General features: G+C 42.5%; 1 protein-coding gene across 4 annotated transcripts; it reads left to right on the forward strand.

The window, feature by feature from the left end:
* Positions 1 to 25640: 25640 nt before the first annotated feature.
* On the forward strand, positions 25641 to 121213 carry NIM1K (NIM1 serine/threonine protein kinase). Of its 4 annotated transcripts, none has more exons than XM_073621882.1 (5): positions 25641 to 26122; positions 93622 to 93692; positions 105268 to 106132; positions 113832 to 114100; positions 114496 to 121213. In XM_073621882.1, the coding sequence occupies exons 3-5, from the start codon at positions 105838 to 105840 to the stop codon at positions 115243 to 115245; spliced, it is 1314 nt and encodes a 437-aa protein (XP_073477983.1). In that variant the 5' UTR covers positions 25641 to 26122; positions 93622 to 93692; positions 105268 to 105837; the 3' UTR covers positions 115246 to 121213. The 4 variants fall into 4 exon arrangements, with proteins under 4 accessions (XP_073477983.1, XP_073477993.1, XP_073477972.1 ...); XM_073621871.1 differs by lacking the exon at positions 25641 to 26122 and adding an exon at positions 75126 to 75473; XM_073621892.1 differs by lacking the exon at positions 93622 to 93692.
* The last annotated feature ends 683 nt before the right edge of the window (positions 121214 to 121896 follow it).

Consider the following 121896-nt stretch of genomic DNA (forward strand, 5'->3'; position numbering starts at 1 on the left):
TACTGAGGTAAGGAAGCCGTACCACATACAAATTACACAGGTCATACCTTAGTTTTTAATATGTGTAAATGAATGTGCTTATTTATATACTTTTTGCATTTTTACATAGCAGTTTTGCCGATCATTTTCTGAATGCTGTTTTTAAAAAAAAAAATCGCTGGACATTATCGAGCTGTTGTATACAGTGCACACTAGCCAGTTCGATATAAAGTTTTTTGTTTTTTTTTCGTTTTTTTTTCTTTCATTTTTTTTGTTTGAAAACGTATTATTTATATTTAACAGGGACAACAGTCTTGCGATAATGGGGGGGGGGGACAAATTGCTCTTGAGACTGATGTACCTTGCCACTAGGTGGCAGTAAACCATTTCATATTCCATCATTTCTAAGATCAATTTGTCTTTTTGGTTATTGCTCTTTATATGTGTAGCTGAAAGATCTGTTTTCAGGAGTGCTTGGGACTTTGCTTTTCTGGATGAGAGGATTTCATTAATGTTCAGCGATGAACAAGTGATTAAACAATGAATTGCATCTAAAAGATTGTTAACCTATTTGTTGCCTTGTTTTGCCTTCTTGCGGGGGGGGGGGGGGCTTCTAGGATTACTGGAAATCATTTTGTTGGGTACCTGTCTCTGTTAACAAGGGGGTGTCCTGATCTCCGCAGCCATCAGGGATTTCTTGGGCCACATACATTTCAGTTGCTGAAACACCAGCTGGTTATAGTAAACCTTTTAGCCAAATAAAAAATCAGTTTAAAGCTGAACCTTGGGTATGAATTTTATTTTATGATTACATGGTTTCATTGTACAAACATGAAACTTATTCTCCCTGGAGATAGGAAGAAAACTATTCAGTCACAGGTAGTTTAATAAGACACGCAGCCATTCAGTAAAGTTGGAGGAGAAGCGATTTAAAGAATAAGTTCACCTTTTTTGCAAAAAATAATATCTTTGTGCAGGTAACAAAAAAAAAATGCATTTTATATATTTTTTTATAATAACTTGGAGCCTGTAAAGCAGGGGTCTTGAATTAAAATTTTCAGGGGTCCAGTCAGCAAAATTTTCTTCTGGCAGAGCTCTGAATCTTGTTAGTGTTATAACACATCACATTCCCTTCTTACATCATTGTCTTCAGCATAACTTTCACATCATAGTCCTCTTTGACATCACAGTCCCCTCTTTAAAGTTCCCCTTCACATCACTGCCCCCTTATATTGCAGTGCCCTTTACACATCATAGCGCCTCTTTGGGGGAGAGGCTGCAGCTCCTAGAACAGCAGGGTGTAACACGTTCCAAAAGGTGGACTTGTCCTTTTAACCTTTAAATGGCAAAAGGAGTCCTCTACGGTTAGACTGTGGAACTCCCTTCCACAGTGTGTGGTGTCAGCAGGGAGTGTCAATAATAAAAAAACAAATTAAAAATCATTTAAATGGGCATCTTGGTGAACACAATATACAGGGATATGGGAAATGGTAAATACGCACACACCCTGAAATGGATGGACCAGTGTCTTTATTCAACCTTGCCAACTATGCATATTTCATACCTGACCGAGCCCTGTGAAAGCTTGGACCTCAAGCTACTGATGAGGCCAAAGCTGGACCAATGTAACTGAAAAAAAAAAAAAATCATACCTAAACTTCGGCTTTGAATGAGATAAAATAAACACCACTCCAGGTCAGTCCACACTGATCTGCCACTCACAAATAACTAGGTGTTGGGTCAGCTTGTGACTGCAGTGTAGAAAAATAGGAACTCCGGACAGCTGCACTCTAGTGGCCATCTTTATTTACAATAAGTCCTTAGAAAACACAGTAGTCACAGTGAAAGTAGGGAGGGGGAGCTGTAACACATTTAACGCTGAACTAGTGCTTAATCATGACTTAAGATGGAATTCCTGGCTAACCATAACTATTTGTAAAAAAATGTCCTGCTGCCTATCCTGCCTACCTTATGTAAAATAGCCTGCTGCAGTCCAGTCAAGTGATCCCATAGCTCTGGTTCCCCTGTGTCAGTGAGTGGGTAGCCTGCAGGGAAGAGGGAGCGCAAATCATGGTTGGACTTTGGGAGCCAGTGGGTGACGTCATCGCTACCGGAATTCCCAGCCGTTCTCAAATGCTCCCTGACACATGGGAGCTGAAGCAGCAATATTTATTATTTGTTTCACAGGAGCCTACAGCTCTGTGCCCATATCTCTGTATGGGCTGCCTGTTTCAGGGCTGTAGAAAGTGTCCATTACAAACTGTCTGCTGCAGTGGAAGATGGAACTTGTAGTTTATTCATTGAATTCTCCGTGAATGAAATGATGCAGGTTGTGCGGGTGAAGCCCCGCCGATTTTAAATGTGACAGTGGTTGCGGGGAAAAGGGCCCTCCGCCTGATGTCACAGAAGAAGGGGTGAGGGGAGCATGTTCTTAAAGGCAAACCTATCCTTTAAGAATTGTTAAAAGAGTTGTAAAGTCAGATTTTTTTTTTTTTTTTATCTTCATGCATTCTATGCATGAAGATAAAAAGCCTTTTGGGGTGCAGCAGCACCCCCTAATACCTGAGCCCCATCTCTATCCAGCGATGTCCACAAATGTCTCGGCCATCCAAGACTCTCCCTCCTGATTGGCTGAGACACAGCAACTGCGCTTTTGGCTCCCGGTGCTGTCAATCAAAGTCCGTCAACCAATCAGGAGAGAGAGGGGGTGGGACCAGGCCGTAGCTCCATTTCTAAATGGAAACGAAGAGCTGTGACTCTGCCCGGGTGCCCCCATGGAAAGCCACTTCTTGTGGGGGCACTTGACAGGAGGGAGGGGCCAGGAAAGCCAAAGAGGGACCCAAGAAGAAGAGAATCTGGGCTGCTCTGTGCAAATCCACTACACAGAGGAGGTAAGTTTAACATGTTCTTTTTATTGAAAAAAAAAAACGGACTTTAACATCACTTTAATGGTTAGGCAGGAATTCCACTTTAATTATAAGAAGATGATCTGAAGACACTTTTGGCACTTTTATACCAGTTCTTTGAAGTGGACCTGGCCTAAAAGGGCCTAAGGTGTCAATTATGCAAAAGTACAGCTAAAAACAGCTTCAAATACCTGCATCAAAGGAGCATTTTTGGGTGCAAAAAAAACAAACGCACATATTTACCTCTAAGGTTGAGATCTGCACGATCACATGACCGCTGGACGCTCAGTTCCCAGTCTATTTGAAGTGGAGGGGTGCTCCACCAGCACTCACTATAGTGCCAGGCTGGAGTGGAGTTGGGTAGCTGGCTCTCAGGCACATGCTGAGAGGTGGAGCCAACCATCAATCAGGCAGCTGGGTGGAGCCTGACAATATGATCGGGATCTTTCCAGAGCCTGGAGCACTCCGCCACAATGGCTGACTGGCCTGCTGATTCTGGGTCACAGGAGAGCAAAAGTAAGACCACTTCTGTGACCACAAGAGAAGTATGACCAAAAAAGCTTTGGCTATACTTTTTTTTTAATGGTGGGCAGCAGAGGCTATGAAATTCGTCAGCTGAATGATAGCGGCCGTACTTGAAATTTACGTGGCGAGAAGTTGGACCCCTTTGTGGGCCAAGAGGCACCACAAGGATTGATTTTTGAGGACTTACGGGTATTTGTCTCTTAAAGCAGAAGTAAACCCATCGATTTGATAGTTTCAAGGAAGTTAACATTCCCGGCATGCCGTAAATGCTTGCTGTCACATTGGTTGTGCTCTCAACCATACTGTCAAACCATCCAATGGCTGGTGTCATAACAGATCTGCAGCATCACGGCAGTTGCAGATTAAAGAAAGGCCAAGATGGCAGCTTCCTTGGCTGGAAACGATAGGAGGGTTTTACTTCCATTTTAACTCCTGTTACTTTAGGCCAGTGCCCATTCTTGACAAGTTTCTTTTAAAATGAATGAAGTATGGAGACTACCAATGCTGACATCCCTCTGATGCTGCTAGTTGACACTTTTTTTTGTTGTTTTTTTTTAATACTTTCTAGGCCCCTAACCTGTACCATTCAGGCATAGCGTTCAGAGTTCTGACTTCACTCAAACCTTCCAGAGCTTTTCCAAGTCAATATTCAAACAATACCAAGTCCAAAAGTGCCATCTATTGTCTTCTCAAAAACTATTTCAAGCTTTATGTAAAGCAACTTTATTTACTATTGAGCTTGTTTAAAATCTCATGTAGATACATTGTTCAAAAAAGATGTATGTATCCCCTGTTTTGTGGAGGAAACTATTGCTTTTTTGTTTTGTTTTCAAATTACAGTTCACGTATCTTTGCTTGGTAATGGAATCTTCAAGCCATAACATTTAACAGTACTAAGCAATGGGTTTAAATACAGGATTGTAAATATTTTAATCCATGAAACTGGACAATAAAATATTACCACCTTGACTGGTTTTATCTTTGATTATTTAAAAAGAAAAATGGTGCATATGGTCATGACAATACTCTGGTATGTTGTTGTGGCATTCATGGCTCCAAAATCAAGAGATGATACAAAAGCGTCAAAGCATGACTGTCATTGTTAGGACATATACGGGGTGTGTCTAAAAAGTTTGGTGAATGGTCCGATATCTCAACGGCAACATGGACCATGAACGTGGCTATCCTGAGGCACATCGAGAAGCGCCACCTAGCTTGGAGTACACGTGACCCTCCGGGTGAACACGCTGCGGGCAGTCGAACGTAGTCAGTGTGAGAGGTAGGGTCACAGTGCAATGGAGCAATGAGTGAACATTAAGTTCTGCTACAAATTGGGGAAAACGGAAGCACGTGTTATGTCGGCGCAAGTATACAGGACAAAGGGCAAAAAAATGTGTTCATGACTGGTTCAAGCGCTTATGCGATGGGAAGGAAACGACTGGGAATGAGCCCCGTTACGTGTTGGCCGTCGACAAGCAGAACCCCCAGACACGATCGACCGAGTGCAACAAATGCTGGCACAAGATCGGCAATTGACTCTATGATTGGTGGAGAAATTGGCTATTCACAAGGACATAGTGTGCACCATTGTCTGCAAAGATTTGGGTAAGTGGAAGATCTGTTCCCGATTTGCTCTGCACAAACTGACAGATGAACAGAAGGCAAAATGGATGGAAACCTCTGGAGATTTCATTATCGTGTGTGACCAAGATCCTGCCTGCGCACTGTGAGACCCGTGTGCGCCAATTCTTAGCTCAGCGCAGTGTTTCTGTTCTCACGTACTCCCCAATCCTGGAGCCTGCTGACTTCTTACTGTTTTCCCACCTGAAGAGCGTCATGAAAGGCAATCCAAGAATGTGTGACAGTGGTTCTGCAATCAATTCCCAAAGAGGCCTTTGCTGACAGTTTCCAGAAGCTTTATGAACATTGCCAAAAGTGTGTTGTGAAGGATGGCGATTATTTTGAAGACCAATAAAGGTGATTTGTATCTTCTGTTTTTATTTGCTTACTGCTACCATTCACCACATTTTTTAGACACGCCTCGTACATGGGGGGAGAGGGAGAAAATTCCTCTGAAGTACAAGTCATACAATGAAAGTGTGTATAGGAAAAGAGGGAGAAGTAGAAAAAAAAGTAATACCCCACAGAACAATCCCACATGTTTCCAGATGAACAAATCTAAGGGATGCCAGATTTTATTAAATTTGCATATGGAATTGTGAAGTTGAGCCGTCAAATATTCCACATTGTGGACATAATGGATGCATTTGGAAAGGTGGTAATTGTTTTTTCCACTTTAACGCTATCGCGCATCTTGCAGCGGTTAGGATGAGAATAATCAATCTAACAGCTGATTTAGACATGTTTGGTAGGGGAAACCGTAGAGGGGAAAGTGAACTAGATCTAAAAGAATTTGTGAGCCAAAAAAGAGCTTGTAGAAGGGCTCCAGTAGATTCCCAGTATAGGTGTATTCGGGGGGCATTCCCAATAAATGTGATCTAGCATCCTTACAGACTTATGGCATCTCCAACAAGCAGAAGGTAATATTGGATCAATAGTATGTAAGATGTCAGGTGTGGATAGAAGCTCTATTTTTCACAACAGTGGTGAGTGGAGCTGCCAGAGACGGTGTACACCAAATTTGGGAATTATATTATTCTGAGCTGACCACTATTGCAGAATTGACCTATTCACAAACAAGAACCCAGCCTGGCCTTCTGCTGCTCCTGTCTGTCATTAGTTTATATAAGCTGGCCGGGCACTGCTATTAACATGACCCAGCAAGAATCTGATGCTGGAATTCGCAGAATGCAGATAATGGACCGTGTGAAGTAGGCCATATTGTTAACGGCATTCTTGCTTAACCGCTTCAGCCCCGGAAGATTTTACCCCCTTCCTGACCAGAGTACTTTTTGCGATACAGCACTGAGTCGCTTTAACTGACAATTGCGCGGTCGTGCGACCTTGTACCCAAACAAAATTGACGTCCTTTATTTCCCACAAATAGAGCTTTCTTTTGGTGGTATTTGGTCATTTCTACAGTTTTTTTATTTTTTGCGCTATAAACAAAAAAAGAGCGACAATTTTGAAAAAAAAAATATTTTGTACTTTTTGCTATAATATCCCTTTTTTTTTTTTTTCTCTCAGTTTAGGCCGATATGTATTCTTCTACATATTTTTGGTAATAAAAATCGCAATAAGCGTATATTGATTGGTTTGAGCAAAAGTTATAGCATCTACAAAATAGGGGGTAAATTTATAGCATTTTTATTATTAATTTTTTTTTACTAGTAATGGTGGCGATCTGTGATTTTTATCGTGACTGCGACATTAAGGCGGACACATCGGACAATTTTTTGGGACCATTAGCATTACTACAGCGATCAGTGCTAAAAAATTAATTGATTACTGTAAAAATGTCACTGGCAGTTAACACTAGGGGGCGATCAAGGGGTTAACTGTGTTCCCTAGTGTATGTTCTAACTGAAGGGGGGAGGGGACTGACTAGGGGAGATGACAGATCGCTGTTCATACTTTGTATGAACAGACGATCTGTCACTTCTCCCCTCAGAGAACCGGAATCTCTGTGTTTACACACAGAGATCCCGGTTCTCGCCGTGTTACGAGTGATCGCGGGAGCCCGGCGATCATCGAGACCACCGGGCACTCACATCTGCTCCGGGGGCGAGCTGTGGGCGCGTGCGCCCCTAGTGGCCACCAGAGGTTACTGCGGTAACATGGCTCGCGGAGCCGAGCCATGTTACCGCAGTACAACTCCGGCAGCTGGTCGGCAATCGGTTAAAATTAATAGTGGTCCATTGAATCTTCCCCATTTTATTTATTTATTTATTTATTTTCCTGACTAGCATCAGACCTGTCCACAGGTCCCTTAAAATGATAAAGAAACTTTATAGTTACTGTTACTGAGTTACTGCATATTGGTCTACATTTGTGATGGTACAAAATGAGTTTACCCCCTTTAGTGTCAATGCTTAGTCTTGCTACAGTTCTGTCAGTCACCCTTTTCGGCACATTCCTGACTACAAAAAAAAGCCTTTTCACCACACAAGATGCTGTTGTATCTGCAATAGGCTAACACCCCCCCCCTCCCCCGTCACAGAGGCATTTACTGGGAAAATCAGTGTGCTGCTTCTACTCTGACCAGCTCTTATGCAGCTGAGAACAGAGGGAATGTGATCACTTAAAAAAAAAAAAAAATGGGGCGGGGGAAGGTTATTTATATGTCAAAAACAAATGTTTTGCCTTTCATTTCTATTTTAAACTGGATGGATTGTTTTACAAGGTGAGGGTTTACATATACTTTAACTCTATTTTCTTACAGTATATTATTATGAGAGTTTAGTTCTACTCCCCCAGGATATAATACTTGTTTAGTCTACGGAGATGTTAAAAAAAAAAAAATAACATGAAGCACTAATCTTTGCTCCTGCTTTATACCTGATGACATTAACATGAAGGAGGGTGACACAACCACAGAAGAGCAGTTTCATGGGTGTCACTATCGGGGGTCAGCATCAGAGGCCAGTACAGAGCCTTGCAAAAGTATTCACCCCCTTGGCTTTTTACGTATTTTGTTACATTACAGCCTTTAGTTCAATGTTTTTTTAATCTGAATTAAACGTGATGGATCAGAACACAATAGTCTAAGTTGGTGAAGTAAAATTAGAAAAATATATACATAAAACTATTTTTCAGAAATAAAAAAATGATAATTGTCATGTGCGTATGTATTCACCCCCTTTGTTATGAAGCCCATAAAAAGCTCTGGTGCAACCAATTACCTTCAGAAGTTACATAATTAGTGAAATGATGTCCACCTGTGTGAAATCTAAGTGTCACATGATCTGTCATTACATATACACACCTTTTTGAAAGGCCCCAGAGGCTGACACACCTAAGCAAGAGGCACCACTAACCAAACACTGCCATGAAGACCAAGGAACTCTCCAAGCAAGGAAGGGACAATGGTGTTGAGAAGTACAAGTCAGGGTTAGGGTATAAAAAAAAAAATATCCAAATCATTAACCAAAGGGAAAGAACATGGCACAACAGCAAACCTGCCAAGAGACGGCCGCACACCAAAACTCACGGACTGGGCAAGGAGGGCATTAATCAGAGAGGCAGCACAGAGACCTAAGGTAACCCTAGAGGAATGGCAGAGTTCCACAGCAGAGACTGGAGTATCTGTACATAGGAAAACAATAAGCTGTACGCTCCATTGTTGTGCTTTATGGCAGGGTGTCCAGAAGAAAGCCATTACTTTCAGCAAAAAACAAAATGGCATGTTTTGAGTTTGCGAAAAGGCATGTGGGAGAAAATGTATGGAGGAAGGAGCTCTGGTCTGATGAGACTAAAATTGAACTTTTTGTCCATCAAAGAAAACGCTATGTCTGGCGCAAACCCAACCCAACACATCACATCACCCAACGAACACCATCCCCACAGTGAAACATGGTGGTGGCAGCATCATGCTGTGGGGATGTTTTTCAGCAGTCGGGACTGGGAAACTGGTCAGAGTTAAGGGAAAGATGGATGGTGCTAAATACAGAGATATTCTTGAGCATTAAGTCCTCAGGAAGGATGTACTGGAAATGGAGCGAGTACAAAGAAGGGCAACAAAGCTAATAAAGAGTCTGGAGGATCTTAGTTATGAGGAAAGATTGCGAGCACTGAACTTATTCTCTCTGGAGAAGAAACACTTGAGAGGGGATATGATTTCAATATACAAATACCGTACTGGTGACCCTACAATAGAAATAACACTTTTTCGTAGAAGAGAGTTCAACAAGACTCGTGGCCACTCATTAAAATTAGAAGAAAAGAGGTTTAACCTTAAACTACGTAGAGGGTTCTTTACTGTAAGAGTGGCAAGGATGTGGAATTCCCTTCCACAGGCAGTAGTCTCAGCAGGGATCATCGATAGCTTCAAGAAACTATTAGATAAGCACCTGAATGACCGCAACATACAGGGATATACAATGTAATACTGACACATAATCACACACATAGGTTGGACTTGTGTCTTTTTTCAACCTCACCTACTATGTAACTATGTAAAACCTGTACCATTCTGTGTGTGATTTGAGGCTAGGACGGAGGTTCACCTTTCAGCAGGACAATGACCCCAAACACACTGCTAAAGCAACACTTGAGTGGTTTAAGGGGAAACATGTAAATGTGTTTGAATGGCCTAGTCAAAGCCCAGATCTCAATCCAATAAAAAATCTGTGGTCAGACTTAAAGATTTCTGTTCACAAGTGCAAACCATCCAACTTGAAGGAGCTGGAGCAGTTTTGCAAGCATAAATGGGCAAAAATCACAGTGGTAAGATGGGGCAAGCTCATAGAGACTTATCCAAAGCAACTTGGAGCTGTGATAGCTGCAAAAGGTGGCTTTACAAAGTATTGACTTTAGTGGGGTGAATAGTTATGCATATTGACTTTTTCTGTTATTGTGTCCTATTTGTTGTTTGCTTCACAATAAAAAAAAAAAATCTTCAAATTTGTGGGCATGTTCTTTAAATTAATTATGCAAATCCTCAAACCAATCCATGTTAATTCCAGGTTGTGAGGCAACAAAACACGAAAAATGCCAAGAGGGGTGAATACTTTTGAAAGGCACTGTAGCTATAGCAGTAGAGATGCTCCCACTGACCAGCTGGATAAGTGCAGCAGCAGGTGACCCCAGGTTTTGCTGCATGTTAGTATTAGGTCACTGTCCTCAGGATTTCCCCACAAGGAGGTGAGCAAGCCAGGGTCCAGTGGCAGATATAGCAGGTAGGGATCAAGCAGAAGGGTAGTCAGTAAACAAGCCAAAAGTTGGTAACATGTGGTTGCAGGTTGGGATTCAGCAGAAGCGTAGTCTAGGAACAAGCCAAAACTCAGTAACAAGTGGTAGCTGAGATATGGACAGCAGCAGGAGTGACAAGAGTGAGATATTGGCTGGAGAGATATAGAGAAAAAGAGGGTTCCCCTTGGGGTAGGACTTTAACGGCACTTATATAGCGTCACAAAATGGTATAGTAGAAAAAGGTCAAAATTTATTGAAAATACATAAGTAAAAACATGAATCATGGAGTGCACATGTCAACCATAACTGATACTGCAAGTAGTAGAGGTAGACGGTAGTACAATTGATCCTTCACCCAATTGTACTACCGTCTACCTCTACTACTTGCAGTATCAGTTATGGTTGACATATACACTCCATGATTAATGTTGTTACTTATGTATTTTCAATAAATTTTGACCTTTTTCTACTATACCATTTTGTGACTCTATATAAGTGCCGGTAAAGTCCTACCCCAAGGGGAACCCTCTTTTTCTCTATATTTCAATATTTGGATGTTGGCACTGTGCAACAGTCATTGCTATTTCTTCATTATTGGCTGGAGAGAGCACAATAATCTGGCAAACAGGAAGTGTAAAGGCATAAGTAGGAAATTCATGGCAGGAGCAAGGAGTTCAAGGTTTAGAAGAGAAGGCATAAGGCAGGATTGTCCAATGGATCAGAGAGGGTGCTGTCCAGCATCTCAGGTTGCTCAGTAAGCAGAGACATCACCAGATACAACAGAGCTCACAGGTTCGGACCAGGTCCTGACAATGGGACTAGTAGTCAATACCGGAAACCTGCAGGGACCGTGGAGTAAGATAAATAAATTCCCTCTATTGCATCCCCCTATACTAAACAAGCGTTGTATGCTAAATCTACTGGGTGTGGGACATTTGTTTAAGCTGGCCAGAATTCTGCTGTATTTCCTGAATAACTGCCTGGAAAATTCATATTTCACTTGCCTTATGCTTTTTCTAGGTCAGTCAAGCATGGAAGCCAAGGACATCAAGGCAACTTGCACTTACCATGATATTCACCATAATGATTTCCATATACATATTTATAGAATAAATCCTCACAACAGTGATTGTGTTCTGGGTTTCAGTCAAAGGAACCTTCAAAGCAAGTTTTGTCTGTTGTGTCATGCACAGCTGTGTGTTGTGGTGTACTATAGTACAGGTGTGTTTTAAGAGCTACTGTATTTTTACATTGGGGTATCCATCAAAATTAAACAACACTGCATCACAACATGCATATACCCACAATATGTGTTCATGTTCATTGCAATAGTATAGTAAAATGTATGTTTAATCCTGCATTAGATTTATGCACTTATATGAAGGATTTCAGTAAATCTGCAAAGCCTGTTACATGCTTTGCTCGCTGCTTAGTATATCATTTACAAGCTGAGATTAAACAACGCCCGCATGTTTACAACCTCAGAGACATCCAATAAACTTGATGTTCTGTTTTGTCTAAAGTGTAAGCAGAGCAGCTTTGGTCCTAGAGGAGCCTATGCAAAGGGAGAACTGCAGAACAAATGCACAGACCGTTCTCACATTTTATAATAGCAGTCCAAAAGGGGGAACCATGGTTTACAATGCTGACCCTAAGGTCAACATGGGCATGCAATACTGCGCTAATATGTCATGTTACATATGCCTGGGCTCCCACTTTAATAAATATACCATTGGCTTGCTAAATGCAGCCACAAGCACAAATTATGACGTTACATACAGTAAAAAAAAAAAAAAAAAAAAAAAAAATCAGGAAAAAGGGGGAAAAGCAAATCTGATAAGTGTAGAATATATGTGACGGGTCTGGTTGCAGGAATAGTACAATTGTGATTCTGTGTAAACACAGAATATTGCTATCTCCGAAGAGAGTTGCACTCAGTGCTTATCAGGGTACTTTTGGAGAATCCTGCACTGAGGTTGTGGGATAACAGTCCATAATGATGAGGGAACTTGGACCCAAAAGGTAGGTAGTGGAGGTGTGAGAAAGCACACTTTCTAAAGTATAAGATGCTCAAAAGTTTCAGATAGAAGAATATGGGTCTTTATTGGCTATAAGATATACACGTAATACCATTAATATCTTTCATGGCTTCTACTGGACACTTCATCAGGAAGGTGAATTATAGACCCTTTAGGAGCTGCTGGGTGGGATTCCTTTTTGCGCAGCATGTGTATCATGCATCAAAGGAATCCCATCTAAAAGCTTTTAAAGTACACCTTCCTAATAAAGTGGCCAGTAGAAGCCACAAAATGCGTTGACGATGTTAAATGTATATCTTATAACTAATAAAGGCACATATTCGTCTACCTGAGATTTTTGAGTGTCTTTGTATACCCCAACTGGGGCCAAAAAGTTGCAAAAGTGCAATTAGATTTTTCTTCTTGCTCTAACTTTGACCATCCTAATACCTTGGTGGAAAGTTGCAGGATTCCTATATATACTATAGGCCAAAATGTGTGGCCACTTGACCATCACACCTATATGAGCTTGTTGGACATCTCATTCCAAAACCATGGGAATTCATATGGAGTTGGCCCTGCACTCGTCCTGGAAGGGTCTCCACGAGATTTTGGAGTGTGCCTGTGAACATTTGTGTCCAATCAGCCAAAAGAGCATTTGTGATGTCAGATACTGATTGTAGACGAGAAGACTGTGCATCTCAATCAGTGTTCCAGTTCACCCCAAAGGTGTTAATGAGGTTGGAGGTAAGGAGGGTCTTGAGAAGTTCTTGAGTTCCTCCACAACAAACTCATCAAACCATGTTTTTATGTAGCTGGATTTGTACAAAGGGGCACAGTCATGCTGCAATAGAACTGTTGGAAAATTGCAGCTGTCTAAAATGTCTTGGTAGCATTAAGGGTAGTGGGTACCCTTCACTGGAAACTCCTGAACTAGTAAGTAATTTGAAGGGGTGTCCTGCCCACATATCTTTGGTCATATAGTGTATGAACCCAGTGAGTTGAAGCCTTCAGAAGTAGCTTAAAACAGAGCCGCTCAGTTGGCATGGTCTTTAATACTGTGATATCACAATTCTTTCTCACATAAATTTCTGTAAAGGTGAAATCCGAACTTGCACTATTGTATCTCTCAACATTCTATGGGGTTTTGCTGTTGCCATGTTGCATGACAGGGGGCAGTTCAGTGGTTAAAGCGGAACTACACTGCATCTGAGCAGCACAAACCAAAAACACTAATTTATTTTTAATATGTAGAGCAAACTCCCCCATCTGTTCATATTTCAATGCTTTATTTTGCCGAAAAAACACTTTGAAAAACACCCCTCTAGCATTTCTGGCCATTGACATCTTGAGTAAGGGCAGGTGAATTTACTTTCTGGAATCTGGAAGCCATCTACCCTTAGCTCAGGTATGCAGGCAGGAGGATTGTGCTTAGCTGAGAAATCTCCAGGAGACTCCTGGGATGTATGACATTATTTGCCTAGGCATAGAAACCAGGAAGTAACTGAAGAAAAAAAAAAAAAAAAGTTTAGTACAAGTAAATATAATATACTTTCCTATGTTTTCACTTTTAGCAGCATAAGGATTAAAAATACTCAATGTTGATTGCCAAGTTCTGCTTTAAGGCAACTAGTGTTTAAGAGTCATCATTGCTGGCCTTTAGGGAAAAACTATATAAAAGTATAACTATAGGCAAAACTTTTTTTCCATTTTGGATAGAGCAAGGGAGGGTTAAAACCCCTGTCAGATTTTTTTTTTTGCCATCTGTGTCCCATTGGGGAGATTTCACTTCGCTTCCTATCCCATAGGCAAACAGGAAGTGAGAGAAAACCCAGCAAATTAATGGAATTCTTTGGGGACCCCCAGGTCACCAGCACTACTGTCCCCATTGGAAGATTTCCCCCTCCTATTATTTTTCTGGGGACAGCCCAAAATGTGGGATTTTCTTTTACTTTCACTTTCAATGATAATGGTAAACCGGACAAATAGAGAGGGTGAATCTCCTTAACGGGGGCACAGACAGCAATTAAAACTGACAGGTGTTCTAATCCCTCTCCACAAAGTTTTGCCTTTAGTTGTACTTTAAAAATGCTAGCTTCCTGACTGTCATGTTGTTTCCAAACTTTGCATGACTTTGAATCACTTACCTGGAGCAAGTATGAAAACCAAGAGCTCTGAATTCACTTGCTGAATGCTTGTTTGGGGGTTAGTGAACCAGAAAGTATTGAAGACAAAGAAAACCAGGCAACTAGTTTTAATAAACAGATGTAATCAGCAGCATCCTGCATATCTCGCTCAGTGCTGGGTGCCTGTGAAACCGGAGTTCACATCAGATCAATAGTACTTGGCGATTGCAGCTTGGTGTGGAATCTTTTCAGCTGTGAGGATCCAGTACAACTGCTGTTAAAGAGGAGGGAATACAGAACAAAGCTTAGGTTGACATCAGGTTTGTGCAGGTACCACACTGCATATTTTGGACAGAAGCTGCGTGGCACTGGGTGGGTGGGTGGGTTGTATAATGATGATGTCTGTGGAGCAGAGTTGTAGATACAGTGCCTTGAAAAGTATTCATACCCCTTGAAACTTTCCACATTTTGTCATGTTACATCCAAAAACTTATATTTTTATTGCGATTTTATGTAATAGATGAACACAAAGTGGCACATAATTGTAAAGTGGAAGGAAAATGATACATTTTTTTCCAAATAAATATGTGAAAAGTGTGGCGTACATTTGTATTCAGCCCCTCTGAGTCAATACTTTGCAGAACCACCTTTCTCTGCAATTACAGCTGTAAGTCTTTTTGGGCATTGCATTTGCACATCTAGAGAGTGAAATGTTTTGCCTATTCTTCTTTGCAAAATAGCTTAAGCTCTGTCAGATTGGATAGAGAGTGTCTGTGAACAGTAATTTTTAAGTCTTGCCACATATTCTCAATTGGATTTAGGTCTGGACTTTGACTGGGCCATTCTAACACATGAATATGCTTTGATCTAAACTATACCATTGTAGCTCTGGCTGTATGTTTAGGGTGGTTGCTGGAACCTCAGCCCCAGTCTTAAGTCTTTTGCAGACTCAAACAGGTTTACTTCTAATGCCGCGTACACAGGAACAGTTTTGCCGTCGGAATAAACTCCGAAGGTTACTCCGACAGAATTCCATTCAAACGGTCTTGCCTACACATGTCAAACCAAAGTCCGACCAAAGTCCAACTGTCCAGAACGCGGTGACGTACAACACTTGACTACAACGGGACTAGAAAAAGGAAGTTCAATAGCCAGTAGCCAATAGCTTCCGTCTCCTACTTGCTTCGGAGCATGCGTCGTTTTTAGTCCATCGGAACAGCATACATACGATCGGTTTTCCCGATAGGAATTGGTTCCGTCGGAAATATTTAGAACATGTTCCATTTCTAGGTCCATCAGAATTTTCGAAAAAAAAGTCCGCTGAGGCCTACACACGATCGGAATAGACAATGAAAAGCTTCCGTCTGACTTTTTCTGTCGGACATTCCGCTCGTGTGTACGAGGCTTAAGTTTGCCCTGTATTTGGCTCCATCCATCTTCCCATCAACTCTGACCAGTTTCCCTGTTCCTGCTGAAGAAAAGCATCCCCGCAACATGATGCTGTCACCACCAGTGGGGATGGTGTTGATTAGGGTGATGTGCAGTGTTAGTTTTCTGCCACACATAGCGTTTTGCTTTTAGGCCAAAAAGTTCAATTTTGGTCTCATCTGACTAGAGGACCTTCTTCCTTGTGCTTGCTGTGTCCCCCACATGGCTTCTTGCAAACTGCAAACGGGACTTCTTATGGCTTTCTTTCAACAATGGCTTTCTTCTTGCCATTCTTCCACTAAGGCCAGATTTGTGGAGTGCATGACTAATAGTTGTCCTGTGGACAAATTCTCCCACCTGAGCTGTGGACCTCTGCAGCTCCTGCAGAGTTACCATGGGCCTTTTAGCTGCTTCTCTAATAATGCCCGGCCTGTCAGTTTATGTTGAATCTGTTTTATTAAGTTTGAAACAAAATAAATAATACAATATGAAAGCATGGAGAATCATCCTGACTCCAACAGATATACAAGTATAAAGTGATATCACAGTAACAACAATAGAAAAAGTATCGCATAAGTACGATAAAATATAGGTATGTAAGACATGGTAAAATGAGCATACTGACTGTATTATTAATTAATCCATAGTCCACCGATGACAAAGTTATAGAAAACCAAGCTCAACAAAATATGGTGGGGCTACCGTGAGGATGACTACGACCTTATGTACATATAAGTGAAAGAAGGGTAAGGAAAGAATGAAACAAGAAAGAAGGGAAAAAAACAGCAAGATAAGGGGGGGGGGGGGGGATTAGCCAATTATACATGGGAGGGCCCAGGAGAAGCGTCATTAACTGTATCTGCTACAAAATCATCAAAATTAGAGGAGAATCGGAAGTGTAAACATACAGTCCACATAATGGTGTGGGATTCTCTCTTCTCAGCATCCCATGCGACCATACGTTCTAGGTGTTCGATCTTGTCCATTTCACAAGCCCAATCAGCTAGAGAAGGGATCGCCGTTTGGCGCCACAATCTAGTAATAACTGAGCTAGCAGCCATCAAAAAATTACGAATTAAGTTTTTTTTTATTTGCTTATAGGAGCCCGGCAACACAGACAGTATTGTTATACAAGGTTCATTTGGGAATTTGTCCCCACAAGTGTGTCATAGAGATGGAGGATTTTATCCCAGAAGGGAGTAATTCTTGGGCAAGTGCCCCAAATGTGTGTCATGGTGCCGGGGGCCCGTAAGCATGTCCAGCATGTATCTGGTACGTTGGGACAGCGATACCACCTGGACAAAATTCGGTAATTTTCTTCTTGAGCATGAGATGAGAAAGGAAAGCGCCAGTGTTTTGCCCCATTCCATATCACCAGGAGATACATTAAGTTCCCATTTCCACTTTGAAAGAAATAGTGGTGGATCTGGGAAATAGATCTGAACCAGAATCTGATATATCTGGGATAATCCGTGGTCTGGTCTGTTAGATTGGGACAGCAACAACTCAAAGGCTGTTTGCGACCTATTCAAGTCGGCGATGTTTGGTACTTTGTCCAGAAGGTGTGTCAATTGGGTGTGTTCAAGCCAGGCACCAATCGGATTATGGCATGCAGGGAGCATGCAGGATAAGAGAATCAGTAGGAGCATCAGATTTTTTCCATAAAAGAAATTTAGAGTTAATACAAGTCGGAGAGAAAGAATGTAGTCCAAAGAGTGGGGTCAAGGGGCTAGGTCTCGAGGACAGCAAACCTTTGGTAAGGTAACTGTCCCAGATTCATAGCATAGCAGCAGTCATAAGAGGCAGTAGGTTAGTAAGGGGTCTGTGTGTCGGGTCTGTCCACGGTACCAACGTGGGGTCGGGAGAAATCAGGTAATTTTCTAATGACGTCTACAGCTTAGTGGATTTACCATGGTACCAATCAACTGATTAGTGATGCTGCATGAAAATAGAACAAGAGGTTAGGAAGAGCAACACCTCCTCTACTCTTAGGTAACGCTAAAGTGGAAGAGCCAATCCTAGGTCTCTTATGCTGCCAGATAAAGTTACGAAAAAGTTCTATTGATCGTCTGGAAGAAGCCTTGCGGGGGTGGGGGATGGGGACCAGGCATTTCCTGGAAGATGTATAGACATTTAGGCAGAATGTTCATCTTGACAACATTCATAAGGCCAAACCAAGACATGTTCAATTTATCATATCTTTTAAGACACGTATGACTCATCTGCATTAGGGGCATATAATTGAGATCTGTCAGGGTAGACAAGGAGGTAGGAATCTGAATTCCAAGGTATTTAATAGCCTTCTGCTGCCATTGAAACACAAATGTAGACTGAAATTGGGATAAAGTAGTTTTGGGCAAGGATATCTTGAGTGCCTCAGTTTTCTTATAGTTTGCTTTGAAGTTGCTTACTAAGCCAAACTCCGTGAATGGGAAAGGCCTGTCAGTTTAGGTGGACGGCCATGTCTTGGTAAGTTTGCAGTTGTGCCATACTCTTTCCAATTTTGGATGATGGGTTGAACAGTGCTCCATGAGATGTTCAAAGCTTGGGATATTTTTTATAACCTAACCCTGCTTTAAACTTCTTCACAACTTTATCCCTGACCTGTCTGGTGTGTTCCTTGGCCTTTATGGTGCTGTTTGTTCACTAAGGTTCTCTGACAAACCTCTGAGGGCTTCACAGAACAGCTGTATTTATATTGACATTTTATTACACACAGGTGGACTTTATTACTAATTAGGTGACTTCTGGAGGCAATTGGTTCCACTAGATTTTAGTTAGTTGTATCAGAGTAAAGGGGGCTGAATACAAATGCATGCCACGCTTTTCAGATATTTATTTGTAAAAAAATGTAAAAAAACATTTATCATTTTCCTTCCACTTTACAATTATGTGTCACTTTGTGTTGGTCTATCACATAAAATCCCAATAAAATACATTTAAGTTTTTGGTTGTAACATGACAAAATATGGAAAATTTCAAGGGGTGTGAATACTTTTTCAAGGCACTGTAAGTATGACCTACACTGAAAATGGTGGGAGATGGAAGAAGGTGCACATAAGCATAAGTGGCGTAGCCTCCCTGGCGGTTTTCCCGAGTGCGGCTCGGGGTTAAAAATCAGGACCATTAGCGGTAACCCCGAGCCACACTCGGGATTACATCGCAGGATCCTGGTGTGGCATTACTTACCTTGTCCCCGGGATCCTGCGATGTCCCCCGCTGTGTCTGCGGGCTCTGTCCTCTGCCCGAAGCCTCTCTGTGCCAGGCTCCGTTCCCTGCGAGCGTCGCGACGCACGGGGGCGGAGCCTGGCGGCAAATTCAAAAAAATGTCAAAATCATAACACATACAGTACAGATTACAGTACTGTATGAAATGATTTCACATCCCTTTTGTCCCCAGTGCTTTGGCCAATGCCCTGCATGCAGTTTTATGTGATATATACTGTTCTTTCTGCCTGGAAACTGGAGATTGTCCATAGCAACCAAAAAGTGTCCCTTTACGTCAAAAATGGCTTTAGACCAGCTAGAAAACAGCGATAGTAAATTAGAACACTTGCAGAATTGAGCGATAGTGAATCGTGGGGAAATTTATTTTATTACTATTTATTTTTATTTTTTTTAATTATTTATTTTTATTTATTATATTATAATTTATGTTTTTGTGTTTCAAACTTTATCATACCCGGGATATCTACTAGACTCTTGTTTGGACAGATTTAAGTGTGTTATTGTTAAGAATTACAGACCTACAATATAAAACGCCAAATTTCCATGCAAAATAATGGTACCGCTTTCAGCACCTAAAATCCGAAATAATCATACCGCCAGGGAGGTTAAGGGCTCAAGCAAACGGCTGCCAGTCGCAAAGTGCCTGAAAATTGGCTATGTTTTTTTTCTTTTTCTTTTTTTTTTTTTTTTTAACAGAAATTTTTATTGAACAAAAGCAGGCATTCTCAAATTGCATGACAAAATTATTGACAGTTAGTGAGGTTTATCAGATTCAAAGGGATTAACCCCTGATTGTACTGTACAAAATATAATGCCAACTAATATTTCCTTTGTACAGTTTCTATGTCATCTCAGACAGCAGTACTCAGCACACTAACCCTTGATAGCTAGCACTTATTATAAAAGTTACATTTGAGGGTGGTGGGTTAGAGGGCGGGGGGTGGCTGTAGAGGGGGGGGGGGGAGGAATAGAAGTAAGGATTGAGGAAAGGGAGTTGGGGGGGGGAAGAGGGAGAGGGATAATTGGCATGGAAAAACCCAGAGATTGTACCCAGAGCTATAGGAATCTACTTCTGAACCTTAGTAGTCAACCACGTGCATCTATCCATTTTGACCAGACTTTGTCAAACTTTCTCGGACACTGTCTGCTCTCATACGTGATTCTATAGAGTTAACTGAGTTAAAAGGGAGTGACTTGTGCACCGAAACACTCACACTCCTTGCAAAGTTAGAGTAGGTGGAATGGTAATGGTGTCAAACCCATGGCTTTCTGAGTGCAAGAGTTCTACTACCCACCAGGTGAGTTTCTTGAAACACACATATACAGTGGGGACGGAAAGTATTCAGACCCCCTTTAAATTTTTCACTCTTTGTTCTATTGCAGCCATTTGCTAAAATCATTTAAGTTCATTTTTTTCCTCATTAATGTACACACAGCACCCCATATTAACAGAAAAATACAGAATTGTTGACATTTTTGCAGATTTATTAAAAAAGAAAAACTGAAATATCATATGGTCCTAAGTATTCAGACCCTTTGCTGTGACACTCATATATTTAACTCAGGTGCTGTCCATTTCTTCTGATCATCCTTGAGATGGTTCTACACCTTCATTTGAGTCCAGCTGTGTTTGATTATACTGATTGGACTTCATTAGGAAAGCCACACACCTGTCTATATAAGACCTTACAGCTCACAGTGCATGTCAGAGCAAATGAGAATCATGAGGTCAAAGGAACTGCCTGAAGAGCTCAGAGACAGAATTGTGGCAAGGCACAGATCTGGCCAAGGATACAAAAAAATTTCTGCTGCACTTAAGGTTCCTAAGAGCACAGTGGCCTCCATAATCTTTAAATGGAAGACGTTTGGGATGACCAGAAGCCTTCCTAGAGCTGGCCGTCCGGCCAAACTGAGCTATCGGGGGAGAAGAGCCTTGGTGAGGGAGGTAAAGAAGAACCCAAAGATCACTGTGGCTGAGCTCCAGAGATGCAGTCGGGAGATGGGAGAAAGTTGTAGAAAGTCAACCATCACTGCAGCCCTCCACCAGTCGGGGCTTTATGGCAGAGTGGCCAGGCGGAAGACTCTCCTCAGTGCAAGACACATGAAAGCCCGCATGGAGTTTGCTAAAAAAACACCTGAAGGACTCCAAGATGGTGAGAAATAAGATTCTCTGGTCGGATGAGACCAAGATAGAACTTTTTGGCCTTAATTCTAAGCGGTATGTGTGGAATAAACCAGGGAGTGCTCATCACCTGTCCAATGCAGTCCCAACAGTGAAGCATTGTGGTGGCAGCATCATGCTGTTGGGGTGTTTTTCAGCTGCAGGGACAGGACGACTGGTTTCAATTGAGAAAAAGATGAATGCGGCCAAGTACAGGGATATCCTGGATGAAAACCTTCTCCAGAGTGCTCAGGACCTCAGACTGGGCCGAAGGTTTACCTTCCAACAAGACAATGACCCTAAGCACACAGCTAAAATAACGAAGGAGTGGTTTCACAACAACTCCGTGACTGTTCTTGAATGGCCCAGCCAGAGCCCTGACTTAAACCCAATTGAGCATCTCTGGAGAGACCTAAAAATGGCTGTCCACCAACGTTTACCATCCAACCTGACAGAACTGTAGAGGATCTGCAAGAAGGAATGGCAGAGGATCTCCAAATCCAGGTGTGAAAAACTTGTTGAATCTTTCCCAAAAAGATCTATTGGCTGTATTAGATCAAAAGGGTGCTTCTACTAAATACTGAACAAAGGGTCTGAATATTTAGGAGCATGTGATATTTCATTTTTTCTTTTTTAATAAATCTGCAAAAATGTCAACAATTCTGTGTTTTTCTGTCAATATGGGGTGCTGTGTGTACATGAATGAGGAAAAAAATGAAGTTAAATGATTTTAACAAATGGCTGCAATATAACAAAGAGTGAAAAATTTAAAGGGGTCTGAATACTTTCCGTCCCCACTGTATGTGGATTATACGTTTTGAGAAATTAGAATACGAGGGAACGCTTTATCGGAGAGTTCAGCCCCCTTGTGTTCCAAGACAAAATATTAAAGAAGGACATGAGTTCTGTCCAGTAAGCGGGTATTAGGATCAAGCGTAATAGTTGCCCTCAGCCAGGGCTGCTGAACCTGTAGAAAGCAGGAAGAGATACGCGGCATTAATAGAAAACCAAGCATGGTGATAGATATGTATAATGTCATGCAATAAGAAACAGTCATGAAACGGGTAAGCACACTGGTCCATACCGGGCAACATTTCCCCCGCTCCACCACACCCATCCCCCCAAAACTTTCCCATCCCCAAAACCATATCAGCATGCTGGTTTCAAAGGGACAGCCTCTGGGGGATGTAGAGCCAGCAAACTCATTCCCTGCAATAGAGGCATCCGCTGTGATGGAATGGAGCTGGAACAGTCTGTAGTTTGGCTAGAAGGGGACAAGTCTCCTGGGTTCGATCACCAGCCGGTAGGAAATATACTCCAGGACTTTAGAAAGAGTCACATTGCTGAAAACACCTGATCTGGTCAGGGGCACTTACTTAGGTTACAGTTTTCTCAACTGATGAGGCGCAACAGGCGCCTGGGTGATGTCACGGGACCCACTGAGGCATCATAGTTACATAGTTTACATAGTTAGTCAGGTTGAAAAAAAGACACAAGTCCATCCAGTTCAACCATAAAAAAATAAATAAATAAAATAAAAAATATCGTACACTCCAATATACTCAATTCTATACCCACAGTTGATCCAGAGGAAGGCAAAAAAAAACCAGCAGAGCATGCTCCAATTTGCTACAGCAGGGGAAAAAATTCCTTCCTGATCCCCCAAGAGACAATTGGATTTTCCCTGGATCAACTTTACCTATAAATGTTAGTACCCAGTTATATTATGTACATTTAGGAAAGTATCCAGGCCTTTCTTAAAGCAATCTACTAAGCTAGCCAGAACCACCTCTGGAGGGAGTCTATCCCACATTTTCACAGCTCTTACTGTGAAGAAACCTTTCCGTATTTGGAGATGAAATCTCTTTTCCTGTAGACGTAAAGAGTGCCCCCATGTCCTCTGTGTTGACCATAAAGTGAATAACTCACCACCAAGTTCACTATATGGACCCCTTATATATTTTAACATGTTGATCATATCCCCCCTTATTCTCCTCTTCTTCACAAGAGTGAATAAATTCAGTTCCTCTAATCTTTGCTCATAGCTGAGCTCCTCCATGCCTCTTATCAGTTTTGTTGCCCTTCTCTGCACTTTCTCCAGTTCTCTGATGTCCTTTTTGAGAACTGGTGCCCAAAACTGACCTGCATATTCCAGATGCGGTCTTTCTAATGATTGAACAGGGGCAAAATGATATCTCTCTCTCTCTGAAGTCCATACCTCTCTTAATACAAGAAAGGACTTTGCTCGCTTTGGAAACCGCAACTTGGCATTGCATGCTATTATTGAGCTTATGATCTACCAAAACCCCCAGATCCCTCTCCACTATGGATTCCCCCAGTTTTACTCCCCCTAGCACAGGGGTGTCCAAACTACGGCCCTCCAGCTGTTGCAGAACTACACTTCCCATGAAGCATTGCAAAACTCTGAAATTCACAGACATTACTAAGCATGATGGGAATTGTAGTTCCTGAACAACTGGAGGGCCATAGTTTGGACACCCCTGCCCTAGCATGTATAATGCATGCATATTCTTAGCCCCCAAGTGCATAACTTTACATTTCTCAACATTAAACCTCATCTGCCACATAGTCGCCCAATTAGACAGAGCATTGAGGTTGGCTTGTAAATTGGAGACATCCTGTAAGGACGTTATTCTACTACATAGCTTTGTGTCATCTGCAAAGACAGAAATGTTACTTTTGAACCCAGACCCAATATCATTTATAAAGATATTAAAAAGTAAGGGTCCCAACACTGAACCTTGGGGTACACCACTGATAACCTTAGACCATTCAGAGTAAGAATCATTAACCACTACTCTGAATTCTGTCTTTTAGCCATTTACAGAATGATATTTCCAAGCCTGTAGACACCCTCAGGCAAATCATTACAGGCCCAGGGGCACATACCAGCAAGTAGTCATAATCAGTACACCTTACTAGTTGGAACAGGGTACTCACATTGCCTTGAACCAACAGGTAGGTGTTAGGGATCGAAGAATGTCGAGTCAATTGAATAAATGAGTTTTCAGCAGCCCCTCTCAGATAGAAAGAAGTATAGGTTACTAACGTCTCCTGACTATGTCAGGGGTTTGCTCTTAGGATGCCATTAACTGAACAAATAAGGCACAGCAGGTGCAAAGAAGGTATTCAGGTCATCTGCAAGGCCCGCCAGCCGGCAAGGCAAGGAGGGCTGAATGACCTGGGGCTACCTGTAAGCTACTTTGGATGAAGGCCCAAACTAAATGACTCACAGACCCGTGGGGTCAGCGGTTAGGTGGCAGGGACTCCAGCCAAGCCAAGGCTTCTCTCGGCGATGTGAAGAAGCGGGTTGTCTCCCGATCCTGGACTCGTAGACAGGCTGGGAACAGGTCACTGTAGCGGATGTCGTGGGCCTTAACCTGGTCAAACGACTTTTGGAGCTTCTGCGTCTGCACTGAATAATCCGGGAAGATCAACAGCTTGTTGTTTTTGGAAGCGTAGATCCCCAAGGACTCGGGAGGCACAAAGTATTTTAATCCCTGTCTTGAAAGTTGAGCATCCGGAGGATGAAGGTTCTGGTTCTGCATAAAACATTTAAGTGTCATTTCATGAGATGATTTATGAGGGCGTGTTTAGGGGCAGAATTAGGGGCAGGGCAGGGAAGGGGTTGGGTGGTGCAACTGATGGTGAGTAACCTTTGAGGCCTGGCTAGTAGCTCAGGACTTGAAATTTTGAGCCCTGATAATATTATTTATTAATTTTTCCAATATTATTTTACAATTGTTTTGAGAGCCCAGTTGGGGAGCTTTGATGAAATATCAGGGGTCTAAATTGACCCCCGATGTCTCACATTTGAGACAGAGATTCCCCAGTCCCTTTCTCTCTGTCCTCAGCTGTACTGGCCCCCCCCCCCCCCCATCCTGAAATATATCCCCCACAGCAGTTGGTGGCAGAGGAGAGGAGGAAATCCAACAGCGCTGCAGGATGGGGGGGACACGGGGGGGGGGCAGGCAGCAGGGCGAATCTTCATCCCACAGGGTGATTTGGGTGTGCCCAAGCAGATCCGACACACCACCTTGTGCGCACACCTATGATAGTCCAGTAATGCTCCCTGGATCTCTGTAGCTGAAGGTCCATACCTCGCTTTGGACCTGAGCTGGAGGAAGAGTCTGCAGGAGCCAGATCATTACACCCACAATCTACTTATCACATTTGAGATCTTTTGCAGGCTCAAATACAAAAAAAAAAAAAATGCACATTTCTGCTTTTTGCAAAATAGGTGAAATTGTTTTCTTTTTTTTTTTTTTCGTAAAAGGTGGAATTCTCCTTTAAACTTCAATTTTAAACCTTTAACCTCTACATGTATGAACTGTTTATTGCACAAAAACCCTGGATCCAAATTAAAAATCTAGAACACATTTTTTAAAACTAACCTACCCTATGCTCCCTTGTGCTTTTTTTTCTACATCTTGTTACATAACAGATAGAAAAAAAAAAAAAAAAAAACGTCACCGCCAGAAACTGCACATCTAATAGGATCTGAGGAGATAATGCATCTGTGGAACTTAAAGCCACCTTAGTTTCCACCTGAAATAGCAAGCATTACATCTTCTAAATCCCTCCGGTTGCTATAGCAACCCAACCACACTGCCAGCGCCTCCACCTCCCACTAACACGGCCTCAGGGGGATGAGGGTCTGCGGTCAGCCACCCTCCCTCCTTTGCTAACAGCTCCAGTCCCATTCACAGAGCGCCTCCCCTTTTTTTTTCCAGAATGGATGGCTTTGCAAATGGGAAAACAGCTGCTCTCATACAAAAATGTAAGAGCTCCAGCATCAGCAGCAGCAACAACAACGGCACATGAAGGCTATGCAGAGCCTGGACGCCTGTGATCAGAGAAAGCACAGCCCGTTCTAGAAGAGAAGCGACACACCGGACTACAAAACAAGCCCAGCATCAGGTAAGGGACATCACATTTATATTATTCCAATGCTACATAACCCATCCCTTCTATGCTGCCTGCAGATTCCGCTTTAAAAAATTCACTGGGGTTATTTTGTTGTCTTCTAAAAGTACGTTAAGGTTCGCTGCTCGTCTTCTTGGAACTGTCAGATTTGTTTATATTCCACGTATAAACACGGACAGCGAATACAGCAGAAGCCATAAATCACTGATGATTGGTTGCCTTGGGTTACGGCATTTTGCACATTATTCCTTGCCTCATTGAATAACGCGTTTGGCTTGGTAATCGTAATTATTCCGACAAAGAGCAATTCAAAAAGTGAGCTTACCCTAATCGAGCGGCCGTTAGCCCTTTATTGTTCGGACTCCTCTAAAGTGATCAATGAAGCGTTGTGATTGGCCGATTTGGGTGTGATTGTATGTTGCACACGCTTTAAAAGAAAAAAAAAAACGAAGATTTTAAGCAAATTAGGTTTGGTGTCACGTTAACTGGAACTGTCAGGAGACGCTGTAAAGGCTCATTGATTAATCAATACCAGGCTGCTGGTCGTCGATTGCAAAGTGAGTGATGAATGGGACCAGTTAGCGATCTCTCAAATGTTCGATACTCTAGAAAGGGGGCTACAGGGACTATGTTCTGTGTACACGGACTAATCCCCGGACAGGATCTGACAGCCCACTATATGCATGGAGAAATGATCTCACTGTACAAGTGTTTATGTTGCTGTTATATAAGGATCTCCTATGTATGGAGCACAGGGCGTTGTATTGGCTTTTTCGGGGGGCCACATCGAACACAGACAAGGGGTTTTCTGTGCTAAGATCTCAGCGCTGTGAGATCTACAAGCATCGGTTATCATTAGTTTATGTAAGCCATAGGGTAAGTACACTCCTTGAGGGTTTATTTCTTATTAGGGTAAGGATAAAAGCTAAATTCCATATTTTTATAGGTACGATATCTATATAGCGCCAACAATTTACATAGAGCTTTACATACTGTGCATTCACGTCAGTACTGGTCCTCAAGGAGCTTACAATCTAAAGACATCCATAGACTGTTTGAATCTCAGCCGGTTCAGCAGGGACTGGCTGAGCTTCGAAGCATGTATGGGCAGGCTGATTGTACCAAGTTGTTTGATCGATCAAGTTGGGTGCAGCTGGCCTGTTGGGTTTTTTATGTGATTATTGCTAGTGGCTATAGCAATAATCACTGTGTGTTCCCCCGGCTGGGACGGTTTTCTGTTCTAAGATCTCAGCACTGCGAGATCTACAGGTAGGGGTTACCTTTCATTTATGCAACCCATAAGGTAAGTACACTCCCTGAGGGTTTAACCCCTATCAGGGTAAGGGTAAAAGCTAAACTCCATATTATTGTAGGTATTTATGTAGCGCCATCAATTTACATAGCGCTTTACACACTGTGCATTTATGTTAGTCCCTGTCCTCAAGGAGCTTACAATCTAAAGCGGGCCATAGACTGTTCAAATCTGGGCCAGTTCAGCAGGGGCCGAGATTCGAACCATGTATTGGCAGGCTGATTGTACCAAATTAATCAATCGAGCAACTTTGGTACGGCTGGCCTGTTGGGTTTTTCATGTGATTATTGCTGGTGGCTATAGCCATTAGCAATAATCACTGTGTTTTCCCCAGGCCAGGACGGTTTTCTGTGCTAAGATCTCAGCACTGCAAGATCTACAGGTAGGGGTTACCTTTAGTTCATGCAACCCATAAGGTAAGTACACTCCACATTATTATAGGTATTTATATAGCGCTATCAATTTACACAGCGCTTTACATACTGTGCATTCATGTCAGTCCCTGTCCTCAAGGAGCTTACAATCTAAAGCCAGCCATAGACTGTTCAAATCTCGGCCAGTTCAGAAGGGACCGAGATTCGAACCTTGTATTGGCAGGCTGATTGTACCCAAGTTAATCACTCGATCAACCCTGTCGGGTTTTTCATGCAACTATTGCCAGCGGCTATAGCCACTAGCAATAATTACTGTATGTTCTCCTGGCCGGAATGATTCCCTCCCCCCCGCCGGGAGAACCCAATGGCTCCTTGGGAGGGATTCCCCCATCAACAACAACTGTGCTGATGGGGGAATCGAGTAATTTTCTTTTGTTGCAGGAAAGAAAATTGCTCCATCTATGTAGCTCACATGTGCACATACATATTCTAGGGCCAATTGGAAAGAAGTCAGTTAACCCACCAGCCCTTTTTTGGAGTGTGGAAGAAAAGCGGAGTAACTGAAGGAAACCCATACAGGAAGAACATGCAAACTCCATGCAGATAGTGTCCTGACCAGGATTCAAACTGGGGGCCCTAGTGCTGCAAGGCAGACCTGCAAACCAACTGGACCAGCTGATATAAAATAGCAACACATAATGCGGTTGTTTTTATTAACTAGAATAAAATACAGTTTTAAAACCAACTAGTGTAGATTTTCGAAAGAACATTTGTACGAATAGTTGTACCAAAATTCTCAGGACATTTGACGACTTGATGAATGTTGTTCGAAAGTTTTTCAAAATTTTGTTTACCTTTTAACATTCGATTTTGGAGAGAATGGACTTTCCCGGACGAAAACCACATACACTGTTAGAAATTTTTTCCCGCGAGAAAAAAATATCCATCCATCCTTTGAATTCTCTCATCACTACGTCAGAAACAAACGTCGATATGACCCCACTAATGATTAGGAAATGTAACAGATTTCTCCATCCACACAACATGGTGTGGATGGACGAATCCCCCTTGCCATGCTATTGTACAGTATTTTGACCGCCACTGCTGTTAGAATGCCCCAACGGTGCCGGCAGCCAAAAGTGTTCAGCTTGGCTTCTTCAACAAAAGCTGAGTTGAGTAATTGACTTTTTTTGAATCAGCAGGACCACCCATTGTTACAGTTTCGGCTAATTCAGAAAAATCAGCCGAAATATCAACAGTTTATGGCCAGCTATAGTCATAAAGGTGTAATATCATTGCCGGCCAGGATGACCAGAAGTGAAGGCAATAAATCTATTCACAAATGGGGGAAGCTAGGGGGCTTGTGACTAGCAAACAGTATGATCCCAAAGACTCTCCTCTACTCTGATAGTCAGTTTATTTAAGCCGGCCATAGATGAATCAAAATGCTGAACCAGACGAATTTCAATCCATGTATATGCAGGCTGGTTGTACACAAACAGATCTATCAATCGACTTGTGTACAACCAGCCTGTTGGAATATATTTTCTTGATCAGCGCTTCCGGCTGTAGCCAGCGGTGCCGATCAGTGTATTCTGATGGCGGGGAAGTCTCCCCACTGTCAGAATACAATAGTTCAGTGGGAGGATTCCCCCATCCACATAGAGTGTGCAGATGGGAGAATCCAGTCATTTTCTTTCATTCAAAAAAAATGACTTCTGTATGGCCTGCCTTAGAATAGTGACTTCAAAGGATCAGGGTTTATGATACAGTATTGGATCTGTGTTATCTTTACTTGCTCACCAATTTTTTTTTATTTAAAGTGATTGTAAACTTTTAAGCAGCTTGCTATTGGGGCACCCGAGCCGAGCTGTTGCTCTGTCTGTCCATTCACACACAGAGCCATGGTTCGGCCCCACCCCCCGTCTCCTGATTGCTTCACTGGCTGTGATTGAAAGCTGCTGCCAATAGCCAGTCAGGAGTGCGAGTCCCCAGAAAGTCAAGGCTCTCGTGGACATCTTTGGATCTAGAGGGGGCTTGGAAAAGTATTGGGAGGGGGGGGTCTGCTGCACACAGAAGGTGGCATGAAGGTAAAACACCTTGTGCCTTTACAACCACTTTAAAGTGTAAAATAAAGCTAACTATAATCATTCTTAAAAACTTTAAATGTTTTGTATTCTTTCCTATTTTTAATCTGCTCTGGTCCAGTCATTTGATCTAGCAGCTCCGGCTCCCCTGTGTCAGTGAGCGGCTGCTGCAGGGGAGAGGAAGGAGCACTGACAACGGCTTGGGCAGGGGTGACGTCAACAGCCGTTCCCTTACACAGGGGAGCCAGAGAGTTGCTGAATCACGTGACTGGACCAGACAGTTTAAAATAAAGATAGGTGCACAGATCTTTTTTTAAAGGGTATGTAGAATAGGTAGGAATAGGGGGAGGAAACATTTTTATGATGTTATGCTGGGTACAGCAGGGACCAGCCAATATTCAGTCTGTGTGTAGTCCTCCCAGATCATTAGATCAGCTTCTATGGAAGCTCATGCTGGAAAACATCCTTCGATCAGCGGCTGCAGTGCTGATCAGTGAATTCTGACAGAGGGGAGTCCCTGCTCCCCGCTGTCAGACCAGTCGGACCGGCTGAAGTACACACGAATTGAATGTCAGCCAGCCAATGCCGCCTGACGTGTGTGTACACTAGGCTTAAGGGTTAGATGTTGTGGACAGGTTAAAGCCAAACTCCACCTTTCCTTGGTCCAAACTCCCACTTGGCCCAAATGAAAGTGAAAGGAAAGGTGGAGCTGGACTTTAATTTTTAAAGTAGAAATTACACAACATGCATAGAATAGTCTGATTGCTGGATGGGAAGAAATAGGATCACCCCACGTATGGTCACCATACAGTACCTGGTATACAGGTCATTCTTTCCTTGGCTGTTTTCCCCTTAGTTCATGGACATTATTTTTAGCTGGCAGAAGCTGGTTGTGGTGAATAGATCAGTGTTCTCTCTGCATGTTACACTGAGCTGTGAATTCATTCATAATTCTTCCAGGCTGTGTCAGAATGACTCACAGAATGTGTTAGCTGCACATATCCTCCGCTGTCTTCATCTAATACTACCATATGTTACTGGAGGAACTGCTGGAGACAACTGCCACTTCGGCTTTCTGGAATACTTGTATTATTATCAGCAGTGGCGGCCTGTCCATAGGGGGCGCACGGGTCATTTAAGTGCACTGTGTTTGGGCGCCGGACACAGTGCACTATGGTAAGCGCAACGTCTATTCAGTCACGATATTGCAGACGAGACGCTTCATTTGCAGGCTTTTGACCTGCCTTGTGGCGCAATTGCGCCGGAATACTTCTGCCCGGTGCCTGTAGTATCACTACGGCTGGGTGTTTTGATTGAGATTGGCACCACCCTGGAACATGGGCGGGGCTTTCCCTCCTAGTTACGACGTCACTTCCAGTTTCCCTGTGCCAGTGATAAACTGGAAGTGACGTCAGCAGCTCCATGGAACGCACGTAACCTTGGAGGCTCATTACTCTAATTGTCCCTAACAACCCTCTATCTATCTATCTATCTATCTATCTATCTATCTATCTATCTATCTATCTATCTATCTATCCTTCTAGCCTTTCTAGGTAATCTATCAATCCAATTATCTACAGTGCCTTGAAAAAGTATTCATACCCCTTGACATTTTCCACATTTTGTCATGTTACAACCAAAAATGTAAATGTATTTTATTGGGATTTTATGTGATAGACCAACACAAAGTGGCACATAATTGTGAAGTGAAAGGAAAATGATAAATGGTTTTCACATTTTTTTACAAATAAATATGTGAAAAGTGTGGCGTGCATTTGTAGTCAGCCTCTCTGAGTCAATACTTTGTAGAACCACCTTTCACTGCAATTACATCTGCAAGTCTTTTTGGGGATGTCTCTACCAGCTTTGCAGATCTAGAGAGTGACATTTTTGCCCATTCTTCTTTGCAAAATAGCTCAAACTCTGTCAGATTGGATGGAGAGAGTCTGAACAGCAATTTTCCAGTCTTGCCACAGATTCTCAGTTGGATTTAGGTCTGGACTTTGACTGGGTCATTCTAACATATGAATATGCTTTGATCTAAACCATTCCATTGTAGCTCTGGCTGTATGTTTAAGGTCGTTGTCCTGCTGAAAGGTGAACCTCAGCCCAAGTCTTTTGCAGACGCTAAAAGGTTTTCTTCTAAGATTGCCCTGTATTTGGCGCCATCCATCTTCCCATCCACTCAGACCATCTTCCCTGTCCCTGCTGAAGAAAAGAATCCCCACAACATGATGCTGCCACCACCATGTTACACGGTGAGGATGGTGTGTTTAGGTTGATGTGCAGTGTTAGTTTTCCGCCACACATAGCGTTTTGCTTTTAGGCTAAAAAGTTCAATTTTGTTCTCATCTGACCGGAGCACCTTCGTCCTCATGTTTGCTGTGTCCTCCACATAGCTTCTCGCAAACTGCAAACAGGACTTCTTATGTCTTTCTTTCAACAATGGCTTTCTTCTTGCCACTCTTCCATAAAGCCCAGATTTGTGGAGTGCACGACTAATATTTGTCCTGTGGGCAGATCCTTCCACCTGAACTGTGGATCTCTGCAGCTCCTCCAGAGTTACCATGGGCCTCTTGGCTGCTTCTCTGATTAATGCTCTCCTTGCTTGGCCTGTCAGTTTAGGTGGACGGCCATGTCTTGGTAGGTTTGCAGTCGTGCCATACTCTTTCCATTTTTGGATGATGGATTGAACAGTGCTCTGTGAGATGTTCAAAGCTTGGGATTTATAACCTAACCCTGCTTTAAACTTCTCCACAACTTTATCCCTGACCTGTCTGGTGTGTTCGTTGGCCTTCATGATGCTGTTTGTTCACTAAGGTTCTCTAACAAACATCTGAGGGCTTTACAGCTGTATTTATACGGAGATTAAATTATACACAGGTGGACTCTATTTACTAATTAGGTGACTTCTGAAGGCAATTGGTTCCACTAGATTTTAGTTAGGGGTATCAGAGTTTAGGGGCTGAATGCAAATGCACGCCACACTTTTCAAATATTTATTTGTAAAAAAATTTGAAAACCATTTATCATTTTCCTTCCACTTCACAATTATGTGCCACATTGTGTTGGTTTATCACATAAATCCCAATAAAATACATTTACGTTTTTGGTTTTAACATGACAAAATGTGGAAAATTTCAAGGGGTATGAATACTTTTTCAAGGCACTGTATCTATCCAATTATCTATCTATGTATCCAATCAAACCTTCAAACCTTCTACATTATCTATCTATCTATCTATCTATCTATCTATCTATCTATCTATCTATCTATCTATCTATCTATCTATCTATCTATCTATTATTATTATTATTCAGGATTTATATAGCGCCAACAGTTTACGCAGCGCTTTACAATATAAAAGAGAGACAATACAGTTATAATACAATAAAATACAAGAGGATTAAGAGGGCCCTGCTCAGAAGAGCTTACAATCTAATATTTATCTATCTATCTATCTATCTATCTATCTATCTATCTATCTATCTATCTATCTATCTATCTATCTATCTATCTATCTATCTATCTATCTATCTATCTATCTATCTATCTATCTATCTATCTAACCTTTCTAGGTAATGTATTGCCTTACATGAACCACCACCATTTTATTTAAATAAACCTTACATATCCGTGGCAGCTTTTCTTCCATTATAATTCATTTTCAGTCTTCTCTTCCCCTTATTCTATGTAAAAATATCATACATATACAGTATCAGAATGCAGGCAATTGTGTGCCATAGGGAGGGTGGATTCACCCTGCAGTACCTGCGGTATAAGTGTAGGGATATAGATTCCTGGTGTCTTCAATAAAACTGTACTTATAACTTTTTCCTTGATCCTCTTCTACATTTGCCAGATACATTTCTTGTAACAACCTAGCCATTTACAAAGCTCTTACATCCATTCTCTGTTCAGTGACTGTCAAATTCATATAAAGTCAATGACACGTAAAAGACAAATTTACATTCCACTGGAGAAGGAAAATTCAGTGTATGTTGGGAGGGGGGTCAGGGTGAACACATGGTTCACAGAACTAAAAGGAAAATGTTGAGAAAAACGGTCTTTTAGAAAAAAAACAAAACAGTATATTAACATCAGTTGCAAGGAAACCGTTCATAATTGTAACGTGTATTAAAAGAAAACCCATTTGTCAAGAAATGTGTATACCTTACCTTTACAGGTTGAAGCAGGCACAAAGAGCCTATCACCTTGCCTATTTGGAGTATAAAGTGGTCGGTTGGGTGGTCTTTGTATAGATATTGTCATTTTGCTCTGAATGAACAGGATCATAGGATCCCCTTAGCCTAACCCCAGCCAAAATGTTTTTCTTCAATTTTGGATAGAGTGAGGAAGAGTTCAAATTTCTGCAAGGTTTTTATTTCATTTTGTGACAGTTGGGAGCGGGGATTTTTTTTTACTTTTTCCCCCTGTGATGCCCCTACAAGAGATTTGGTCTGCGGTTGGCAATGGGACAGTAAGGCACACACCAATGAAAATATTGTGAGGAGTTCTAGCCTTCTACCACTCCACCAACAGGTGTGTCCCTATTAGAGACATTTTCCACTACTTCCTATAGGGCTTTTAAAACTTTTTTTCTTTCTATTCTTGTGTTCATAACTGAAAATCTATGATTTTCTTTCACTTTCTTCTTGTTGAGTGGATAACCTGACTGGAAGGAAGAGGGGAAGTATGACGTTCATTGAAACATTGCACTCTCTTGCTTGTGATGTGATCATGCGTCAATAAAAAAACGTTTGCACCCAACTTGAAGATCCGTGATGTGCTGGCAAATATCTCTATTTTGACATTTTGATCCAGTCTCCAACTGTGGTTGCTGCAGCACCCAATATCCTAGAGCCTTTTCTAGGAACGTGTGCAATGGGAATATGGATTGTTGCTGCACCCATAAATGGCGCCAGTGAGGGACCCAGACTTAGTTGACTGTTAAACAATTTATGTGAAATAAATTTGCCCAGGAGATGCTTTAAGGCTTTAAGCCTTTCAAGGACTCCATTGGTGAAATCTCTGCACTATAGTATCAAAGTCTGCACACCAGCCAATATAATTGATTTTATTTACATATATAATGTAGAATCCACCAGGAGAGGTGAAAACACCTGCTCTACAGATGGAGGAATGAGACAGAGGGTGAGATCACAGCTGAGACTGTGGCAGTAAATCTCTCTGCTGACATCCCGAGAGATATAGGAAGTTACAGGATGATCAGTTACAACTCCTTGGCTCCTAAGGAATAATTTATTTAAAGCCGTTGTATCTATGTTTTTGACATGGGACTTCACTGGAAGCTATTCATCATTGTAAAATAACAAAGTAACAAAGAACACCATTGACTGTTCGGAAAGTTTTCTTTCTGAATGGATTTATATCACACCAAAGGATTGTGAAACCAAGATATTAATGAATAGATTTAGTTCTCAGCTCCCTGGTTCTGCACGTAGCAGATTGTAGATTGCTTCACAGTTATTGCTGCTCTGTAAACATGCCAAATCATTCTCCATTGTTCTTTTTTCTGTAGCACTACTGGTTACCAGATTAGCATAATTTGAAGGAATATGACTCAGCTATACTTCAGCTACCCAATAGCCACAGACCTGCTTACTTGGTGATAAATGCCCCAGGCACATAATTCTCGGGGGGTAGTTATTTTATCTAGATGTTCAGAACGATGGGTGCCAGTCACTTTAGCTGAGGTTTTTTTATAGATTTTATGGCAATGTGTATGAAGAAATAGTATGGCGGGTGGAGGGAGCACAGGACACATGTAGATTCTGCTCAATACACAATCTTTGGTATTCTGAATCTTTCTAACCTTCTGGGTCCTTCTCTCGCTGGAGACTTTCTAACCTTCTGGGTCCTTCTCTCGCTGGAGACTTTCTAACCTTCTGGGTCCCTCTCTCGCTGGAGACTTGCTAACCTTCTGGGTCCTTCTCTCGCTGGAGACTTTCTAACCTCCTGGGTCCTTCTCTCGCTGGAGACTTGCTAACCTTCTGGGTCCCTCTCTCGCTGGAGACTTGCTAACCTTCTGGGTCCCTCTCTTGCTGGAGACTTGCTAACCTTCTGGGTCCCTCTCTCGCTGAAGACTTTCTAACCTTCTGGGTCCCTCTCTCACTGGAGACTTTCTAACCTTCTGGGTCCCTCTCTCACTGGAGACTTTCTAACCTTCTGGGTCCCTCTCTCACTGGAGACTTTCTAACCTTCTGGGTCCCTCTCTCGCTTGAGACTTTCTAACCTTCTGGGTTAGAATTGAATGAACATTTTCATTCTGGTTCTGGTTTCTCTAGGCCCAAGGCAGCACACCATGCCAGTATAATCAAGGGTCCTTCCAGGAGGGGAGATCCCTGCAACTTCCCACATCCCTAGGCCCTAAGTCCTAAGGACACAACAGATGTTACAGTTGCATCCTCTCAGGGCAGAAGCCTAGGAGGGAAGGCCATGTGCCAGAAAGTGCCTCAGCAATTTAATATTTCTCCCAGCATGCTGAAGCTGCCAGCAATCCTTCATAACAGGATTTATATTTCAATAAAAATAAATACCAACTGGCACATTATCATAAAGATCTAAATATATCAGTTTAACTCCACTCTCAGTTCCATCCTTATGTTCACTTGGAGCAATCTCACTTTAGGGCTGCCATACATACAACATTAAAAAAGACTGCTTTCTGTGAATTTTTGCTGTAAGGGCCCATGTACGAGTGCAAGTATGCTGCCACCCCTCTGAGAAGTGATCGGTAGTGCAAAGCACAAAGTGTTGCTGCATCTATTGAGGGCCATCTCTGATCACAGCAAACTATCTGCATCCCATCGCCCATGTAAATGTAGCCTTAAGCTAGGTTTACATCTATGCATTTTAGAAACGGGTGCAAAAAATCATGCTTTTCTGACATATAAAGAAACATGCTGCACTTTATCTTCAAACACCCGTGTTTTTTTGCATGTCAAACCGCATGGTGCCACAACACCAATTTCAGTTTGGTGCGTCACGTTTTTTTGGGAGAAAGTCAGGGACTTCTTTTTCAGTTTCTCACACATAGGGAAGCACATAGAAATGAGGGGCTGACCTACACATGATGCATCGAATGTGGAAATGCACCTGTGCATGCATGCACTATGGAGAGAGGTTTTCTCACATCATGTTTTGTCCACGGGACAAGAAGTAAAGGGAAATCTCTCCAGTGGGACAAACATGACATAAAAAAGTGGCAGGTGTTTAATCCATTTCAAAAGAAAAAAGTTTTGGCTTTAGATATACTTCAAATCGGAATTTCATCCTAAAGAGGAAGTTCTGCTTTATGCCATCCCCCCCCCCCCCTTTTCTATTTTTCAGGGGGGTGGTGGTTGGAGTGGGTACCTGGTTTTGACAGCTTCCAATTTCAGTTGGAATGCCATAGTGGATCCACCAGAGGTTCTCCTCCCCCCCCGCCTCCCTGTCTTCAACCTTCTGGGACATGTCAGAGGTCCCACATGGTTGTGGGACCATTCACAAAGCACAGTGCAGTGCAGTTTGCACCTGCGAAGTGGGAAGCCGGATGGGAAGCTGCAAGGAATCACAGCCGGCTGCCCACAGTAAACATGCCAGGGCCGGGACCTGAAGACCGGTGTTCTGCCGAGAAAGTTCCGCTCGGCGTATAAGTTCCCCCCTCTACTGCGCCTGCGCAGTAGGTATCGGCGGAAATAGCCGAAGCAAAACAGCTGAAAATCAGCTGTACACGGCGCCTGTAAGAGGGCCCCTCGCGGGCTCGCTTCGCTCGCCACGCTTCGGGCACGGCCTCGCTGCGCTCGGCACTTTTAGATTCCCCCTCTAGGTCCACTTGGATGGTGGGGAAGGAACCTGGACCCAGAGCGCAGGCGCCGTGTACAGCTGATTGAAGCATTTGAGCTTCGGCTATCTCCGGCGGCTGAGAGTAGTATGTACTGCGCAGGCGCTGCGCTTGCGCAGTACAGGGGGGAACTTATCCGCCGAGGGAACATTCTCGGCAAGACACCGGCAAAGAACCATTTCAGGTGAGGACGGTACTAGACCCCTGGACAGGTAAGTGTCCTATTATTAAAAGTCAGCAGCTACAGTATTTCTAGATGCTGACTTTTTATTTTTTTCAAAGAGAGAGCAGAACCGCTTTAATCCTTCTTTGGTAACGGAGTTGCTTATGTCCCCTGTGATAGAGTTTTAGGATTCCATGCAAGCCTTGCTCATTGTTACAAAATATTTCCCTTTCTATGCTGGTTATGTAACAGCCTGTGCACTATACATGTGCTGCTCTAAGGATAGCTTGCTTATTAGTGCACAGAAAGGCAGGATTAAGAAGTTACATTCCTGATCTGCCATCGTTAGAGCCATGACTTGTGTCTCCGAAGAGCAGCAATGTTAATCTCTGCCATTTAATCTTGTTTTTAAAGCAATTAGTTTATCAATCCCGCTAAGAGGAATTCATCACTCGCTCTGCCTTGTGATTCCTAAACCTTTACCATTCCTTATCTACAGTATCTGTGTTTTGGAAGCCATACTATTCATAAATGTTATAAATGTATTTCCATGGGCTAGAGCGAAATACGTCCTAAATAAATGCAGAGGGGCTTTTTTGAAAAGCAGCTACAATAGGCGTGTCAGTCGGGTGCTTCCTAGGCCGCATATGTCCCTTCTGATCCAGTAGGTCCTTAAAGTGGAACTCCAATCAGAGCATTTTTTTGTTTGTTTTTTGATATAATCAGAATGTGTTTAAACCTCTGTCATGGTTTATTATTGCTGTGAGTTTTTCTTTTTCTGGAATATTTCACAATAAATTGTATCTATGGTCAAAATGAAAAATCATATATTCATTTCCATATTGTATTTCAATTACAGCAGGTAAAATAAGTATTGAACGCATCACCATTTTTCTAGGTAAATATATATTACTAAAGGTGCCTATTGTCATTAAATTTTCCCCACATGTCGGTAACAACCCATACAATCCATACATACAAAGAAACCAAATAAATAGGTTCAGAAATTAAGTTATGTGTAAAAAAATGAAATGACACAGGGAAAAAGTATTGAACACATGAAGAAAAGGAGGTGCAAAAAGGCATGAAAAACCAAGACACCCGCTGAAATCTATCAGTAATTAGAAAGCAATCCTGCCCCTTGTCAGTGCAAATTAATATCAGCTGGTTCAGTCTCAATTGATGGCATATAAAAAGGTCTCATTACCAAGGTGTCACACAAGAAACATCTCATGGTGGGTAAAAGCAAAGAGCTCTCTCAAGACCTTCTCAACCTTACTGCTGCAAAACATACTGATGGCATTGGTTACAGAAGGATTTATAAACTTCTGAATGCTCTAGTGAGCACTCTTGGGGCCATAATCCGGAAGTGGAAAGAACATCTTTCACCATAAACCGGCTATGACCAGGTGCTCCTCGCAAGATTTCTGACAGAGGAGAGAAAAGAATTATCAGACAAGCTGTCCAAGAGCCAAGGACCACTTGTGGAGAGCTTCAGCAAGACCTGGAATTAGCAGGTACAATTGTTTCAAAGAAAACAATAAGTAAGGCACTCATCCACCATGGCCTGTATGCACGCTCACCACTCAAGGCTGCATTGCTAAAGAAAAATCATGTTGAAGCTTTTTTAAAGTTTGCTGCACAACATTTAGACAAGCCTGTGAAATACATTGGCTGTTCGGTCGTTCGCCGAATTCCGAACTTTATGGGCCGTTCGCGCCAAATTTGTGTGGCGCGTCACGGCCCATAATTCACTGCGGCATCGCAGTGCATTGCTGGCTGATGATTGGCCAAGCATGCACTATGACCCGCATGCTTGGCCAATCACAGCGCCGCGTTAACAGAGAGCCGTAATTGGCCAAAGCCAAGGAGGCTTTGGCCAATTATGGCTCAGGGGATTTAGTACACGCCCCACACTATATAAGGCCGCCTGCACGGCGGCCCTGTGTAGTGTGTGTTCCGGCGTTCATTGAGAGAGAGAGAGAGACAGACAGTGACATTTGATTTGAGTTAGCTAGATTAGGCAGGACAGTCAGTCAGTTAGCTGCACTTAAAGTGTATTGTCTATATATATGCATCCCAGGTGTTGCATATATATATATATACACTGTATTCAGTTTAGCTAGATCCGTTCCTGTTATCTTCTAGACTATTTACATTTAGTGCAGTGCGTCCTGCTCACAGTGTTCAGCTAGATCCGTTCCTGTTATCTTCTTACTGACAGGCAGGCTTGTCTTGTTACAGTATTTTGAAGAAAATTACTGGTGTTCTTTTGATCCTATTAGTACCACAGTCAGGCAGCTAGACTATTTACATTTAGTGCAGTGCGTCCACCTCACAGTGTTCAGCTAAACCTACAAGCTAGTGGGGTGCGTCCTGCTCACAGTGTTCAGCTAGATCCGTTTCTGTTATCTTCTTACTGACAGGCAGGCTTGTCTTGTTACAGTAAATACAGCTACCTTAAGAAAATTACTGGTGTTCTTTTGATCCTATTAGTACCACAGTCAGGCAGCTAGACTATTTACATTTAGTGCAGTGCGTCCACCTCACAGTGTTCAGCTAAACCTACAAGCTAGTGGGGTGCGTCCTGCTCACAGTGTTCAGCTAGATCCTTTTCTGTTATCTTCTTACTGACAGGCAGGCTTGTCTTGTTACAGTAAATACAGCTACCTGAAGAAAATTACTGGTGTTCTTTTGATCCTATTAGTACCACAGTCAGGCAGCTAGACTATTTACATTTAGTGCAGAGCGTCCTGCTCACAGTGTTCTGCTAAACCTACAAGCTAGTGGGGTGCGTCCTGCTCACAGTGTTCAGCTAGATCCGTTTCTGTTATCTTCTTACTGACAGGCAGGCTTGTCTTGTTACAGTAAATACAGCTACCTGAAGAAAATTGCTGGTGTTCTTTTGATCCTATTAGTACCACAGTCAGGCAGCTAGACTATTTACAGTTAGTGCAGTGCGTCCTGCTCACAGTGTTCTGCTAAACCTACAAGTTAGTGGGGTGCGTCCTGCTCACAGTGTTCAGCTAAACCTACAAGTTAGTGGGGTGCGTCCACCTCACAGTGTTCAGCTAAACCTACAAGCTAGTGGGGTGCGTCCTGCTCACAGTGTTCAGCTAGATCCGTTTCTGTTATCTTCTTACTGACAGGCAGGCTTGTCTTGTTACAGTAAATACAGCTACCTGAAGAAAATTGCTGGTGTTCTTTTGATCCTATTAGTACCACAGTCAGGCAGCTAGACTATTTACAGTTAGTGCAGTGCGTCCTGCTCACAGTGTTCTGCTAAACCTACAAGTTAGTGGGGTGCGTCCTGCTCACAGTGTTCAGCTAAACCTACAAGTTAGTGGGGTGCGTCCACCTCACAGTGTTCAGCTAAACCTACAAGCTAGTGGGGTGCGTCCTGCTCACAGTGTTCAGCTAGATCCGTTTCTGTTATCTTCTTACTGACAGGCAGGCTTGTCTTGTTACAGTAAATACAGCTACCTGAAGAAAATTGCTGGTGTTCTTTTGATCCTATTAGTACCACAGTCAGGCAAATAGACTATTTACAGTTAGTGCAGTGCGTCCTGCTCACAGTGTTCTGCTAAACCTACAAGTTAGTGGGGTGCGTCCTGCTCACAGTGTTCAGCTAAACCTACAAGTTAGTGGGGTGCGTCCACTTCACAGTGTTCAGCTAAACCTACAAGCTAGTGGGGTGCGTCCTGCTCACAGTGTTCAGCTAGATCCGTTTCTGTTATCTTCTTACTGACAGGCAGGCTTGTCTTGTTACAGTAAATACAGCTACCTGAAGAAAATTGCTGGTGTTCTTTTGATCCTATTAGTACCACAGTCAGGCAGCTAGACTATTTACAGTTAGTGCAGTGCGTCCTGCTCACAGTGTTCTGCTAAACCTACAAGTTAGTGGGGTGCGTCCTGCTCACAGTGTTCAGCTAAACCTACAAGTTAGTGATTGATTTTGCTAGCTGCAGTATCAGTACATATATATATATATATATATATATATATATATATATATATATCCCAGCTTAGTGCAGCTACAGGCCATTAGTATGTCTGGAAGGCCAAGAAGGAGAGGCAGACAGTCACAAGCCAATAAGAGAGGGCAAGCAGGCTCTGTGTCTAGTGCTGGTCGTGGAGACGGTGCATCCTCATCAGCACGTGGCCATGGGACACGCTTGGCCTTTTTTTCGGCAGCTGGCCATGTTGAGCCGCAACATGCGGAAGACTTGGTCGAGTGGATGACCAAGCCGTCCTCATCCTCCTCATCCTCTCTCACCCATGCCCAGGGTACTTTGTCTGGCAAAGCAGCGGCCTCTTCCCTCGGCTCAATGTCATCAGTGACTCCTTCCCTAGCCCCACCATGTCCTCCTGAGGAGTCCCTCGAACTGTTTGACCACAGTGTTGGGTACATGCTCCAGGAGGATGCCCAGCGTTTGGAAGGCTCTGATGATGATACTGAGCTCGATGAAGGCAGTAACATGAGCACGGACAGAGGGGGTGCCCAAGAAGGACAGCAATCTGGCAGTCATGCTCCCCCTGCTGCAGCATACTGCCAGGTTTGCTCCAGTGATGAGGAGGGAGGGGATAATGAGGTCACTGACTCAACGTGGGTGCCTGATAGGAGAGAGGAGGAGGAGGAGGAGGAGGAGGCGGCACATCACCAACGAGGCAGGATGCCCTCCAGGGGCCAGCCTAAGGGCAGCACATTGACTGCATCACACCCCAAAGCTCCACATGTGCAGGGCGCTGCAGTCTCTGCGCGTTATTCAAAAAGTTCTTTGGTGTGGGCCTTTTTTGAGACGAGTGCATCAGATCGCACTGCTGCTATTTGCAACATATGTCTCAAGCATATCTCGCGTGGCCAAAACATCTCCCGCTTGGGTACCACATGCTTGACCAGACATATGTTGACCTGCCATGCAGTTCGTTGGCAAGCGTATCTAAAAGACCCACACCAAAGAACAAAGAGGACCTCTCCTTGCTCCTCATCAGCTGAGATTTCCAACCCCACTAGACCTTCAGTCCTCTCTGAGACCTGCACTGAGAGGAATGAAGGTGTAGAATTAGGTGTGTCACAGCCAAGTACTTGTGGGCAATCTGATTTTGGTACACCGACGTCAGATTGTACCAGGCAAATTTCCCTGCCCCAGCTGCTGCACCGCCGAAAGAAGTTTGCTCCCAGCCATCCACATGCCCAGCGGTTGAATGCTAGCTTGGCAAAATTGCTAGCACTTCAACTGCTGCCTTTTCAGTTGGTAGACTCTGCCCCCTTCCGTGAGTTTGTGGAATGTGCGGTTCCTCAGTGGCAGGTACCCAAACGCCACTTTTTCTCACGGAAGGCGATTCCGGCTCTCTACCAGCATGTGGAAGGCAATGTCCATGCCTCGCTGGACAGGGCGGTCAGCGGTAAGGTGCATATTACCGCTGACTCATGGTCCAGCAGGCATGGACAGGGACGTTACCTAAGTTTCACGGCGCATTGGGTGACTCTGCTGGCAGCTGGGAAGGATGCAGGACAAGGTGCAGTAGTGTTGGAGGTTGTTCCGCCACCACGCCTCCAAAATGCTAATGATTGTGACACACCTCTCTCCTCCACCCCCTCCTTTTCTTCTTCCTCCATGGCCTCTTCCTCGGAACCAGCGGTGCTCCGTAGTCGTTCAAGGGGCTACGCAAGTACGCAGGCCAAAAGATGCCATGCGGTGCTTGAGCTGGTGTGCTTGGGGGACAGGAGCCACACTGGGGCAGAGGTTCTGTCAGCTCTGCAGGGGCAGGTTCAGAGGTGGTTGACGCCACGCCAACTTAAGGCAGGAATGGTGGTTTGCGACAATGGCACTAACCTCCTCTCTGCCCTCCGACAGGGACAAATGACCCATGTGCCCTGTTTGGCTCACGTCCTTAACTTGGTGGTGCAGCGGTTCTTGGGCAGGTACCTGGGCTTACAGGATGTCCTGAGGCAGGCCAGGAAAGTCTGTGTGCATTTCTGCCGGTCATATAATGCCAGTGCTCGGCTGACGGACCTCCAAAAGGAGTTTAACCTGCCCAAGAACCGCCTAATCTGTGACATGCCCACCAGGTGGAACTCAACGTTGGCCATGCTGCAGTGGCTGCACACGCAGCAGAGGGCCATCAATGAGTACCTGTGCGACTATGGCACCAGGACAGGGTCAGGGGAGCTTGGTTTTTTTTCCCCACGCCAGTGGGCCATGATCAGGGATGCATGCACTGTCCTGTCACCATTTGAGGAGGCCACGAGGATGGTGAGCAGTGACAGTGCATGCATCAGTGACACTGTCCCCCTTGTCCACCTGTTGGAGCACACGCTGCGTGGAATAATGGACAGGGCACTTGAGGCAGAACCGAGGCAGGAAGAGGAGGACTTCCTTAGCTCTCAAGGCCCCCTTTATCCAGACAGTGTTCCTGCGTGCCCGCCGATCACACAGGAAGAGGACGAGGAGGAGGAAGATTGTGTCAGTATGGAGGTGGAGCCTGGCACTCAGCATCAGCAGCAGTCTTTAAGGGATCAGTCCCAAGAAACACATGGACTTGTACGTGGCTGGGAGGAGGTGGCTGCGGACCATGTTGTCCTTAGTGACCCAGAGGACTCCGGACCGAATGCCTCAGCAAACCTACGCTGCATGGCCTCCCTGATCCTGCAAAGCCTGCGTAAGGATCCTCGTATTCGTGGTATCAAGGAGAAGGACCAATACTGGCTGGCAACCCTCCTTGATCCACGTTACAAGGGTAAGGTTGCGGACCTTATCTTGCCATCGCAGAGGGAGCAGAGGATGAAACATCTTCGGGAGGCCTTGCAGAAAGGTCTGTGCAACGCGTTTCCAGAGACTGGGAGGTTACAAACTCCTGTTTCTGGACAACGTGTTGCTGAGGCTTCGGTCAGTCAAAGAAGGAGCGGTGGAGAAGGTGGCTGTCTGACCGATGCGTTCAGACAATTTTTTGGTCCGCAGCCCCAAGGTATGATCGGTTCCAGCAACCATCGCGAGCATCTGTTTTACATGGTGCAGGAATACCTAGGGGCAAGATCAGACTTGGACACCTTTCCCACCGAAAATCCTCTGGGTTACTGGGTCTTGAAGATGGATCACTGGCCAGAGCTTGCACAGTATGCAATTGAGCTACTGGCCTGTCCTGCATCCAGCGTTCTTTCAGAACGCACATTCAGTGCTGCTGGAGGCGTGGTAACCGATCACAGGGTGCGTCTGTCCACTGACTCGGTCGATCGACTGACCTTCATAAAAATGAATCAGTCTTGGATCACCACCAGCTACCAAGCACCTGATGCTGATGTAACCGAATAATTTTTTTTGAAATCTCAGATCCCTTCAAAGACTGCCTATGCTGATGCTGAGTGACTATCCCTGAGTAATTATCCTCTTCCTCCTCAATCATCACGCTGATAGCTTGTAAGAACATTTTTGGTTCTGGGTGCCACCACCAGTGCCTAAGGCACAATTTTTCAGCCCCTGTTTAACAGGGGCGTGTAATTACAATTTTTGATGTAATACTTTGCAGCAGGGCTCGTTCCTGCATTCCAACTAGAGTGTCTGTGAGGGGTTGCAGTGTTGTGGCACCAGCACCAGTGCCTAAGGCCCATTTTTTCTGCCCCTGTTTAACAGGGGCGTGTAATTACAATTTTTGATGCAATACTTTGCAGCAGGGCTCGTTCCTTCGTTCCAACTAGAGTGTCTGTGAGGGGTTGCAGTGTTGTGGCACCAGCACCAGTGCCTAAGGCCCATTTTTTCTGCCCCTGTTTAACAGGGGCGTGTAATTACAATTTTTGATGCAATACTTTGCAGCAGGGCTCGTTCCTTCGTTCCAACTAGAGTGTCTGTGAGGGGTTGCAGTGTTGTGGCACCAGCACCAGTGCCTAAGGCCCATTTTTTCTGCCCCTGTTTAACAGGGGCGTGTAATTACAATTTTTGATGCAATACTTTGCAGCAGGGCTCGTTCCTGCGTTCCAACTAGAGTGTCTGTGAGGGGTTGCAGTGTTGTGGCACCAGCACCAGTGCCTAAGGCCTAATTTTTCAGCTCCTGTTCAACAGGGGCATGTAATTACAATTCTTGATCTAATATTTCACAGCAGGGCCCTGTGAGGGCTTACAGTGTTGTGGCCACAGCAACACCTAAGGCCCAAATTTCTGCTGAGTATATAGGGCAGGACCCTACTTTCAAACAACTAACTTACAAACGACTCCTACTTGCAAACGGAAGGAGACAACAGGAAGTGAGATGAAATCTACCCCTAGGAAGGGAAATTCTCTCCTGTAAGAGTTAATATGGGAAAAACATTTCTCCTTTCCACTGATGCTTTCCAATCCATTGGGACAAAAAGTGAGGTGAAATCTTCTGAAGAGGAGGAAAGACAGCAAAACAAATGTCACAGGGGTGATAACCCTTCCCTATGTTTTCCAAAAAGCTTAAAAAAGATTTTTTTGGCTGGAGCTAAACACGTTAAAAATGTACCCGTTCAAAATTACAAAGAGATTCTACTTAACAACAAACCTACAGTCCCTGTCTTGTTTGCACCGCCTGTATACTGCTGTTCAGAGTATATAGGGCCTGGTGGCCCCACACCTTTCCATTTTAATTTGGGTGTGGGGTTCCCCTTAATATCCATACAAGACCCAAAGGGCCTGGTAATGGACTGGGGGGTACCCATGCCGTTTGTCTCACTGATTTTCATCCACATTGCCAGGACCCAACATTACATTAAACCCGCAAGCAGTTTTAAATTAGATTTTTTCCTTTAAAAATGACATTTGGTGCAGGGACTGTTCTAAACACGGGAAACACGCGTCACTTTACAGGCATACTATAGACACCCCTCAGGTACGATATTTAAAGGAATATTTCACTTTTTTTTTTTTTTACTTTAAGCATCATTAAAATCACTGCTCCCGAAAAAACGGCCGTTTTTAAAAGTTTTTTGGCATTGATACATGTCCCCTGGGGTAGGACCCGGGTCCCCAAACCCTTTTTAGGACAATACCATGCAAATTAGTTTTTAAAATGAGCACTTTTGATTTCGAACGTTCGAGTCCCATAGACGTCAATGGGGTTCTAACGTTCGTGCGAACTTTCGGTCCGTTCGCAGGTTCTGGTGCGAACCGAACCGAGGGGTGTTCGGCTCATCCCTAGTTGTGACGTGTTGTACTGCTTTGAAACACGTTGTGCTGAAAAATGTAAGTAATGTGAATGGCCCTAATCTGGAGCAAGGGCTGACAAATTTAATTACTTCATCGCACTGCCCAAAGTTCCACTTTATAACCTACTGATGTTTCCAGCAAACTGATCACTTTTACATGCTTACCAACAAAAGCATTGAAAAGCCTGTTCCTTTTAGTGAGTAAAGCGGACTTTATGGCAGACTTTGCCCGGCTGACTTTTCGACGGACTTTACAACGGACTTTCTGAATGAACGGACTTGCCTACACACAATCAACAAAAGTCCGTCGAATTCGTATGTGATGACGTACGACCGGACTAAATTAAGGAAGTTCATAGCCAGTAGCTAATAGCTGCCCTAGCTTTTTGTCCGTCGAACTAGCATACAGACGAGCGGACTTTTCGACCGGACTCGAGTCCGTCGGATAGATTTGAAACATGTTTCAAATCTAAGTCCGTCCAACTTTTGAGAAAACAAAGTCCGCTGGAGCCCACACATGATCGAATTGTGCGAAGAAATCCCGTCCGCCGGGCAAAGTCTGCCATAAAGTCCGCTCGTGTGTACGCGGCATTAGCCTGAAAGTCTTGGCTTTCACCTCTCCTTTACCACACAACACATACTCTGTGAACAAATCCTTGCTTCTTTTATTTCGTTTTGTAAAGTGTTCAGGAATTGCACAGTGTGCAGTGATTTTCTATGGTATTTGTATAAGAAATTTTCTTGCTTATAAACAGATTAGTTAGTTCTGTTTGTTCACAGTGGAATCACAGATTCATTGCCAACTTAAACAGAACACAAGCAGTGCAGTTCTGATAACTAAATTGATTGAAAATAAGCCATACAATGCAACCGTATGAACAATGCACAGGCAGCACAAAGTCACCTATAGTCAGTTCTGGCTTCTACTGCATTGACTGTTTTTTTTTTTTTTTCATGAAGCCCTGTGACTATGTGTGGATCAGTTGAAGCTCCAGGGGTTTGTTGGTCCACTCTAAGTCCAATGTTGTAGTTACCAGGAAACACTTAAATCTCTAAGACCCTAGAGATTTAAAGCCCCCCACATCCATTCCGTCTTCTTCTGGGTCCACTGAGGGTGGTCTGAGCTCCCCACCACCACTCAATCAACGCCCTCAGCCATTTTCTGGGTCCATAGATGCAAGGTCTGAGCTCCCCACCCCCTCTCTGTCACTGCCACTGCCATCATCCTCTGGGCCCAGTGATGTAAGGTCTGAGCTGCCTGCCTTGACTCGGCTGCTGTCCCTGCCATCTTCTTCTGGGCCCAGCCATGCAAGGTCCTAGCTTCCCTTGACTCTGCTGCTTTCCATGCCTTCTTCTTCTGGGACTCGCAATATAAGGTCTAAGCTTTCTAATTCTACCCAGTCTCTGCTTCTGTCATCTGCTTCTGGGCACAACTATGCGAGGCCTTAGCTCCCAACCACTACTCTGTCACTGCCCCTGCCATCTTCTTCTGGGCCCAGTGGTGCAATGCTTGAGCTCTCCACCTAACCTCGATTGCTGTTCCTATCATCTTCTTCTGGGTCCAGTGATACAAGGTCTAAGCTACACACCTCCGCTCCGTCACTGCCCCAAACATCTTATTTTGGGCCCAGTGATGCAAGGTCTGAGCATCCTGCCTCCACTCCATCTCTTCTGCTGCCATCTGCTTCTGGGTCCAGCGATGCAAGGTTTGAACTCTCCACCTCCACTCCATCACTGCCCCTGTCTTCTTCCTCTGTCTTTTTTTGCGATGCAAAATCCAAGCACCCTGCCTTCACCCCACTACTGACCCTGCCCTCTTCTTTTGGGGACAGCCACTCAGTCGTTAACCCTGACATCTTTTTCTGGGTTCAGCAATACAAGGTCCAAGCTCTCCGCAGCCACTCCATCGCTGCCCCTGTCATCTTCTTCTGGTTAAAGTGATGCAAGGTCCGAGCTTCCCACCTCCAATCTGTCACTGCTCCTGCCATCTTCCTCTGGGTCCAGGAATGCGAGGTCCAAGCTCCCCTCAACCACTCCATCTCTTATTCTGCCATCTTCTTCTGGATCAAGTTTATTCTTGCATCAGCCATTGGGCAGCCATGCACATGCATACTATAGTTTCATTGTCTCAGATTTCACAAGAGCATCTTATAAATGCTGGGAAAAGCCAGCACTGTACACTGCACTGAGTCCACGCAGCACTCCGTATACAGATAACAAAGATTTGCTAGCAGATACGAAAAATTGCTTTTTTGCAGAGGAGACTTACATATATAATTAGAACAGAAGACTCTACCTGCTACCAACATATTGTTTACTGAGTTCATTTTGGGTTAAAGTGAACATGTTACACTGTCGAGTATTTACATATTCCCACCAGCAAGCTATAAATGAGAAAGAGGTCAATGAGAGCTTGCTTTAAAGCTCATTTACTTCTAGTTAAAGCATAACCGTGGAGGATGGGGAGGGGGGCAATAGGGTAAAAAAACAGAGCCCAGTGAAGACTGGGGGGGGGGGCAACAGGGGTGGGGGGAAATATAGTTCCCAGCATGGGGTAGGGAGGAACAGTGTTCTCCAACAGGGGGTGGAGAAAACAATAGTACCCAGCAGAGAAATGTGTGTGTGTGTGTGTGAGGGGGGGGGGGGGGGTGTCCAGCAAAGGATGAATAGGAACAATAGTGTCCAGTGGGATGGAGGTAAACACTGGAGTCCGTAAAAAACACATACCTTGCACAGAATCCTGGAAGCTGCTATTAGCTCCCTCCTCTGTTGCTGGAACTATACAGACACTGTCGGGGTAAAGAAATCGCTACATTGCACAGAGCCTACCTAGAGCAGTCACCAGCTGAAACAAGCGCACAAGCACTTGGATCCGGGCACAGCCCATATCCACAGGATCCCGGGTGTTAAAATCACAGGATATTCTCACAGATTCTGGAATAGTTGGGGAATGTGGCAATGCAGGGCAAAGGCAACAGGCTCGCTTTAAAATTTCCTCATCAGCAGCATGTACTCACTTTTCCTTTGTCCTCTTGTTGATCTGTTTATCCACTGGAACAAAAGAAAACACATGGTACTTCCAGGTATGGAAAAGGATGTAACTGACAATCCATGTTCCAAGAGACCTGTATCAAGTGCCGCTCAGGTTTACTGAAGGGGGTATTAAGCCTTAACATCCACCGCTGGGAGTGCTGGTCGGGAGGGAGTCTGCCCCGGCTCCTAAGATAGCTTAGTATGAAGGAACATGTCCTTGTGACTGCACATTCATGTCCTCCCAAGTTATGATAGTAAGTGGCAACCTCAGCCTGGACTCCAGCCAGGCCATGCCCCAATGTGTTTCGCTCTGCCCCTCGGAGCTTAGTCATGGGGATCCCTATAACTAAGCTCTGAGGGGCGGAGCGAAATGTGTTGTCCAGGCTGAGGTTGCCACTTACTGTCATACCTTGGTATGACATGGATCTTTCTCTCCACCCCTCAGCTCCCTCCATCAGTCTCGCATCACTAATTTACTAACAGACATATCTGTATGGATGTCACACCACTTCCTCAAACTCAACTTGTCCAAAATCAAGCTCACAATATTTCCTCCCCCACGTGCCTCTTTCCCTGATATCTCTGTCAAGAACAATGGCACAGCCATCCACCCATCCCGCATGCCAGGGTGCTAGGTGTTATCCTGGACTCTGAACTCTCCTTTTGGCCCCATATCCAATCCCTTTTCAAAGCTTGTGCCTCAACCACCGCAACATCTCCATACGTCTCTTCATAACCAATTACACCACAAAGCTCCTGATTCACTCCCTGGTTTTCTCTCACCTCAACTACTGCAACTCCCTGCTCATTGGCTTACCTTTAAATAGGCTATCCCCTCTTCAGTGTATCATCAATGCTGCTGCCAGACTCATCCACCTTACAAACTTCTCAGTGTCTGCTACCCCTCTCTGCCAATCCCTCCATTGGCTGCCACTCACCCAACAAATTCAAAATACCAACAATAACTTACAAAGCCATCCACAACTCTGCCCCCAACTACATCACTAACCTAGTATCAAAATACTAACTTAATTGCCCTTTTTGTTCCTACCAAGACCTCCTGCTCCCTAACTCCCTCATCATCTCCTCCCATATTCACCTCCAGAACTGCTCCAAAGTCTTTCCCATCCTCTGGAATACCCTACCCCAATCTGTCAGATTATCTCCAAAGCTATCCACTTTTAGGTGATCACTGAAAACTTCTCTTCAGAGAAGCCTATCCTGCCTCCATGTAACAACTGTACTTTCATTTTTTTCATCAGCTCATCTCCGTCAGTTATTACCTTCTGTATCACTTGACCCTCCCTCCTAGATTGTAAGCTCTAACGAGCAGGGCCCTCTGATTCCTCCTGTATTGAATTGTATTATAACTGTACTGTCTGCCCTAACATTGCAAAGCGATGTGCAAACTGTTAGCGCTATATAAATCCTGTATGATAATAATAATGGATTTGTGGTCACAAGGACATCTTCCTTCATACTAACAATCCATGTTCCTCACTCCCCCAGGACTTTTAGGCAGCAAAAAAATAAATCTGACAAATATAATGATATAAAAAATTGATAACAACTTTATTTATACACATGTCTTAAAACGTAGGCTCTGGTGAGTTGGTGATACTTCTATTTTACATAACGATAACCCTTAGGTAGCAGGTATGCATAGCAGTTCACTAATGAATTTCTCAATGGTAAATCCTGCCCAAAGAAACCCCAACATGTTTTAATTATAATGGTCTCAATCTTCATTGGGGATATCTAAATAATTGAGAACATACAATATTAGATTATAATCCAATACATTACTATACACATACATTTCTAAGGTGTAAAACAAATACACTTTCAACATGAAGTTATCAAGCCTGAATCAGAGCCATTAAAAATCAAGCGTCCTTCCCCAAATGTTCTAGCTACATCCTGAGCAGGGATGCCCGGATTCCTAGGATGTAGCTAGAACATTTGGGAGAAGGACGCTATATTTTTAAACTTGCGTTTTATTGAACACAACAGAATTACATAAGACAAGAGTCAAAATAACATACGTCTTACAAAGGAGGGGTACATCAAATGTAACAATAATTAGAGAGCAATATTCATATATACAGGCAGATATCTTTCCGTAGTAGTTCTAGGAACTGGGTGGTATGGGCCACCCTAAACACTAGTGTGTCCTAGTAAGGATGCAAATGGAGCTTCAAGTGTGATTGATAGCATCACATACCTTAAGGACTCAAACTAAATATATAACCCAATTATCAACGGGTGAAAGTTATAAACATGAGTTACAAATGTGTGCAGGTCAGCACCCAAAGGGTGCAGAAAGAGTCAGGTACTAAGTAGAGGCGTTTATCAACTCTCAGAACTATTTTCAGGATAAGGGAAAGTTGGGTGGGGGGGCCATAGTTATTCACGGGCTTTAGCATACATATATTCTATATGAATGTGTTGATTTAGAATGGATAGGAATTGCTGAGAGGAGGGAGCGTGGTTATTCTTCCAATTGCGGGCAATGGCAAGTTAGGACATGTGTAATTATGAGGTAGACGTGTGATTTTTAATGTTTAATTTTTTTAAGTTTTCAATTATTTCGATATCCCTGATCCCCCTGATGAAGATTGAGAGCAATTATAACTGAAACACTTTGTGTAGATCGCTGTACATCTGAGGGAAAGCTCTGAAATGAGGGGAAACTCTGCTGATTTTATCATCTTCTTTGGGCAGGATTTACCATAGAGAAATTTGTTAGTAAACTGCAATGTATACCTGCTACCTAAGTGTTATCGTTATGTACAATAAAAGCATCACCATGCTACGTTTTAAGACATGTGAAACGGCAAAGTGTGGCGCTCATAGAGTGTAAGGGGAACTATGCTGGTGATTAAAGAGTCACTGTAGGTGACAATAACATATAGCATGGATCCAAAAATGAGGGGAAAAGGGTGTGCACCCCTAAAAATACAGACACATAAAAGGAACACAGCAAATAAATCACGAATAGTGATATGCTGGTAAGAGAAAAACAATCTTATAAATAGGCTAAATGTAACCTCTGATGGTGAATTTCACGTGGGTGTGTAAGACTAGATGAGTGTAGCCTCAAAATTAACTGAAATTGACCAATAATGAAATGGAGGGCACCGAATCAAGTCAAAGTGAATGACACCATATAAAACAGACTAGTATGGATATAGTTGGGATACACTCAACTATAATGTGTAACTGTCAAACCCATCTATTAAAATGTGGAATACATAACATATAAATGTGACGTGATGAATAAAATGTCCATGTGTAAAATCTAAGCTCATTCAGATGTCACTATAACACTGTGGGTGCTCCGAGTCTTCATAGATATTTATACAGGACTATTGGGAACATCTCAGCATACAGGGTGATATCTTCTCCAGACATAAACTCAGGCAGGTAGAAATATATAATGCCCTTACCAGAAGAGGTGGACTCACAGGCCGTCGGCGGTGAGTCAAAACCGTAAAAGCGGTGAGGTAGATCTCGTTCCGGTCAACCAGGTATGCTTGGCTTGGAGGGGCAGAAGAACTCAAAAGCTGGTATATCCCCGAAAGGGCTGAGTTGGACCCAAAACGGCCTGTTGGACTGACTGCAATCATCAGCTGGATTCCACCGGATCACTGATAGTCCTCATGGTATAGCAAGGAAACAGGAAAAAACTTCCACATAGTGTAAATCCGTTGAAAAAATGGAAATATATTGGTATAAAAGTGATAAAGTTATATCCAACAAATGGTAAAACATTGTGTGGTAAAAATTAGGTTCACTAGACCTTTGAAAGCGCAGTAGGTGATGGCTAAGGTAATACAAATGAATCCGACGCGTTTCGTCCTCTAAGACTTCTGCTGGGGTGTAAATATACCTGCCATCTACTGCGCTTTATATAGAAACTAATAAAAATTATAAAAAAACATGTGATCGGGCCGGTGTGTGCTGTGACTTCCGGGTTCGTAGGCGTCATATGAAATTTGCGGACAGGTTGCCGTTTCACACATTCTTACAATTAGTCTGATTGTCGTGTTGGCTGCCTTTTATTTCATTCTATTTTGGGTTGGCGCAGCACTTTTAATTTTTATCTATACGTTTTAAGACATGTATTGTTTTAACTTTTGCATGAATAGCGTTGTTATAAATGTTTTTATTTCATTATATTTGTCAGATTTACTTTTTTGCTGCCTAAAGGTCTCGGGGGGAGTGAGGAACACGGATTGTCTAGCTAATTGGGGATGAGCAGCAACTTTTCTATGTGGTTCTAACTCCCCTTCCTCTCATGCGACATCCCTGGTGCTTGGCACCTGACCAAGTGCTGTGACATGGCTGAGAGGAGGTCACAGTCTCGTGTAAGCTCTAGCCTACCCGATATGGGGAAATCACGTTTACTTACAGGTTATGCATTTCTGATAAGTCTAATAGTTAATAGATAAACACACGTCCAGGAGGTACACTTTGCTGTTGTCTGTTATAATTTTCCTTTAAAAATACAAGGTTACACCACATCAGCCCGGGGCGGGGGGGGGGGGGGGGGGGGGGGGGCTAATGTGGCGTAACCTTGTATTTTTAAAGGAAAATTATGTGTTTTATTTCTTCTCTTTTACTCTTTTATTCTACCCTTGTTCTCTTTTTTTTTTTTTCGTTTTGTATTTTAATCTCTATTGGTTGACACACGGATTTGTACTTTGCCGATGATATGTCTCTTTGACATTGTAATCCACAGGCATTGTGATGTGATTAATGTATAGACACTATTGGGGTTATTTACTAAAGGCAAATCCACTTTGCACTACAAGTGTACTGCAAGTGCACTTGGAAGTACAGTCACTTTAGATCTGAGGGGGACATGCAAGGAAAATAAAAAACAACATTTTTGCTCGTACACGATTAGATGATAAAATCAGCAGAGCTTCCCCTCATTTCAGAGCTTTCCCTCAGATCTACAGCGATCTACAGTGACTGAACTTACAAGTGTACTTGCAGTGCACTTGTAGTGCAAAGTTGATTTGCCTTTAGTAAATAAACCCCCATATCAGTTAACTGCTTCAGACAAAATTCTATGCTATTTCAGTGTTAGTAAATGGAATTTACAAAGTAGAGGTCATTTTGTACTGTTTTATTCTGTACAGTACTATGCAAAACCTTCTAATAAAAAATCTAACCACTTGCTGACCAGGCTTTTTCTGACACTTTTTGTATACAAGTTTAAATCAGTATTTTTTGCTAGAAAATTATTCATAACCCCCAAACATTATACATCTTTTTTTAGCAGAGACCCTAGAGAATAAAATGGCAATTGTTGCAATTTTTTATGGTATTTGCACAGCGGTTTTGCAAACGCAATACACTTTAATTAATTTAAATATATATATTTTTTGTATAATGTGAAGGATGATTTTACGCCGAGTAATTAGATACCTAACATGTCAGGCTTTAAAATTGTGCACGCTCGTGGAATGGTGACAAACTACGGTACTTAAAAATCTCCATAGGCGACGCTTTAATCGCCTTTACAGGTTACCTGCCTAGAGTTACAGAGGAGGTCTAGTGCTAGAATCATTGCTCCTGCTCTAATATTCACAGGAGCCATACCGTCTACATATGTGTGTGTCTTATGAATGGGTTCGCTTCTGTGTGCGAGCACGGAGCCATGGGAGCGCTTTAAATTTTATTTTTTTGGTTCTTGTTTATTTTGCTTTTTATTTTACCTTGTCCCTTTCATATTTTTTTTTTATCACTTTTATTCCTATTACAAGAAATGTAAGCATCTCTTGTAATAGAAATAAGGATGACATGAAGAGATCTGGGATCAAATCTCTTCTTTACCTTTTAAAGCTAAAGATAAAAAAAAAGAAAAAAAAAATTGAATCTCATGCTTTAAAAAAAAAAATTTACTTCCAGCCTGGACCGGAAGTGACATCATGACATCGCCATACAGGCAATCAAAGAGTATCTACTCTTTGATCGCCTATGGGAGCAGCCGGCCGCACCGTCGGATCATTTCTCGGGCAAATGGAAATCCTGAGAAACACCGCCGAACGTCAGGAGGGGAAACCATTCCACTTGGAAGAGTTTCATGAGAAAGCCGGCAGCTGGCTGCAAAAAATGATACTGGGGTTATGGCTGATATGCATGTTATCAGGCCAAAATCACCGGGGTATGTACTTTTGATCAGGGTCATTTGGGTAGTTTCTGTTGCCATTATGATTTAAAAACAGTAAACACAGTTGATTGATAATAAATGGCTTCAGCCAAACACTAACCATGATTGAAAGAAAAATTATTGTGTTATCATTCATATTCTCTGAAAAATGGCCAAGAAATCATCAATTCGGCCAGGGTATGTAAACTTATGAGCACAACTGTATGTTTTTGGTTGTACCAGAAAATTTCAGGGGGTATGAATACTTTTCCAGCTACTGTATACTGTACATATTGCAGTTGGCAAGTGGGTTTTTAAAAAAAACAAGGTTGCATTTTTCCTATTAGAAATCAGCCTCCTGTGCTCAGCAAAAGACATAAGGACTAATTCACAAAGCCTTATCACAAAAATATGACTGTCGGTTTAGCCATGGGACGGTCGTTTTTAAATCTCATTGGACTGAATCCAGCTTATGATATGTTAACCATCATTCTAAAGTTTTTTTTTGTTATGGGATTTAATTAAAAGTCAGCAGGCACCACCTAAAAGGCAGCAGGTTTGTGCTAGCTAATATTCTACTAACAAGTCACCAGAGAGCTCACACCGTATTAAGTGTTGTCTATCGAGAGCCTAATAACACATGTATGAGAGAGAGAGAACGTGGCTCCCACTGGGGTAAGTTAATTATTATTATGGCCAGTCTTAGGGAGGTATTCCTGGAAAGAAGTGTCTGGGGACAAAAGGGTTTAAAGGCAATGCATAGTGCTTCTCCATATAATTTATTTTTGAGTTTAGAGTTTTCTGAATGTCTTTTTAGTCAAGCAAACATACAATATGGTATACAAATATTTTTTATTCGTAATTTTTCAATCCAGGAGAATATAATTGATAGGGCAGCACAGTGGTGTAGTGGGTAGCACTCTCGTCTATCAGTAAAAAGGGTCGCTGGTTTGAATCCCAACCACGACACTACCTGCCTGGAGTTTGCATGTTCTCCCTGTGCCTGCGCGGGTTTCCTCCAGGTACTCCGGTTTCCTCTCACACTCCAAAGACATGCTGGTAGGTTAATTGGATCCTGTCTGAATTGGCCCTAGTATATGAATGTGAGTTAGGGACCTTAGATTGTAAGCTCCTTGAGGGTGGGGACCGATGTGAGTGTACGATGTATATGTAAAGCGATGCGTAAATTGACGGCACTATATAAGTACCTTAAATAAATAAAATAAAATAATCCAAGGTTGCAAACAGCCAGTTTATTGCTGTACTGCCTGCAGGAGCAGTGAGAGTGCAGAGCTCATTCTGGGCTTGGTATTAGACAGTGCAGCATTGTCAACACACTAGAAGCATGGAGCTATCTTGCCTTAAATATGCATTTGTAAGGATTTTTTATACAAATAATAGAAACAATTAAAAAAAAAACCTGTTTATTAATATATCATTACGGAAAAAAAAAATGGAAAATGTCCATTCAAAAGTCCATAGACACACTCCTAAACCTTGTGGACAGCCTTCCCAGAAGAGTTGAAGTTGTTATAGCTGCAAAAGGTGGGCCAACTTAATATTGAACCTGGGATGTTATTAAAGTTAATATGCGTGTAAAGGCAGGCGTCCCAATACAATTGACAATATAGTGTAGATTTTATGGGTAGGGAAGCTGTTGTTGCTGAAGTGAAAAAAAAAAGCTTGTCGACATTGGCCCTTCACATGCCCCTGTTACTTTAGAAAGAATTTGGAAACTTCAGGTAATAATATTGGACTTTATTCTGCAGGACTGGGAGTGAGGCCTCAATAATAATACAGGATAGACCAGAGGTGCCTTCACATAGCTATAGCAGTTCTCCTTGTAGCAGCAATGCCTAAGTTCCAGGCTGCTCTGTACTAGCAGTGCTCCAACACCTACTGGTAATGATGAAATTTACCTGCCCCTTCCTGTCTCTCACATATTCCTATTAGCCACTGAGGCAGACCATTATAGCGGTGGGGCAATAGGAACAGCTACGATTAAGCACCAGTGAGAGCGGTGTGAAACGCGTCAGCTGTTTGCATTTTATCTTGATTTTGTATGGACTAAGTTTCAATAAAGGAATTTCTTTGGAGTGCGGCCATCTGAATCCTTTTTCTACCTACAGGAACATAGGGAAGGTGGGAAGAAGCAGGCAAGTTCCACATTACTACTGGAAGTGTCAGGGCATTTCTTGTTCTGAAAGGCATTTGGGCATAGCAGGGACAAGACAAGCTCCTACACTTTAGACAAGCGGTCTCCAAACTGCAGCCCTGGGGCCAGATGTGGCCCTTTGCTTACCTTCATCCAGCCCTTTAGACATCCTACAGATATTTATTTATAGTAATAAAGATAAAACTACTATAAATAAGGGTTAGCTTGTGTAGGCACTTTATCTTATTTTGTCCCTATATGCTAATGGAAAATTAATTTATTAGTTAAAGTGACTTTAAGTGAAACTAAACTCTGGTTTTCTACTCAGGTATGTATTCTTACTGACTTGACCTCCGAAAGATTTACTCCCCCTTCATGACCAGGCATTTTTTTTTTAGATACAGCACTGCGTTACTTTACCGACAATTGCGCGGTCATGCAACGCTGTACTTAAAAATTATGTCCTTTTTTCCCACAAATATTTTTTTGGTGGTATTTGATCACCACTGCATTTTTATTTTTCGCGCTATAAAAGACCAACAATTAAAAAAAACAAAAAAGAACAATATTTTCTACTTCCTGCTATAAAACATATCCAATAAAATTAAAAAAAAAAATCTAATTTCTTCATAAATTTAGGCCAATATGTATTCTGCTACATATTTTTGGTAAAAAAAAAAAATCCCAATAAGCGTATATTGATTGGTTTGCACAAAAGTAATACCGTCTACAAACTATAGGATATATACTGGAATTTTTATTTATTTATTTTTTACTAATAATGGCGGCGATCAGCGACTTTTAGCGAGACTGTGATATTGCCAATGACAAACGCATACTAACTGACACTTTTTGGGAACCAGTGACACTAATACAGTGATCAGTGCTAAAAAAATATTCATTGTCACTGTACTAATGAAACTGGCAGGGGAGGGGTTAAACATCTAGGGTAATCAAAGGTTTAATGTGTGCCTAACCAGTGTTTTGGTGTACTGTGTGTGGTACTTTTATTAAGGGAAGTCATGGATTTTATTCCCAGCTTTGCGGGGGAAAAAAATCCATTACTTCCACGCTGACAGGACAAAACAGGTCCTATATGTCTTCCTGACGATCAGCCGGCAGACATCCATTGGCCGGCACCTGCTGATCAGCATCTGCTGTGTATAAACACAGCACGGCCGGGTCGCCAGCGGCGCATGCGCACGCACCTCCTACCTGGAAGTGCCGGATTACGTACCTAGTACGTGATCTGGTGCAGCAGAGCCGCCTTGCCACCTTACATGTAAGTGATACAGTCGTCAAGCGGTTAGCGGAAAAAAAGCCCCTTTTAATGCTCTCAGCCCCCTCCAAATCTCCAAATTTCTTTTTATTTGCTGTTGTGATCTGACTTCCTGTTAGAGGGTGGCTATGATTCTTCTTCATGGTCCCACTGTATGTAGGAATGTAGCCACCCTCGCTAAGGATATGTTTTAATTTTATTTAATGGATGATACTGTATATACAGTGAGTTTTCTGAAATATGTACTGTATTTCCTTTGTACAAAGGTGCTGAATTATCCTATTTTCTGGCTGGTCTGCAGCTTTTAATTTGATTCTTCTCCTGTGTTGATTTTTACTCCTATCCTTTAATAATAGTGTTACCCCCACACCTCTGGTTTTACAGAATAACATCTTATGTTGTTACGTGATGTTTCTCCATTGGAGAGTCACATAGGATACTTAGATCCGCTCATCACCATAGGGACTTGTTGAGTTTTCTCACACTTGACATCCAAAGCCAATAAATAAAAAAGAACAGTAGTGAACATAGAAAACCAAAGCCCCCTCCTCCCCGTGATGACTTCTCCTGGGCCTCCCAATGATGGTTCCTGTGTTTTCTGGGCCTTATGCAGGTTGCCCAGCTACAACGACAGTGTGTCTGCTCCTTCGCGTGTCATTATATAAGCATTCCTTGGATAAAGATTCACTAGTAGCCTAGATACAGGATTACAGTATATGATAAATGCTTTCTGGAAAGTCTACCTTCCTTCCAAGAATTCACAGATAAGGAAGATACTACTTTACCAGTAGTAGCAAAAGACAAAAATAGTAGTAATGATTTATAAAATGTTGTTTTCAAACTCAAATTAAATTCAGTGTTCACTTTGTACTTTTGTACTTTTGTACCTGTAATTATGCAAAACAATAAAAAAAAAAAAAAAACCTTAACCACTTCAGCCCCAGAAGGATTTACCCCCTTCCTGACCAGGGCATTTTTTGCGATTCGGCACTGCGTCGCTTTAACTGACAATTGCGCGGTCGTGCGCCGTTGCACCCAAACAAAATTGACATCCTTTTTTTCCCACAAATAGAGCTTTCTTTTGGTGGTATTTGATCACCTCTGCGGTTTTTATTTTTTGCGCTATAAACAAAAAAAACAGAAACAATTTTGAAAAAAAAAGCAATATTTTGCTTTGCCAGTCTGGTCATGTGATTGGCTCCCCTGTGTCAGCCAGTACCAGTTGCAGGGGAGAGGAGGGAGTGCCTACAATGGATAGGCCATAGGAGCTTTTGGGTGATTACCAGGCATAACCAGCCATTGTAGATCACTCTCTCTATTCCCCTGAAGTCACCGGGGGGGGGGGGGGGAGGGACGGATCACATGATAGGGCCACAGCAGCCTGAAAATAGGTAAGTATACAGATCTTTTCTTACAGAATAGCTGTTAAGAGGGAGGAGTCTTATGAGTAGTTGGGGTTTGACCAGAATTCTTCTTTAAGGATTGGTAAGCTGCAATTTTTAAAAATTTTGTTTTCAGGTTTAATACTGCTTTATGGTTGTTATGCCCCGTACACACGGTCGGACATTGATCGGACATTCCGACAACAAAATCCATGGATTTTTTCCGAAGGATGTTGGCTCGAACTTGTCTTGCATACACACGGTCACACAAAGTTGTCGGAAAATCCGATCGTTCTGAACGTGGTGGCGTAAAACACGTACATCGGGACTATAAACGGGGCAGTAGCCAATAGCTTTCATTTCTTAATTTATTCTGAGCATGCGTGGCACTTTGTGCGTCGGATTTGTGTACACACGATCGGAATTTCCGACAACGGATTTTGTTGTCGGAAAATTTTATAGCCTGCTCTCAAATTTTGTGTGTCGGAAATTCCTATGGAAAATGTGTGATGGAGCCCACACACGGTCGGAATTTCCGACAATAAGGTCCTATCACACATTTTCCATCGGAAAATCCTATCGTGTGTACAGGGCATAGCTGTGGCAAAAATTATTAAAACACGGTCAGAGGTTCTATGGATTTCCCACTATACTAAATAAAAGTAGTTTAGTTGCTGTCTGTGTCCCTGTTGGCAAATTTTTCCTTACTTCCTGTTACTTGGATACCATGTCACTGGGACAGGAAGTGAGGGGAAATCACACTGCTGACACAGACAGCCATTCTAATCTATTTCTTCACTCTGTCCGAAATACATTTTGGCTAGAGTTGGACCTCAAAGCAGAATTTAACCACTTGCCTACTGGGCACTTTCACCCTGCCCTTCCTGCCCAAGCCAATTTTCAGCTTTCAGCGCTGTCACTCTTTGAATGCAAACTGGTAATTTTTCTCCTTCACTGATGTACGCTGATGAAGCTGCACTGATGTGCGCTGATGAGGCTGCACTGATGGGCACTGATAAGTAGCACTGATGGGCACTGATGAGGCGGCACTGATAAGTGGCACTGATGGGCACTGACAAGCAGCACTGATAGGTGACAGTGGTGACCAGGCAGTGCGATCACGGTAGGATGTCCATGGTCGCCTTCCCGGCAATGTAAGCCCGCACTGTAACTGTCTTTTGGCTATAGTATGTGTGGGAGCTGGTTAAAGCAGAACTCAACCCTCCTATCTTTTTCAGCCAAGGAAACTGCCATCTTAGCCTCTGTTTGATCTTCAACTGTCATGATGACACTGAGAAACTGTTAAATGCTTCAGCTTTAATGGAAATGCATTTGCAAGCTTTTATTAAATGCTTTGGAATGTATTATAAACATAAAACATGAGATGGCTGGAAAACTCCGGAGTACTGTATATCAAGTGTCTAATTTTAAAGTCTATTTTGTAAGTACTAATATTTTTTTTTTATTATGCTTAAAGCTACACTTTTTAGATAGGTATGAAAAGGTGCAAATTCCTATGTCATAATTATAGCATAATGTATGACTCAAACTTTATTGACGGTAAACTCTGCTAACTCCACCACTGAGGCTCAGCAGACTGTATGAGCTATGTGCAGTATGTGTGCATTCCTGAAGGCGACTCATTACAGCATAAAAGGTTGCTTGACCTTCATTCCTGTTATAACAAGAAGGAACCTGGAGGCAGTTTTCTATTCTGTTTGCTTTGCATTCTGACCCTTTAAAGAGACCCTGATCCTTGTTCATTGAGGGCAAAGTATTAACCGCTTGCCGACCAGCCGCTGTCATTACACTGCGGCAAGGTGGCACGATAGCGCAAATCACCGCAGGTGTACGTCAGCTCGGGAACTCGCCTTTGGGGCAGGGCCGCACTCCCATTGGCCAACGGGGAAGCCAATCAGCGATCGTTCCCCGCAGTGACAGAACGGGGATCCGCCCGTGTAAACAAGGCAGATCTCAGTTCTGACAGGGGAGATCACACAGATCCTGTCTTTCTGATAAGCAGGAAGATGGATCTGTGTGTTTCCCCAGGCAGCCCATCCCCCATACAGTTAGAACACACCTGGAGGGAACACAGTTAACCCCTTGATCTCCCCTGATGTTAACCCCTTCCCTGTCAGTGCCATTAGTACAATGTCAGTGTATATTTTTTTATCACTGATTACTGTTATAATGTCACTGGTTCCCCCCAAAAAAGTGTAAAAAAATGTCAGTTAGGTGTCCGATCTGTCCGCTGCAATGTCCCGCTAAAAATCAATGATCGCCGCCATTACTAGTAAAAAATAAATAAATATTAAAAATGCCATAAATCTATCCCCTATTGTGTAGACGTGATAACTTTTGTGCAAACCGATCAATATGCGCTTTTTTTTTTTTTTCTTTTTTCAATTTTCAAAACTTTGTGACAAAAAGTGAGGTCTGCAAAATACTCACTATACCTCTCAGCAAATAGCTTGGGGTGTCTACTTTCCAAAATGGGGTCATTTGGGGGGGGGGTTGTGCCACCTGGGCATTCCATGACCTCTGAAACTGTGATAGGCAGTGAAGAGTGAAATCAAAAATTCACTCCCTTAGAAAGCCTGAAGGCGGTGCTTGGTTTTCGGGGTCCCGTACGCGGCTAGGCTCCCAAAAAGTCTCACACATGTGGTATCCCCGTACTCAGGAGAAGCAGCAGAATGTATTTTGGGGTGTAATTTCACATATTCCCATGGCATGTTTGAGCAATATATCATTTAGTGACAACTTTGTGCAAAAAAAAAAAAAAAAATTTGTCTCTTTCCCGCAACTTGTGTCGCAATATAAAATATTCCATGGACTCGACATGCCTCTCAGCAAATAGCTTGGGGTGTCTACTTTCCAAAATGGGGTCATTTGGGGGGGTTTTGAACTGTCCTGGCATTTTATGCACAACATTTAGAAGCTTATGTCACACATCACTCACTCTTCTAACCACTGGAAGACAAAGCCCTTTCTGACATTCATTGTTTACATGAAAAAGTTATTTTTTTTTGCAAAAAAATTACTTTGAACCCCCACACATTATATATTTTTTTAAAGCAAATGCCCTACAGATTAAAATGGTGGGTGTTTCATTTTTTTTTTTCACACAGTATTTGCGCAGCGATTTTTCAAACGCATTTTTTGGGGAAAAAACACACTTTTTTAAATTTTAATGCACTAATACACACTATATTGCCCAAATGTTTGATGAAATAAAAAAGATGATCTTAGGCCGAGTACATGGATACCAAACATGACATGCTTTAAAATTGCGCACAAACGTGCAGTGGCAACAAAATAAATACATTTTTAAAAGCCTTTAAAAGCCTTTACAGGTTACCACTTTAGATTTACAGAGGAGGTCTACTGCAAAAATTACTGCCCTCGATCTGACCTTCGCGGCGATACCTCACATGCATGGTGCAATTGCTGTTTACGTTTGACGACAGACCGCCGCTTGCGTTCGCCTTAGCGCGAGAGCAGGGGGCGACAGGGGTGCTTTTTTTTTTTTTTTTTTTTTTTTTTTCTTTATTTTTTTTTGCTTTTTTATCTTATTTTTAAACTGTTCCTTTCATTTTTTTTTTTTTTAATCATTTTTATTGTTATCTCGGGGAATGTAAATATCCCCTATGATAGCAATAGGTAGTGACAGGTACTCTTTTTTGAAAAAATTGGGGTCTATTAGACCCTAGATCTCTCCTCTGCCCTCAAAGCATCTGATGACACCAAGATCGGTGTGATAAAATGCTTCCCCAATTTCCCAATGGCGCTATTTACATCCGGCGAAATCTAAGTCATAAAATGCTCGTAGCTTCCGGTTTCTTAGGCCATAGAGATGTTTGGAGCCACTCTGGTCTCTGATCAGCTCTATGGTCAGCTGGCTGAATCACCGGCTGCATTCTCAGGTTCCCTGTTGAGACAGGAGAGCCAGAGAAAAACACGGAAGACGGTGGGGGGGGCATTCCCTCCCACGGCTTGTAAAAGCAGTCTAGAGGCTAATTAGCCACTAGGATTGCTTTTACATGAAAGCCGACCGCTGGCTGAAAAGAATGATACCAAGATGATACCTAAACCTGCAGGCATCATTCTGGTATAACCATTCAAAGTCGTGAATGGCGTACCTGAAGACAAAAAAATGGTTAACAATAAAGCACAGTAAACGGTAAAGTATAAAAAATTGCATACCTGAAAAGCAAACACGATAAAACATAATAACAATAAAACATTGCAGAATAGAATACAGTAAAAAAGAGCAGAACAAGAGAGAAAGAGAACAATAAAACGACAACTATTTTTTTTTATTTTATATATTTTTTTTTTTTTTTTACACTTTTTTTGTAACTGTAACTTTTATAACGGTAACCGGTTCCAGGTTCGGGTCTCTCAAAATGCGATGGCATCTTGGGAGACCCTGTGAAAGTGTGCCTAGTCTGTGCAATGCTGTACCCTACGCTAATACTCAACTAGTGAATGGTAGCGTTCAAAACATTCACCAATGCAAAGACCAGGATTGTCAGGACAGGAGGGACAATAATAGCGGATGTCACGCCTATATTCGCGCTTGCTGCAGACACGACATCTTTTTTGGGGGTTCGTTGGGTAGGGGTACTCGGGAGGACATAAAGAAAATGCCTCTCATGCAGCCGACTGCATTTGGTTGGGGATGTGAATGGGGGAAGTACAGGCGCTGCAGAAGCGGTGGGTTCCCAATTAGGATTGGCGAATGCAGCAGGAAGGGCACTATGGGCACGACGGGCCTGTGTTTGTCATCTTCTTGGTGGCAGCGGGACACTACTTGTGCTTGCCACCTCACCAGCTTAAACTGCACTTATGGGACTCGCCACGTCACCAAGTGTTACTGCAGTGCTGGTTTGACTATGACCGGGGTGTACTAGGCCGCTGGCGCTTGCCAGTTCAATAAAAAGCTACCAAAAAAACTGTTAGCGATCGCAGGGATCAGGCCTGACTCTGCGAACACTGCAGTTATGCGTTAAGTGTTTTGTAAGTGACAGTGATCGATCGATACTGCACTTGGGTGGGCTGGGCCGGGCGGAGGGGCAAAACGCAGGTGCTAGCAGGTATCTGGGCTGATCCCGCTAACACTGTGTTTTTGGGAACCCTAAACTGCTGGGGACGCTAGTATAGATCTGATCGGATCAGATATTGATCCGATCAGATACTATACCACTAAGGGAGGCGTATGCTGCGTGCGTGGGTGTTAGCGGTACTGGCGCTAATCTGACGCTGCCTGGGGCGACGCATATCACCGCCGGGCGATCAGGGGGCTAAACCTTTATTCGGTAATAAACGGCGGGTGCCCTGACACTATAAAAAATAAACAAACTAACCAGCGTCACCCGTAACAGTTATACGGTGATCAGTGGTGAAAGGGTTAACTAGGGGGCAATCAAGGGGTTAAAACATTTATTAGGTAGTATATGGGGGTCCCTGTCGGTATAAAACGCTGACGGCGAACCTAAATATTTAGGTCCCTAACTAGCGTCACCAGCGACACTAATACAGCGATCAGAAAAATGATCACTTAGCGACACTGGTGACAGGGGGTGATCAAGGGGTTAAAACTTTATTAGGGGGGGTTAGGGGGGTATCCTAGACCTACAGGGGGCTAATACTAACTGTCCCAACACTGTAACTGTCACAAACTGACACCAATGCAGTAATCAGAAAAAAAAAAAAACTGCTGGTGTCAGTTTGTGACAGGGGGGGGGGGGGTGATTGGGGGGGGATCGGGGGGCGATCGGGGGGGGGGGGGGTCGGGGGGTTTAGTGTGCCTGGCATGTTCTACTGTGTGTGTGTAGTGTTGTGCACTCACATACCTGTCTTCTTTCCTCGGGCCGGAACGGAAATTACCGAGCCGAGGAGAGATGACATAATTTCCTTTGCTGCTGTTTAGCATACAGCAGCAAAGAAATGATGTGATTGGCCGGCGGCGATCGCGAGGGGGGGGCCACGAACGGATGGCCTCCCCCTCATCTCCGATCGCCGTGGGACAAAAGATGACCGCCTCGGGCACCGGGGGGGGTCCGATCGGACCCCCCACCCGCGGAAGGCAAATCACGTATATGTACGTGATTTTGCCTGTCCGTGCCACCTTGCCGACGTAAATCGGCGTGAGGCGGTCGTCAAGTGGTTAACCAAAAATATGTAGCAGAATACATATTGGCCTAAACTGATGAATACATTTGTTTTTTTTTACATTTTTTAAAAATGTTTTATAGCAGAAAGTAATATATATATATATATATATATATATATATAATTTTTTTTTTTTTTTAATTGTCGCTCTTTTTTTGTTTATAGCACAAAAAATAAAAACGCAGAGGTGATCAAATACCACCAAAAGAAAGCTCTATTTGTGGGGAAAAAAAGGACATCAATTTTGTTTGGGTGCAATTGTCAGTTAAAGCGATGCAGTGCCATTTAGCAAAAAATGGCCCGTCATTAAGGGGGCAAATCCTTACGGGGCTGAAGTGGTTAAAGGCTCTTGAAATCTTCCCTCTATACTGAAAGTACCCAACATGCAGCTTTCAGCCCTGATAGGTGCAAGCTATAGATCACTATTAGAATTGATCTGTTGCTGCAGAACTGCATGGAGCAGCTTGATAAGGTCTTCACGAAGCAGATCCAGTCCCCTATGTAAATTTAAAAAAAAAGGAATAAATAAATAAAATAAAAAGAAGTCAATAAGATATAAAGCTTTCCCCTAGATCAGAGGTACCCAGCATGCACCTCTTAGCCCTGATAGCTGCAAGCTATAAATCACTATTAGATTTGATCTGCTGCTGCTGCAGAACTGCATGAAGCATCCCCCGTGTGAATTAAAAAAACAAAAAACAAAACACAAAAATAAATAGAAGTCAATAAAATGTAAAGCTTCCCCCTAGACCAGAGGTACCCAATATGCAACCAATATGTTCCCTAATATCAGTAAGCAATAGATCACTATTAGAAATGATCTGTTGCTGCAGAACTGCATGGAGAAGCTGGATCAGGTCTATACTAAACAGATCCAGCCCCCAGGAAGAAAAAATTGTTAAAAAGGGAAAATAGAAAAATGTAAAAAACCAATAAATCAGAAGTATTTTTTTAAACCCCTGTCCCCAGGTCACAACAGATATGTTGGATGTTTACTATATAATCATCAAACACTTTAACAATCGCAAACCTGTGAAAATGTTGCTGAAGTGCTGATTTCTTCTCTTGCAAACTTGACTTGAACTTACCTAAGGGCCCATTCACACTATGTTTTGATGCATACGTGCTAGCACAATGTGACACCATATCTTAAAGTGTTTTTCCACTTTTGCAGCAAAACTGGGATAACAGGTATCTTATATTGTCACATGTTCCCATTCACATAGCTTCACTTAAAAAAATATTTTAAAATTCCTGTTTTATCATTTTAAATCCTAATTTCTGAAAACTCCAGCACTGAAAATTCCAACTTAGTTCTATTTCTTTATGAGGGGGCTGTAGAGTTCTGTTTGCCATAAATAACTTTTTCTGTACTGTGCTGGCAGATGTCAATATTGGTTGTAAACCAGATTTGAACACACTATCCCAACAGAGGATCAATGTGTTAGGACTGAGTTCACCTGTTGGTGGCACTGTGGTGCTCTGGGGGGAAAGCTGCAAGTTTTAGTGTCCACCAGTAGGCGTCTCCCAGCAGCTGGGAGACCAGATAAATGTAGCTACACCAAGAAAACTGTGACCAGACCATATATGTTTATTTTTAAAGATAATCACACACCAGCAAACAATAAACATAAGAATGCATGAAAAGCAAAAACAAAACGAAATAACAAATGCCGAAAGAGCAAATCTAAACCACACTTAACTATATATATATATATATATATATATATATATATATATATATATATATATGTAATAGGTAAACACTGCGCTATCAAAGTAAATGTAAAAAAATGCAGAGAAAAAAAGCAGCTACATACGGTGTGACAAACAACAGTGAGAATTGAGAATAATAAATAAAAATGTAGCGCATCAAAATCAACTGTGGAAACCCACAAAGGGTGTGCATAAATGTTAACACAATCAATATAAATGATTCGTGAGTCTCTCAACATAAATTGGATAAATAAAGTCCAACGAGTGAACAGTGTATGCTGAAAAATGTCCCACTGGTTGAAAATGGATAAGCATGAAAAGCAGTTGATGTTCAAACATAGGCAGATAATTACATCCCCAAGGAGAACACATCAATCAGCTGTGTAAATCTTGATAAAAGTTACTCTCAAACCAAGGTTTTAGGGCCAGTGCACACCATAGAAACGCAGTTCGGATGCATTCCAGATGCTTTTCTGTATGCGTGTTTTTGATGCTTTCCAGTGCATTTTTGGTGTAGTCCAGTTTCCCCCCTCTTTTTTCTTCATCTTAAGTAAAGACATGTGTGTTCCAGTGCATTTCAGTGCATTTTTGGTGCGTTTAGGTGCGTTCCGGTGCATTCCAGAATGCTTTTCTGCATGCGTGTTTTTGATGCGTTCCAGTGTGTTTTTGGTGCATTTTTTGTGCAGTCCAGTTTTCTCCCTCTTTTTTCTTCATCCTAAGTAAAGACGTGTGTTCCAGTGCATTTCAGTGCATTTTTGGTGAGTTTAGATGCGTTCCAATGCATTCCAGTGCGTTTTTGATGCGTTTTACAGCATTCCAGTACAGTCCAGGGCAGGAAAAATGCAGCATGTTCTACTTTCTCTAACTGGAACGCAGTGGAACTGCAAGCATTGGTGTGAACTATGCCATTAGAAACCATATAACCTACTTTTCATCTGTTTTTGATGCAGAAAAAAACACACTGGACTGCATGTGGTGTGAACCGGCCCTTACTGTATATGAGAGAAATGTCAGAATTGGCCCGGTTTGCATGACGTTAAGTACCCTGCTGGGAGACACCTGCTGGTTGACAGGAAAACTGCAGCTTTCTGCCCAGAGCACCACAGTGCTAACACAATGATTTAGAAGCTGGCCTTCTGCATTGTATGTTATTGAGAGGGAACTCATCCTGTTCTAAGCCTTTCTATTGGAAAAAACTCAATCTGTGTTCAGAAATCCTTGCAGTCTGCCACGAGGCCTTTTCCTGAGCAACAACCAAAATGTAAGATTTATTTTTTTACAATTTTTGTAGGTATTCTGTGTAAATAGAAACACTTAACAAACATATAGTGGGGATTTCTCAAATATGACTGCAAAAGTGAAAATCTAATTGAAGGCATGTTATGTTCATTTTGAAATCGCACTACAAATTGGACACAACGCACAGCATGTGAATGGTGGCGTTCTGCAGGGGAGGTGTTTTGCCTATTACTGTAACAGAATTTTGGGGTACCACCTCTCACTAGGAGAGGTAATTAAAGAGTGGGGCTTTAACAGCTTTAGCACAGTTGCAGCATTTCCTGGATAGCAGTAAGAGCTCTATGTCTAAATTCTCTTGTTGCTTGGACATCTATTTTACATTTGATGCTAAAGTCTTTACTTTCTGATTGGTTTAGCAGCATACATTTTTAATAACATAGGAAAGGGAAGGTCAGCACTCAGGATGACATCCAAAATACTATTTCTATATTAAATGTATGAACAAAGGTGTAAAACATCCTACGCGTTTCGGACATTATTTCTTAGTCATGACTAAGGACTAATGTCTGAAACGCGTAGGATGTTTTACAGCTTTGTACATGCATTTAATAAAGAAATACTATTTTGGATATCATCCTGAGTGCCGCCCATCCCTTTCCTTTATTTTGGTACGTTGGAGGTGTCGGCAGCCTCAAGGTCTGAGCACCAGGCGGAGCTTTTATGTGGGAAGGTTGCAGCGCCTATACACCGGTTTTCATTGGGTTTTTAATAATATACTGTACCTTTTTAGGCATATTGTTCAGTGTTATCCCATGTCATGCAAACACTGTTTTCTTTTTACTTCATTTGTGTTCTTCTTTAGTGATCTCATCTTTGTAATGACTTTAATGTGTTCGGTTTCTCCTTTTATGCTCATCAGATGTTTATCCATTTTATACTGTTCGTAATACAGTCATATTGTACAATATGTTCTTAGTGTATAATAAGGAATCCAAGAACATGTTATCTTAGCAGCTATTTATCTAGCCATTTCTTTTCTTCTCCTTCAGGAACTTAGCTGTGATCCCCCATACCCAAACCAGATAAAATAATAAACTCCCACAGCGCGTAATTTGTCTCCTTTGACGTAGTAACACTAATCACATTTTCCTTTTGGTTTATGTGACTTTTTTGGAAAAGGAAATTAGATTTGAAGATAAATTTTTATCTTGTGTTTTACAAAGAATTCACTTAAAGTGTAAAGCCAAAGTTTTTTCTCAGTTTTGGAGAAAGTTAGAAACCTCTGTCCCTGAAAAATATACATTTTGAGGTGTCACCGGAACAGCATAGGAAGGGAAAATCTTCTTTTAAATTTATTAATGTTTTTACACAAGGTTCAGACAACTTTCACCCAGGATTCAAACATTTTTCCAATCAAATCCAGTTAGAAAAATGTTTGAATTTTGGGTGAAAGTTATTTGAATCTTGCATGAAAACATTTATAAATGGAGCTCTTAAAGAGGAAGTAAACCCTGATGGGTTTACACCGCTGGAGGCCGCATCCACACTCCTCCTTCCAGGGCCGTGGACTCTGTCTCTGTGACTGGCCGGAGTCGCGTGACGTCACTCCCGCGTGCATGCCAGTCACGGCACTCGCTAGTGAAGAAACGGCACAGAGGGCCATCTCTTCACAGCGCATGCGCCGATGACATCATCCATGCAGTACAAAGTAAAAAACTTCTAAACGGCGCATGTTAAGGAGATATTTACTGTACCTATAGGTAAGCCTTATCATAAGCTTACCTAAAGATACAACTAGAAAATGGAGGTTTACAACGTCTTTAACCACTTCCCTACCCGCCCATAGTAATATGTCGTCCGCAGGAGGGATCTCCCATCCTGGGCGGGCATCATATGATGTCCTGGGCTTCCCGGCCGTCTAGGGGTGCACTCGCGCTCTCGCCATGTCACTCGGGTGCCGGTGCGCGTTCCCGGCGGCCGCGATGTCCACCAGGCACCCGCCATTGCCCGATAACAGTGTGTAAACACACAGATCCGCATCCTGTCAGGGGAGAGGAGACCGATCGTGTGTTCCCAGTACAAAGGAACACCGATCAGTCTCCTCCCCTTGTGGGTCCCCTCCTCCCCTTGTAAGTCCCCTCCCCTCCTCCCCTTGTGAGTCCCCTCCTATTTTGAAATGTTTGACATTCACTGCAGGCATATCGCATGTCACTAAATTTCTGCACATCTGCGGACAGAAATAAAAACAAATGCAATTTTGGACCTGCACTTCACTGAACATTTTTCAGTTTGATGACCACCCTAGAGGCCTGCAATAAAGTGAACCTGTTATTGTGCCTATTACGGGCCAATTTGAGGTTCGTTTTACCAGATTGTAGAGCTACACAATTAATCTTTAAAGAATCAGAACGCGATTCTTCCTCCCTCGCGATCTTAACAAAGCATTTTCCCCATTCTATGCAGAGTTCTCTGCTCACAGCTGACAGCTCTCTAAAAAAAAAAAAAAAAAAAAAAAAACCTGGCAGCTTGTCAAGTTAATGACAACATCACTTAGACAGAGATAAGAAGAAACATTGTAACACTTCCTCCTTTTAGATCAAAGTAATGAACTTTGGTCTGTAAATAAGGTCAGTTTAACCACTTAAAGACTAAATCTTTTTCTGTCACTTGTTTAAAAAGTTAAAATCAGTATTTTTTGCTATAAAATTACTTAGAACAGAAAAAACACACTTTAATGAATTAATAAACTAAACAGTAAAGTTGGCCCAAGCTTTTTGTATAATGTGAAAGTAGATGTTACGCCGCGAGAATCGTGGTCTTTATTCTAAGCAAAAAAATTGTGATTCTCATTTTGACCAGAATCGTGCAGCTTTACAAGATTGAAGTTGCAGGCTAAATACTGGTACAAAAAGTCCATCCACTTTCTGTAGATGTTACTGGCCATATTCCTCTGAGAGAAAAGACCTGCCAGCGGATGATATAATGTGCCTGGAAACCTGGCCCAGTCCTATTTCTTGATTTGGTAGCCTGTGTTCATATGCTTCCTATCCTTCACATGTGTCACAGACAGCTGTGTTTATGTTTCTTGGCATATCACTACAGGGCCTAACACAGAGGAAATCCTGGATGGATTACCCAGAGTCAAATGTCAGAAGTAGCCTATTATTGGTTCTGCAGGCAGCTGTAGATAGACCACGACAAGCAGTAGAAGGAATGCAATATATAACAGACCGAAGATTGTTCCTGTTGGTACATGTACTATATTTCTGGGGTGACCCCTCCACATAATAGTCATTTCCACCTGTATTAGGGAAACTGCATACATGACAGCAGTACCGTATTTCTACAGCTGATAGCCAGAAACTCTTCTACCCAAGGAAATGCAGATTTATTTCCTGTACTTATATAATGGCAACATTCTAAACAGCGCCTAGTATGCAGAACCATTCAAACCCTTGTCCTTCAGCTTATAATCTAATGTTGCTACTTGAAGATAGAGGGGTAATATCGGTTTTCTATGCATGAAGGGATCTCCTGTGTAGACAGGGCTGAAAAGACATAAAAGTATCCTGGTGCCAACATTATTGCCACTCTTCGATTAGGGAAATTGATTAGGGAAATTCACCTACCCTTGCTGCTTTGCTCACATTCTAAACTTGACCATACAGAGATTCCTCAAGAGGTATCAGAGTCTTCAGTAATTATTGGTTTCAGCTGGATTTTTCCCATTCGTATCTGGTTTTCCCCAAGGTTGTCTCCACAAATGATGTGCACACAGCCTTTAAGCAATGTACGTTAATGTGTAGCACCCCTCTGACACCCCAAAGGCAGGATAGCACCTCCAGAGGCAGGGGCGGGCTAGCATTTCACCCCAGGGCTAAAGAGTCCATGGCAAAAATTTTGGGATTGAGAAAGGATATTGGGCGCCAGTCACGTTTGTCTTTTTAAAGTTCTATTGCCGAATGGTTAGCGCCGGTTCACATTAGAAGCGGCACGACTTGCAGGTCGCCTCACCGAGGCGACCTGCACACGACTGCCGCGGCGACTTGCAAGACGACTTCTGTATAGAAGTCTATGCAAGTCGCCCCCAAAGTAGTACAAGAACCTTTCTTCTAAGTCGGAGCGACTTGCGTCGCTCTGATTAGAACGGTTCCATTGTACAGAACGGGAGGCGACTTGTCAGGCGGCTAGGTCGCCTGACAAGTTGCCCCCGTGTGAACCGGCTCTAAAGGAGGTGAGGGTTTGGAGTCCCAGATACTGTAGCAGATCACGGTGAGTCACCAGGCCCTTCTGAGGGACCATCTTTCTTCCTGGCTCTCTCCAATAAGGGGCCTCCACTATGTCCCCTCCTTGGCTCAGCTTCCACCAGAACAAGCAGGACAACTTCAGCACACATTAGGCCCTAAACCAGGCTATTGGCTCCATCCAGCAGCACTGTCCCAAATATTTATATCCCCCCACCCCAGCATGCACCAATGGCATAAAAGCCCCACTGGATTGGCTGAAGAAAATATAAATATTCATAACTTAGTTTTGTTTAGTTTGCTGATTGCTGGTGCAATGCTTTCCGGCTCCTAAAAAATAAAAAATAGTAAATGCACCTGCAAGAAAATGTGCATTTATTTATTTTATTTTTTTAAAGTGAACTTATCCTTTAAAGCTCAGTTCTATACCAATGAATTCAAAATGAAGTACTGTTTGTGAGCTCCTTCAAGGCAGAGGTTGGTGCCAATGTTTCATTGTTATCTATAAAGCACGGTGGTTATGTTTGTGCTATATAAACAAGTAAAACAGCTGTGCAAAGTAAAATTACATTCGTGCAACAGATTTACTTGTGCGGTTGTGCTGCATACCAGATTGAACTAAATTAAACAACTTTTTTTTTTTTTTTTTATTGCCCGGTTTTGTAAGACCCTCCTGCACATCAGCCCTACCAGAATACTCTTCTAGAAGAGGTTGAAAGCAGTGACAATTTATCCAGCACAGCAGTGCATTGTGTAAATCTTGCAGGAACAGCACAGGAAGATACAGAGCCAGACTGGCTGGCTTATCCGAGGAAACTGCACAAACACTCAGCCAAGCACACATGTTGTAGGACAGACTGAGCAAAACACTTGTAGTATTCCAGGCAGGAGGAGGCAGATAAGCAGCACAGCTACAGTGTTCACTGTGAATCAACTATACAAACAGACTCCCAGAGCTTCATATATCGCAGCATCAAGAAAGACCAGAGACTGAACTATACAACGGCAGACTTCCAGGTAGGCAAATTTCATTCTAATTACGTACTGATAGGGCTTAAGCATACAAACATAATTTTCATATATTATTTTGATTTTTTTAAATATTATTTTAGATGATTGCAAAATGAGCAAACAGTGTGGCCATGCAGTGGGAAAAATTAATAGAATTCTAGGATGCATTACTAGAGGGGTCACCAGCAGGAGGAAGGAGGTCCTGATTCCCTTTTATAGATCTTTATATCACTAGAGGTATCAGCAGCAGGAGGAAGGAGGTCCTGATTCCTCTTTATAGATATTTATTTATCAGTATACGGTTCAAGCAGGAGGAAGAAGGTCCTGATCCCCCTTTATAGATCTATCATTATCACTAGAGGGATTATTAGCAGCACAAAGGAGGTCCCAACTCCCCTTTAGTTATAGATCTTTAGTTATCACTAGAGTGATCACCAGCAGGAGGGAGGGGGTTCTGATTCCCCTATATACAGCAGAGCTTTAGTTATCATTAGAGGGATCACCAGCAGGAGGAAGGAGGTCCTGATTCCCCTTCTTAGATCTTTAGTTATCATTAGAGGGATCACCAGCAGATGGAAGGAGGTCCTGATTCCCCTTCTTAGATCTTTAGTTATCATTAGAGGGATCACAAGCAGATGGAAGAAGGTCCTGATTCCGCTTTATAGGTCTTTATTTATCACTAGAAGGATCCCCAGCAGGAGGAAGGAGGTCCTGTTTCCTCTTGATAGATCTTTAGTTATCACTAAAGGGATCACCAGCAGGAGGAAGAAGGCCCCGATTCATCTATATAGATCTTTAGTTATCATTAGAGGGATCACCAGCAGGAGGAAGAAGGCCCCGATTCATCTATATAGATCTTTAGTTATCATTAGAGGGATCACCAGCAGGAGGAAGAAGGTCCCGATTCATCTATATAGATCTTTAGTTATCATTAGAGGGATCACCAGCAGGAGGAAGAAGGTCCCGATTCATCTATATAGATCTTTAGTTATCATTAGAGGGATCACCAGCAGGAGGAAGGAGGTCCTAATTTCCCAATATAGATCTTTAGATATCATTAGAGGGATCACCAGCAGGAGGAAGGAGGCCATGATTTCAATGTATAGATCTTTAGTTATCATTAGAGGGATCACCAGCAGGAGGAAGGAGGTCCTAATTCCCCTTATAGAACTTTAGCTATCCTAATGCCGTGTACACACGACCGGACTTTTCGACAGCAAAGGTCCGACGGAACGAATCCGTCGGACAATCCGATCGTGTGTGGGCTTCATCGGACCTTTGCTGTCAAAAAATCAGACGGACTTTAGAAATAGAACATGTTTCAAAATTTTCCAACGGACTTGAGTCCGGTCGAAAAATCCGTTTGTATGCTAGTCTGACGGACGAACAACGACGCAAGGGCAGCTATTGGCTACTGGCTATGAACTTCCTCATTCTAGTCCGGTCGTACGTCATCATGTTCAAATAAGTCAGACTTTGGTGTGATTGTGAGTAGGCAAGTCCGTTGCGTTGGAACTCCGTCGAAAGTCCGTCAAAATGTCCTTCGGAGTTCAGTCCATCGAAAGTCCGCTCGTGTGTACACGGCATTAGAGGGATCACCAGCAGGAGGAAGGAGGTCCTGATTCCTCTTTATAGATCTTTATATCATTAGAGGGATCACCAGCAGGAGGAAGGAGTTCCTGATTCCTCTATATACAGTGGCTTGAAAAAGTATTCACACCCCTTGACATTTTCCACATTTTGTCATGGTACAACGAGAAATGTAAATGTGGCACAATTTGGAAGGAAAATGGTAAATGGTTTTCAAATTTTTTCACAAATAAATATATGAAAAGTGTGGTGTGCATTTGTATTCAGTCCCCCTGAGTCAATACTTTGTAGAACCACCTTTCACTGCAGTTACAGCTGCAAGTCTTTTTGGGGATGTCTCTACCAGCTTTGCTTTAGAGAGTGACATTTTTGCCCATTCTTCTTTGCAAAATAGCTCAAGCTCTGTCAGATTGGATGGAGAGCGTCTGTGAACAGCAATTTTCAAGTCTTGCCACAGATTCTCAATTGGATTTAGGTCTGGACTTTGGCTGGGCCATTCTAACTCATGAATATGCTTTGATCTAAACCATTCTATTGTAGCTCTGGCTGTATGTTTAGGGCCGTTGTCCTGCTGGAAGTTGAACCTCCACCCCATTCTCAAGCCTTTTGCAGACTCTAACGGGTTTTCTTCTAAGATTGCCCTGTATTTGGCTCCATCCATCTTCCCATCAACTCTGACCAGCAGCGTTGACTAACACAGTCCCATTGAAAGGACAGGGCAGGTTTCCTTATGTCTTATAGCACCAGTTCACATTAACACACCATGTTGGTGTGCACCGAAAAAAAATAGTACCTGCCGCATTTTTGCGCAGCATATTCCATTGAGGTAGATACATCACCAGTGTGCTGCAGTGCATAGCATTGCATAAAGGTTAAAAAAAAAGAAGAAAAAGTCAAACACTCCAATGCGTTTTAACTACACATTACAGCACATGGTAGCGTGTATGCACACCATGCATGTGTTGTAAGCACAATAATGTGCACTGTATGGAGTGAAGGAGGCCTTATACTCTGCTTTATTTCTTGTTTTGCACAGTTTGCTAACAAAGGATAGAGTCATAGGTCATGCTTTGTTTCTTTGTTTCTCCCAATGTTGCTCAATTACTAGTCAAGTGTAATGCTAATTAATGAAAAATTAAGGTCAGCTTTAGCACCATAAGAAAGAAGTACAAAGCTTTAAATTAATTTGTACAGCTAATAACTCTAACTGAATAAGCATTCAAAAATCATTTGTGTACCAGACAGCCTTGTAAGTAAGCTTTGAAGTGCAGCTGGACTTTGATGTGTTCAGTTGATTGCCATGTATGGACTAATGATTATATCTGCATAATACTAATAGATCATTTTAATCTACAGCCAAAATATTGGTCAGTGCAGTCTGTGTGTCACCCGGACAGAAAGGGGTGGAAAATCTCCACAATGTGGACAGAGGCAGCAACAATTTTATGTAAAGTGTTTGTAACATTGGTAAGGGTTAGAACCCGTAATAGGGATTATTTTTGTTACATGCCTTCCTATCCCTGCCCCTTGTTGCCTCGTTTCTTGGCCTTGTGTCACAGGGATAGAGCGAGTAAGGCAAAATATCTCAAATGGAGCCACAGACGCCCAAAAAAAACTTTCAGAAGTTGTTTTTCTTCCCTATTCATGATCTCACTTCAGTACTAATAGTGGCAATAATCGCCTGAAAAATCCGACTTGCTGGTTGTACCCAAGTTGATCGATCAACTGAACTGCTGAACTGGCCGAGATTTGAACCGTCTATGGCCAGCTAAAGTGTCCAGCAGACACCCCTACTGCTGTTCTTGTCTTGGGGAACAATAGTGTGAATGGGGTTGTCTTCTGAGTTCTGAAGGCATACGGGGCATGGAAGTAAAAGTGCCCAAAGACATTACTCGATAGCCTTACAATCCGGACATTTTTTAGCCAATCACGTGATAATGGTGCACCCAAGAGAAACAGGGATTTAACAGGTTAGAAAATGTTGTACAATGCTTGTAGTTTGCCACCAAAAAAGCTGGCAATGAAGACACCCCTCCAACAGGAAGCCCAAAACCCCAGTGTGACATCACTAACCAATCAGAGTAGTACAGGCATAGGGCCATGTGGTGCTTTTGGGTTATTTAAAAATTCACTTCCCAGGTTAAGAAAGGTCGCTTTTCATTAAAGGTCTAACTGTGAATTAATTTATTCTAATTTCCGCTACTGAGGCAGATTTAAGCCTCCATGCACACTGGAGCTCATAAATGGCCGTTTTTTTGGAGTTTGGGCGTTTTTTTTAACAGCCCATAAACTCCACTCTATGTTATCCTATGTGTCCATGCACACATGGATATTTTTGAACTTTTATCAGCAGTGGAGTTTATAGGCTGTTTTCTGAACGCCATAAAATCTCGTTCATGAGTCGTTTTTCTGACCACAAAAAATGGCAATAGCTCATAAACGCTAATAAACGTCGATAAACGCTCAAAAACGTGGCTCACCAGCGTTTTTTAATGTTTTTGATCCATTGAAAAAAAAACGCTAAAAAACAAGGAAAAACGCTAATAAACGCTATTGCAAAAAACGTTAAAAAATGTTGAAAGACTCGCTGCAAAGCTACTGGCGTTTTTATAACCTTACTTTAACGTCCAGTGTGCATGAAGCGTTATATAGAAGATGCCAAATTATATCAAATTAGATGGTCATTGATGATGGCAACGGTGGCAAAGCAATGAGTCTGCTTCCCTTCCAGTGGTGCATGGTCCATTGAGCAGCCACTGATAATGTACATACCATCCCCACACCTGTACAGAAATGTAGATATTTGACATTCATGTAACCTTGCTGTGCCTTTCCCTAGGTCATCTTCTATTGTGGGCAAAAAGAGGGAACAAAATTACTTTTGATAGCTGTCATTTATGGGATTAGTGGAAAGGGTGTGATTTGTGCCTAGAATTCCAGTGTGCCGTTGAAATATCATCTTTCATGAAGGCTCCATTCACACCTGGCTTTTCCTGGACCGCATGACAAAGCACACAGAGAGCACGCATTTTGCTGTGCGTTTCTCGTTTGCGTGTCACGTTTGCAGTGCCATTAATTGTTAATGGCACCCCAAGCGTGTGTAGTAGGTTACGAATGCGCCAAAATATGCAGTGAAAAATTGCAGCATGCTCCACTCCTTTGGGGCATTTGTCACGTGTAGGGCTGTCTATTCAAGTGAATGGGCTGCTCTATGTGCGACGAGCAGATTCACACCTTTTTATGACATAAACTAATAAAAAGTTTTAGTTTTTTTAAATTTTAGCAAGAAATATAAAACTCAGTGATGATTAAATACCACCAAAAAAAAGCTCTATCTGTCTCAAAAAAAAAATGATAAAAATTTCATTTGGGTACAACGTTAAATGACCGCGCAATTCAAAGTATGACAGCGTTGAAAATTGGCCTGGGCAGGATGGGGGTATAAGTGCGTAGTAAACAAGTGATTAAACATATCTTCTGACTATTTCCTGAAGAATGTGTCCATGAATGTTAGAAAAGGCTCCTTTATATAAACCAGTTGATGCAAATTATGAAATGTATGAATGGTGACCTTTATGAGTCATCCTGGCTGTTTTCTTTTAGATTCTCTTCCAAATTCTATATTTTATTTATGTTCTCTACTGCAGTGACGTGGTCATGGTCACCGCTTGTCCCCATCGGACAAAAAGTAGCAAGTCCTCCACATCTGTGAGTGATGCGGCAGATCTCATAGTCAGCTGAAAAAGTCTTTGATTCCAGTCTGGAACAGTGCTCTCTGAAGCTGAGATGACAGATCTGATTTTCCCGCACTTGTTGGTATAATTTGTTTTTGACAAATGGTTATTTCCATTGCTGATCATTGTATCTCCTGCGGCTGATGCAGCACGCTTGGCTTTCTGTAGTCAGCATTACGCTGTGTCCTGTGCTCTGGAACAATGCGTGCTGGCACCTGCCCCCTGGCACCGTTTCTGACAACAGGCTGCCTTATGGATTGGATTTGCATAAGCCTGCAGGTTTTCACCTGCGTGTCATAAAGAGTTTTATGTCTAATCCTGTCTAGCCATGAGACTTGATGTTCAATTCTCTTATGATAATCATTGCAGTTAAAGGACACCGAGCTGCATTTCACCCAATGTATGTGTTAACCTCTATCAATTATTATGTTTTGCAAAGGTCAAGTAATGTCAAGGCTGACAACATACTGTAAGTAGGCCCAGGACAAAGACTTCTTTAGTGGGTCCCAAATCCTTTATAAAACAGCATTATTCTTTACATTATAAACAAATGATACCTTATGAAAGTATCTAATCTAATGTTTTATAACAAATTTGTTATTATTGGTTTAGCCTAAATATCTAATAGATTGTAAGCTCTCAGGAGCAGGGCCCTCCTAACTCTCTTGTATTGAGTAGTATAGTAACTGTACTATCTCCCTTTATAATGTAAACCACTCATCAAACTGTTGATGCTATATAAATACTGTATAATAATAATAATGGCCAGGACTTTAGAGTTTGACCACCTCCTGTCCGGCCTATTGTAAGAAAACTACTATCCTGGGAGGACATCACAGGGGGTTATTTACTAAAACTGGAGAGTGCAACTCTGCATGGAAACCATTCAGCTTCCAGGTATTATTGCCAAAGCTTAATTAAACAAGCTGAAGTTAGAAGCTGATTGGCTACCATGCAGTTGCATCAAATTCTGTGCACACCGGTTTTAGTAAATCTACCCGCATATGACATCCTCCCAGTTGCACATCTCATGCGAACCCCGGGGGACCAATCACAGCAATCACATGTCACTTGTAAACAATGGCTTTAATTCATAGCCATTATGTACTTCTGTGGTTGGTCACAGTGATCACATGGTACAGGGTCAATCACAGCAAACCTGTACCGTGTGATAGCTGTGGCCAATCACAGCTAGTACAGAATGGCACATGAATGGATGCCATTCACAAATTAAATACGATTGCTTATACAGTGATCATCTCTATAATAAGAAATCATAGTAAATAAAAAAAGAAATCTATCACCTCCCCCGAGCAGTACACTATGGTGACCCTGCACTACTGAAAAAAAAAAAAGTTTGAAATAAATTAAAAAAAAAAAAAAAAAATATATATATATATATATATATATATATATATATATATATATATATACGTATATATACATATATATATATATATACGTATATATATATATATATATATATATATATATATATATATATATATATATATATATATATATATATATATTATAATATAAAATACTGTCACCAGCCAGTGTCCCTGATAACCACCACTCTAGTCATATGATGACACTGTACTGCTTTGGTTACAGTATGTAAAGAAAAAAAAAATAATATTAATTTTATTCCTAATTTTCCTAAAAAAAGTGACAAAAAACTACAATGAAACAAAAAAAGCCGCTCCAGGTGAGTGAATTTCTAGTTAATCCCCACACACACACTGGTCAGGAGCTAGCCCAGCTCACATGCTGTGTAACATAAGGAAATGATTCCGGATGGCTGCACTTCCAATAATCCTTTTTATTGAGGCTTCATATGACAAGTGGTTGACAGATGGAGCAGGAAATAAAGAGGTAGACGTGTCTTGCGCAAGTGTTAGCGCTTAGTCATTACCACCCCAAACTCGCTCATCCATGTCTTTATGGACGTTGCTTTGTGCACTGGTTCAAATCATTTGGTGGAGGGGGGATTATGGTTTGGGGGTTGTTCTTCAGGGGTTGGGCTTGGCCCCTTAGTTCCAGTGAAGGGAACTCTTAAGGCATCAGCATACCAAGACATTTTGGACAATTTCATGATCCCAACTTTGTGGGAACAGTTTGGGGATGCCCCCTTCCTATTCCAACATTACTGTGCACCAGTGCACAAAGCACAAAGCAAGGCCTATAAAGACATGGATGAGCGAGTTTGGGGTGGAGGAACTTGACACAGAGACCTGATCTCAACCTGATAGAACACCTTTGGAATGAATTAGAGCGGAGACTGCAAGCCAGGCCTTCTCATCCACATCAGTGCCTGACCTCACAAATGCGTTTCTGGAAGAATGGTCATTCCCATAGACACACTCCTAAACCTTGTGGACAGCCTTCCCAGAGGAGTTAAAGCTGTTACATCTGCAAAGGGTGGACCAACTCAATATTGAACTCTAGAGACTAAGAGCCCTTGCACACTGGGGCGGTTTGCAGGCGCTATTGCGCTAATAATAGCGCCTGCAAACCGCCCCGAAAGTGCCGCTGCATGTATTCCTGTGTGAAAGCCCCGAGGGCTTGCACACTGGAGCGATGTGCTAGCAGCATCTTCAGAGCGGTGAAGGAGCGGTGTGTATACCGCTCCTTTACCGCTCCTGCCCATTGAAATCAATGGGACGGCACGGCTATACCGCCAGCAATGCGCCTCTGCAGAGGCGCTTTGCGGTGGTTTTTAACCCTTTCTTGCCCGCTAGCGGGGGGTAAAACCGCCCCGCTAGCGGCCGCATACCGACGGTAAAACGCCACTATTAATAGCGGCGTTTTACCGCCGACGCCGCCCCCGCCCCAGTGTGCAAGGGCTCTAAGACTGGGATGCCATTAAAGTTCATGTGCATGTAAAGGCAGGTGTCCCAATACTTTTAATAATATAGTGTGTGCATATAGTGTGTATACATGCATATATAGTATATATATAGATATATATATACATATATATCTAGATATATAGATATATATATCTATATATATATATATATATATATATATATATAGATATATATATCTATATATATATATATATATATATAGATATATATATATATATATATATAGATGTACATCTATATATATATATATATCTATATATGTATATATATATCCCCTTCCCGCCGACCGTACGCAGATATGCGTACTCGGCTTTCCGGGGTTATACCGGGATGATGCCCGCAGCTGCAGGCATCATCCCGGTACCGTTGTTTACAGCGGGCGATCGGCTACCCGTGTATAACAACCGATGCGGCTAAAAGCCGCTCGGCTGTTATACCGGAGGAGCGGGAGGGGACATCCCCCCCCTCCCGCCGCCTCCCGCCGCTGTTACCGGGCCTCCCGTGCGATCGGGAGGCCCGGTGTCCATTCGGCTGCCTTCGGCGGCTGGGGGCGGGCTGGAACGAAGCTGCGAGCGGCTTCGTTCCAGCCTTCTCGTTGTAAACGCGGAAGCGACGTCATGACGTCACTTCCCGTTTACTCGGCTGCCAATGGCACCGAATTTAAAAAAGTACACAGTATTCAGAATCGCCGTTTTCGGCGATCTGAATACTTTGAAGTGTAAAGGAGGGATGGGGGTCTTTTAGACCCCCCATCCCTCCATAAAGAGTACCTGTCACCACCTATTACTGTCACAAGGGATGTTTACATTGCTTGTGACAGCAATAAAAGTAAAAAAAAAAAAAAAATTTTTAAACACAATTTATAAAGTACAAAAATAAATAAAATAAAAAAAAAAAAAAATTTTTAAAGTGCCCCTGTCCCCACGAGCTCGCGCAGCGAAGAAAACGCATACGGAAGTCGCGCCCGCATATGTAAACGGTGTTCAAACCACACATGTGAGGTATTGCCGCGATCGTCAGAGCGAGTGCAATAATTCTAGCCCTAGACCTCCTCTGTAGCTCAAACCTGGTAACTGTAAAAAATTTTTAAAACGTCGCCTATGGAAATTCATAGGTACCGTAGTTCGTCGCCATTCCACGAGTGCGTGCAATTATAAAGGGTGACATGTTTGGTATCTATTTACTCGGCGTAACATCATCTTTCACATTATACAAAAAAATTGGGGTAACTTTACTGTTTGGATTTTTTAAAATTCATGAAAGTGTCACTTTTCCAAAAATTTGCGTTTAAAACACCGCTGCACAAATACCGTGTGATAAAAAATATTGCAACAATCGCCATTTTATTCTCTAGATTCTCTGCTAAAAAAATATATATAATGTTTGGGGGTTCTAAGTAATTTTCTAGCAAAAAATACGGATTTTAACTTGTAAACACCAAATTTCAAAAATAGGCTTAGTCATGAAAGGGATATATATCTATATATATATATATATATATATATATAGATATAGATATATATACATACATACATATATATATAGCTATATATATATATATATATATATATATATATATATATATAAACACTGTATATTTTTTAGTTTTAAGGGAGCACCAGTGAGTTTAATCATCCAGCAATGGTTTGTGTCTTTGCTCCCTCACCAGAGGTTGTAATGTAACAATCACTTTCTCACATCTTAGGCAGTTATTCTACATTATGGAAAAATCTGTCGGAGAAGTGTGACATTTTTGTCTGCCTTTAAAGCATAGTTCCACACGTTTTTTAGTTTATTAAAAGTCAGCAGCTACAAAAAGTGTAGTTGCTGACTTTTAATAAACACACACTCACCTGTCCCATGGTCCAGCGATGCGGCCACCCGGAGCCTCGCTCCTCTTCCCCCTCTTCTCCGCCGGTGCTGTCATAGCCACTGTGGGCACCCAGCCATGACAGCTTTCGGCTTCATGGCCGGGTGCGCACTGCGCATGCGCAAGTCGTGCTGCACCCTGCTAGTAGCCAGGCAATCTTCTGGGACCTGTCACATGTCCCAGAAGATTGCAGAGAGGGAAGGGCCACCTAGGGGGAGAGTGGGAGTCGCCTTGGCGGCCAAGAGCAGGAAGAAGGAAGTGGGACAGGAAGTCCTACTCTAAACTAAGTACCCACAACCCCCCCAAAAAAATGACATGCAGTTTTTGGTCTTTTCTGAGTGGAGAGCAGTGACTGTCAGTCACTGCTCTCTGCTCTGCCCCTCCAGTGCTCACTGGAGTGCCAGGCTGAGGAGGGGGCAGGAACAGCTGGCTCAGCAGCGCACTGAGAGGCTGAGCCAGCTGCCAATCTGGCATCTGGGTGGATCCCAATTTTATTGTCAGGATCCTTTCAGAGCCTGGATCGGCTCCGTTACGTCGGCTGGCAACAGACTTTAGCCCACTGTTGGCTGATTCTGGGTCAAGGGAGTGTAAAAGTAAAGGCACTCCTGTGGCCCAGAAGAGAAATATAATCAAAAGAGCTTTAATATAATCAAAAGAGCTTTGGCCATACTTCTCTTTTAATACACAATATCTGTGCATTGTGTTGTGCATTCATTTAGAATAGCGCACCAATGCACATGTGCGGTTCCTGCCAACATAACTGTAGTACATCATGCCATAAAGCATATAGCAAGCATTGTTTTGGGCGGCATTTCAGAACATCTTTTGAATGTTTTATGGTGCACTACCAGCCCACTAAAAATGAATTGACTTCCTTTATGAATTGAATAAATTGACCCTAACGCACAAAAACGCTTTGCACTAATGCAGTGCATTGTATAAATAAGCCCTTAGACAGAAAGTTAGTTGGGAAAATTACCATTAGATAGCTGGAAAACCAGATACAGATTCCTATTATAGTATGTTCACAGAGTGGATGATGGTTTACTGAATTACCCTCTAGCTTCATACATCTATTGGGTACTTCTGCAGTAATCTCCCCCTACTTGAACTTGCTGTCTTCCTCATCCAGCTGCATTCTCCATGGTGTAAAATAACTAAATAAGTGGACCTTCATGCGCATTTGTTACTTTAATGATTATTGCTCCTTCCCCATCTTTCAGGAAACCACAAATACTTTTTTAGAGGAATACCTTTTTTTGGGGAGTGCAGTCTGCACTTCCACCTTTCTTACCTAGACGAGAATAATGTTCCCCCCAACGCATTACTAGAGGCTTTGTGGCTATGTAGACCACAATTCACATGAATAGTGGTGCTTCATCAGGGGACTGGCTTCTAAGACCTGGAAGAGACAGCTGGCTCCTACTGTAGTAGCGGAGAAGATGGCAGAGCAGGAACCGGCATGCAGCAGCCCTCTTTTGAAGATAACACAGGAAACTAGATTAAAAAAATTACACAGGGGGGTGAAGTTTCTCTTTAATAACTCAACAGGGAGAATGGGACTCTGGCCTTGGCATGTGGGCATGTATGGGGGTTTTAGTGTACTTTCCGTTTAGTCACTAAGTGGAGACCTCCTTTAGAATATATATAGTGAGTGGGTTTCAGGCTGGGAGGAGTTTTGGGTGGAGAGTGTGAGGACTTAAGAGCTTTGTATTCGGTCCTCGTGGGACTTGGTGGGACCCTTCCTGCAAATATGTAATTACTCTAGTGTATGGTATTCCCTGGCTGGGGAATACCTGGTGAGGTCTCTACACCCTGAGTAGGACTGAAAATGAGGACTAGAAGCGAACCCAACTGGGAAAGGTAATGACCACAGTCACCCTTGAGAATGAAAAGCTAAAGGTGGAACATACATTTTTCTAAGGTGATATTTACCCAGTAATGTATTCTGGAATTGGATGCCCTGAACTTACAAGTGCCATAACTGTGTGCCCTGTTGTTGAAGTTGGAAAGTAAATGTTTTGCAAATGCATTGTACTTGCCTCCATTATTACTTGTAGCCTATCTGAGAAGTGGTTGACTGGTTAATTCTGGAGCATGCAGAGCAGAATGTGGGGCCTGGAACTGGATATGTTCTAATGAGGTACACATAATGGCTCCTTACGGGAGCGGGGAACGCACAAGCCTAAGATAGAGATAGGGCAACTAGGTTTGTTAGTGGTACCCATGAATGGATGTATTGCACACGTTGGAATGGCCCTGCCTACAAATGGAGCTGGGTGCAGAAATGTTAGTGCTGAGAAATATAAGAGTCTGAAGACAATTCCACCCACGAGTAGTTACCTGAAATTAAATATTGGTTTGACTGCCCAATTAGGATCCACATCCAGCTAGCCATCTTGTGTTAAGCAGGGCAGTTATTAAGCTGTTAACAAATGTTTATTTCAGTCCTAGAGTATAGAAAACACGCTGAGTATGGAACATGATATGTCATAATTTAGATGTTACATAACCTGGTTTTACAGAAGCAGTAACTGCAGCCAGCGGATACATGTTCTCTGTTTAGAGTCTGATAACACTGTCAGTTATGCTTGTGGATGATGTCACAACATAAGATAATGGGCTATTACTGGTGTCCATGTTTTGTACCTGTGCAGTTTTAATGATTGGCGCACATGTTTATGGCATGGAAGGAAGTACATTTAAACCCAGGACAAATCAATATTTGATTAGTTCATAGATAAGATATCCAACCAAAGAAAGGGACAATGTACATGTTTTATATAGCCATAATTAGGAATGTTCTTGTTTCCCAAAGCCACTATTCTGATTTATACTTTTAGATTGCAGTTTAAAATTATGTTTAATTTATTTATAGAGGATGGGATAAATAGCTAAATCTCAGTGTTTGCTGACGACCCAAATATAAGTAGGGCAATAACATCACAGCAAGATGTAGAAACCTTACAAGAAGACCTCAATAAATGAATGGAGTGGGCAACTAGATGGCAAATGAGGTTTAACACTGAAAAATGTAAGATAATACACTTGCGGTTTAAAAATATAAACGCAGGTTACTTACTAGGGGGGGAAGCTCTGGGGTATTCCAGGATGGATAAGGATCTGGGGGTCCTAGTAGAAGACAGACTGACCAATAGCATGCATTGTCAAGCAGCGGCAAGCAAAGCCAGCAGAATATTAGCATGCATTAAAAAATGGATTTACTCCAGAGAAAAAAACGATAGTTCTACCACTTAATAAAACTCTAGTTCGGCCACATCTGGAGTATTCCGTCCAGCTCTGGTCACCAATCCTCAGAAGGGATGTGCTGGAACTGGAGAGAGTTCAGAGCAGGGCAACAAAATTAATAAGGGGACTGGAGGACTTCAATTATGACCAACGACTACAAGCGCTAAATGTATTCTCCCTGGAGAAGAGACGCTTGAGAGGAGATGGTAGTGATATACAAATACCTCAATGGTAATCCCAGTGTATGTAGGAAACTATTCAGTCTCAGGGAGTGTAAGAAGACACAAGGCCACACAATGAGATTGGAGGAGAAGCAGTATAACCTTAAGCTGTCCAGGGTTTTTTACTGTCAGGGCAGTAAGGATGTGGAACTCTCTTCCACAATCAGTGGTGTCAACAGGAAGCATTGATAGTTTCAAAAGACTCTTAGACGTGCATCTTATTGAACACAATATACAGGGATATGGAAAATAATTATCTACACGAACATACACAAATATAGGTTGAACTGGGTGGACTATTGTCTTTATTCAACCTTACCAACTATGTAACTATGTAAAATGGAACTTTACCCATAACAGTTTGACAACAATTAATATTCTTTAAAAGAACATACATTCCACAATAACAATGATGCTACTAAAATGAATGTGCTTTGTAAATTGCCTCCAGCATTGCTCCTGTTTCTTCTTGCTGGAGACCACCATTTATCCTTAAATCTCTCTCCCTTCCCTTGGTTTCAAAAACTGTCACTTTCTGTAATTAGAAAAGAAGTATGGTGTGGACAGTGAGGTGGAAGTTATACCCCTCAATCCTCGCAAGAGAAGGGAGACCCCACAACCCACCCACCACTCGAACATTGAACCCTTCACGCTATTGGTTGGACAATCAACCCTAATATTATTTTTTCTTATCTCTTTATATTCTTTATTATTTATTCCCCTTGTTCTATGTTTTTTTCTCTAAAAAATGACAAGTGAGACAGTTGATGTGTATATTATGGCACCTTTATTGAAATGTACAACCTTGTTGTTTATAAATAAAGATTATACCAAAAAAAAGAGAAGTATGGGATTTTTTTCCCCCATAATCATATTTACCTGTCCCCCGCCGCCTCTGCACTGAGATCTGATGATCGAACATCACCGATGGCTCTGTTCTCTCAACTTCCCAAGCAGGGAGCTACTGACTTTCAGTCAGCGGCTCACCGCTCTGCCCCCCCCCCCTGCTCCCTGGAGCTCTGAACTGTGGAGGGGGCAGGGAGTGGCCATCTCAGGCTCTCAGCAGCTTGCTGAGAGGCTGAGATGGGCATCAGTCCAGACACCTGGTGGATCCAGACTTTATTGTCGTGATGACATGGTGCCTGGACTGATTCCAGTGACGTCAGACCGCTCTCTGCTGAAAATGGGTCACAGGGGTGAAAAACGAATTGCACTCCTGTGACCCATAGGAGAAGCCCAGCCAAACAAGCTCAGGCTGGACTTCTCCTTTAAAATGTGTGCATTTCCAGCCATGATTGTATGTCTTGGCTCAGCTAGAGGGAAAAGCAGACAGAAGCTTTACATTGCTGAAGTTCATACCATGCCCAAAAAGAGAGAATATTAGGGAGATAAAAAGGGAAGCTATCCCTGTAAGTTTAACTCATTTGTGTCTCCCTGGCAGCAGAGTTTGTCCTTTCACCTCTCCTGCTTTTCTTTTCTCAATCTATTCTTCCTCAGCACAGTCTGTGTCATTCCTGATATTTCCTCCTCCTTCAGCAGCAGTAAATGCTGTGGCTGTCAGCTGATTAGTCTCTAGTGACTTACTAATTATCGGCACAGTGTCGAGAATACAGGACAAGTGAGGCTGTGCAGAGCAGGTTTTTAAACAGTATAGGCACTTTTTCTTTATGTTTTACATAGCTATACCTGCAAAAGGGACCAGCCTGGAGTGATTTAACAGAACTTAATTTTCTGACTAAAGTTCCACTTTAATTTGAAATTGAAATGATAGATTTGATTAGTGGAAGGGTTCAAAACAGGCAGTATATATTCATAGAGGAAATGTGTTCTATATGTCTCTAAACATAGCCTTTTAGAGACATGCCTGCTTCTGAAGCTGGGAAGTAGTGGTTTACCTATAGTTGGGGGGCTGCGATGGACAGGGCGCCCTTTGCTAAATGAGCTGTAAGTAAACATCTTCTTCCAGAATGGACTGACAGAGAGGCTGCTTGTGGGGAGTTGCAGCGGCAGTAAACACACAGAGCAAAGAACTTGTATTAATGCAGAATCCAGTAATTGCAACAAGCCCGACAGCGACGAGAAGGCATCCGACTGGGAACGCTCACAGCAGTATCAGCATGTGTAGCAGAGCAGATCTCAGATGTGACAACAGTGATTGCCTAGATGGGCAGAATGTGGCCTGACCGGTCTGAACCCAAATGGAGAGGTCTCCAGAAGGATGGCATGTCCCTATCCTTTCCCTTCTCTGTTAGAACCTCTCCCTGACACTAATCACTGTCCATGTCAGACAGGTGACCTGTCACTACACTAGCCACATGCAAAAAAAGCACACCAAGTTTAGGAGCCAGGGCTTTAAATAGGCTCTGCCTGACCCACAATCTCTGCTAGAGTAACATGGGGTGGGCAGCATCTGATCGGATAGCTTTCCCAGCGACCCTGGAAACCACAGAAGAACTGTGTTCCTCTTGACTTCCTCTCCCCCTGCAATGCCGCTGTGGATGAGCGTTATCTGCAGTAGGGAACATAGACTGCACCTGCCTACATGCTGATGACTGATCAGTGACATGTCCCCATGAAGCCCCTGCACTCGATCATGTCACAGATCACATCATAGGACAAAGTTCAGGGGACACCTGGGTAATTTTTCCAGTATTCAGCACTGGCCGTCACTATTTTTAATAGAATAAAGGTTTATTGGTTTTGCAAAGATATAGGAAGACGTTCCATACACCATTAGGCCCCTTTCACACAGGGCAGAATCCCTCCAAGCACATCTGCCTGCTCAGTGAAGGATCTCTCCGCTGATCCCCAGTGAGCAGGCGGATGACAGGTCCTTGTCCCCTGTTCTCTATGGGGCAGTCGGATGGAAACAGAAGTGCATGTCTGTTTCCATCCAATTGTCATCCGATCTGCCCGACAGATGGCGAACGTATTCCCATACGTCTGTTTTTAGCTGACCGCATCGGATCGGATGCCGGCGGGTAACAACGGACAATGTCCGCTGACACACGCCGGCCCATAGAGAACAATGGGTGGTCCGATCGGGTCCACCTGAAAACGGACAGGTGGACCCAGTCAGTCCCCTGTGTGAAAGGGGCCTATGAAACATAGCATATAGAGCAAACAAGCAATGGGACATCAGGAATTTACATTTTTGGTCTGGATTTTTAAAACACCACATTTAAAGATCGCATGGAACAACCTACACAATATCTACAGCCACACATAGGAACATGGTGCACATGGTTGGTTGAAGTTGACCTTCAGCCACATGGTAGTAAAAAAAAACAGTGCACGTCTGGGTCATTGTAACCAAGGCATGACCATGGACTAAGGCGAGGAAAAAAAAAAAAGAAAGAAGATGAAAAGTAAGACAAAGAAAGAGGACAGTAGAGGAAAGGTAGGGGGAGAAAATAGCCAAACCAGGAGAGCATACTTCTCTGTGAGATTATTCATCACCAGTTTTTTGATAACTAGTTCATTGGGGGAATGAAGCACAAGTATTTTCAGGAGTCAGGTGACAATAACATTCTTTCTTACAGCAGCTCAAGTTTTGTTTTTCTGTTGCTTTGGAAATAGTAGGGAAGTCAGTTTGTTTGTTTTTTTTTATGTTTTTTTATGACTTTGTCTTATTGGGAGATTTCCCTTTCTTTTTTGTCCCAGAGCCACAAGAGGAAGTGAAAGGAAATCACTCAGGGAAACAGAGACAGTTGTCTCCCCAATGGGTGTTCCCATTGCAGGATGTCCCCTCTAGTCCTGCTCCAGTGACAACTTAAAAATGTTGGATTGCCCATCACTTTCTGTCCTGGTGACCATGGTCATCAGTTCAGTTAGAGGTGGTAAACCCACCGAACAGTGAAACAAACAGCTATAAAAACTTGACAATGGTTCTAGAAAAGACATAGACGTTGACTCTGAATATAATTCAATATATAATTCAGATATACTTCATGTTAAAATATGTTCTAATGCCCTGTACACACAATAGGATTTTCCGACAACAAAATCGTGGATTTTTTTCCGATGGATGTTGGCTCAAACTTGTCTTGCATACACACGGTCACACAAATGTTGTCGGAAATTCCGAATGTCAAGAAAGCGGTGACGAACAACACGTGCGACGAGCCGAGAAAAATATAGTTCAATAGCCAGTGCGGCTCTTCTGCTTGATTCCGAGCATGTGTGGACTTTTGTGCGTCGGACTTATGTACACACGATCAGAATTTCCGACAACAAGTTTTGTTGTCGGAAAAGTTGAGATCCTGCTCTCAAACATTTGTTGGCGGAAATTCCGCCAACAAATGTTCTATGGAGCATACACACGGTCGGACTTTCCGACAACAAGGTCACCTCCAACATTTGTTGTCGGAAAATCCTATCATGTGTACAGAGCATAAGAGTATATCATATTTTGCCTACACAACACCTTTGGAAGAAAGCATTTTATTTGTTGTGATGTATAATGTTTATTTCCACAATGCTTCACAGCACAAGGCTTGTTGTGTTATGTATTATGTTTATCCAGGTGGCCAGCTGGCATTTACTACTTTGATACACTCATCTCGGTTCATTGTACATGACGGTAAACATTCTTTTTTGGTCTATTGTATTTAGGTTGCCATGGACAAGATCTACAGAAGCAATGAATGTCTGTGATGTCCATTCATATTCAGTTAAGATCAGAGGTAATCCAATTAATAGACTGCACAAAAAAAGACATGTTCATTGTTCATGTGAAGGTTGTGCTTCTTATATGCAGATTTATGAAATGACTTGCTATAATCTGCATTTTGCATTTGTACAAAGATTTTTTTCTAGCAGAAGTGCTTTAAATCCACATGCGCTAGTGCCTTACATTACTACCTGTGTTTTCACAGCCAATCTCTTTTTATTTGCAAGTCTGCAGTCTGCCCTTGAAAAATGAATGTAAAATCGGTTTGATTAAAAATGCATTATTTACCTTGGAGTAGGCATTGGTGGGTTGAATGGGCTGTCAGTTCTGTCTTCTGGAGGCCCTGGTGCTGAGATTTTCCTGCAGTAGTTTGGGTCTCCACTGCATCTCACAAGGTCCAATTAAAGTTTAGAACAACTGGATTCCCTAATTTGTTTCTTCTAATTTATCAAGAACCCATCATGGGAGAGTGACATAAAAAGTCTAGCTTTGTAATGGTCAATACTGGGAATTTTCACTAAAAATACCTTTTAACTGGACATGCAAATACCTTCTTTTCAAAGAAGGCTTTACAGTGCTATACACTGATTCAGTTTGAAGGCTTTTTGATTATTTAATCCCTTCTAACTATAACCTGTATAGTTATGATGTCTTTTTGGGTTCCAAGCCTACTCTATAGATGCTACGGGTTCTATTCACTGCACTAATGATGGCCAAATAGCCTGAAACAGATGTACACAGTTGTGAATAAAAGGCTCTTTAATATTAGGCCATATTTGTACAACAACAGGTCTGGATGTGCACTGGCTGATGGGGTATAAAAGAATAATTTGCATGGCTTTGCCCACTGTCCTGAGATTGAGAATAATTATCTTATTTTTGGGTTATGTGATGCAAACATACATGTAAATACCTTCTGTTCTACAAAGGTTTTACTTTGCTACAAACTTGAGTCCCTATAAGGCAGGGAAAGGCAACCGCGGCACTCCAGCTGCGGTGAAACTACAAATCCCATCATGCCTCTGCATCTAGGAGTCATGCCTGTGATTGTCAGGGTCTTGCAATGTCTCATGGGACTTGTAGTTTCAAAGCAGCTGGAGGGCCGAGGTTGCCTACCCCTGCTATAAGGTATAAGAAGCTCGTACAGAACTACTGTATAAAAATTTTCAGTCATCCAGACCATAGGATATCTAGTGTTGACAATTGATATTAATGATAGTGGGATATTGTAAGTGGTGGATATGTAGTATTGCAGGCCCCCAGGTATGTTGAGGGAAGGATTTTACCATTTGGCATACATGCCATATGGTCAAAAAGTTTGTGAACACCTAACCATTATACCTTTTTAAGCTTGACTGCTATATTATTCAAAAAATTTTAGGCGTTAAAGGTTCGCACTTACAATCCAAGCCTCTTCCCCGTTAGATTATATAACTACCTCCAGCCAAGGCCAGGTGTCATGCTCCATCCAGCGATCTGTGGAATACCGAGCAGCCCAAATTTTTGGAGAAGGTGTACTGGACTGGAGTGTTTTCTCACGAGAGTTGGAATACTGACCATTCCCCCAGGAATCTCCATGAATGAATCACTACGTGAAGCGTTCCTACAATAGGAGCCGCTGAATAGGATGGGTCCCCTGGTCTTTGACCTTCTCAAGAACCTCAGCCTCTCTGACACACAGGTTGAGTGTACAAACATACAATATCACAGGAGTTCACCGAAAAATAATACTTAATACCCAATAGTGGTAACTTGGCAAGCATAAAATCGATTAACAATGGTAATAACACAATTTAGCATACAAAGTGATTAAGAGTAGGGACTAAGCATAAGATGACATTTGGCATCTAGATCAGCATAAACAGTAGCAAGGCCACCTCAAGTGCAGTAATGAGCTGTAGTAATGTTTAATCTACTGCTGGAACTACACTGTCGGAACGCATTTATGGTGGTGCTGCTAGTCCTAGACTGACTGTGTATACACTGTCCAAAAGAAAAAGAAGATGGTAGCAAAAGGGGCAGGGGAACAAAGGAGACTTGCAGAATAATTATTACAGGAGGGTCAGTCTTTTGATATGTTTTTCTGCTGGCTATTGTAGGGGCCCTTCAAGAGTGTTGGTGCACTTAATGACAGCTAACCTGCATGCGGTATAGGTATGGTAGAGTCTCAGCACAGGTGCAAGGCAGATGTGGTTCAGATGTGGTAAAAGTTTGGCATAATGTGTTATAGGGTTGGTATAAGTGCAGTATAGGTTTGGAATAAGTGTGGCATAGAGTACAGTATAGGTGCGGTATGGGTTGGGTACAATTGATGTCCTGGGGGGCGGAGCCAGCGAGCGGCATGTGAGGAGCCTCTGAACGGAGCTCCGTAAGCAGACTACAGATCCTGCAGTGATCCTGGGCTAAAGACACCCACTTTTTTCTCAGGTGGTGGGGGATGAGTTCCGGGACCCCCCGGGAGTCTCTGGGGATGGTGAAATACGGCCCCCCCTGGCCAAAATCGACCGGAGAACGGCCGGCGAAATATGCATGGGGCTCTCAAAATGGCGCCGGCACACAGGAGGAGGAGGACGAATGGCCGCCGCTACACAGGCCGGAGGATCCTTCACAGCAGACGCCTCCTCAGCAAGAAAGGGTGAGTCCTAAACCCCGGCGGGCTGATGAGCTGAAGAGGGGGAGATCCCTAGATAGGCTGAGAGACTCTAGAGCCAGTGCTGACAGAGCGGTGGAGGGGGGAGAGGAGCCATCCCTAACACAAATCATGGAGGCCATACAGGGATGTCAGAGCAAGTTAATAAACCACTTTGAGGAGCTGAAGGTAGAATTCTCTTTCATGAAGCATGACATGCAAAAATTAAGAGAAAAGGCACAGATCACGGATCGCCGCCTTGATACATTGGAGGATGTAATCAGGCCATTAGACACTGCAGCACAAGTGACTAAGAAGACACTGTCTGAACATACATTAAAGATGGCGGATATGGAGGACCATATGCGAAGGAACAATATTAGGCTGGTGGGGTTCCCGGAAGGGGTGGAAGGGAGACATCCTGAAGAATTCCTTGAGAAGTGGTTGTTGGAACATATGCCCTCTAATACCTTTACAAGTTTATTTGCCATTGAAAGGGCACACCGCATTCCAGGACGAGCACCTCCAAAGGGAGCCCCCCCTAGATCAATGATTGCAAAAGTACTGCACTTCCGTGACCGGGAAAATATTCTGCGGGGAGCCCGAACAGGCCCTGAGTTAACGATCGATGGATGCCGTATATCTATATATCCTGATTTTTCTGCAACTACACAGAAGCAGAGGGCTTCCTTTCATCCTGTAAAGAAGAGATTAAGGGAACTTAACCTGATATACAGCATGCTCTACCCTGCCAAATTGAGGGTGGTGGACAATGGGAAAGTATATTTCTTCAATAATCCTACTGAGGCCTCAGAGTGGTTGGATACACGTGGTCGCCAACGAAATAGAGTCTCTCCCAACCGACCGTGAGTGAGTCCTGTGGAGACATCAATAGATTGGAGACCCAAAGAAGAAATGTCAGCAGAACCTGGGTGTTTTTTTTGTGGAAACAAATAGGGGGGGGGGGGTCCTATTGGTTTTTTTCTCTCTTTTTCCTCTTTTTCGATCGCTTCCTTCAGACCAACCTAAAATGATATTCAGGTTTCTCCTATAAATTTTTTTTTGCATGCATGCTGGCAGCGTGGAAGGAGAAAAAGGTTTTTTAACCCCTGCATTATTCCTTCAAGAATAACATTTAGAGCTGTGCTTGATAGTACACAGACATGGAAGATGCACTTATATACTAGTTGGTTGATCCTCCCATACGAACACAATATGGGGAACTGAACGTTTTTTTTGTTTTGAATAGGAAATTTTTCTTTTATATTGGCATGGATATACCAGTTTGATGATCCTATGGGACACATAATCTAGGGAAATGAACATTTTGTGTTTAAAAAAAAAAAAAAAAAAAATTTTTTTTCCATACCTCCTAGTACTGTTTGGAGGAGAGGGAAGGGGGGGGGAGGGAGAGGGAAAAGGGGGAAAAGTTTTGTACGGGACTGTTTATGTCAATTGCCAGCAATATATGCTAAGTCTGCAAAATGCTCTAGGCAATATATTTTTCTATTAGTAGATTTTGATTAATGTTTTTGCCCCCTTTTTGTTCAATAGCAGGTGAACGGTTCTTGAACAAATACGGGTAGAACTGGCCGCCCTTTTGGCGACTGGTCTCATGTGACGGTTTTTTGAGTCGCATCTCTGTTACCTACTTATTTTCTGGTTATGGGAAAAAAGTGCCTGGCATGTTGGGGCTGGGTGCGGGGAGGGGGGTGGGGGCAGTTGGGCTGTTTACTGGGACAAAGGGTTTATGTTAATGCACAGATGGAATTATCTTTACTTGTGGATTCTGCATTAGGTACTGCCCAAGGTATAAAGTATGGGGGAATGTATGTGAGGGGAGAAGCCTGGAAGCCCGTTTTTACAGAGAACCATACCCAAGAGTGGAGGGAACACCTCCACTCGTCTCTTGTCTCTGCTTCTTCATATCTCACATGGAGGTAAATTTGAGGGTGGTGGCCTGGAATGTCAGAGGCCTAAATGCTAAGTTCAAGCGCTCCCTGGTGTTTGACTATATAAAAAAATACAAACCTCACCTGATACTCCTACAGGAGACTCATCTGCAGGGCTCCAGGCTTCTCTCTTTAAAAAGGGCTCACATTGCTGGGGCATATCATTCCAGCTACTCCTCGTATGCGAGGGGAGTTTCTACATTGGTCACCAAGGCCATGCCCATATCCATTCAAGCAGTAAGAACAGATGTTAAAGGGAGATATGTGATACTTGTTTTGAAAGTGATGAACATGACATTGACATTTGTGAATCTATATGTTCCTCCTCCCTTTGCGCTAACTCATCTGGATGATATGATGAAGGATACATATGAGGTAGCGGAGGGGAGGATCTTCATATTGGGGGACTTTAATTCAGTTTCTGATTCAGTGTTGGACAGGTTGGGGGGGAAGAGTGGCGCTCCCGCCCCACTGGCGGGATGGATGTCTGCTCATGGCTTTAGAGATGTCTGGCGGTTTCACCATCCTGATACTAGGGAATACTCCTGCTACTCCGAAACGCATGGGACACTCTCCAGAATAGACGCTATCCTAGCGGAAGGGGAGGGCATGCCATTAGTTCAGAAGATGTCTTACCTGCCCAGGGCTCTCTCTGATCATTCCCCTATGCTGTTGGAGCTTAATCTGGGACCGAAGCCTGGGTTGCGACTTTGGCGGATGGAGGCTAGTTGGCTTCAGGAAGAATATATAAAAATTAAGTGCACAGAGGCCATCAAACATTACTGGGCTGATAATGCCGGTTCTGGGTCCTTTTTGCTTCAGTGGGAGGCCTTTAAGGCCACGTTGAGAGGGGTGTTCATGGCGGAAGTAAAGGGATTTAAGAAGCAGTTGGCCTCCACACTACAGCATAGGGAAACAGAGGTCTCTCTCGCGGAGGCAGAGTATGTCAGGGATCCCACTGAGGAGAGGCTGTTGACATTGCGGATGACAACACGGGAGTACAAGACAGCACTAACAGACCATACTACGAAGCTTGGCCTCGCTCAACGTCGGCGTTTGTTTGAATTTGGTGACAGGAATGGCAGATTGCTGGCATACTTGGCAAGGCCGGAATACGTTCCGGTACATATTAAATCGGTTTTCGACGAATGTAAGTTGGAGGTCTGTGACTCAACGGATATTTTGAACACTTTTGTCCTTTTTTATAAAGAATTATACAAGTCTTGTGCTCCTCTGGGGTCAGAAACAGTGGAAACATATATAGCGGACATTGATCTCCCAAAATTGGAGGAGGACGACAGCACTGCTTTGGAGGCCGGCATTACAGTAGAGGAGGTGGAGGAGGCAATTGCCTCCTTCCCCCCTAGAAAATCTCCTGGGTTGGATGGCTTCCCATCAGAATGGTATCACACCTATCGCTATGGATTAGCTCCCCGCTTGCTTAGAGTGTTTAATGAGGCTAGGATGGGCGGTGGGTTGCCCCCTTCTATGAGAGAAGCCTTGGTAGTCCTGATACCTAAAGGGGGGAAAGATCCTCGGGAATGTGATTCCTACCGCCCGATCTCGCTAATGAATGTTGACACAAAGATATTGGCAAAAATAATTGCAAGCAGACTGCAGTCAGTCATTCCTAAGCTGGTGGACGCAGACCAAACAGGATTTATTCAGGGTAGGTGCACTCAGATGAATATCAGGAGGCTTTTCTTGAATCTTCAGACGGTCCATGACAACTCCGGGACTAGGGTGGTGGCCTCCTTGGATACAAGGAAGGCCTTTGATTCGGTTGAGTGGCCGTATCTGTTTCAATTGATGAAATCTTATGGTTTTGGCCCGGTGTTCATCTCATGGGTCCGGCTGTTGTATACGGACCCTTTGATTAGAATACGGGTCAATGGTATTATATCAGATCCCTTTCCCATTGCTCGGGGCACCAGGCAGGGGTGTCCACTTTCACCCCTACTGTTTGCCCTGGCCATAGAGCCCTTAGCGGTACAGCTGAGATCTAGTTCACAGTTGACTGGATTGAGGATTGGGGAATTTGAGGAGCGAGTGTCACTCTATGCAGATGACATGCTCTTATATCTGCAGGATCCTGGACCCTCGCTCCTAGAGGCTTTCCGACTGATACAGAAATTTGGAGATTATTCTGGATTCCGTATAAATTGGAAAAAATCTTCTCTTTTCCCTATAGATGAGGGGGTGACTGTTCCACTGGGATGCCCCATTCCACTATCTCCATCTTTCAGATACCTGGGAATTGAGATTCAACTCCCCATTTCCAAGTTCCTGGAGGCCAATTTGTCACCAATTGTGGGGAAGTTTCGGGAAAAAGTGCAAAGGTGGCAGAATTTACCGATCACCTTGATGGGAAGGATAAATCTATTCAAGATGATCTTCCTGCCAAAGTTTCTATATGTCCTCTCGAACTCCCCGGTCTTCGTGACATTGCGGGTCTTTAAGAATATTGACTCCATTATTGTCAGTTTTTTGTGGGGGTCTAAAGCTCCCAGGGTTTCTTTAAAGGTTTTGAAACTACCAGTTACATTGGGGGGACTTGCCCTTCCGGATCTGCGCTCCTATTTTATGGCCTCACAGCTCTCTTTCCTCCACTGGCGGTTGTCTCCACAGACACCTAATGCTACTGCCCTGTTGGAAGCTGCAATTGCCACATCACAGGAGACCCTGCAGAATGTCTTATATAGGAGGGGGGTTCCGGGTAGGAAGATAGGTTCGGTGATGGCGTTACCGGGAAGGGTTTTTCACCTGTGCTCTCAGCGACGAGGTGACGAACCCTTATGGCTGTCCCCTAACAGTCCCTTGTGGTACAATCGATCATTGGGGGAGTTTATGAAACTCTCTGATGGACCAGGGTCATGGGCAAAATACGGTATTAAATATCTACACCAAATTTGTAGTGATGGTCGTTTGTGCACGTTCACCCAGTTGCGGGAGCAATTTGGAGTGCCGAGGTCTTGGCTCTTCCGATATGCACAATTGAGGCACGCAGCATACACCCAGTTTGGAGGGTCTGAGATATGTGTCCAGAATACAGATTTGGAAAGAGTACTGCTTGACCCGGATGAGTCAAAGAGGATTTCCAGATATTACGGGGCGGTGGGTCCGGGTCAGGTAACTCTGACCTCTAAGGCCAGGGAGAGATGGGAGGTGATCGTCCCGGAGTTGTCGGAGGAACTGTGGCAGGAGGTACTGGACACTTTTTTGGTGTCTGTTATCTCATCCACGGACAGAATGATTCAATATCGATATTTACACCAACAATACTATACACCGACCAGATTGCATCGAATGCATAGGAGAGACTCTGCTATATGTCATAAATGTGGGAAGGAGGAGGGCACATTTGCACATATGGTGTGGGAATGTATGAAGGTGAGACCATTATGGTCTCAGGTCACTGAATTTATATCAGATAAGTTTGCTTTACCGAATATTTGCTCTCCGATGCGATGTCTACTTGGGATTTTTGATCAAGAGGATGTGAATGCCCACACTAAATTGTTCCTAAGGATCCTGTATTTTGGTGTTAAAAAGCTCATAGCAAGGAGATGGATACATGAGGAACAATTGACGCTGGGGATGTGGATTAAAATAATAAACGCAGATTTAATGATGTATAAAATGACCTACGAGGCTAGAGGGGCTACCAAGAAGTTTAGGAAAGTTTGGTCTAGGTGGATAGACTCTGAGAATACTCTGGATATGGAGATGCCCTAATATGCTGTATGAGTGATAGAGTAAAAAGGCTTGAGAGATGATAATAAAATGTTTGATTCCCCTTTCTAGATGGGCTAGATATGGTTTTTTTCTTGGCTCCTGAGACAGGGCAAGCATACCGAAATGCAGACATCCCGGGGGAAGAAGGTGGGAGGGAAGGGAAGGGGGAGTGTACTGTTCTGTTATAGGGGGGGGGGGGGAGAAAATGCACGTGTACACCAACAATTGACAGAATTGACGATGAGAAGGGCATATGTTAAAATTGTAATATGACTGTTATATTTATGGAATTCCTGTGCCAATGGAACATATGGAATATGTGTAATACGAGTGATATGTATACTTGTTGTGCAAAATAAAAAAACTTTTTTCAAAAAAAAAAAAAAACAATTGATGTCCTGTTCTCAGTGGCTCAGTCTCTGCTAGCAGTATCAGTAATGGGCGAATAGCCCTCTCATCAGTCCCCAGGGTGCTGCAGTGACTTCTCGCTGTGGAAGGGGGGGGCCCTCGGTCTCTCCCTGAAAGCCTCTTGTGATGAGCGTTGGGAAGCAGAGGGTAAGTGGAAGCTCCAGTCTCCCTGTGGCAGTGATGCAGGTGCTGTGCTGCCCCCTGTTGTGCTCACTCCCAGTCTCAGGCTAGGATCTCGGCTGGTATGGTCTCCAGCTGGCAGACAAAGGTGCTCTTTCTCTACATTCCCTGCACTCCACCCATAACAGGGAAATGCTGGATGGACTTGCTTTTTATTGAATCCCGGAACTAATATTGCTCAGGGTCAGTGACTCAAAAAGTATTGAAGTCAGAGATATTTTTTTTAGGGGGGGGGGGGGTTCAACAGCAGCCTACATACAGTATGTCTTTCTGTAGATGTTTCCTTTAATTCTTTAGCTCTTTCACTAATTCTTTAGCAGCCAGAAAGTCCAGTCCATTTTCTTTATCTTTTTTTGTGTTAAAAAAAAATCTTCTTTTATAGTCATAACAAATATAGAAAGGTCACATTCTCTACAAGGATAGTGCCAGTACTTGTTTATGGCTGAATACCATAATGGTTTTTATTCTCTGCTCTTCCTTTGTGTCATACAATGTTTGAAGATTTCTGATGATGAAAAACAGCTTCAGGGTGCTTCTCTCGCTTCATCACATTAAATTCTTTTGCTGAGGTCTACATTTTCTCTATGTCAATGACAGTGGGGCACTGAGAATGGAAGCAGCCTGCACTGACATATACATAATAATGAAGTGCATGGAGCTTCTTGGTTCCCATGCAACTTCAAGCTCTTTGGTTCTTCTGTTTCATTTGTTGTCTCTGAGTGAAGAATCTGACACTGGTAACCCCTACCGTCTAAGTTCACTTTCTCACTGTGTTGTCAGTTTCAGGGACTTCTTGGAATAACCTTTCCTCTATATTCAAGGTGGATGTGGAATGTCATTTAATCTCTGAATGTTACTAGTTTGTAAACATAAGACGTTTGAAGGTTCTGCAAGTCTTGATTGACTGTCCCAGTGTAATGTAATTGTATGTGGCCAGGAAACAGTAATAATCAGTTAATAGCGTATCAGAGAGATAATGGGAAAGGCTTTATTCTTTGCAGCGTTATCAGGTTCCATCACTTTGTCACTACTGACACTCAATAATAAAAATCAGAAATAGCTGGGGGGGGGGGGGGGGTATATAAGACCTTCTCAGACATTCCTTGCTTGGACTTTATTTCCACAAAAAAAATCTCTCAAGAAGGTATTTAATCTTGAAGGGAGCATGTGCTTTGCCTGTATAGGGCAAATCAACAGGTTCATGTTAATAGTAGCCTACCAACTACTTTTACTCATCTTCCATTCATTACACCAGTCCTGTATTTGGCTTGTGAGAGTAAGCATAGTTAGCCCTGTGTTGGCTTCAAGTTGTGAGCTTACAAAGGACTGAAGACTCCACTTCCAAAGGAAAATGCAGAGTGCTTGAGCGGCCAATCACGTGGCACCAACATTGAAATGTGGGAGAATGAGGAGTGAGTTAGATGCTCACGCATATGCTGTCTATAGTTGCCCACCTACTAAATTCGAACTCCTACACATTAGGAGTTTCCTACCACACAAGGTCATCCCCAAATGTTGATTGACTCTGGTGAAGACCAGACGCTTCTGGTCCCTAAACATTGGTGATAGCCCTTCACTATTCACTTGCTTTCCTATTCCAGTTGACCATCACTGAACTCCACTTGCTGCTGCTGTCTCTTCCCACTCCCCCATTACTGAACCCTACTTCTAATTGTTGTTCCATCCTTCTCTACCATCACCTTTGCCTGCTACCTACTACTTCCCCATCCCCCTTCACCATCACTGAACCCCGCTGCCTCTTGCTGCCCTATCCCACTCCATCAATAAACTACTAAATTACTGAACCCCACTCTCTACTGCTGCCTTGGTTCACCATCACTGAATCCCACTATCTTCTGCAGTCCCATTCTAAGCTCTGCCACCATTGATCATCAATGCCTTCTGTTGTCCTATATGAATCCATTATCACTAAATCCCACTGTATACTTCTGTCCCATCCTGCTCTATCCTTACTGATTATGTGGCCTGAATGAGAGAAAATAAACAGATTCCCCCATCCACGCTATAAGCATGGATGGAAGAATTTTCACTGCTGGCTTTTGTATTTATCAGCCACGGCACACGTGGCTGCCTGAATACAATGGCACTGCCAACTGCATCTCATCTGTTCAGCTAAAAATTTTCCAGCTTAGTCAATTTTAAATCGATTTTTGTCAATTCAGGTGGTGCTTGCAAAGCCACCCACTGCTTGAGTTTTGGCTGATTCAGCTGATTCAGCAGTAAATGGACAAAATTCGATGCCATGGCCATCTATGGCCAGCTTAAGGCTAGAACCCTCATCAGCTTTTATTGCAGTCTGTGTTCCTGTTGGAAATTTTCCTGTACTTCTTGTCCAGAAGACAACATTGTCACCGACAGAGGAAGTCAGTAGAAATCTCCCCAATGGTAATACAGACAGCAGATGTTCTTATCCTTTTCTACTTTATCCAAAATTAAAAAAAAAAAAAGTTTTGACAGGAGTTACATGTTAACATTTGTGCTAGTGGTGTATACATAATGGAAGGTTATTATAAATATATTAGTAATTGTGTTATTTTTGCACATTTTGCTGCAGCCTTGAACTCCGAGAAATTACTCGATCCTAAGGCCACCTCTCTTTGCATGCATATGAGGAAAGTGATTTTCATAAGTCTTAATGACATTCTCTTTTGTTTTCTCCTTAGTGAACCTAGACGTCTGGCTCACTTTTTAGCAGGCTCAAGCAGCTAATGCAGACTTGTCTACACTAAGGAGGCTAATGTGACATTGCAGACGCTTAATCCTGCTCTGTCCCGTCACATGACCTACAAAGTAACTTATTTCCCTGGAGCCCAAAGCAGCCAGCCACTGCAGATCTGTGAATCTTGAGGAAGACCAAAGCTGAAGTAGATACCATATCGGAATTTTGGAAAGTGTAAAGAAGAACACAGATCACTGCTAGAGGATGAAACTGAATAAGGACACAGAAACTTCTGTACTGGTACAAGAAACTAAAGGGGCTGCAGTATCTCCCACATAAGGACTTGGAAGCTTTGGGAAGTCAGTGGCTGCATTTTAAAGGACACATTTACTTCATTTAGAACCAATTAACCTTTTAATATCAAGGAATTTTAGTGCATTGTCTTCTATCTGGACAATCCAGGATGCCACAGAAGTCCAGTCTTGGCATTTTTTGGGATATCATGCAGCTGTGAACTGTGACCATTAAGCTTTAAATTTTGCCCTAGAAGGACACTTTTACTAAAGACGCCCAAATGTTGACCATGACAGCAATGTACATGAATGGAGGAGGGAATCAGAGGTATGCCAGGTGGAATCGGCAGGACAGCCTGGAAGACTATACTCGCCCAGACGGCTATGAGCAGGATGGCGAGGGGAAGCAGCGCAAGTTGACACCCTTTGAGAAGTTGACACATGACATGTCACATGATGAAAAGACAGTCAAAGAACTCACTCTTTGCAAAAGAATTGGCTTTTATCGACTTCGAGGAGAGATAGGAAGTGGGAATTTCTCACAAGTTAAACTCGGGATTCATGTGCTTACCAAAGGTATGTTTTTAAACTGGCAATAGCCTCCAATAAAAATGGTGCCATTTACCTATCTAAAGCCAACTGTACATGTTGCAATCTCATTGTCCAAACTCCTTTAGTTCTCTACACATTGCAGTGGTCTGCCCAACTGGATGCAAACTTAAGCTTATGATTGTTTAGGTGGGTCCTCACATTTTGGAGATTGTACAGAGATTGGGCATGTTACATGTACTGTATATACAGTATCTCACAAAAGTGAGTACATCCCTCACATTTTTGTAAATATTTTATTCTATCTTTTCATGTGACAACACTGAAGAAATGACACTTTGCTACAATGTAAAGTAGTGAGTGTACAGCTTGTATAACAGTGTAAATTTGCTGTCCCCTCAAAATAACTCAACACACAGCCATTAATGTCTAAATCGCTGGCAACAAAAGTGAGTACACCCCTAAGTGAAAATGTACAAATTGGACCCAAAGTGTCAATATTTTGTGTGGCCACCATTATTTTCCAGCACTGCCTTAACCATCTTGGGCATGGAGTTCACCAGAGCTTCACAGGTTGCCACTGGAGTCCTCTTCCACTCCTCCATGACGACATCACGGAGCTGGCAGATGTTAGAGACCTTGCGTTCCTCCACCTTTCGTTTGAGGATGCCCCACAGATGCTCAATAGGATTTAGGTCTGGAGACATGCTTGGCCAGTCCATTACCTCTACCCTCAGCTTCTTTAGCAAGACAGTGGTCGTCTTGGAGGTGTGTTCGGGGTCATTATCATGTTGGAATACTGCCCTGCGGCCCAGTCTCTGAAGGGAAAGGATCATGCTCTGCTTCAATCTGTCACAGTACATGTTGGCATTCATGGTTCCCTCAATGAACTGTAGCTCCCCAGTACCAGCAACATTCATGCAGCCCCAGACCATGACACTCCCACCACCATGCTTGACTGTAGGCAAGACAAAATTGTCTTTGTACTCCTCACCTGGTTGCCGCTACACACGCTTGACACCATCTGAACCAAATAAGTTTATCTTGATCTCATCAGACCACAGGACATGGTTCCAGTAATCCATGTCCTTAGTCTGCTTGTCTTCAGAAAACTGTTTTCAGGCTTTCTTGTGCATCATCTTTAGAAGAGGCTTCCTTCTGGGACGACAGCCATGCAGACCAATTTGATGCAGTGTGCGGCGTATGATCTGAGCACTGACAGGCTGACCCCCCACCCCTTCAACTTCTGCAGCAATGCTGGCAGCACTCATACATCTATTTCCCAAAGACAACCTCTAGATATGACGCTGAGCACGTGCACTCAACTTTATTGGTTGAACATGGTGAGGCCTATTCTGAGTGGAACCTGCCCTGTTAAACCGCTGTATGGTCTTGGCCACCTTGCTGCAGCTCAGTTTCAGGGTCTTGGCAATCTTCTTATAGCCTAGGCCATCTTTATGTAAAGCAACAATTATTTTTTTCAGATCCTCAGAGAGTTCTTTGCCATGAGGTGCCATGTTGAACTTCCAGTGACCAGTATGAGAGAGTGAGAGTGATAACACCAAATTTAACACACCTGCTTCCCATCATACCTTGTAACACTAACAAGTCACATGACACAAGGGAGGAAAAATAGCTAATTGGGCCCAATTTGGACATTTTCACTTAGGGGTGTACTCACTTTTGTTGCCAGCGGTTTAGATATTAATGGCTGTGTGTTGAGTTATTTTGAAGGGACAGCAAATTTACATTGTTATACAAGCTGTACACTCACTATTTACATTGTAACAAAGTGTAATTTCTTCAGTGTTGTCACATGAAAATATATAATAAAATATTTACAAAAATGTGAGGGGTGTACACACTTTTGTGAGATACTGTACATAATAAGGGTGTTTTTACCTGGGAGTGAAGATCCATTATTTTTGTGCTTGCTGAATTGCACCTCTGTTCATCTTTGTGAGTAACGGGGTAACTTCAGGATACATTGGATATTGGTACAAGGCCACACTTGAGCAGACCAAACATGAACACAACTGTGTTTTTGGTCCATTGGTGCATGGGCCTGGGCTGATGTGTGATGAGCCCTACTGAAAACCTTTGTGGATTACTGAAATTAATATAGGTGTGCTCAGAAAAGCTGGCAGCTGTCAAAAGCGCTAATGTGGCAACGGCCTTATTTGTATCATCTTTATCAGAGAACAGGATATACACTTATGTTAAAGCGTTCCTAGAAAAGGAACTAAGGAAAAATCTCTCTTATGAAGCCCCAGACAGCATTAAAACCTAAAAAAAAATTTTTGGCCACGGATACCCTTTAAAAATATTGTTGCTGTGTGTAGTTTGTAATTGTATATGTATGAGGGAAAAGCCATATTTACACATCACCTATGTAGACTCCGCTTCCTGATTTTGTTTTGCTGATACTCTTTATATCATTGCAGGTATAACAAGCAGAATACTGTATGCCTGATTATAAACATAGTCCTTCTGCAGCCTCTAATGAAGTGAAATGCCCATAATGCTTTGGTAGCAGAGTCACACAGTAATCCCCAACATTTTGAAAACCTTGAACTTTCAGCTTAAAGTGTATTTCCTCTTTTGCAGTCAAATTGGTATAATGCCTATCTTATATATTTTTCTTTACATGTTCCTATTTACTTAGCGTAACTAACTAGCTTTCCCCTTCTATCCAATGTTAAAGCGGTAGTAAATAAAAAAATAAATTTAAAAAATGGTGTCCATTGAGAGTGCAGTGTGCATGTGTCGGTGACAACACTAACTGCTACTCATAGGAATATCTCGTAAACAGTGCACATTTAGGAGATATTCATTTTACCTACAGGTAAGATCCATTTTAAGCTTACCTGTAGGTAAAATTTGCAAAGCAGATTTAGCGAAGGGACTGTAAAAAATGATGTTTACAATTATTAACCCTGGCTGTACTATGCTGACAGATTTGGCTATCAGTTGTAACAGTAACAGTCCCAACAATAGGTTATAGATTGCAAGGGCTGGTTTATGCATTCTAGTTTAATGCACTTTAAAATAAACTTATCTGTCATGCCATAAAAGCACAATTTGGATCGTTAGATATCCCCTTGTTGATTTCACCTCTTGAGAAACTACTACGACGCTTTGGCACAACAAAACTCAGAGTATTGCTCTGCCCTTGTGGTTGACTCCAACCCTAGATTTCCCATTGCTCAAGCTAGATGGTCTTTACTAGATATACAAATTACTGATTGGACTGAATTTAGTGAGACTTTTAAAAGCTCCTTAATTTCCTCAAAAGATAAAATGATCCTACAGAAATGTTTTTATCACAGTCACCTTACCCCTGCCCGGCTACAAAGAATGGGTGTACTTGGCTGACTGCTTTGGAGGTTGTGAGCTTCATGCCAACTTAATTCACTGCTTTCGGTCTTGCCCTGCAGTGAAAAAACTTTGGTTGGAAATTGGCTCCTTCCTTTCTATGGCATTGGGTCTTCTTAATTTCCTACATCCTAAGAATCGGCTTCTTGGCATTTTTAGTGATTTACCTGTATCTAACTATGTTAAATGTTTATTGGGAATCCTGTATTTTTTCCAAAAAAAAAAAGAAAAAAAAGATTTGACTATCCTGGAAAGGAACATCCCCTCCTGCGATACACGCATGGCTTAAACTCATTAATGATACCCTCCCCTTGTATAGACTCACCTTTGAACTCAGAAAACAGCCAAAACATTTTAATAAAATGGGGCAAATGGATTCCTAGGCCACTCACAATAAGTTCTTTCTAGAGCCATGATAATGGTCTACTGGGAGCCCTATACACTGTACCACCCAATGTATTTCTGTGATCTGTGCAATCCAACGAGACATGGGAGACATTGTAGTTTTGTACCCCCCCCCCCCCCCCCCCCCTTTTTTTGTTTATAGTGTGTTTTTTTGTTTTTTCTTTCTTTCTTGTGTTTTTTTCTTTTTGTATAGATCATTCGAAATTTAATAGATCATATCTTAAAAAAAAACAAAAAAAACTTATCTGCAGATTGCTATCTATTAAGTGCAATAGAAACTCGCTTGTAGTGTACTTTATATAATTCTACTCCAAAGAAATAGCTAAAATGGTAAGAAATATTTTTTAAATTATTTTAGGAATGCTGTTAAATGTCTTAAAAAATCAGCTACAGCCTGAGTAGGAAAGCCTGCCCCCTGCCTGCAGAGCCAAAGCTAGATCTTGTCAATTATCAGGAAGCATGAGCTTTGCTGATTACAGAACTATAGGTCTAACTCAGTTTGGGACATGTCAATCCTCTGGAGATTGACCGCTGCTTCCACACGTAGAGCAAGGGTCCTTCTCTGCAGCATGTTGGCAGGGAACAGGCTTTTCAAGTCAGGCTGTGGCTGCTTTCCAAAGAAAATAAACTAAAAGATTTTGTACGCCTTTTGTTTTGATGCATCTGAAATGTATCTAGCTTATTTAAACTGAAAGTTCATTTGAGCTTTAAAGTAATTGCATAGCATGATGAAATGTCCAATGTTCATGAAACATACCATGGTGTATTCTGTATTGGAACAGGCAATAACGTGGCAAACCAGTGGAGAATAGGACATTCAATTATGTTAAATATATATAAAAAGATGCGGCGCTTTAAAAATAAAATTAAATGAAAACATAGATGAAGGGAAAAGAAACTAAGGCACAGTCTTATCCTCATAAAATGAAAAATAACCTAAATATATGCACAAAGATATAATCAAATGGGTGATGCTAGAATATATAACAATTGAATATAGAGGTGAACACTAATATCCAAAAAAAATATATCAGCATGTGAACAATGACAAATGCGAAAAAGGAGAAACAAACCCCAAAGTATAAAGTCCACAAGATGAAGGATTGGCCAATCCCCAGATGACGTCCTATCGTGACGAAACGCATAGGGAGGAGCCTACGACATCATCACGTCCGTTCTTGGTTGGGCTTTACATGAACCCAGGAAGTGGAGGCAACAGATGGAGACGCAGAAGTTTGTTATTATGATAACACGCTGGTTGTCATCATGATCTTGTAAGTGCAATTCCTTTTTAATAAATCAACTGTTCGGACATATTACGCTATGGATTGTCTTTTTGTTTTATACCCCTGAGAATCATCTACTGCTTACGGTTGCTGTACGCTAAGGTTGTGGGGAGACCGATTTCCTTGTGCTGTTTTAGACTGCCGTAATAGCAGTCACCAGGATCCGGTAAGCGCATTTGATTTTACACCCTGGGTGTGACGTGATATAGAAGATTCCCCTACCTGCATCTTCACCTGCTTTTTTTGGCACTTTTCTTTTCAATCACGGATCACTCCTTCATCTTGTGGACTTTATACTTTGGTTTTTTTTTCTCCTTTTTCGCATTTGTCATTGTTCACATGCTGATATTTTTTTTTTGGATATTAGTGTTCACCTCTATATTCAATTGTTATATATTCTAGCATCACCCATTTGATTATATCTTTGTGCATATATTTAGGTTATTTTTCATTTTATGAGGATAAGACTGTGCCTTAGTTTCTTTTCCCTTCATCTATGTTTTCATTTAATTTTATTTTTAAAGCGCCGCATCTTTTTATATATATTTGTCTATTGTGAGGTTTTTGGACTAGACCTTTGGTGCTGGCTGCTTTTTGATCTCACAATTTATATTATTTATATCATTGTAGCATCCTTTGAGCACAGCTTTTACACCTGTATTTCCATTCAATTATGTCAGCTCTACTTGTTAAAAAAAGTTATTTTTGGAGCAAATCACATTTGAATGTCATAAAAGCTCTTGTGTTCTACAGCAAAACAGGCCTAATAGCCCAGCAAAGCAGTGGAGACATGCTGTTTTTAATTTTCTTAATTTCTTGGGAAGCCACTATCCAGTAATGAGCAATACAGCAAGGAGCCAGTAAATGTAAAAAGTTCTCTGACAAAGGCCTGCATTTTCCATAATGGCACTTGTAGGTCAATGCCAAAAACAAGAGGTAAAGTGCCAATCCTTACAAATTGTGAATTTTTTGTTCATTGTTTTACTTCTGCCTTATGGAAACCTATGGACATTTGTGTCTAAATTCAGCAATAGAACTCTAAGTGGAAATCTGTGCAAAGGATGAAGACTTTACACTTCATATCCAAACCCAAAAACAAAAATGTAATATATTGCAGCTTACCAGTCCTTAGATAGGACATCCAATGACTTACCAGTCCATGGATGTCCTAACACATTTCCTGTATAAGGCTGGGTTCACACTATTGTGAATTGGATGTGGGTTCCCCGCATCCAATTCGCAATAGCAGGAGAGTTTGACCGGCTCTCTATGGAGCCAGTTCACATATCTCCGCTGCAGCTCCGGTGCAAATTTGCACAGGAGCCCTTTGCATCTTTTGCTCCGTTTCAGGTCCGAATTCAGCCAAAAATTCAGGCTGAAACGGTGAATGGGGATGCACCGGACCCCTGCTGTGAGCCGCATGCAAAGATAGTGTGAACCCAGCCTTATGCCGCATACACACGGTCGGAATTTCCAACAACAAATGTTCGATGGGAGCGTGTTGTTGGAAATTCCGACCGTGTGTAAGCTCCATCAGACATTTCCAATAAACAAAATTTGAGATCTGGATTCCAATCATGTGTACACAATTCCGACGCACAAAATTCCATGCATGCTCGGAATCAAGCAGAAGAGCCGCACTGACTTTTGAACTTCATTTTTCTCGGCTCGTTGTACGCGTTGTACGTCACCGCGTTCTTGACGTTCGGAATTTCCGACAACATTTGTGCGAACGTGTGTATGCAAGACAAGTTTGAGCCAACATCCGTCGGAAAAAAAACATGGATTTTGTTGTTGGAATGTGCGATTGTGTGTACGCGGCATTAGAGTGCAGTGCTCAGTGAACTTTCTCCCTCCTCATATCCACTCTCCTCTCAGCCAGTGACCAAAGTCCCAGTGCAGTTGTGGCCAATCAAGATCCTATCTTAGTGGAGAAGAGAGACACAAGCTACTGGAATTCCCAGACAAAAGCAGGCCACAGATAATGCAATTTTTACAGAAATTGCTTAATTCCCCCATCAACACAGTCAATGTTGATGGGGAATCCCTCAAGCGCAGCTATTGTGTTCTGGCAGCAAGGCGGCATGGGGAGCCGCCGCTGCCGAGAGAACACAGTGATTATTGCTAGCAGCTATAGCCGCTGGCAATAATTGCATGTAAAAATCCAGCATGCTGGTAGTACCAAAGTCGATTGATGGATCAACTTGGGTACATTCAACCTGCCCATTACCCATGGATGGTTTGAATGTCGGCTAGTCCCTGCTGAACGGGCCGAGACAGCTGAAAAAAGAAACCTAGTGCAGCCACCGAAACAAAAAGCATCTCTCCTTTGTCATGTTTGATGTTCTTTACAGTCTAAAAGTTTCCCTGCATATAAAGTAGACTTTATGCTATCCCTCATTTGCTCAATGTAGAATTAGTTTTACTAATATAATCACATGACTTATGTGTGCCTTGGCTGAAAGTACACATGTAATGTGGTAAGGTTTACCTCTTGATCCTTTATGTAAGACATAAAGAGACATAGACATAAGACATAAAAAGAAGTGTGTAACAAGATTAAACATGCTGTGTAATGGTAGCCTCAATTGTGTGTATGTAAAAGGTCCACTTTACAAGCTTTCTAAGCTAAACGCAGTGCCTGTTTTTCTTTTTTGCAGAAAGAGTTGCAATAAAAATTTTGGACAAGACCAAGTTGGACCAGAAGACCCAACGCTTATTATCCAGAGAGATCTCTAGCATGGAAAAGCTGCAGCACCCCAATATCATCAGACTTTATGAGGTGGTAGAGACCCTGTCTAAGCTGCATCTGGTAATGGAGTATGCCTCTGGAGGGGAACTCTTTGCCAAAATTAACACAGAAGGGAAGTTATCAGAGTCGGAAAGCAAAGTGATCTTTTCACAGATAGTATCTGCTGTGAAACACATGGTAAGGTCCTTAGCAGTACTGTATTACTCAAACAATGACAAATTTCAAACCTTTGATTATAATATTTACAACATAAATATCATTTGGAGAGTTGGATATTGTCATAGAGGTAAGCCATTTTGTGGTTTTGCTTCTTTGCATACGTATGAGTATGTTCTTTTGTTATATACTTTTATTGAGGAACCTGGGCGAAGCACCACCCAAACCCAAATGGATATTAAGAACTTACCTTGGAATTCTGTAACCTATATATCTGTATTTTACCCAAAGTCTCATACAATTATATAGTCACTAAACCTCTTGGTGTAAGTCAATATATTTAAAATTTACAACAGGTATACATTATTCTGTATCTTCTTAATAACTGCTATTCTATTTTTTTTTTTTTTACCCAGCATGACAATAACATTATACACAGAGACCTAAAGGCAGAAAATGTCTTCTACATCAGCAACACTTGTGTGAAGGTTGGAGACTTCGGCTTTAGCACCATCAGTAAAAAAGAAGAAACACTGAACACATTTTGTGGTTCTCCACCTTATGCGGCACCAGAGCTTTTCCGGGATGAGCATTACATTGGTGCTTTTGTTGATATCTGGGCATTGGGCATACTTTTATATTTTATGGTGACAGGTAGCATGCCTTTCCGAGCAGATACTGTGGCCAAATTAAAGAAGTGCATTTTAGATGGAACATACTCCATTCCTCCATATGTGTCTGAATCTTGCCAGCGACTGATTAAGGGGATGCTAAAACCTGTACCTTCAGAGAGGTGCAGTGTGGACTACATCATGACCAGTGAATGGATGCATGGAATACAGTATCCAAAGCCTCTGGAACCCTTTAGACTGGACCCAAAACATCTCTTAGATACAGATTCGCTCAAGGATGATGAAACAGAAGTAAAGAACACTTTGGAGAGTTTGGGTATAACAGAGGAACACATCCTTAACAATCGGGGCAAAGATTCCAGAAGTTCTATCACTGGAGTGTATAGGATTGTCCTCCACAGGGTGCAGAAAAAAAGAGCAATGGAAAACGTTCCCCTCATTACTAGTCTAGATCCAAAGGAGAAGAACACAAGAAGACCTCACAGGACCCGACGAGAATTAAGGCACACCTCTAAATTTTGTTCAATTTTATAAAATGTGTAGAAGCTAAACTTTTACAGGAGTGCCCATGAGATTATAAACTTATTTTTTTTTTAAATTCAGTGATGCCTTGAAGACCTTTTTCCAAATATTTCATTCCCTAATAACTATATTGTTTATATAAGCAGGGCTTTTTTTTTCATAAAATAGGTGCAGGAACTCAATCACGACCCCTCAAAAACCCTCTTCCCCACCTACACACACACCCTCTAAACCGCATTAAATAGTGGGTGTGGGTAAATTTCACTAACGGTGGGAGGGTCTTAAAGGGGCATTGAATACCAGGAGTGCATAGTACTGATCAGTACAGTGCAGAGTTCGGGGGGGGGGGGGGGGGGATTATACACAGTCTTCTTTCACAGCGGCATACCTCTGCTTCCCCCATCCACATCTCACTTTCAACCCTCTTCTTCTCTAGTATCTCACAACACACTGTAGGTGGCTCCGCCTAACTCACTTGCACAGAGATTATCCAGTGGGGTTGTCGGCATCCACACTGCACCCTGGGCACCTGCATCTCCCTTGTCCCTCTTCTGCACTCAGTGGGTGCCGCTCGAGAGATCAGATCTGTGGGAGCCAAGCTATCACTTGTAAACACAGAAGCTGGACTTCTGTGTTTACAAGTGATAGTGGTGAGAAGGGAGCAGAGGGCCTGAGCCAGAGGTGGTATAACTGAGTTCCACCACGTTCCAACTGAAAAAAAGCCCTGTATATAAGTTATTTGCTAGAAGGGATCTGAGTGTGCCAATGCTTCCATTATTTGTTCAGCAAACAGATCTGTACAAAAAGTTAGACTCATCACTTACATGGTGTGGTTTTGAGAACTGGAGCAGTTTTAGGCTTAGTGAGTTTGCTAATTCTGGGCTTTTGTGAGAATATGTACTATCAGTATTTTCAGTTTCTTTAGGCCCATATAGACAAAGCACCAACTGAAATTATATTTCATTTTGTTGGGCCCCTGGAGATTTCATCTTTTTTGGCTTTCATTACGATTCAGTTTGCCTAAAATGACCAGATGGTTGTGGATAGCTCAAAGCTATGGGAGTGCCTAAACTCAAGCTCTGGACTCTATCCTCCTCTTGTGGTCATAATAATGAGGTCTTCTGATGCTTGGTGCTCATTTTGTTTTTCACAATATAAAAAAATGCATCCAAAGAAATAAGACTTGCTTGATTTTACAGTAGCTTTCAATTTCCCAGGAGAGAAAACTGGTTTAAAGGTCTCATTGTTAGTCACTGAAAGACATTAACTGAAACACCACGTCGTGGACACCCCTAGCCAGTAAACGAGTGCACAGGGGAGAGACCTTCTCAATAATAGTTTTAAGGTCCACTATTTATTAAGCTACAGTAATTTTCCAGCATGATTACAGATTTCCATTTACAGCAATAAGAACCAGGAAGAAATTGTCTACCTGAATCTTGGAGACTCTTGAATAATTCAGTAGGCTTATTGACAGTCCAGCCATAAAAACCACAGCTTATTTCCTGTAAGTGATTGGTCTGCTTTGGATATGCACAAAGAACATGAGAGTTATTTTTATTTTTCTAATGTTTAATCACAATTTAGATAAATCATCAAAATGCATTATGGCTTTTTCTGCGCATTGTAGACATTTTGATGTGATTTATAAATTGCTCTGGTGTGCCATTAAAAAGAGACAGTGTGTGATATGAACACAAAATCACACCTGTGTTGAAAGTTTGGGTAGGCACCTTCCCACATTTCCAGCAAGTTGTCGTTATGCATGGTATACACGAAAAAAGGCTTATTTCAATGGGGGGTTTTTCCCGCCCAAAATAATTTTATGCTTTGGCTGAACATCAGCTGGTTTAATTACTCATTGGCCTTTCCGTTCTGCCCAGCCTTTTTTGAAGACCGACTAAAGTCACATAAATAGATGATGATAATAACAGTCTCCATTTTTATAGTACTTCTTACACTCTCTTGTACAGCTTTTGCACAGTGTGGCTGAATATTACTGTACAGTCCAATAGGCACCAGAGGTTGCCTATGCTTGCTTGGTACATTAAGTAATCTAATAGACAACATCCTCTTTCTTCCTTTGCCTTACAGCTCTGCGTGAGGACACTTGTGCTGAGGGGAGATGCTGTTACTTAGCGATACCAAGCATAGAACACCGCAGTGGGAGGGCAGGAAGTGCATTTTATAATTTGTTGGGTACAGGATGATACATAGATAATCCCTCTGCTGAATTTTATCTATTTTAGAAGAATCTTGTAGAAGAGGGTGGCACCATGATGATGGGTTCTGTGGTAGGATGGAGTCAGGAACTACGGAGGTTAAATCTCACTTCCGGAGCTCTCAAGAAGTATAACAAGCTGGCCAGTTAGTCATCCCACCATTTCCATCTGGTACGGAAATAGCACTGTAGGGTGGACTGACCTTTTCAATTTTTGGTTGCTTGCAGGAGGATTTGGCCTCCCTATAACCCTTTGAATATCCACAGATCTGCCCCAACAACCTCTAATTGAATGTTATGGGCAGCCTACTATTTTTCCTTCGCTCAGTTATTTGTTCCAGAATTCTCAGGAGGGCATGTATATTAATTAGTGAGGGCAGGGATATATGGGAGCCACTTGTGACTTTACTTTTTTATATTGAAAATCCCAAAGAGAACATTCCTTACTGAACCCATAACTACTGCATCATGTCAGTGTGGAAGTCAAGAGGAAACAGTTTTTATGGAGGACATTGGCCCCTTGAAGACTAATTCTTGTGTGACTAGTCTTAATAGCACTTAAGTTTTGTTGCATGACATAAATTCCCCTAAGAAATATGGAGAGACATTTTTTTTGTGTGTAAAAACGTTTATTTTTCCATTGAGAGCTACAGTGTTAAAGCTTAATTCCTGGATTTAGTGAACTTTAAAGCGGAACTAAACCCTCCTATCATTTTCAGCCAAGGAAGCTGATATCTTGGCCCCTGTTTAATCTTCAACTGCCATGATGCTGTACACGTGATCAGTTATGACAACAGCCATTTTATGGTTTGGTAGTTTGGTTTAGAGCACAACCAATGTGACAGCCAGGAATGTAACTGTTTTTTTTAACTGTTAAATCGATGGGTTTAGTTCTGCTTTAGGTAATTTGTTTGGACCAAGCTACTTCCTTTCCTAGGACATGCAGCCGCTGTGTGTACTGTATAAACTGTATGTAGCATTAGCTACATAGAGTATACAGCGCTGTGTTCTAGCAGCGGGACGAGAATCTCCCTTCCCACTTCTTGAACAAAATTGAGTCAGGCTGAGCCATTAATCACAGGAGGCTTTGTATTTTATGAATGAATACAAGGCTTCCCCTGATTGGCTGATGTGGAGAGGTGGACACATGTCCGTTGACATGCGCTGCTCCATAGAGAGCCATGGATGGTCCGATCGGGTCCGCCTGAAAAACTGACGGAGGGACTCGATCGGTCCGTCTGTGTGAAAGGGGCCTAGGGTCGGATAAGACCTGTAAGTCTTACTAAACTGCAGTAGAATTGTCAGATAGGGCTGTGTTGTTTGGCAGAGTTGTGTTAATCTTAAATCTGGATAGACAGAAATGCAAACCCTTTGGCAGGAAAAACAACTCAACTAAAGAGTGAACACCAAAAATCAGTCAATATGGCAGGAAATTCCACACTAAGCATCGTTCTACCTGATGAGAATGAGAATTTTCTTCTACACTGACTGATCTCAACTGATCTGATTGAGCTTGCTGTCAGAAGAAGACCATACATTGGTCTTGATAAAGGAATCTTCACTAATTTAGACCTCAGTGAAGGACGTTTAGATTTTAACAAGGTGCTTTTGCGGCATTATAGCTGCACACCATCAACAGCCATAAAGCTGTACCTTTACATGACAATACAGTGTTTTCTATAAGGCTTCTAAAACATGTATTTTGTGTTACAGTCCACCAGTGAGGAATTAGTAATCAGTATTCCTGATGGACAGTCAGCTGAATACGTGCAATTCTACGCTGAATGATAAGGGTGTTAGGCTGATTAGTAAAAATGGCATCTAGGATCAGGATAATCTGCTACGCTGTGCTTGTCCTCCTAATGTGCTGCACTTCTCACAAGGATCGCTTAATGCCCTAATTAAAATATGACATCTGCCAAATAATGTTTCCATTAGTCACAGGGGAAACAATAAAAATCAGATCTAGAGAAAGCCTTGACTAAGAAATTGTTAGTAGTAACTGAAGCTGAATTGACACCTTTCAGCTCATGGCTGTGTGCACCAATTTTTTTATATTAAGCAATGGTTATATATGCTATTATCATGCTTATTAGCATCTTTTTGATACGTTTCTCTTATTTTGATCCAGCTAATTGTCCAACCTTCTAAAGAGCTTCAAATGCTGCATATAAAAAAGCTCCCTTTAATTGACTTGACTTGTATTCCTTAAAAAGGCATGAAATAATTTGTATTTAATAATAAACATTTTTAAAATTAATTAGTTTCCCTATCTAAAATGGACATTTAAATAAAGGGTGGACAGTGCAATTATTTGACCTGGCAAAAATTCCTTGTGAATTGTGCTAGTGAGCTTGTGGTTTTGCACATCTGTTTGACCATTGTGAAAGGGTTCCACTCACCATGTTCTAACACCCTAATATGGGTGGCAATACTCGAAACAGAGGTGGATGGTAACTAACAACGCCAACTACAACAAAGAGATCTTGCTATTGGCTTCCCCAAATGATAGAAGAAGCTGCAGTGCTGGGTGACTCCTCAGTCCATCAATCTCTACCTATATCTGAAATGAACCTTTGAGTGGAACAGTTCTCTAAAGAGGGCCTGAACTGTGGAATCTATTCACCAGAATTGCCTGTCGGCTCTCTACAGCTGATCTCTTTCCCATAACTGGCTTACCATGCCTTGTTCTGCACTGTGTTGCTGTGTAAAGACAGCTATCTAGGTAGAGGAGCAGGGCTTTGCTTCCTCATATCAGCGCTGCCCTCCTGATGACTGGTGGAGTGATGATTGAGAAGCTGCAGGACAGTAAAAGGAAGCACAGATTCATAGAGTAAACAGAAGCAGGGAGTTCCTTGCGATGCCAGTAATCAGGTACAGCTTCCTCTCCAGCAAGGAAAACAGTGAGCACTGAGTAAGCAAAGTAGTGAGATCCCTAAATCTCCAAATTTCATCAGTCTAGCAATCACAGACAGTGGTGCCTTAGATCTCAAACTGCAGATATACAGCTCTGAGGCACAGATGGTGCATTGCGACTTTTCAGGAGGATTTTAAGGAAAAACATAACATCTTCAGGGTACAGCTTAGGCAAAATGGACACTTTTCTATATTCACTATAAGATAGTTTATATCCAATTTAAGTGCTACAAACCTACTGTAATCTTATGGCTGGTAGAAAGAACAATTGCCTTTTTCCTTAAACTGATGCTAGGGGGGTTTACAACGGGTATAGAGTAGATGGTGGGGGGTAAACCTGTTCAACTTTCATCATTAAAAAAATTATTTTGCATGAGTTCAGCTATGACTGGTTCTCTGTACGGTTTGTACATGCTATGATGCATGGCCTTAGCAGTCGTTTTTAAGTCAGAAGGTTGCTTTTTAGGCTATGGCTACATAGAGATTTAACCCCTTGTTGGCAGTCATCTCATTTACAGCATACTGGCATGCTAAGGAGATGATTGTAAAAAAAATGGTTTAACTTCTCAGAAAGAAGAGAACTTCTTTTCCCATGTAGCCCCAGCCTAAGGCTCGGGAGTGCCAAATGGCTGGGTGTATCTGCATATGGCTACAATGAGTTTTTTGATAGGTAAGTGATGGAGGTAAAAGTTACCGCTAAAGAAAATCTGATTTCTGATCACTGCTGTTTGGTAGAGTCATTCTTTCTGATTGGTTGTTACATTTTTGTGTTTGAAAACTGTATATTTAGAGACAACTATTAGAAATCATGCCTGGCATGTAGCATAGTCTTGCTTCTGGGCTTCTAAGAGATGGATGAGTGGATGCAGTGCAGACAGCTGATGGACTTTTCATAGACCTGTTTGTCACTATTACTAAATACTTGTCACTATTATTAAATACTGGGGCCAATACCTAACAATATCCCGCATATAGTGTTAGGCACAGTAGAATCATTTGTTCTATCACAGGCTAATGAAAGTTCATTTCTATATATCACCCAAGTGAAGATTATGGAATATTGTACACACTAGCAGAGCTGCCACATAGGAATGCACAGTATCACAAGGGTCAGTCATTTTTAGCTCCCCATTACAGTGTACCTGAATGACAAATCTTCACTTGTGCTACAAATGGTGAACACTATTGGGGGTTATGGCTGTTTTATAGTGACCAAAATTAATCTGCCCTAGATGCTGTCATGCAAAACTAGGTTTTCATAAAATCTGCAATGTTCCCGTTAGCCTTTTTTACATGCAACAGCACTTTTTTAGGGGTGGTATGCCAGGCATGAGCAAAACTGGGCCTTTAGCTAAGCATAGCTCATCCCGTAAGCACCAAACTTTTAGTTTCAATCAACTATATATATTCCAGTTGCATAAAGTGTGCAAAGTCTTAGGCCGGGTTCACATATTTCCGGGCACGGTTCCCAGCATGGGGTCTGGTGCATCCCTGTTCACCGGTTCATCGAATTATTGCCTGAATTC

Source organism: Aquarana catesbeiana, linkage group LG01, assembly GCF_042186555.1.
Source record: "Aquarana catesbeiana isolate 2022-GZ linkage group LG01, ASM4218655v1, whole genome shotgun sequence".
Classification (NCBI taxonomy): domain Eukaryota; kingdom Metazoa; phylum Chordata; class Amphibia; order Anura; family Ranidae; genus Aquarana; species Aquarana catesbeiana.

Bases quoted from the DNA above. Each gene is read 5' to 3' on its own strand.
- NIM1K (XM_073621882.1), top strand. From the start codon at position 105,838: ATGTTGACCATGACAGCAATGTACATGAATGGAGGAGGGAATCAGAGG. The intron at 106,133-113,831 runs GTATGTTTTTAA...TCTTTTTTGCAG, and splicing joins GATTCATGTGCTTACCAAAG to AAAGAGTTGCAATAAAAATT. The intron at 114,101-114,495 runs GTAAGGTCCTTA...TTTTTTACCCAG, and splicing joins TATCTGCTGTGAAACACATG to CATGACAATAACATTATACA.